The following is a 144,179-nucleotide window of genomic DNA, read 5'->3' as shown; positions in this document are numbered from 1 at the left end:
TGCCGGCCATTGACAAAGCCAAGACCAAAAAATAATTTTTTTTCCTTTTTTTTTCTTTTCTGTATACTAGTATTATACAATTTTAAAAAATATACTGGTTCCGGCCATTGACAGGCCAAAACCAAAAAAATTATTATTTTTAAGTCTGACACAATTATCAGGCAATCACGAGTCCAAAATACGAGGTGGTTTCGGCCATTGACAGGCCACAACCCCATTTCACTATTCATTTCAGGTTATTTTAGTGATTATTTTTAAACTTTAGTTATTTTTGTAAATATAATATTTTTTTGGACTATTTTGGTAAAATAGCCGAAAAAGAAATTGTGTGATATTATATCTTTTAAAATCACAAAATAAATTATATTTACATTATTTTAAATATGTTCTTATTTTTTTTATCTAAACTCAATAAAAATCAACAAAATTAAAATTTAAACCTTTAACTTTATCATTTTACATAATTTCTTGAATAAATATATTTATTTTAAATAATATAATTATTATTTATTAAAGTACTAAATTTTGACATGCGTTAACGTACGATAATTATTTATGGTAGTCTAATAATTATTTATTTAAGGTTTATGATGTATCTATTTGATTATTATCAAAATCAAAATTATATATTTTATATAATAACACAATTTAAATTTTATTATTCTTCAACCCTTCTTTAATATTGTATAAATAATATATTTTAAAATTAAAAATCAATAATGAGATTTATGGATCCACCAAATTTGTTATTATTTATGAATCTCGAATTTTTATTATATTACATTATTTTTGTATTAGAAAATTAATGTGACATGAATTGATTATAAAAATGGTAATAATATTAATAATCAGATTGCAATAATAAAATAAATAAAGTAACTTAAAATTAAAATGAAAATGGAAAATGCACAATTTAAAAAGATAAATAAACATAACATGAAGATATTAGAAATAATAAAACAACAAGAACAACAAAAACATTAGAATTAAAATAATAACAACAATAATAAAACGCACAATTAAAAAAGAGTACGAATAATCTATTTTTTAATGTAAAGGAAGAAGAAATAATAAATAAATAAAATAAAATAAAAAGTTTGTGGAAAGGTTGAAATAAAAGTAGAAATTTAAATAGTAAAACTATAAAATATAAAATGCAAAAGTATTTTAAAAAAATAAAAATAAAAATAAGGATTGAAATTGAAAGCCAAACAAAATTTTGGGGGAGGAATTGGGAATTAAAATAAGGTGAAGGTCTTAATCGTAATGCTTGAATAAGAGAGAGGGACCAAAATGGAAAATATTCCCTGTCTTTCAAAACGCACAGTTCCAATGTGGACTAAATGAAACAATGCGAAAATCAGAGGGAAAAATTAAAAAGCAAAAAAAAGAACAAGATTAAATTGAAAAAGGGCAAAAAATCGTAAGGACCGACCGGGAAAATAACCCCAGACGCTAGAAAACACGCGGATCCTAGCCGCGCGGATCGGGTCTCCGGTCTTGGATCCTAGCTGCTTTCAATTTCTTTAAGAATGACTTCCACATCAATTTTGCAGAGCCAAAATCACCCCCTCCTCTGCATTCTTGCTTATAGATGCTCTTATTCATCTTGTGTAGTGCTTATTCATAAAAAAATGTGCTCTAAAGATGGCATGCTGCCTAAAAGGCTTTGGTTTATGTCAGTTGGGAGATTGGGACCCACTATGACGGTTACCAGAAATCTTCAAAATTTTGATGTATTTGTGCCTGCGCCCATGCATGCACCCCAAGGGGAGAGAGAAGGTTCATTAAGGGGCCAATAGCCGACAATAAAGCTAATGTTACTAAGAATATTCAGTAAATATTATTCTCTGTATTTCGTTCATTATTGTTTCTTCAGTATACCTCTAACAAGGACGAAAAGGAAAGAAGGGAGCAACACAAGGTCCTTAGAAATGCTTGCAAGTGAAGAAGGGAGCAGCACAGGGTTCTTAGAGATACTTACAGGTGAAGAAGGGAGGGCTATTTTACCAAAATAATCTAAACAAAATTTATATTTATAAAAATAACCCTAGTTTTAAAACATTTACCAAAATAACCCGAAATGAACAGTAAAATAGGGTTGTAGCCTGTCAATGGCCAACACCACTTGGTATTTTGGACCCATGATTGCCTGATAATTGTGTCAGACTTAAAAAAAATGAATTTTTCGGTTCTAGCCTGTCAATGGTCGAAACCAGTGTATTTTTATTTAAATCGTATAGTACTAGTATACAAAAAACTGAAAAAAAAGGGAAAAAAATTTTTGGGTACTGGCCTATCAATGGTCGGCACCCCCATTATACGAAAAAAAAATTTCATGTGTTGGTCTGTCAATGGCCGGCACCAGAATACGAAAAAGTAAAAAAAATCATTTTTGGTGGTGACTTGCAAATGGCCGGCACCAATATACGAAAAAAGTTAATTTTTTTTTGTGGTGGCCTTCTAATGGCCAGCACCACCTTTATGGGTAAAAATATTTTTTCACTTTTTTCGTGTCAATGGTAGGCACCAATATACGAAAAAGTAAAAAAAAAATTTGGTGGTGGCCTGCCAATAGTTGGCACCACTTTTTTCCCCAAAAAATATTTTTTTTACTTTTTTCGTATTCTAGTGCCTGCCATTGACACAAAAAAAGTGAAAAAAAATTTACCCATAAAGCTGGTGCCAGCCATTGGCAGGCCACCACCAATTTTTTTTTTTTACTTTTTTCGTATACTGGTGCCGACATTTGACAGACCAAAAGTAAAAAAAAATTTGGGGAAAAAGGTGGTGCCGGCCATTGGTAGGCCACCACAAAAAAATATTTTTTTTCTTTTTTTCGTATTCTGGTGCCAGCCATTGACTGAACAATACCCGAAATTTTTCTTTTTCCTTTTTTTTCTTTTCTCTATACCAATATTATACAATTTAAAAAAAATACATTGGTTCCGGCCATTGACAGGCCAAAACCAAAAAAATCATTTTTTATAAGTCTCACACAATTATCAGGCAATCATGAGTCCAAAATACGAGGTGGTTCCAGCTATTGACAGGTCACAACCTCATTTCACTGTTTATTTCAGGTTATTTTGGTGATTGTTTTTAAACCTGAGTTATTTTTGTAAATATAAATTTTTTGACTATTTTGGTAAAATAGACGAAAAAGAAATTGTGTGATATCATATCTTTTAAAATCACAAAATAAATTAAATTTACATTATTTTAAATATGTTCTTTTTTTATCTAAACTCAATAAAATCCACAAAATTAAAATTTAAACCTTTAACTTTATCATTTTACATAATTTCTTTAATAAATATATTTATTTTTAAATAATATAATAATTATTTATTAAAGTACTAAATTTTAACATGCGTGAACGGCCTTGATAATTATTTTTGGTAGTCTAATAATTATTTATTTAAGGTTTATGATGTATCTATTTGATTATTATCAAAATCAAAATTATATATTTTATATAATAACACAATTTAAATTTTATTATTCTTCAACCCTTCTTTAATATTGTATAAATAATATATTTTAAAATTAAAAATCAATAATGAGATTTATGAATCCACCAAATCTGTTTCTTCCAAATTTGTTATTATTTATGAATCTCGAATTTTATTATATTATTTAATTTTGTATTAGAAAATTAATTTGACATGAATTGATTATAAAATGGTAATAATATTAATAATCAGATTGCAATAATAAAATAAATAAAGTAACTTAAAATTAAAATGAAAATGGAAAATGCACAATTTAAAAAGATAAATAAACATAACATGAAGATATTAGAAATAATAAAACAACAAAAACAACAAAAACATTAGAATTAAAATAATAGCAACAATAATAAAACGCACAATAAAAAAAGAGTACGAATAATCTATTTTTTAATTTGAAGGAAGAAGAAATAATAAATAAATAAATAAATAAAATAAAATAAAAAATTTGTGGAAAGGTTGAAATAAAATAGATTAATTGAACTTAAAAGTAGAAATTTAAATAGTAAAACTATAAAATATAAAAATGCAAAAGTGTTTAAAAAAAATAAAAATAAAATAAGGACTGAAATTGAAAGCCAAAAAAAATTTTGGGGGAGGAGTTGGGAATTAAAATAAGGTGAAGGTCTTAATCGTAATGCACGAATAAGAGAGAGTGACCAAAATGGAAAATATTCCCTGTCTTTCAAAACGCACAGTTCCAATGTGGACTAAATGAAACAATGCGGAAATCACAGGGAAAAATTAAAAAGAAAAAAAAAAGGCTTAAATTGAAAAAAGGTAAAAAATTGTAACGACCGATAGGGAAAATAACCCCGGGCGCTAGAAAACACGCGGATCCTAGCCGCGCGGATCGAGTCTCGGGTCTCGGATCCTAGCTGCTTTCAATATCTTTAAGAACGACTTCCATATCAATTTTGCAGAGCCAAAATCACCCCCTCCTCTGCATTCTTACTTATAGATGCTCTTGTTCATCTTATGTAGTGCTCATTCATCAAAAATGTGCTCTAAAGATGGCATGCTGCCTAAAAGGCTTTGGCCGATGTCAGTTGGGAGATTGGGACCCACTATGACAGTTACCACAAATCTTCAAAATTTTGATGTATTTGTGTCTGTGCCCATGCATGCACCCCAAGGGGAGAGAAAAGGTTCATTAAGGGGCGAATAGCTGACAATAAAGCTAATGATACTAAGAATATTCAACAAATACTATTCTCTGTATTTCGTTCATTATCTATTCTTCAGTATACCTCTAACAAGGACGAAAAGGAAAGAAGGGAGCAACACAGGGTCCTTAGAGATGCTTGCAAGTGAAGAAGGGAGCCGCATAGGGTTATTAGAGATACTTACAGGTGAAGAGGGAGGGCTATTTTACCAAAATAATCTTAAAAAAATTTATATTTACAAAAATAAACCTGGTTTTAAAACATTCACCAAAATAACCCGAAATGAACAGTAAAATGGGGTTGTAGCCTGTCAATAGCCAGCACCACCTGGTATTTTGAACCCATGATTGCCTGATAATTATGTCAGACTTAAAAAAAATGAATTTTTTGGTTCTGGCCTGTTAATCACCGAAACCAGTGTATTTTTTTTAAATCGTACAGTACTAGTATACAGAAAATCGAAAAAAAAGGGAAAAAAATTTTGGTCTTGGCACATCAATGGTCGGCACCCCATTATATGAAAAAAAATTTGGTGTTGGTCATCAATGACCGCACGTAATAAAAAAAAAATTGTTGGTGGCCTACCAATGGCTGGCACCACTTTTTTCCCATTTTTTTTTATTTTTGATCTGTTAATTGCCTGCACTAGTATACGAAAAAAGTTAAAAATAATAATTTTTTAGTGGTGGCCTGCCAATGGCCGGCACTAGTATACTGGTGCCTGCCATCGACACGAAAAAAGTGAAAAAAAAATATTTTACCCATCTAGGTGGTGCTTGCCGTTGGCAAGTCACCAACAATTTTTTTTTTACTTTTTTCGTATACTGGTGCAGCCACCACATTTATGGGTAATTTTTTTTCACTTTTTTCGTGCCAATGGCAAACACCAGTGTACGAAAAAAGTAAAAAAAAAAATTTGGTGGTGGCCTTTCAATTGCCGGCACCACATTTTCCCAAATTTTTTTTTACTTTTTTCGTATACTAGTGCCTGCTATTACGAAAAAAGTGAAAAAAAAATTTACCCATAAAGGTGATGCCTGCGATTGGCGGCCACCACCAATTTTTTTTTCTTTTTTCGTATATTGATACTAGTCATTGACACGAAAAAAGTGAAATTTTTTTTTACCCATCAAGGTAGTGCTAACCATTGGCAGGCCAACACCAATTTTTTTTTACTTTTTTCGTATACTGGTGCCAGCACCACATTTATGGGTAAATATATTTATTATTAAATAATATAATTATTATGTATTAAATTACTAAATTTTGACATGTGTGAACGGCCCTCATAATTATTTATGGTAGTCTAATAATTATTTATTTAGCTGCTTTCAATTTCCTTAAGAACGACTTCCACATCAATTTTGCAGAGCCAAAATCACCCCCTCCTATACATTCTTACTTATAGATGCTCTTGTACATCTTGTGTAGTGCTCATTCATCAAAAAGGTGCTCTAAAGATGGCATGCTGCCTTAAAGGCTTTGGCCGATGTCCGTTGGGAGATTAGGACCCACTATGACGGCTACCACAAATCTTCAAATTTTTTTTAAATTGTATAATACTGGTATACAGAAAAGAAAAAAAGAAAACAAAAATTTTTGGTATTGGTCAGTCAATGGCCGGCACCAGAATACGAAAAGAAGTAACCACCTTTTTCCCAAAAAAAGATTTTTTTTTTAACTTTTGATCTCTTAATCACCGGCACCAGAATACGAAAAAAGTAGGCTTGGCAATGGCCAGCACCACCTTTATGGGTAGAATTTTTTTTTTACTTTTTTTGTGTTAATGGCAGGCACCTGTATACGAAAAAAGTAAAAAAAAATTAGGAAAAAGGTGGTGCCAGCCATTGGCACGCCACCACCAAAAAAATATTTTTTTTTACATTTTTCGTATACTGGAGCCTGCCATTGACACGAATAAAGTGAAAACAAAATTTTTTTTACCCATAAAGATGGTGCCGGCCATTGGCAGGCCAGCAACAAAAAAATTATTTTTTAACATTTTTCGTATACTAGTGCCTGCCATTAATAGAACAAAATTAAAAAAAAATGGAAAAAGGTGGTGCCAGCCATTTGCAAGCTCCACCAAATTTTTTTTTTATTTTTTTCGTATTCTGGTGCCGGCAATTGGCAGAACAACACCAGAATTTTTTTTTTCGTATAATGGGGGTGCCGGCCATTGATAGGCCAGTACTTAAAATTTTTTGTCCCCTTTTTTTCTGATTTTCTGTATACTAGTACTATACGATTTTTAAAAAAATACACCGGTTCCAGCCATTGACAAGCCAGGACCAAAAAGTTCATTTTTTTTAAATCTGACACAATTATCAGGCAATCATGGGTCCAAAATACCAGATGGTGCTGGCTATTGACAGGCTACAACCCCATTTTACTGTTCATTTCGGGTTATTTTCGTGAATGTTTTAAAACTAGGGTTATTTTTGTAAATACAAATCTTTTTTAGATTATTTTGGTAAAATAGCCCTCCCTTCTTCACCTGTAAGTATCTCTAAAAACCCTATGTTGCTCTTTTCTTCACCTGCAAGCATCTCTAAGGACCCTGTGTTGCTCCCTTATTTCCTTTTCATCCTTGTTAGAGGTATACTGAAGAAACGATAATGAACGAAATACAGAGAATGGTATTTGCTGAATATTCTTAGTATCATTAGCTTTATTGTCGGCTATTGGCCCCTTAATGAACCTTTTCTCTCCCCTTGGGGTGCATGCATGGGCGCAGACACAAATACATCAAAATTTTGAAGATCTGTGGTAACCGTCATAGTGGGTCCCAATCTCCAACAGACATCGGCCAAAGCCTTTTAGGCATCATGCCATCTTTAGAGCACCTTTTTGATGAATGAGCACTACACAAGATGAATAAGCGCATCTATAAGCAATAATGTAGAGGAGGGGGTGATTTTGGCTCTGCAAAATTGATGTGGAAGTCGTTCTTAAAGAAATTGAAAGCAGCTAAATAAATAATTATTAGACTATCATAAATAATTATCAGGGTCGTTCACGCATGTCAAAATTTAGTACTTTAATAAATAATAATTATATTATTTAAAAATAAATATATTTATTAAAGAAATTATGTAAAATGATAAAGTTAAAGGTTTAAATTTTAATTTTGTGGATTTTTATTGAGTTTAGATAAAAAAAATAAGAACATATTTAAAATAATGTAAATATAATTTATTTTGTGATTTTCAAAGATATGATATCACATAATTTCTTTTTTGGCTATTTTACCAAAATAGTTCAAAAAAAAAATTATATTTACAAAAATAACTCAAGTTTAAAAACAATCACCAAAATAACTTGAAATGAACAGTGAAATGAGGTTGTGGCCTGTCAATGGCCGGAACCACCTCGTATTTTAGACCAATGATTACCTGATAATTGTGTCAGACTTAAAAAAATGATTTTTTTGGTTTTGACCTGTCAATGGCCGGAACCAGTGTATTTTTTTAAATTGTATAATACGTATACAGAAAAGAAAAAAAAGGAAAAAAATTTTGGGTATTAGTCAGTCATTGGCTGGCACCAGAATACGAAAAAAAGTAAAAAAATATTTTTTTTTTGGTGGTGGCCTTCCAATGGCCAGCACCACCTTTTTCCCAATTTTTTTTTACTTTTTCTCAATTTTTTTTTACTTTTGGTATATCAATGACCGGCACCAGTATACGAAAAAAGTAAAAAAAAAATTTGGTGGTGGCCTGCCAATGGCAAACACCACCTTTATGGGTAAAAAAAAGGTGGTACCAGCCATTGGCAGGCCAAAAGTAAAAAAAATAAAAGGTGGTGCCAGCCATTGGCACCATTGACAGACCAAAAGTAAAAAATATTTTTTTTTGAGGAAAAAAGGTGGTGCCAGCCCTTGGCACCACCAACAAATTTTTTTTTTATTTTTTTCGTATTTTGGTGTCAGCCATTGACAGATCAACACCCGAATTTTTTTTCGTATAATGGGGGTACCAGCCATTGACAACCCAGTACCCAAATTTTTTTTTCCCTTTTTTTTCTGGTTTTTTGTATACTAGTACTATACGACTTAAAAAAATACTCTGGTTTAACGACTTTCTCGAATCTAACACGAAATTTTGCTTATTCAAAAGTCATAATATAAAAGGATATTTTGCTATTTAGGTTTAACGAAGAGATCGAAACCCCGTAAGTTAGGGTACAATTCCTCGAATCACTAAAGCGCATAAATATTGCCTTATCGAGACTTCATTTATCTTTTGAAATTTTAAAAGGATATTTTGCTATTCGGTTTTAGCGAGAAAACCGAAACCCCGTAAGTTAAGGTACGATATCTCGAATCACCGAAACGCTAAATATTGCCTTATTTTTTTTAAGTTTTTCCTTCTTTACGAGTTTGGACAAAATTATGAGTTACTTAAAAATATACGATGAAATAATACAATGTGTTGATGTAATTGTAAAGATGAATCTAGTATCAATAAACAAGTCATAACAAATAAAACCATAGAGCGAAAATGCATGATAAAAAATAACGCAACAATGTTTACAAGCAAATACACAATGAAGTACACATATATAAAAGAACGACAAAATAATAAAAGTATTCGGTTAAATGATTATAAACAAATAAATAATAATAAATAAATAAAAAACTATACCAAAATAAATAAATATGGGTTATAAAAACGCGATAAAAAAATCCAAATTCAGAGAGCTTTCAAACTCTCTCTCTAATAGCCTCAAATCCGGCCAATAGGGACACTGTCTGTGCCGCCGTGGCTCCACCGTAGGCGGTGGTCGGAGCGACGCGAAGATCAGATTTTCAGCCTGATTCAAAAAATATATATTTGAAGGCCTAGCCTTATGGGCCCTAAGACCGAAAGAAGAAGAAGAACCCACGCCCTTTCCCGTCCCGATTTCGACGATCGAATAAGGCTCCGGTGACGGGCTTTGCGGGCGACCTCAGGTATTCCCCTTTCCCTTTTTTTTTTTTTTTATCTTTTGTAGATGAAAATAAAATAAATATATATAAAAAATACATCTAAAACGCAAAAAAAAATGAAAAATCACCTTGAAATCAAAGTTTTTTCTTTTTGTTTTTTTTTATTCAATTTTTTTCAGAAGAAGTACAATGGTTTCTTTTTTTGGCCTTTATAGCCGGGCCTAAACAACTTTTAATCATTATTTGTTGTCGTTTTGCGTTTGTTTGTTGCTTGTAGACTTCTTCTATGTTGTTTGCAGTTTTATAGGGACTGAGAAGCGTCAGACGCGTGGAGGCCACGCGTAGGTTGGAGGCGGCGGCTGCATGTGGCTAGGGTTTTTTTTGCTGAAAATTTTTAAGTTTGTGGGCTTGTTTAGTTTTGGGCTTATTGGGTTAGGGTTAATTTGTAATTGGGCTGCTTGGGTTTGTTGTAAATGGACTGAGACTATTAATTTATTTATTTTTGGTTTATTTTGTTGGGCCCGGGCAAAAATGAGCTATTATAGGTCGAACAGATTAAATCTACCATAACAGATCTCGTCTCTCTGAAGTTGCAGTAGAGCAGGTTGAAATAGAAAACCTTATCCCCATGAAGTTCAGTGGCGCAAGTTGAAGATACAAATCTTATCTCCCTGAAGTTGCAGTGGAGCAGATTGAAGTTACTGGTGGCGGCCATTGACATATCAAAAGTAAAAAAAAATCTGGGAAAAAGGTGGTGCCGGCTATTGGCAGGCTACCACCAAATTTTTTTTTCACTTTTTTCGTATTCTGGTGCCGGCCATTGACAGACCAATACCCGAAATTTTTTTTCCTTTTTTTCTTTTCTGTATACTAGTATTATACAATTTTAAAAAAATACACTGGTTTCGACCATTGACAAGCCAAAACCAAAAAAATATATATTTTTAAGTCTAACACAATTATCAGGCAATCATGGGTCCGAAATACGAGATGGTTCCGGCCATTGACAGGCCACAACCCCATTTCACTGTTCATTTCAGGTTATTTTGGTGATTGTTTTTAAACCTGAGTCATTTTTGTAAATATAATATTTTTTTGGACTATTTTGTTAAAATAGCCGAAAATGAAATTGTGTGATATCATATCTTTTAAAATCACAAAATAAATTATATTTACATTATTTTAATTATATTCTTATTTTTTTATCTAAACTCAATAAAAATCCACAAAATTAAAATTTAAACCTTTAACTTTATCATTTTACATAATTTCTTTAATAAATATATTTATTTTTAAATAATATAATTATTATTTATTAAAGTACTAAATTTTGACATGCGTGAACAGCCCTGATAATTATTTATGGTAGTCTAATAATTTTGGATCTAGCCCTGAAGTTTTACTTTTGTTTCATTTTAGTCCACTGAAGTGCTGCGTCTTAGAACTATGGTTTATTTACTGTTTCGGTCCTTCCCTTTTTGCACGTGTCGCAATTGGATCCTTCTTGTTATTTATTATTTCGAATTGGCCCTGTATCTTCGTTCTTATTTCGATTTAATCCTTTTTTAGCATCTTTTATTATTTAGTCAATTGTTTTTTAACATTATTACTTTTAATAATAATAATAATAATATTATTATTATTATTATTATCATTATTATAATTGCCCTTATATATATACGTTTTTTTATATATATACATATATATTTTTATATATACTTACACATACCTTTTGTAATATATATGTACACTTACATATTCTTCATTTTTTAATATGTATTTTATATATGTGTTCTTTATATTTTATGATTCATACATATATCTATATATATACTTTTTATTTTATGATAGTTACATACATATATATGTATATGCTTACTTATATATATTCTTTATTTAATATTTTAAAATACACACATATATATATATATATATATATATATATATATTATAATGTTATTCACTATTATTGTTTCATTTGGTGTTAATTTATTTATTTATTTACATGCTCATTATTATTTTTATTTTATTTAGGTGCTTTAATTTTATATTTGTTTATTTACTTTTATTTGTTGATTTCTTTTCATTATATATTTGCCACCTTATTTATTTATCTTTTCTTATTTTGCTTGTGTTATTTACATTATCATTATTATCATTATCTTACATTTTACTCGGATTTATCAAAAACAAAAATTTTCAAATAAGGCAATGTTTTGCGTTTGGGAAATTCGAAAAAACGTGCCCTAAGGTGCTGGGTGTCGATTTTTCTCATTCAACCAAATGGCTAAATATCTTTTTAAAAATTTTAAAATAAGGCAATGTTTTGCGTTTGAGAAATTCGAGAGAACGTGCCCTAAGGTGCTGGGTGTTGATTTTTCTCGTTCAACCAAATGGCTAAATATCCTTTTAAAAATTTTCGAAATAAGGCAATGTTTTGCATTTGGGAAATTCAAGAAAACGTGCCCTAAGGTGTTGGGTGTCGATTTTTCTCGTTCAACCAAATGGCTAAATATCCTTTTAAAAATTTTAAAATAAGGCAATGTTTTGCGTTTGAAAATTCGAGAAAACGTGCCCTAAGGTGCTGGGTGTCGATTTTTCTCATTTAACCGAATAGCCAAATATCCTCTTGAATTTCAATCCATATCATCCGAGTTTTTTTTAGGATCATATTTTAAATTTCATTAAAGTTTTCAATTTTTCGACACTAAGACATTAAGTAATCAACTAGGTACCAATTTTGGGTGTATCGAGGGTGCTAATCCTTCCTTGTGCGTAACCGACTCCCGAACCCGTTTTTTTGAATTTCGTGGACCAAACTTGTTGTTTTAATAAAATCAAATCATTTATTAAAAACAACCACTTTTCAAGGTGACCCGATCACACCTTATCAAAAAGGATTGGTGGCGACTCCCATTTTCGTTTCTATTTTCAAAAACCCAAGTCGACCCCGTTTTCCATCCAAAAAAATGGTGTCAACAATCAAAATTAAAATTATAGATTTTATATAATAACATGAATTTAAATTTTATTATTCTTCAACCCTTCTTTAATATTGTATAAATAATATATTTTAAAATTAAAAAATCAATAATGAGATTTATGAATCCACCAAATCTGTTTCTTCCAAATTTGTTATTATTTATGAATCTCAAATTTTTTATTATATTATTTAATTTCGTATTAGAAAATTAATGTGACATGAATTGATTATAAAATGGTAATAATATTAATAATCGATTGCAATAATAAAATAAATAAAGTAACTTAAAATTAAAATGGAAATGGAAAATGCACAATTTAAAAAGATAAATAAACATAACATGAAGATATTAGAAATAATGAAACAACAAGAACAACAAAAACATTAGAATTAAAATAATAACAACAATAATAAAACGCACAATTAAAAAGAGTACGACTAATCTATTTTTTTAATGTAAAGGAAGAAGAAATAATAAATAAATAAATAAATAAAAGAAAATAAAATAAAAAGTTTGTGGAAAGGTTGAAATAAAATAGATTAATTGAACTTAAAAGTAGAAATTTAAATAATAAAAATATAAAATATAAAAATGCAAAAGTATTTTAAAAAAATAAAAATAAAATAAGGACTGAAATTGAAAGCCAAACAAAATTTTGGGGGAGGAATTGGGAATTAAAATAAGGTGAAGGTCTTAATTGTAATGCGCAAATAAGAGAAAGGGACCAAAATGGAAAATATTCCCTGTCTTTCAAAACACACAGTTCCAATGTGGACTAAATGAAACAATGCGAAAATCAGAGGGAAAAATTAAAAAGTAAAAAAGAAAGAATAAGATTAAATTGAAAAAGGGTAAAAAATCGTAAGGACCGACCGGGAAAATAACCCCAGGCGCTAGAAAACATGCGGATCCTAGCCGCGAAGATCGGGTCTCGGGTCTCGGATCCTAGCTACTTTTAATTTCTTTAAGAATGGCTTCCACATCAATTTTGCAGAGCCAAAATCACCCCCTCCTCTGCATTCTTGCTTATAGATGTTCTTTTTCATCTTGTGTAGTGCAGGTGAAGAAGGGAGCAGCATAGAGTTGTTAGATATACTTACAGGTGAAGAAGGGAGGGCTATTTTACCAAAATAATCTAAAAAAAATTTATATTTACAAAAATAACCCTGGGTTTAAAACATTCACCAAAATAACCCGAAATGAACAGTAAAATGATGTTGTAGCCTGTCAATGGCCAAAATCACTTGGTATTTTGGACTCACGATTGCCTGATAATTGTGTCAGACTTAAAAAAATGATTTTTTTTTGTTCTGGCCTGTTAATGGCCGGAACCAATGTATTTTTTTTAAATCGTATAGTACTAATATACCGAAAACCGGAAAAAAAAAGGGAAAAAAATTTTTGGTACTGGCCTGTTAATGGCCGACAACCCTATTATACGAAAAAAATTCAGGTGTTGGGTTGTCAATGGCCGGCACCAGAATACGAAAAAAGGAAAAAAAAATTTTTTTGGTGGTGGCCTGCCAATGGCTAGCACCACCTTTTTCCCAAATTTTTTTTTTTACTTTTGGTCTGTGAACGGCCGGCATCAGCATACGAAAAAAGTTACTTTTTTTTTGTGGTTGCCTGCCAATGGCCGACACCATCTTTATGGGTAAATTTTTTTTTCAATTTTTTCGTGTCAATGACAGATACCAGTATACGAAAAAAGTAAACTTTTTTTTAGTGGTGGCCTGGCAATGGCCGGTAACACTTTTTTCCCAATTTTTTTTTACTTTTTTCGTATATTGGTGCCTGCCATTGACACGAAAAAAGTGAATTTTTTTTACCCATAAAGGTGGTGCCCGCCATTGGCAGGCCACCACCAATTTTTTTTTACTTTTTTCGTATTCTGCTCCCGGCCATTGATAGACCAAAACCAAAAAAATTATTTTTTTAATTCTGACACAATTATCAGACAATCATGGGTCCAAAATACGAGGTGTTTTCGGCTATTGACAAGCCACAATCCCATTTCACTGTTCATTTCAGGTTATTTTGGCGATTGTTTTTAAACCTAAGTTATTTTTGTAAATATAATATTTTTTGGACTATTTTGGTAAAATAGTCGAAAAAGAAATTGTGTGATATCATATATTTTAAAATCACAAAATAAATTATATTTACATTATTTTAAATATGTTTTTATTTTTTTATCTAAACTCAATAGAAATCCACAAAATTAAAATTTAAACCTTTAACTTTATCATTTTACATAATTTCTTTAATAAATATATTTATTTTAAATAATATAATTATTATTTATTAAAGTACTAAATTTTGACATGCGTGAACGACCATCATAATTATTTATGGTAGTCTAATAATTATTTATTTAGCTGCTTTCAATTTCTTGAAGAACGACTTCTACATCAATTTTGCAGAGCCAAAATCACCCCTTCCTCTGCATTATTGCTTATAGATGCTCTTGTTCATCTTGTGTAGTGCTCATTCATCCAAAAGGTGCTCTAAATATGGCATGCTGCCTAAAAGGCGTTTGCCAATTTCTGTTGGGAGATTGGGAAATTGTTTTTTTTACTTTTGATGTGTCAATGGCTGGCACCAGTGTAATATCCAATTTTGGGCCCGGGCATGCATAAGCAGAAAATAGAACCAATTTTAATAAAAAAGCAGTTCATTATATAGCCCAAATAAATTTTGGGCTAAATCCTAATACATTCGGCCCAATAAGGCCCAAGTGTGCAAACCCTAACCCTAAGCAGTAGATAGCCTTTGCGCCGCGCACGTTCTTCACGTTGTAGAAACTTCTAGTGCCGCGCACGTCCCATGTTGCAGCAACCCCCACGCTGTTTCCACGTTCTTCCTGCAAGCAAATCACGAACCACAGCACAACAAGCAGGAGATAGGATTTGTATTTATATTATTATGAGTTTTCGGTATAAGGGGGAATGGATTTTTGTAAAGTTTTTTTTTACATAGTCGGAGGTAAAAAACATAGATACAAGGAATAAAAAAACATTTTTGAAGGTGACGAATCGATTTTGTTTTTTTTTTCTCTTTTCTTTTTACTGTCTTTTATTTTCATTTTTCTCTTGGTTTTTAAAACAAATAAACCAAAGAGAAGGATTAGAGAGGGGACTTACCATCGGGGCGCTGTCGGAGTGCCCTCACGTCGCCGAAGATGGATGGAAATGGGATTCGAATGACGGAGAAGAGGGGGAGCTGCGGCACATATCTGAAATGGCAGAGGGATGGTGTTTTAGGGTTTTAAAATTGGGCTTATATAGGGCATTAAACGACATCATTTGGGGCCTATTTCAGTGGCCCCAAAACGGCGTCGTATAGCCTATACCCGAGTGTAACCTGACCCATATATGCAGGATCCGCGCGTTTCTAGTAGAAGGGATATTTGTCTCTTTGGTCCCTCTGATTTGCAATGTTCCTTTAATTTATTGTCTATGTGCTTTATTTAATTTCTAAATTTAACCGCGTTCTAAAAAAATCGTTGCAATTTGGTCCAATGCTGCGCAGCGTTTTGGAATGTTTGGGTTAATTTCCCTTTTGGTCCTCTACTGTTATTGCGTGGTCTATTTGATCCATTGGCGTGTTGTTTATTTTAGATTGGCCCTTGAATTTCCGTTTATTTTTAATTTTAATCCTTAATCTTTCATTTTAGTTTTTTTTAGTTTAGTTTATTTTATTAATATTGTTATTATTATTTTTATTATATTATACATTATTATTATTATTATACCTACATATATACACGCATATGTATTTTATAATATATATGTATGTATTTTAAATGTTTTAAATACATATACATGTTTTATTATTATTTTATTATTATCTTATTTTCATAGTTTTTATATATATGTATATATATTTATATTTTATAATATTTATATTTTATAATATTTATACATTTTCCATATTTTAGAATATATATATGTTTATACATTTTTATAATGTGTATGTATATATTCATACACTATTCAAAATTATTATAAATATATTTTCTGCATTTTTACATACATTTCCTATAATATATGTATACGTTTTAAAGAAAAGAAATTGTTAAAATATATACATTTTATATATATTTAAACATTATATATATAAATATATATATATATATATATATATATATATATATATATTTGCATATTTGTCTTTCAAAAATGTTTATTTTTATTGAAGCATGAAAATCATTTTATTTCTTCAATTTTTAAAATATTTGGCATTCACGTTTTTCGAGAAGGATCGTGTCCTAACTTACTGGGCTTCGATTCTTTTGATGAATTTAGAGAGCCAAATATTTATTTTGCAATAAAACCATACAATTTCTAAATAAAGTTCTTTGGGTTTTCAAAATGTTGGACCCTAACTCACTGGATCTGACAATTTTGCTACCTCGAATTGAGGATTTTCAAAATAAATGTAATATTCGATATTTGGGATTTTCGAGAAGATTGAGCCCTAACGTATTAGGTTTCAAATTTCCTTTGCTATCCCTAAATAATCAAGAATATTTTTAAAAAAAATGCATAAGTAAAACGTCATTTTCAGGAATTCAACATGTTATGTCCTAACGCATTGGGTATGACATATTGTTTTCTCGAGATGAAGACTTTCCTAAATAATAAAGGCAATATCCCGTATGTGGGAAATTTGAGTGATCGTGCCCTAACTTACTGGGTTTCAATTTTTTCTTTTAACCCAAATAAGCGAATATCCTTTTGAAATTTAAAAGCACGAGTTTTACAAATCAAAAGACAAACTTAATTTTGAAGATTAAAAATGTTGCGCCCTAACTTACTGGGTGTGACATTTAAATTCTTTAAAATAAGAATGTCTTATTTTTTAATTCATTCAAGATAAGAAGTTTTCTTTTAAAATCTTTTTAAATTTTCGACACTAAGACATTAAACAATCAATTTGGTACAGATTTTGGGCGTCACGAGGGTGCTAACCCCTTCCTCGTGTGTAACTGACTCCTGAACCTGTTTTCTCAAAATTTGTAGACCAAAATCGTTTTTAAGGTGAGCCGATCACACCTCGATAAAGGATCGGTGGCGACTCCAATTTTTTTGTTGTTTATTTTTAAAGTCGATAACTTATTTTTGTCTTTTAAAAATGGTTTCGACATCTTGGCGACTCGGCTGGGGACTTTTAGAGAGTCAAGCCATGAATCAATTATTTTTTTGTCTTTTTGTCGAAAATCAAATTTCGTTTTAAAATTCATGATTTCTCATTTTGCATTCATTGGTTTTCATTATCATATGCTTGCTTGATTGGCCTAAGTCCATTAGCTTATTTGCATTTTGCATTGCATGGTCAATTTTACCCCTCTAAGTGGGAGTGAGAAGCTAGTCCTTTGTGAGGTTTTCACCTCCGTGCAGGGTAGTGGACCGCTTTCGGGATACATCTGTACCTACGTCTTCGTGAGATTTTCATCTCCGTGCAGCCATAGGGAAATGTATTCCCTTGAACTGAACTTGGTCTATATGAGCCTATAATGGGTGAAGATCGAGGAATCTGCTGGTTCAGGTACTTTTTGCTTTAGAAGCCAAACTTCATATAGTGAACCTTAGGAACTCATCCTAGGTAGAATTACTCTGAACCTTAGAGACACCTAATTAGGAGTTTTTACTATTTCTTGGTTGTATTGTATTTAATTAATACCGACTTTTTGTGTTTTACTCTGATTGCATGGCATTACAATTACATGGCATTTCATTATAAAAGGCGTTGGTTCGTATTTGGTTGCTAGATAGAAAGTTTATCATGGGAAATGGGTTTCTTGATAAAGTGGAAGATAATACAGCTGCCTGAATATATTCCGAGAAATGCAAGAAGGGTGATGGAGGAATACATGACTTTACCTCGTGCCTCAAGGTCAAGCTGATTATTCAAGAGTTTCTGATATTCCAACTTCTTTAAAGAAGCTGAGGAGCATTACGGGGATGGGCAGACGATGGATCATAACCATGATCAAGCAAAAAGATGGTAGAGGAGACACCCCTTTTGAAGAATTCACAAGATTTATCTTAGCATCCGAATGGAGAAAGAGAAGATGTCCTCGCTTGGAGTATGAGGGCAAAACCGTATATATACCGCTTTATGTAAAGAAATTTGTCTTTTAGTAAAGTTTTCTAAATGCAATTGAATTAGAATCAACGTCTCTTTATGCATTCATTCCATGCATTTGCATTACATTGCATCATATGAATTAAAGTCCATTAAAAGAGCCTAATTGAGTAAAATTGTTTCAGTTAATTTGGAAACCCTTACGGCACCCAAGCAAGACTAGAGAAATGGACCAAAGGTTGGAGAAATTAGAGCAAATGCAAATACAGATGCAGGAGCAATTGACCAAATTTCAACAGGAAATGAGAGATATGATGATAGAATTACAGAGAGCTATGACGAATCAGTTAACCAGGTTGCTAGCTGGAGAGTTAGAAAAAGGGAAAGACTCGGTGGTTCATTATGGGGTTGATAATGAGGATCTTGCTTATTCCCTAGGTTGTACTCCAATAAGTGTCCAGGTCCAGCCAGATGGGCGTCCACATGGGGTACTCTTTACTATCAGATCCCAATAATATCAAACTGATACATCGACACCAGTGAGTTGCTTGACAGGCTTAAGATCCAATCTGAGGGACAATTTAGCTAATCCTGTTGCTCTTGAAAATCCAGCCGAAATAAAACAGACGAGGGTAGAGTACTCAGATACTATAAGAGCCCCAAGGAAGAAGGGGAATAAGGGGGATAATGAAGGCAGATATAACAAGGGTCACTCAAAACCAATCACTATGGGCCGGCCAAAGACAGAAATCACCAGCCTTCAGAGCCTTTTAAAGCGAGAATCTTGCACGAAGACAAATGCAGAAAGGCCTTAGTTCACGCCTATACCTATGTCATATAGCGAGCTATATCAAAGCTTATTTAATGCACAAGTGGTGTCCCCCTTCTACTTGAAACCTATGCAGCCCCCATTTCCTAAAGGATACGACGCAAACGTCCAGTGCGAATATCATGCAGGAATCACGGGGCATTTGATAGAAAAGCGAATATCTGCTACCCAATCATGTTGATAATGGGGTAAGAGTGAGAGCAAGAAGGGGATTAGTTATTTCTGATTCAAGAGGAAACCATGGAAAGACAATGAACCATCGTGAGTTCCATCACGAGAAGGGATACGAGACCCAAGAGAGTGTGGAACTCAAGGCCTTGGTTCCGAGCATGATAGATGACAAAGAGATGGAGTTTTGTGAGAAAATTAAAGAAGAGAGAAATATACACACAATGTTGGGAAGTGTTCACATCAATGCCATATATGAAGACATACTTGAAAAGGGACCTTGTTAGATATCCACTCTTATAAACTTGGGAGTGTTCTAAATAATCAGATTGTAGAAGAAATTTTTGTAGCATCTAGAGTTTACTTAGAGTAATGTTCAGAACACACTTGTATAAATGGCCGGCAACAATATACGAAAAAAGTAAAAAAAATTGTATAAAGGGGGTGCCGGCCATTGCCAGGCCACCCCAATTTTTTTTTTACTTTTTTCGTATACAGGTGTTGGCTATTGACAGACCAAAAGTAAAAAAAAAATTTGTATAAAAGGGTTGCCAGCCATTGCCAGGCCACCCCAAAAAGTTTTTTTTTTTTTACTTTTTTCATATACTGGTGCCAGCCATTGACACACCAAAAGTAAAAAAAAAATTATTGTAGAAAGGAGGTGCCGGCCATTGCTAGGCAACCAAATTTTTTTTAAATTTTTTTCGTATTTTGGTGCCGGCCATTGACAGACCAACACCCGAAATTTTTTTTCGTATAAAGAGGGTGCCGACCATTGACAGGCCAGCACAAGAATACGAAAAATGTAAAAAAAAAAATTTGATGGTGGCCTGCCAATGGCCGGCACCACCTTTATTGGAAAAAAAAGTTTTTTTTTACTTTTTTCGAGTCAATGTCAGGCACCAGTATACGAAAAAAGTAAAGTTTTTTTTGTGGTGACCTGCCAATGGCCAGCACCACTTTTATGAAATTTTTTTTTACTTTTTTCGTCTCAATGGCAGGCACTACTATACGAAAAAAGTTAAAAAAAATTTTGGTGGTAGCCTGCCAATGGCCAGCACCACCTTTTTCCAAATTGTTTTTTTTACTTTTGTTCGTCAATGGTAAGCAAGATATCTGAAAAAGTAAAAACTTTTTCAGATATCTTGTGTGCGCCAATAACTCGAAAAAAGTAAAAAAAAATTTCTCCCATAAAGGAGTGCCAGCCATTGGCAGGCCACCACCAAATTCTTTATTTTACTTTTTTCGTATAATGGTGGCCTCCATTAACGCGAAAAAAGTAAAAAAAATTCTGGTTTTTTTTTTTTGGTTTTGGGATTGTCAATGGCTGGAACCAGTGTATTTTTTAAATTTTATAATACTGGTTTACAGAAAAGAAAAGAAAAGGAAAAAAAAATTTTAGGTGCTGGCTTGCCAATGGCCGGCACCCCCTATATACGAAATTTTTTTCGAGTATTGGTTTGTAAATGGCCAGCACTAGAATACGAAAAAAATAAAAAAAAATTTTTGGTGGTGGCCTGCCAATGACCGGCACCACCTTTATTGGAATTTTTTTTATGTCAATGACACGCACCAATATACAAAAAAAGTAAAAAAAAATTTTGTTTTGGTGGTGGCCTTCCAATGGTCAGCACCACCTTTATGAGAATTTTTTTTACTTTTTTCGTGTCAATGGCAGGCACCAGTATACGAAAAAAGTTAAAATTTTTTTGTGGTGCCTGCCAATCCAAATTTTTTTTTACTTTTGGTCTGGAAATGGCCAGCATCAGTATACAAAAAAAGTAAAAAAAAAATTTGGTGGTGGCTTGCCAATGGCCAGCACCACCTTTTTCTCCAGAAGAATTTTTTTTTTACCTTTGGTCTGTTAATGGCCGGCACCAGTATATGAAAAAAGTAAGGCATCAGTATATGAATTTTTTTTACTTTTTTTCTTATACTGGTGCCTTCCATTGACACAAAAAAAGTAAAAAAAAATTCTCACATAAAGGTGGTGCCGGTCATTGGCAGGTCACCACCAATTTTTTTTTACTTTTTTCGTATACTGGTGTCTGCCATTGACACGAAAAAAGTAAAAAAAAATTTCTAATAAAGGTGGTGCCGGCAATTGGCAGACCACCACCAAATTTTTTTTACTTTTTTCGTATTCTGATGCCGGCTATTGATAGACCAATACCTGAAATTTTTTTTCATATACAGGTGGTGCCGGCCTTTGACAAGCCAGCACCAAAATTTTTTTTTCTTTTTTTTTCTTTTCTGTATACCAGTATTATACAATTTAAAAAAAATACATTGGTTCCGGCCATTGACAGGCCAAAACCAAAAAAATCATTTTTTTTTAAGTCTGACACAATTATCAGGCAATCATGGGTCCAAAATACGAGGTGGTTTTGGCCATTGACAGGCCACAACCCCATTTCACTGTTCATTTCAGGTTATTTTGGTGATTGTTTTTAAACTTGGGTTATTTTTGTAAATATAATATTTTTTTGGACTATTTTGGTAAAATAGCCTAAAGATGACCAATATTTTAAAGATGTTACACAATCCCACATCCTTTAAAAAATCTCTCAAGATGATGTTTCATTGTTTTACTCTGGGCCTATAAGAGCCAAAATAAAAGGATGGGCACATGTGCATGAAGACCAAACTCAAAAGCTTAGTTTAGTTCAAATAGGTTGATTCCCCCTGTGTGTGATACTAGGCTGGGGTTCGGTTTGTTTTACATATATTTCCTATTTTTATTTTATTATTACTATTTTAGTCAAACAAGGTTATTTGATTTTCTAGCTAAATCAAATTTTCCTAATGTTATTATTAACCAACAGAATGTGTATTCTCCACCTTCACTTTGAAACACTCTCTACTGTCTCAAAGCTTTCTTCTCTAATTTAGCTGAGTGTTTAATTGGTTTGTTCTTCCTTATTCCCTGTTTTTCTACCGTTAACAAAAGTGCTTGTTGAATCCTAAAGAATCCGCGAATCCGCGAAAACATCCCTAAGGACAGTGATCCTCACACCTCAAGCAACAATTTCAAGTAACTAAATCTCAATTTTGCAACACATTGTTAGTGACTAAAAATTACATAAAATCAAATGAAAGTTCTTCAAATTTAACGTGTCCAATTTTATAGAATATTAAAAAAAACTAATAATTTTGATTTGATTTTAATATATCGTATATTCTTAAAATAAAATTAGATAATGTGTATAAACTTAACTATTCAGATAATATAATGAGGGCTTGAAAGAAATACCCCAAATCCAAAACCAAATCATGCGATAGCTTAAGCAATTGCTTATGTTTACAATCAACCTATACTAATCGTAGCTAAAGAGAAACATATCTCAAACAAAATTAACGTTGACATCAACATAAAATATATAATACCACTTAGGAAACAATGCTTTTATTGGCTAATGAAGTAACATTATTATTAAGAAGTGGTGCAATAAACATTAACACGCATCTGCACCAAATTTCTAAACAATGGAACTCAAATTCAATCGATGAATTCTTTTTCCATGCAACAATTGAAAAAACCTTTAATTGATCCAATTAATCCTTACTTTTAATTTTTTTATATAAATGTAAGTGAAATCGAGTTATAAAAACCATAAAAAGAATTTAAATGGAAAAACATATAGTTTTAACCTAATTCATGATACCACATATAAAAATTTAAAATCTTGATATCATACAAACTAAACTTAATATAAACAATGATTATAAGATTTTTAGAATAATATGACTTTCACAATTATATAAAATTATTTGACTAAAAAGAACATATTAATGTTTCCTTCTTGACATTTTCCTTTTGTTACACAATTCCTTAAGGATGGAGCTTATAATATTTTTTTCTATTAGTTTATTTATGTAGGTCAATATAATCAACTTTTAATTAGATACCTCCATCAAGTAACAAAATGAACAAACAAGATTTATTCACTATTAAAGTATACAACATCAATTACCTTGTATTAAATTACTTAATTTTGTTTTTAATCAAATCCATAATATAGGCTAAAATCTTAAAAAAAAATCCATGAAAATATCCAATGGAGGATCTTCCTTCCTCATTTCAGTTTTTTTTAGTAGCCCAACTAGACATGTTCTAGACAGAGCCACTCCCCCAAACTTAAAGTCCGCCAAAAAATGAAAAGGTTTGGAAAAAAATATGAAGCTCAGAACTGGACTTAAGTAATATTTTTAACATGTTTTCTATTTCGGTTGGGCATTGGGCAAGATCTTTTTGACCTGGGCAAGAACTGGACTTAAGTAATATTTTTGACATCTCTTTAAAACATAATAATTATATCGTATTGTTCTTGATCTAGTATTAAGACTTCCCTTGCAGTATACAATAGGAGTCTCTGCCTATATCGAGTGAGTCAGTGTAAAGACATTTATAAAGATAAAGTTATAAACAGGAAAGGAAAGTTGCAATTGAAAAAAACGGATGGATGAGGGAGGGATAAGTTAAGCAGATCGATGTATTCTTTTAAACTTTTAACCTTTAAGTTGATACTATTACAAGTTCTTTGAAATGTAAAACTATATCTTTCAGAGCAATGTAAATTTATCATTGATAATTGGTGTAGGTATAATGTAGTCACATGTTCTGTGTTATTTGTTAGTTTTCTATATTACTAGTGGAACCTTTGTTGTGACCATTGAATTTTTGTGGTAGTTATGATCCTTTTTAATATATCAAAAACCATAATTAAAAAATTTTAATAATCTAGACTACAATGAGATGATGGTTAAAGATGTTAGAATAAATTTATAAATAATCAAAATTATATATTTTAAATAATAACAACAATAAATAAATTTAGTATTCATTATAGGAATGGAGTACAAGTTAATAATTCAAATAATTATGACTCTTCTAATCTTGAACAAATAAAATAGCTTTTAAAATTAAAAAAAAATAAATAAAGAGATTTATGAATCCACCAAATCAGAAAAGATCTGGTCCTAGCCCTCGGTTTTGGTTTCATCCATTTTACGAATATAAATATCGTTTAATATCTGGTCCGCCACCAAACGTACTAATCGCGACAGACTCCTCGCATTGAAGGTTGGTCTAAGAACGACTTCCCCATCAACAAGCAAATCCCCGAATGAGAAAAAAGAGATTAAATTTGTTGACAATGGCAGTAAGCAACAAACATCAATCTAGCCCGTGTGTCGCACACGGCCTACTACACGGGCTACCACACACCCGTGTGGCGTCGACAGAAAGCTTTTTCAGCTTTTTATCGAGTTGCATTTTCTGCGTTTCAAGTACAGACTTGGTTTGTTTTCGATACAAAAACACTTCCGAGCAATCTCGAACCTAAAATTGATTGACATACACTCAACTAATCACTTTAATGGTCGAATTAAAACCAACCCAACAACTTGCTCAATTAAGGAGCAATTAGAACTTACCCCTAACGCTTCAAACTCGATTTGCTCACGAAGTAGTATGAGAAAAGTCTCGATCCTTCTGATTTGTTGCTATCAACAGCACGCAATCACTAACAGAAAGAAAAGAAAATGAAAAGAAATAGTTTTGCACCAAGCAACGACTACCCAACTCACACATAACTTACCCTTTACCTACCAACGTGTAATCAGCGAAGAAGAAACGCAACTCCCTGATTGAATGAATGGAAAGGATACACAAAGATAAGAAAATTCAAGGGGACAATTCGACAACACAAGTAAAAGGAAGAAAAGGCAGCAAGGATGAAGAAAAACGTTAGAAAAGAAAGAAACAAAGAATCAAAATTTGGTAGAGGGAAAGGAATGAGAGGGCGGCAGCAAAATGTTGACAAAAAATGAAAAGAAACTATGCCAAAATGACCGAAATTGGGAGAATGAAAGGAGAGAGACGAAATCTTCAGTCTACCAAATCAAGACAACTCCACAATCCCATATTTTTCTCCTAAAAGCACTCCAACACTCCCCCACCACGCCACTACTAATCAGAAACCCAGTCAAAACAACCTCTTGCCAAAACAAAGAGCAAAAATTATCCCCTTTGCCCATACAGGGACTCGAACTCCAAACCCCCAGTAACTTATCACTCAACTTAACCACCAAACCAACAAGCCCACTTTGATATAAATTTTGAAGGTTTAATAAAATTTTCAAAAAGTTACGAATATTATAATTTCAAGAAAAATTATTATTATTTCAAATGCATTAAAATTGCACAAAAATTTACTAAAATTGCAAAAAAATTACACAATATTTAGTAAATGGTAATAAATTAGTCTTACGTATTCATTAAGTAATTATAATATTATTATTTCAACTTATTCGTTTCTACCTATTTTTTGGCTGATTGAACTGGTGAAGGTTTAATCGAAGTGGGAAAAATGATCACTTCAGGTTTCTGGCCTAATTTTAAAACTATTGGAGCTTTGATTAGGGCATTGTGCAGAGAAGATAAGGTTTCTCAAACAGTGAAGTTGTTTTTAACTGCGAGGTTGAAATCTATAATGATGTCATTAGCTCTCTTTGTGAGAAAGGACTCCATAAGGAGGGTCTTGTTGTATTTTCTCACATGATAAAATCAAAGATCCAACCTGATGTTGACATGTATAATATAGTATAAGATTATCAAGCATATCGGGCCGATTGCATATAAATTGTTGTTACCACCTGAGTTAGAGAAGAATCATAATGTATTTTACGTATCAATGCTTCGACGATACAGATCTAACCCATCACATGTGGTTTCCCCGTCAGATATTAAAATTCAGTCTGATATGACTTATGAAGAGGAACTGGTCAAGATATTGGATCGCGAGGTTAAAGAATTGAAAAATAAGCAAATTTTGTTAGTGAAAGTGTTATGGCATCGACACAGGATCGAAGAAGCTACGTGGGAGCCCGAGGATACTATGAGAGAGCAATACCCAAACCTATTCATTGGTAAGATTTTTGGGGACGAAAATCCCTAAGGGGGGAGAGTTGTAATAGCCCAGTTTAGAGCCTAGTCAGAATAGTGATTTTGAAACCATAAATTCGAGGTCAAAAAATTATTTTAATATTATTTTTAGTATCTATAGCATGTGAATAAGTATGTGTGAAAGTTTCATGATTTAATTTCACCGTTTGTGTGCTCAATTTGATAAAATGACCTAATCGCAGAAAATGCAAATGTTGTGTTTTAATTGTTTAAGTACTTAATTACTATGATTAATTAAATGTGGGGTCATTATGTTGTTATTAGACCACATGGTTAATTGATGGACAAAAATGGGCTTATATTAATGGAATTTAAATGTGTTTACAAAGGTTATAATGGTAATTAGTTAATTACATGCGAATTAAGTAAAAACAAAGCCAAAAATTCATTTAGTTCATCCTTTTTCCATCGAAAATAGAAAGAATAGATAGGGTTTAAAGCTTTGGAGGTTTTGACATTAGCATGGTTGATTTGGTAAGTGAATTTTATTCGGTTTTTGATTATTTCTATATTTTTGTGATTGTTGCTTTTTATACTAGCTAGTCCATGCCCTAAATTTTGAGTTTCTTGATGAATTTGAAAAATTCCATTGATGAATGCTTGTTTTTTTGGATGTTTGGTGATGGAAAATAAGTGTTTGATGGAGAATATACATGTTTTACAAAGTGATTTTTTTGATGAATTTGCTTATTGTGGACTAAATTGAGGAATGTGCAAAATGTGGGGTTAAAATGTGAAATAAATGAAAGTTATGGGCTGCTAAAGGCTATATGAAAATTTGGCTAAGCTTTGATATTAAGGGATTTTGTGAATTTGAAGTATTTGTGAAATAAGGACTAAAATGCAAAAGTATGAAAATATAAGGGCTAAAGTATAAAAAGGCCTAATTGTGTGTTTTGGATTGAAATGAATGAAATGTGTTATTAAATAGTCAAATTTGAATTTATATAGATCAAGAACGAAAGAAATTGAAATTAGATAGGGGGAAGTCGAAAGTGGTCGAATAGTCGCTCATATCCGTTCATTTCCGTACGAGGTAAGTTCATATGCAAATAAAAGTATTTCAATTGAATTATATATGTTGATTGTTCTGGAAATGTATTGAATTGCTACGGGAGCTAAATATTTGAATCCGAGAAAGTATCAACAGAATTGAGAAATTCGAAAGCCCCGTACGAACCATAGGAATAGTATAGGTCACATATGTCATGACATAGGATTCCGATGTGTGATATCGTGTAAGACCATGTCTGGGACATTGACATCGATTAGAGATTACGTGTAAGACCATGTCTAGGACATTGGAATCATATATGATTTCGTGTAAGACCTTGTCTTGGATAGTGGCATCGATATATGATAACACGTAAGACCATATATGGGATACGGCATTGTACGAGCTACATGTACTATCTGAGTATCCTTATCAATTCTGAATGGTTCAACAGGCAATATCGAGAAATGAATGTATATGTGAATGAGTATCCGTTTCAAATACGTATAAAATATATATGTTATTCGAGAATGAAAGGTGAGTATGTTTATAATTAAGGACATGTGATCCATATGAGAAAGAATGTGGTTATATGCAAGTGATTTGAGAACAAGTGAACTAGATGTGAAATATGAAGTTTATATATGTGCTTTAATATGAATTTCATGAATAGCTTGGCTTATAATTGCTTTATGTGTTAAGTTTATTTTTATATGGCTTACTAAGCTTTTGAAAGCTTATTATGTGTGTGATTTCATTGTTTATAGATTATTGAAGCTACCGTGAGCTCGAGGATCATCAAGAATCATCGTCACACTATCGAGCAATCTTTTGGTACTTTTAAAGTTGTGAATATTAGTGTATGGCATGTATAGGCTAGTAATATTTGGATATGTTTTGTATAGTGAATCTTGCCATGTGTTATGGCTTGAGATGAAGAACTTGTTTTGGTTATGATATGTGATGAAATATGGTGTTCATAATATGTTCATATATGGCCTAGTGGAGAAAGAAGTGAGGAATCCTCTTTTTGACTCTGACTCTCCCACTCCAGTCGTTGCTTTTCTTTCACATTACTTGAAAGTAGTCGCTTGGCTTCACCACTCGAATTTTCGATATTCCTTTTTATTTCTCATCAAACGAATGGCATCTTCTTCTGGAAATCCTAATGGTCATTTTGAGTAAGTTTGATATGAGATCTAATTGTGGAAATGGTATGATTTTGGTACAAGTCTTGATGTGGAAATTGGGTTGTTGATCATAGATGAATGAATAGATTTGGCATGTTAAATTTGGTATGTTTTGGTATGGAAAATGAGTATGAGATTGATTGGTCATATTATGGCATGAATTGTGCATGTTTTGGAGTTGTTTTGGCTGCAAATTGGGTATGAATTAGGTGTAATTTTGTGCTTGTAGGATTGAGCAAAAAAAGAGTGGCAAATTAGCCTTACAAATGGCCTATTTTTTCCCACACGGGTAGGGACATGGGCGTGTGTCTCTGCCGTGTTACTCGAAAGCTAGTTCAAATTGAGCCTGGACACACCACACGGTCTCACACACGGGCATGTGGCAGGCCATGTGGCCAAGACAGTGAGTTGCACGGGCTGGACACACAGACGTGTGACTGGCCGTGTGGTTAAGTCAGAGAGTTACACGGGCTGGAACACGGGCGTGTAACTGGCCGTGTGACCAAGTCAGTAATCTAGCTAATTTTCACACGGCCTGGCATACAGGCGTGTCTAGTGGCCACGTGGATAAGTCAGTATGTATGCTCTGTTTTGCCATGGCCTAGACACACGGGCGTGTCTAATGCCGTGTGAGGCACACTACTTGTTCACATGGGCGTGTGACCTCGGTAACTTTAAAAAATTTTTAAGTTTCGAAAAATTTTATTTGAGATCGGTTTAGTCTCGAATGTAACAACCCGATTTTGAGTCTAGTCGGAATAGTGGTTTTTGGACCACAAATTCGACGTGGAAATATGTAATGGCCTGAATTTTCAGAGGTGTCGGAACGGTGATTCGAGATCACTAAATTCGACAAATGAGTAGAAAATATTATTAATTTAGTGAGTATAAGTTAAATGTGAAGTTAGGAAATTTTTTGAAATAGTGAATAGTGCACTAGAAATAAATATTAAAATAATTAGAATAAAAAAATAAGGTATCGAGACCTTAGAGATTTTAAACCGAGCCATAAATATTTTTATAAATATTTATGGAGTGTTAAAAAGTTATTATTAAAGTTTCGTTAAAAAATTTTAAAGTTTCGATAATTAATTGAACAAAAAGGACTAAATTGTAATAAATGCAAAATTATGAGAAATGATTAAATAGCTTAAATGATAAATGGAAGAGGGCTTAGAAGGTAAATAGACCCAAGGTCTATTTGGGCTGGACGGCAAATGTACAGAATCAACAAGAAAATAAGGAGAATTATGGGCAAAATGGGAATATTACAAAATTTACTTAATAAAGCTAGGATTGAAGTGGAATTATCTAGATTTCTCTTTATTTTTCTGCATTCTCATCAGGTAAAACACCATAGAAGGGTTTACTTAAGCTGGTTCTTCATATTTTTACTGTAAGTAAGTTTAATTCTTGATTATTTCTTGAAATTTTTGTGTTTTTGTGACTTTTACAACTAGGCCCACTTGTTGTATTCATTAGTTTTTGATTCTATGAAAGAAGTTCAAAGTTGCTATGAATACATGCTGGAAGTATATGATGATTTAGCATGGAATTAGAGCTTTAAATTGTTCATATGCTGATTTTATTGAAAGAATTGAATAGAAAGTGAATGTTTGGGACCTAATAGTAAAAGAGTTTGAAGTTAGGGTTTCATGTGGAAATTATGAATTTCAATAGTTGCGAAATAATTTATAATGTCTAGGTAAAGTACTAATTGAGAAAATTTAGCTTAATTGAGGGGTTAATTGAGCAAGGACTGAATTGTATGAACTGTGAAATTTGGGGTAAAATGGAAATCAACATTTTGCACTAAAACAGTTTTGGACAGTAGCAGTGGTTTAATTTTGAAAAATCACAAAAAATTGTGGGAATTGAATTAGAGGGTTAATAAAATATGAAATTAAAACTTATTGAGTCTAGTTTCTCATAAAAGAAACGATGTAAGTAATGCAATTGTAAATTATGAGATATAATAAATTTTGTGAGACAATGTCAGGATGATTTCGGGTTCCCCTATTTTGACTTTGGAAATAATAAAAGATTGAAGAAAAATAATTATGAGTTATAATTTATATTCTTAGAATCCTTAATGAGTCTATTTTCAAAGAAAATAAAAGGAAACATCATCCGAATTCTGTACAATTAGATAATTCATTTTTAGTGAAGAGTGGTCGGAACTATCAGACAGCGAAACAGGAGAAATTTTAAAGAATAAAATTTACTATTTGGTTGAACCAAAAATTCTGAAAATTTTATGGTAAGAATATGTATGAGTCTAGTTTCAGGGAAAATTAACAGATCTTAATTTGGAGCTCTGTTTCTCCAGATAAAAATAATTTAGTGACTCTGACTCGGATAAACAACTTTGAATATACATGTGAGTGAATAGTGAAATTATAGTTAATGTTGTTTAAGTGTGGTATACACATTAAGGATGTGGAATAAAGAGGAGGAGGAAGAAAATTGGGAAATATATGAATGATTTGTGTATAATTGGTCATAATCTTGATTATAATTGATAAACGATGAAATAGAAATGATGCATATATTTGTGCATTATTGGTCATAGTTTAAGCTCATGTGTGAAAATAAAGTTTCATAGTATGTGTGTATGGTATATTCGGTATATGATTTGGCATGAAATAATGTCATGAATGGTTTATGAATTAACACATGTTGGTATGTGTGATACATGAATAAATGTTGTGCTCATCCATGCTTATAATGCTTATGCTATATGTGTAACATATTTGGTGTACATGCTTAGGCTTTGGCCAAGTAGTGGCTAGATTATGCCACGTTAAATTTATAAGTTATGCATTGAAATGGTAAGTGCCTAATTGAAGATATGCTTGTGATCATGAAAAGGGTGGTGAGATTTAAATTATGTAATCTCTAGTGAAATGGTTTATCATGTGGTTAGTTCAAAAAAAAAAAGAGTTATGTTTAAATACACTAGCTTGCGACTATGGTTGAATGATATGTTTATATCTTGTGTGATGTGCATAGGAAACGAGTGTGGAAAGGTAATGAAATAGTAAGTTCATATGGCTGAAATTTAATGATTAAATGTTAATTTCATGAATTATATAGTGTATGATTATATATATTTGTTGATGGATTGAAAATAAAATAACAATGCGAAAACTGAATAAATGATCAAATTGAGCGGAACATCGAATTTGAGTACTTCTGATCAGTGATAAGTGATAAGTAGTAGCTTTAGTTGCACTTATCTGATCAGTGACAAGTGATAAATGGTAGCTTTAGCTACACTTATCTGATCAGTGACAAGTGACAAATGATAAGTGGTAGCTTTAGCTACACTTATCTGATCAGTGACAAGTAACAAGTGATAAGTGGTAGCTTTAGCTACACTTATCTGATCAGGGATAAGTGACAAGTGATAAATGTGATCCGTGTAAGACGGTGGCAATGTTATGGCTTCATAAAGTGATAAGTGATCGTATGCAAGACCATAGTTATACTAAAGTGGAAGTGAAGTACTAAATTTTCCATAACCGTTCCCTAATTTAATTAAGGATGGAAAGTGACAAATGGGCCCAAAAGAATTAAAGTAAATGGATAAGTGGTAGTGTATTTATACCAGGATGATGTTTTTATTTAAGCTAAAGTGATATTTTCATTGCAAAATTGAGAATTTCATAAATGTGTTAATTAATGGTATAATCGATAAACGTTGAGTTAAATGGTAAATACGTATTAGTATTAAACTTAATGACATTGAATTGTATATGAATTAAATGGAAATTGCTAGTGATATGATTTAAATTGTGAGCATGAGAAATTGTGAATTGAATGAAATGGAAATGAAGCATTGAATTGCATGAATATGTATCGGGTCTTATAGGCCCTATTTATTAAGATTATAATATTTTGAAGATATATTGTGAAGAGTTATAAAAGCATGTTAATAATTTTGAAAGTTTAATTTAGATGAAATTTTATAACTCGGTTAAATACGTTTACAAGTGTATGTGTTCTGGTAATGCCTCGTACCCTATTCCGGTGTTGGATACGGGTAAGGGGTGTTACATCGAACCTTCTCCAAAGCATGTTTAAGGTCTCGTAGACCTTCTAAAGGGACTATATGCTTATGATTGAATGTGATATGATGTTATGTATGCGTAATGTATGAGAAAAATTTGGTTATGTTATGAAATGTTCGGTAATGCCTCTCAACCCTAGTCCAGCGACGGATATGGTTAGGGGTGTTACACACATAATCGAAAATCATACCCTCGAGCCACATATATCATACTACAGGATTACCAGTCCAGGCTAAATCCTTTCTGTGACAAAAGCTCTAAATAATTCGATCTGGATTACTCGTCCAGGCTAAATCCAATCTATAACATATGCTCGAGTGGTCTATATCAGAATACCCGTCCGGGCTAAATCCTTTCTATAATGAGGTCAATTGGATTACTCGTCCGAGCTAAATCCCATAAGACATTATCATTTATAATTTATCATTTATCAGGCATTGTCATTTTATCAGACATTATCGTTTTATCAGGCTTTATAATTTATCAAGTATAATCGGGCATACGGTCAATTATTACACAAAACATTCATACAATTCAGACATACAACATTTATTTCAAACATAAAATAAACTCAGTTGAGTACACGAACTTACCTTGACAAATGTTCGTGTATATAAAATCTACTATTTCGACATTTTCCTCTTTTTCTCGTTCTAACTCAAAATTTGATCTATCCGAATCTATATGAGTAAATTTAACAACAATTCATGTTTATTTCAATTCAATTTACAGTTTTGACAAAATTACCATTTTACCCTTAACTTTTTAATTAATGACGATTTCATCCTTAGGCTCAAAAAATGAAATTCTCACAATTTAATCCTTATTCCAAGCCTAGCTGACTTTTACATGTAACATTTACAGCCCATGTATTTCATAAAAATCAGAATTTTTCCATGAATTTTACAAGTTTACAATTTAGTCCCCTTTTTCACAATTTCATAAAAAATCAATTTGTAAAAGTTGTTTATCTACTAACAAACTTCCATTTTCTACCATAAATTTTCAATTTCCAGCATATTCATCCATTACATAAATTCTATACTTTGACATCTTTTCAAAATGATCCCAAAATAGAAAGAACATGTTGTCCCGATTTCAAAAATATAAAATTACTAAAAACGGGACATGAGAACTTACCTAATTTGGCCATGAAAGCTTGCTTTCTCTTTCCTAGGGTTTCCATGTTTATTTTGGGAAAGAAGATGATGAAAAAGATGATATATTTCTATTTAATTTATTAACATCCTTTAATTTTTCCACTTTTCAATTTAGTCATTTTCTTTTTCTAATTTTCCATGGATGATTTAACATAAATGTAACACCCCAAACCCGGCCTGGATGTTATGGCTGAATCTGGCGATGTCACATGGAAGTGTGTTTGAAAATCGTATCATTGCTAAAACTGTTTTCTGTTTAGAACTTATCATGATCTTTCATTAATTCTCAAATTGTGATTCATTTCCAAAACGCTATACTTTGCGGAAGCTTTTAAAATAGTTTGTGTGTGCATGGTATTTTGATAAAACATTCATCTATTTTGAAAACCCGAGTTTTACCTACTTCTAGCAGATAAAAACAGAAAACATTATAGAATCCAAATTTTAGGTAAAAATCCATAGAGGCCATTATTACAGAAAAATACCCCAAAATAAAACTTAAAATCGTAAATAAGTATCAAATAGCAAAAATGAGTCGTGAGGCCACCGCTGAGTCCTCTGTCGTACCGATCCGCCTATGTTTGGGGATTACTTGTACAGATTAAACAAAAGGGGTGAGTTTACGTAAACTCAGTGTGTAATCCCCATGCAAACAAACAGACAATAACAGATAATCTCAGTTTGGGCCTAAGCCCTTTTCAATATCAGTATCGGTATCAGTTTGGGCATTAGCCCATTTCAGTACTAGTAAGCTTTAGGGCCTTAGCCCATCACAGTACAGTAACAGTGACAGCTATGTAGTTATAAAATCCTACCCAATCAGCCACTACACTCCATCTCCGTCCAACCCTACACTCCATGTGGGGAGATAATCAACCCACTCATCCCTACACTCCAAATAGTACCGAATGTGGCACTAGACAGTAGTTGCAGCTGAGTTGCCAGTAAATTAGGCTTGAAGCCTTTCAATACACTTCCTCCAATCAATATCAATCCCCAACCCAATGCAATGCATCATACAAACATGTAATGGTATCATGTATAATCAGTACACTGTGAATGACATGCTCAACATACAGGCATACATATCTATCTCATATAGGCATCTAACAGTCTTTCAGTCATTTCAGTCAATTAAGGGTCTAGGTAAACTTATCGACCCTATAGTAGGATCACAGTAGACTTGGACGACTCGTGCAACCTTGGAAAACAAATCAGTGAAATTGGGCTCACACGCCCGTGTGGCCATATGGCCCAAATTGGCCTTGGCCGTGTGGATCACACGGCCTGGCCTAAAATATCACACGCCCGTGTAGCCCACAAGGCCCAGTTGGTCGAGCCTGTGTCTCTCACACAGTCTCTCCACGTCATCACACAGTAGTGTTATGCGCCCATGTCATGCGCGCACGGCCAGGCACGTCGATCACACGCCCATGTATCATCACACGGGCTACCACACGCCCATGTGGCGTCAACAGAGAGTTTTTTCGGCTTTTTGCCTAGACGTATTTTTAGTGTTTCGGGTACACACCTGTTTCGTTTCCGACGTTTAATCACTCCCGAGCACTCTAGAACCTATATTCGACAATTAGAAACTCAATCTCAGTCATTTAATCTGAATTACTTAGAACAGTAAATTCCCAAAACTATCGACAACCTTACCTCACTTGAGCAACCCTGATTTTTTCTACAATCACAACGTCAATTGAGATCTACCAGCCCCTTGATTTGCGCCTAATCAGAATATGGCTCGCATCAAACAGAGATTCATTGAATAATATAGAGAAGAACTCACTTACCAACTTACCGAATGACACAATCGCATGTTTGCCCAAATGGTGAAGAAGGAAAAGAAAAGGAGAGAACTACTATGAAAAATACAGTAACACGGTGACGAAGAAAAGACTAGAGAAGACACAAAAGAATCAACTGAAATTCAGCAGGGATTCTTTTACGAAAATGTTAGAATTTGAGAAAGTCGATATTTTGAAAAACATAATTAATCCCGATTATGATAACTCCCCTATCCAAGTCTCCTTAATTATCTCCATCAACCTCTCCACTATCAGAATTTTAGTCCATATCAAACTTTCACACGGCACAAGCAGCAAAATAAATCCCTTATTTGCAAAAGGATTCGAACTCAGGACCTCAAACATAACCAACACTTCACTTAACCACAGACCAACAAGCCCATTCTGTTAATAATTTACCAACAACTAATTAAGAACCTACTGACTAGAGATAGAGATTTATTCATAAAAACAAAAATTTTCTCAAGCTAAGGCTTGAACTTAGGACCTCTCACATACACCCAGAACACTTAACGACTGAAGCAGATACATACTTTTGTCATAGAAACATGGAATCATATATACCAATTTTTTTGTCACAGATACATACTTTTATTTAACGGTCTAATTACCATATAAGGACCTCCAATTTAAAGTTCTATAGCTATTTAATCCCTTTAGCTATTAAAACTTAACTTTTACACTTTGTGCAATTTGGTCCTTTTTCAAATTAAACATGTAATCGGTAAAATTTCTTTACGAAATTTTCACACAATATTATTATCATACTATATATTATAAAATAATATTTAAATATTTTTTCTTTCCAAACTCGGATCTGTGGTCCCGTAACCACTATTCTAATTTCTATAAAAAATGGACTATTACAAGAAGTGGAAAGTTATGAACATGAAAAATTTATGTTTGATGAGCTCATACATGTTTATTGGTGTTTATATGACTAAATGATTTTTGAGGATATGTGTTAGGCTTTTGGCCATATTGTTTGGAATATGTTTTGTATGCTTACCTTATATGTGAAATAATGGTAAGTTAAATTTCATGTTATAAGAACTTATTAAGCATTAAATACTTACTCTGTTTCATTTTCTCTGTTTTATAGTACTTCGGAAACTCGTTGGGTTAAAAGCTTGGCGAAGATATCTCACACTATCCATCAGCCCATTTCGGCATATATAAAAAATTTATTTTGGTTATTAAAGAATGGCTTAATGAATAAAGTCTTCTAAAGTATCATTTATGTTTTCTTTGTTATTTGTTATAAACATCAACACTGCGCTTAGACTTCTTCCTCCCCTTACAAACAAAAAACACCAAACACACAATTATCACTAGGGTTCAAAAACTCTAATATTTGATATGAAATGAAAAGGAATAAAAAGGAGCATCAAGGACAAAAAAGAAAGAAGGTACGTAGCATAGGTGAAGAAAGGTGAAGAAGAGAGCAGCAATTGTCTACTCAACAGGGTCCTTAGAGATACTTGCCTTTTTAAGTAAAAATTTCATGCGATTTTCGAATTGTATCATAGTCCTCTATATAAGTAGTTAGACATTAAGGTTCAGTTAGTCTGTTAGTCAACACCCTTATATAATATGTACAGCGCCTTTGCATTAATGAATAAAGTCTTCTTAAGTATCATTTATGTTTTCTTTGTTATTTGTTATAAACTTCAACACTACGCTTAAACTTCCTCCTCCCTTTACAAACAAAAAATGCCAAACACACAATTATCACTAGGGTTCAAAAACTCTAATGTCTGATATGAAATTAAAAAGAATGAAAAGGAGCATTAAGGACAAAAAGGAAAGAAGAGACGTAGCATAGGTGAAGAAAGGTGAAGAAGGGAGCAGCAATTGTCTGCCCAACAGGGTCCTTAGAGATACTTGCTTTTTCAAGTAAATATTTCATGTGATTTCGAAATTGTGTCATAGTCCTCTATATAAGTAGTGAGTCGTTAAGGTTCAGTTAGTTTGTTAGTCAACACTCCTATATAATATGTACAACGCTTTTGTATTAAAGAATGGCTTAATCAATAAAGTTTTCTTAAGTATCATTTCTCTTTTCTTTGTTATTTGTTATAAACTTCAACACTGCGCTTAGACTTCTTCCTCTCCTTACAAACAAAAAATGCAAAACACACAATTATCACTAGGGGTCAAAAACTCTAATATTTGATATGAAATGAAAAAGAATGAAAAGGAACATTAAGGTCAAAAAGGAAAGAAGGCACGTAGCATAGGTGAAGAAAGTGAAGAAGGGAGCAGCAATTGTCTGTACAATAGGGTCCTTAGAGATACTTGCCTTTTCAAGTAAATAATTCATGCGATTTTCAAATTGTATCATAGTCCTCTATATAAGTAGTTAGCCGTTAAGGTTCAGTTAGTCTGTTAGTCAACACTCATATATAATATGTATAGCGCCTTTGCATTAAAGAATGGATTTATGAATAAAGACTTCTGAAGTTTCATTTATGTTTTCTTTGTTATTTGTAATAAACTTCAACACCAAACTTAGACTTCTTCCTCTTGTTACAAAATAAAAATGCCAAACACACAATTATCACTAGGGTTCAAAAACTCCAATATCTGATATGGAATGAAAAAGAATAAAATGAGCCTTAACGACGAAAAGGAAAGAAGGCACGTAGAAGAGGTGAAGAAAGGTGAAGAAGGGAGCAGAAGGGAGTAGCAATTGTCTGCTCAACAGGGTCCTCAGAGATACTTGCCTTTTCAAGTAAATATTTCATGCGATTTCCAAATGGTATCATAGTCCTCTATATAAGTAGTTAGCCTTTAAGGTTTAGTTAGTCTGTTAGTCAGCACTCTGATATAATATGCACAGCGCCTTTGCATTAAAAAATGGCTTAATGAATAAAGTCTTCTTAAGTATCATTTATGTTTTCTTTCTTATTTATTATAAACATCAATATTGCGCTTAGACTTCTTCCTCCCCTTACAAATAAAAAACGCAAAACACACAATTATCACTAGGGTTCAAAAATTCTAACATCTGATATGAAATGAAAAAGAATAAAAAGGAGCATTAAGGACAAAAAAGAAAGAAGGCACGTAGCATAGGTGAAGAAAGGTGAAGAAGGGAGCAGCAATTGTCAACTCAACAGGGTCCTTAGAGTTACTTTCCTTTTTAAGTAAATATTTCATGCGATTTACAAATTGTATCTTAGTCCTATATATAAGTAGTTAGCTGTTAAGGTTCAGTTAGTCTGTTAGTCAACACTATTATATAATATGTACAGTGCCTTTGCATTAAAGAACAACTTAATGAATAAAGTATTCCTAAATATCATTTATGTTTTCTTTGTAATTTGTTATAAACTTCAACACTGCGCTTAAACTTCTTGCTCCCCTTACAAACAAAAAATGCAAAACACACAATTATCACTAGGGTTCAAAAACTCTAATATCTGATATGAAATGAAAGAGAATGAAAATGAGCATTAAGGAAAAAAGAAAGAAGGCACGTAGCATAGGTGAAGAAAGGTGAAGAAGGGAGCAGAAATTGTCTGCACAACAGGGTCCTTAGAGATACATCCCTTTTTAAGTAAATAATTCATGCGATTTCCAAATTGTATCATAGTCCTCTATACAGGTAGTTAGCCATTAAGGTTCAGTTAGTCTGTTAGTCAACACTCCTATATAATATGTACAGCGCCTTTGCATTAAAGAATGACTTTATGAATAAAGTCTTCTTAAGTTTCATTTCTGTTTTCATTGTTATTTGTTATAAACTTCAACACTAAGCTTAGACTTCTTCCACCCCTTACAAACAAAAAACGCCAAACACACAATTATCACTAGGGTTCAAAAACTCTAATATCTGATATGGAATGAAAAAGAATAAAAATGAGAATTAAGGACAAAAAGGAAAGAAGGCACGTAGAAGAGGTGAAGAAAGGCGAAGAAGGAAGCAGCAATTGTCTGCACAATAGGATCCTTAAAGATACTTCCCTTTTCAAATAAATAGTTCATGCGATTTCCAAATTGTATCATAGTCTTCTATATTAGTAGTTAGCCGTTAAGATTTAGTTAGTCTGTTAGTCAGCACTCCGATATAATATGTACAGTGCCTTTACATTAAAGAATGGCTTAATGAATAAAGTCTTCTTAAGTATCATTTCTGTTTTCTTTATTATTTGTTATAAACTTCAACACTACGCTTAAACTTCTTCCTCCCCTTACAAATAAAAAACGTAAAATACACAATTATCACTAGGGGTAAAAAACTCTAATATCTTATATGAAATGAAAAAGAATGAAAATGAGCATTAATGACAAAAAAGAAAGAAGGCACGTAGCATAGGTGAAGAAAGGTGAACAAAGCAGTAGCAATTGTCTGCACAATAGGATCCTTAGGGATACTTCCCTTTTAAAATAAATAGTTCATGCGATTTCCAAATTGTATCATAGTCCTCTATATTAGTAGTTAGCCGTTAAGGTTTTGTTAGTCTGTTTATCAACACTGTGATATAATATGTACAGTGCCTTTGCATTAAAGAATGGACTAATGAATATAGTCTTCTTAAGACCATTTCTATTTTCTTTGTTATTTGTTATAAACTTCAACACTGCACTTAGAATTCTTCCTCCCCATACAAAGAAAAAACGCCAAACACACAATTATCACTAGGGTTCAAAAACTCTAATATCTGATATGAAATAAAAAAGAATGAAATGGAGCATTAAGGACAAAAAGGAAAGAAGGCAAGTAGCGTAGGTGAAGAAAGGTGAAGAAGGCAGCAACAATTGTCTGGACAACAGAATCCTTAGAGATACATCCCTTTTCAAATAAATAGTTCAAGCGATTTCCAAATTGTATCATAGTCCTCTGTATAAGTAGTTAACCGTTAAGGTTCAGTTAGTCTGTTAGTCAACACTCCGATATAATATGTACAGTTCCTTTGTATTAAAGAATGGCTTAATGAATAAAGTCTTCTTAAGTATGATTTCTGTTTTCTTTGTTATTTGTTATAAATTTCAACACTGTGCTTAGATTTCTTCCTCCCCTTACAAACAAAATATGCCAAACACACAATAATCACTAGGGTTTAAAAACTCTAATATCTGATATGAAATGAAAAAGAATGAAAGGGAGCATTAAGGACAAAAAGGAAAGAAGGCACGTAGCATAGGTGAAGAAGGCAGCAGCAATTGTCTGCTCAACAGGGCCCTTAGAGATACTTGCCTTTTCAAGTAAATATTTAATGCAATTTCTAAATTGTGTCATAGTTTTATATATAAGTAGTTAGCCGTTAAGGTTCAGTTAGTCTGTTAGTCAACACTCCTATATAATATGTACAGCGCCTTTGCATTAAAGAATGACTTAATGAAGAAAGTCTTCTTAAGTATCTTTTTTATTTTCTTTGTTATTTGTTATAAACTTCAACACTGCGCTTAAAACTCTTCCTCCCCTTACAAACAAAAAACGCCAAACACATAATTATCACTAGGGTTTAAAAACTCTAATATCTGATATAAAATGGAAAAGAATGAAAATTAGCATTAAGGACAAAAAGGGAAGAAGGCACGTAGCATAGGTGAAGAAAGGTGAAGAAGGCAGTAGCAATTGTCTGCTCAACAGGGCCCTTAAAGATACTTGCCTTTTCAAGTAAATATTTAATGCAATCTCTAAATTGTGTCATAGTTTTATATATAAGTAGTTAGCCGTTAAGGTTCAGTTAGTCTGTTAGTCAACACTCCTATATAATATGTACAACGCCTTTGCATTAAAGAATGACTTAATGAAGAAAGTCTTCTTAAGTATCGTTTTTATTTTCTTTGTTATTTGTTACAAACTTCAACACTGCGCTTAAAATTCTTCCTCCCCTTACAAACAAAAAACACAAAACACACAATTATCACTAGGGTTTAAAAACTCTAATATCTGATATAAAATGGAAAAGAATGAAAATGAGCATTAAGGACAAAATGGAAAGAAGGCACGTAGCATAGGTGAAGAAATGTGAAGAATGGAGCAGCAATTGTCTGCCCAACAGGGTCCTTAGAGATACTTGCCTTTTCAAGTAAATATTTCATGTGATTTCGAAATTGTGTCATAGTCCTCTATATAAGTAGTGAGTCGTTAAGGTTCAGTTAGTCTGTTAGTCAACACTCCGATATAATATGTATAGTGCTTTTGCATTAAAGAATGGATTATGAATAAAGTCTTTTTAAGTATCATTTCTATTTTTTTTTTGTTATTTGTTATAAACTTCAACACTTCGCTTAGACTTCTTCCATGCCTTACTAACAAAAAACGCCAAACACACAATTATCATTAGGGGTCAAAAACTCTAATATCTGATATGAAATGAAAAAGAATGAAAATGAGCATTAAGGACAAAAAGGAAAGAAGGCATGTAGCATAGGTGAAAAAAGGTGAAGAAGGTTGCATCAATTATCTGCTCAAAAGGGTCCTTAGAGATACTTTCTTTTTCAAGTAAATATCTCATGTGATTTCCAAACTGTATCATAGTCCTTTATATAAGTAGTTAGCCCTTAAGGTTCATTTACTTTGTAAGTCAACACTAAAATATAATATGTACAGCGCCTTTGCATTAATGAATGACTTAAGGAATAAAGTCTTCTTAAGTATCATTTATGTTTTCTTTGTTATTTTTTTACAAACTTCAACACTACGCTTAGACTTACTCCACCCCTTACAAACAAGAAACGCCAAACACATAATTATCACTAGGGTTCAAAAACTCTAATATTTGATATGAAATGAAAAGGAATAAAAAGGAGCATCAAGGACAAAAAGGAAAGAAGGGACGTAGCATATGTGAAGAAAGGTGAAGAATGGAGAACCAATTGTCTACCCAACAGGGCCCTTATAGATAATTGCCCTTTCAAGTAAATATTTCATGCGATTTCCAAATTGTATCATAGTCCTTTGTATAAGTAGTTAGCCATTAAGGTTCAGTTACTCTGTTAGTCAACACTCCTATATAATATGTACAGCGCCTTTGCATTAATGAATGGCTTAATGAATAAAGTCTTCTTAAGTATCATTTATGTTTTTTTTTGTTATTTGTTATAAACTTCAACACTACGCTTAGACTTTCTCCTCCCCTTACAAACAAAAAACGCCAAACACACAATTATCACTAGGGTTCAAAAAATCTAATATCTGATATGAAATGAAAAAGAATGGAAAGGACCATTAAGGACAAAAAGGAATGAAGGGTCGTAGCATAGGTGAAGAAAGGTGAAGAAGGGAGCCACAATTGTCTGCCCAACAGGGTCCTTAGAGATACTTGCCTTTTCAAGTAAATATTTCATACGATTTCTAAATTGTATCATAGTCCTCTATATAAGTAGTGAGCTGTTAAGGATCAGTTAGTCTATTACTCAACACTCCTATATAATATGTACAACGCCTTTGCATTAATGAATGGCTTAATGAATAAAGTCTTATTAAATATCATTTTTGTTTTCTTTGTTATTTTTTATAAATATCAACACTACGCTTAGACTTCCTCCTCCCCTTACAAACAAAAAACACCAAACACACAATTATCACTAGGGTTCAAAAACTCTTATATCTGATATGAAATGAAAAAGAATGAAAAGGAGCATTAATGACAAAAAGGAAATAAGGCATGTAGCATAGGTGAAGAAAGGTGAAGAAAGGAGCAACAATTGGCTACCCAACAACGTCCTTAGAGATTCTTTCCTTTTCAAGTAAATATTTTATACGATTTCCAAATTGTATCATTATATAAGTAGTGAGCCGTTAAGGTTCAGTTAGTCTGTTACTCAACACTCTTATATAATATGTAGAGTGCTTTTGCATTAAAGAATGGCTTAATGGATAAAGTCTTTTTAAGTATTATTTCTGTTTTCTTTTTTATTTTTTATAAACTTCAACACTACGCTTAGACTTTCTCCACCCCTTACAATCAAAAAATGCCAAACACACAATTATCACTAGGGTTCAAAAACTCTAATATCTAATATGAAATGAAAAAGAATGAAAAGGAGCATTAAGGAAAAAAGGAAAGAAGGCACGTAGCATAGGTGAAGAAATGTGAAGAAGTGAGCAGCAATTGTCTGCACAACAGGGTCCTCAGAGATGCATCCCTTTTCAAGTAAATAATTCATGTGATTTCCAAATTATACCATAGTCCTCTATATAAGTAGTTAGCCGTTAAGGTTCAATTAGTCTGTTAGTCAACACTCCTATATAATATGTACAGCGCCTTTGCATTAAAGAATGACTTAATGAAGAAAGTCTTTTTAAGTATCTTTTTTTATTTTCTTTGTTATTTGTTATAAACTTCAACACTGTGGTTAAAATTCTTCCTCCCCTTACAAACAAAAAACGCCAAACACACAAGTATCACTAGGGTTTAAAAACTCTAATATCTGATATAAAATGGAAAAGAATGAAAATTAGCATTAAGGACAAAAAGGAAAGAAGGCACGTAGCATAGGTGAAGAAAAGTGAAGAAGGGAGCAGCAATTGTCTGCTCAACCGGGTCCTTAGAGATACTTGTCTTTTCAAGTAAATATTTCATGCGATTTCTAAATTGCATCATAGTCCTCTATATAAGTAGTGAGCCGTGAAGGTTCAGTTAGTCTGTTAGTCAACACTCCTATATAATATGTACAACGCCTTTGCATTAAATAATGGCTTAATGAATAAAGTCTTCTCAAGTACCATTTCTGTTTTCTTTGTTATTTGTTATAAACTTGAACACTGCGCTTAGACTTCTTCCTCCCCTTACTAAAAAAAAAGCCAAACACACAATTATCACTAGGGTTCAAAAACTCTAATATCTGATATGAAATTAAAATTAATGAAAAGGATCATTAAGGACAAAAAGGAAAGAAGACATGTAGCATAGGTGAAGAAAGGTGAAGAAGGCAACAGTAATTGTCTACTCAACAGGGCCCTTAGAGGTACTTACCTTTTCAAGTAAATATTTAATGTGATTTCTAAATTGTGTCATAGTTTTATATATGAGTAGTTAACCGTTAAGGTTCAGTTAATCTGTTAGTCAACACTCCTATATAATATGTACACTGCGCTTAAAATTCTTCCTCCCCTGAAAAACAAAAAACGCCAAACACACAATTGTCACTTGGGTTCAGAAACTCTAATATCTGATATAAAATGGAAAAGAATGAAAATGAGCATTAACGACCAAAAGGAAAGAAGGCACGTAGCATAGGTGAAGACAGGTGTAGAAGGGAGCAACAATTGTCTGCCCAATAGGGTCCTTAGAGATACTTCCATTTTCAAATAAATAGTTCATGCGATTTCCAAATTGTATCATAGTCCTCAATATAAGTAGTTAGCCGTTAAGGTTTAGTTAGTCTGTTTTTCAACACTCCGAAATAATATGTACAGTGCCTTTGCATTAAAGAATGGTCTAATGAATAAAGTCTTTTTAAGATCATTTCTATTTTCTTTGTTATTTCTTATAAACTTCAACATTGCGCTTAGACTTACTCCACCCCTTACAAACAAAAAATGCCAAACACACAATTATCACTAGGGTTCAAAAACTCTAATATCTGATATGAAATGAAAAAAGAATGAAAAGGAGCATTAAGGAAAAAAAGGAAAAAAAGGACGTAGCATAGGTGAAGAAATGAGAAGAAGGGAGCAACAATTGTCTGCCCAACAGGGCCCTTAGAGAGACTTGCCCTTTTAAGTGAATATTTCATGCTATTTCCAAATTGTGTCATAGTCTTTTATATAAGTAGTTAGCCGTTAAGGTTCAGTTACTCTGTTAGTTAACACTCTAATATAATATGTACAACGCCTTTGCATTAATGAATGGCTTTATGAATAAAGTCTTCTTAAGTTTCATTTTTGTTTTCTTTGTTATTTGTTATAAACTTCAACACTAAGCTTAGACTTTTTCCACCCCTTACAAACAAAAAATGCCAAACACACAATTATTACTAGTGTTCAAAAACTCTAATATCTGATATGAAATGAAAAAGAATGAAAAGGAGCATTAAGGACAAAAAGGAAATGAGGCACATAGCATTGGTGAAGAAAGGTGAAGAAGCGAGTAGCAATTGTTTGCACAACAGGGTCCTCAGAGATACATCCCTTTTCAAGTAAGTAATTCATGCGATTTCCAAATTATACCATAGACATCTATATAAGTAGTTAGCCGTTAAGGTTCAATTAGTCTGTTAGTCAACACTCCTATATAATATGTACAACGCCTTTGCATTAAAGAATGGCTTTATGAATAAAGTCTTCTTAAGTTTCATTTTTGTTTTCTTTGTTATTTGTTATAAACTTCAACACTAAGCTTAGACTTTTTCCACCCCTTACAAACAAAAAATGCCAAACACACAATTATTACTAGTGTTCAAAAACTCTAATATCTGATATGAAATGAAAAAGAATAAAAAGTAGCATTAAGGACAAAAAGGAAAGAAGGCACGTAGCATAGGTGAAGAATTTGAAGAAGGCAAAAACAATTGTCTGCTCAACAGGGCCCTTTGAGATACTTGCCTTTTCAAGTAAATATTTCATGCGATTTCTAAATTGTATCATAGTCCTCTATATAAGTAATGAGCCGTTAAGGTTTAGTTAGCCTGTTAGTCAACACTCCTATATAATATGTACAGCGCCTTTGCATTAAAGAATGGCTTAATGAATAAAGTCTTTTTAAGTATCATTTCTATTTTCTTTGTTATTTGCTATAAACTTCAACACTACGCTTAGACTTTTTCCTACCCATACAAAGAAAAAACGCCAAACACACAATTATCACTAGGGATCAAAAGCTCTAATATTTGATATGAAATGAAAAAGAATGAAAAGGAGCAATAATGACAAAAAGGAAAGAAGGCACGTAGCATAGGTGAAGAAAGGTGAAGAAGGGAGTAGCAATTGTCTGCACAACAGGTTCCTTAGATATACTTGCCTTTTTAAGTAAAGAATTCTTGCAATTTCCAAATTGTATCATAGTTCTCTATATAAGTAGTTAGCCGTTAAGGTTCAGTTAGTCTGTTAGTGAATACTCCTATAAAATATGTACAGTGCCTTTACATTAAAGAATGGCTTTATGAATAAAGTCTTCTTAAGTTTCATTTATGTTTTCTTTGTTATTTGTTATAAACTTCAACACTACGCTTAGACTTCTTCCTCCCCTTACAAACAAAAAACGCCAAACACACAATTATCACTAGGGTTCAAAAACTCTAATATTTGATATGGAATGAAAATGAATGAAAAGGAGCATTACGGACAAAAAGGAAAGAAGGCATGTAGCATAGATGAAGAAAGGTGAAGAAGGTAGCAGTAATTGTCCTCTCAACAGGGTCCTTAGAGATACTTGCCTTTTCAAGTAAATATTTATGCCATTTCCATATTTTATCATAGTCCTTTATATAAGTAGTGAGCCGTTAAGGTTAAGTTAGTCTGTTAGTCAACACTCCTATACAATATGTACAACGCCTTTGCATTAAAGAATGGCTTAATGAATAAAGTCTTCATAAGTTTCATTTCTCTTTTCTTTGTTATTTGTTATAAACTTCAACACTACGCTTAGACTTCTTCCTCTCCTTACAAATAAAAAACACTAAATACACAATTATTACTGGAGTTCAAAAACTCTAATATGTGATATAAAATGAAAAAGAATGGAAGTTAGCATTAAGGACAAAAAGGAAAGAATGTACGTAGCATAGGTGAAGAAAGGTGAAGAAGGGATCAGCAATTGTCCTCTCAACAGGGTCTTTAGAGATACTTGCCTTTTCAAGTAAATATTAATGCGATTTCCAAATTGTATCATAGTCCTCTATATAAGTAGTGAGCCGTTAAGGTTAGGTTAGTCTGTTAGTCAACATTCCTATACAATATGTACAACGCCTTTGCATTAAAGAATGGCTTAATGAATAAAGTCTTCTTAAGTATCATTTATGTTTTCTTTGTTATTTGTTATAAACTTCAACACTACGCTTAGACTTCCTCCTCCCCTTACAAACGAAAAATGCCAAACACACAATTATTACTAGGGTTCAAAAACTCTAATATCTGATATGAAATGAAAAAGAATGAATAGGAGCATTAAGGACAAAAAGGAAAGTAGGGACATAGCATAGGTGAAGAAAGGTAAAGAAGGGAGCAAAAATTGTCTGCCCAACAGGGTCCTTAGAGATACTTGCCTTTTCAAGTAAATATTTCATACGATTTCCAAATTGTATCATAGTCCTTTATATAAGTAGTGAGCCGTTAAGGTTCAGTTAGTCTGTTACTCAACACTCCTATATAATATGTATAGTGCCTTTGCATTAAAGAATGGCTTAATGGATAAAGTCTTTTTAAGTATAATTTATGTTTTCTTTTTTATATTTTATAAAATTCAACACTACGCTTAGACTTTCTCCACCCTTTACAAACAAAAAACGCCAAACACACAATTATCACTAGGGTTCAAAAACTCTAATACCTACTATGAAATGAAAAAGAATGAAAAGGAGCATTAAGGACAAAAAGGAAAGAAGGCACGTAGTATAGGTGAAGAAAGGTGAAGAAGCGAGCAGTAATTGTTTGCACACCAGGGTCATCAGAGATACATTCCTTTTCAAGTAAGTAATTCATGCGATTTCCAAATTATACCATAGTCCTTTATATAAGTAGTTAGTCGTTAAGGTTCAATTAGTCTGTTAGTCAACACTCCTATATAATATGTACAACGCCTTTGCATTAAAGAATGGCTTTATGAAGAAAGTCTTCTTAAGTTTCATTTCTGTTTTCTTTGTTATTTGTGATAAACTTCAACACTAAGCTTAGACTTCTTCCACCCCTTACAAACAAAAAACACCAAACACACAATTATTACTAGGGTTCAAAAACTCTAATATCTGATATGAAATGAAAAAGAATAAAAAGTAGCATTAAGGACAAAAAGGAAAGAAGACACGTAGCATAGGTGAAGAAATTTGAAGAAGGCAACAACAATTGTCTGCTCAACAGGGCCCTTTGAGATACTTGCCTTTTCAAGTAAATATTTCATGCGATTTCCAAATTGTATCATAGTCCTCTATATAAGTAGTGAGCCGTGAAGGTTCAGTTAGTCTGTTAGTCAACACTCCTATATAATATGTAGAGCGCCTTTGCATTAAAGAATGGCTTAATGAATAAAGTCTTTTTAAGTATCATTTCTGTTTTCTTTGTTATTTGCTATAAACTTCAACACTACGGTTAGACTTTTTCCTCCCCTTACAAACAAAAAATTCCAAACGCACAATTATCACTAGGGGTCAAAAGCTCTAATATTTGATATGAAATGAAAAAGAATGAAAAGGAGCAATAATGACAAAAAGGAAAGAAGGCACGCAGCATAGGTGAAAAAGGTGAAGAAGAGAGTAGCAATTATCTGCACAACAGGGTCCTTAGACATACTTGCATTTTCAAGTAAAGAATTCATGCAATTTCCGAATTGTATCATAGTCCTCTATATAAGTAGTTAGCCGTTAAGGTTTAGTTAGTCTGTTAGTGAACATTCCTATAAAATATGTACAGTGCCTTTACAGTAAAGAATGGCTTTATGAATAAAGTCTTCTTAAGTTTCATTTATGTTTTCTTTGTTATTTGTTATAAACTTCAACACTACGCTTAGACTTCTTCCTCCCCTTACAGACAAAAAATGCCAAACACACAATTATCACTAGGGTTCAAAAACTCTAATATTTGATATGGAATGAAAAAGAATGAAAAGGAGCATTAAGGACAAAAAGGAAAGAAGGCACGTAGCATAGGTGAGGAAAGGTGAAGAAGGCAGCAGTAATTGTCTGCTCAACAGTGCCCTTAGATATACTTGCCTTTTTATGTAAATATTTAATGTGATTTCCAAATTATGTCATAGTTTTATATATAAGTGGTTAGCCGTTAAGGTTCAGTTAGTCTGTTAGTCAACACTCCTATATAATATGCACAGCGCCTTTGCATTAAAGAATTGCCTTATGAATAAAGTCTTCTTAAGTTTCATTTTTGTTTTCTTTGTTATTTGTTATAAACTACAACACTAAGCTTAGAATTCTTCCTCTCCTTACAAATAAAAAACGCTAAATACACAATAGTTACTAGGGTTCAAAAACTCTAATATCTGATATAAAATGAAAAAGAATGAAAGTTAGCATTAAGGACAAAAAGGAAAGAAGGCACATAGCATAGGTGAAGAAAGGTGAAGAAGGGATCAGCAATTGTCCTCTCAACAGGGTCCTTAGAGATACTTGCCTTTTCAAGTAAGTATTTATGCGATTTCCAAATTGTATCATAGTCCTCTTTATAAGTAGTGAGCCGTTAAAGTTAAGTTAGTCTATTAGTCAACACTCCTATACAATATGTACAACGCCTTTGCATTAAAGAATGGCTTAATGAATAAAGTCTTCATAAGTTTCATTTCTCTTTTCTTTGTTATTTGTTATAAACTTCAACACTACGCTTAGACTTCTTCCTCCCCTTACTAATAAAAAACGTAAAACACACAATTATCACTAGGGTTCAAAAACTCTAAGATCTGATATGAAATGAAAAAGAATGAAAAGGAGCATTAAGGACAAAAAGGAAATAAGGCACGTAGCATAGGTGAAGAAAGGTGAAGAAGGCAACAGCAATTATCTACTCAACAGGGTCCTTAGAGATACTTGCCTTTTCAAGTAAATATTTCATGCAGTTTCCAAATTGTATCATAGTCCTCTATATAAGTAGTTAGCCGTTAAGGTTAAGTTAGTCTGTTAGTCAACACTCCTATATAATATGTACAACGCCTTTGCATTAAAGAATGGCTTAATGAATAAGTCTTCTTAAGTATCATTTATGTTTTTTTTTGTTATTTGTTATAAACATCAACATTGCGCTTAGACTTCTTCTTCCCCTTACAAACAAAAAACACCAAACACACAATTATCACTAGGGTTCAAAAACTCTAATATCTGATATGAAATGAAAAAGAATGAAAATGAGCATTAACGACAAAAAGGAAAGAAGGCACGTAGCATAGGTGAAGAAATGCAAAGAAGGGAGCAGCAATTGTCTGCTCAACAGGGTCCTTAAAGATACTTGCCTTTTCAAGTAAATATTTCATACGGTTTCCAAATTGTATCATAGTCCTCTATATAAGTAGTTAGCCGTTAAGGTTTATTTATTCTGTTAGTCAACACTTCGATATAATATATACAGTGCCTTTGCATTAAAGAATGGCTTAATGAATAAAGTCTTCTTAAGTATCATTTCTGTTTTCTTTTTTATTTGTTATAAACTTCAACATTGCGCTTAGACTTCTTCCTCCCTTTACAAAGAAAAAACGCAAAACACACAATTATCACTAGGGGTCAAAAACTCTGATATCTGATATGAAATGAAAAAGAATGAAAAGGAGAATTAAGGAAAAAAAGGAAAGAAGGCACGTAGCATAGGTGAAGAAGGTAGCATCAATTGTCTGCTCAACAAGGTCCTTAGAGATTCTTGCCTTTTTAAGTAAATATTTCATGCGATTTCCAAATTGTATCATAGTCCTCTATATAAGTAGTTAGGCTTTAAGGTTAAGTTAGTCTATTAGTCAACACTCTTATATAATATGTACAGTGCCTGTGAATTAAAGAATGGCTTAATGAATAAAGTATTCTTAAGTATCATTTATGTTTTCATTGTTATTTGTTATAAGCATCAAGACTACGCTTAGACTTCTTCCTCCCCTTACAAACAAAAAACGCCAAATAGAAAATTATCACTAGGTTTCAAAAACTCTAATATCTTATATGAAATGAAAAAGAACGAAAAGGAGCATAAAGGACAAAAAAGAAAGAAGGCATGTAGCATAGGTGATGAAAGGTGAAGAAGGGAGCATCAATTCCCTGCTCAATAGGGTCCTTAGAGATAGTTGCCTTTTCAAGTAAATATTTCATGCGATTTCCATATTGTATCATGGTCCTCTGTATAAGTAGGTAGCCGTTAAGGTTTAGTTAATATGTCCTATATAATATGTACAGCGCCTTCGCATTAATGAATGGCTTAATGAATAAAGTCTTCTTAAGTATCATTTTTGTTTTTTTTTTTTGTTATTTGTTATAAACTTCAACATTAGGCTTAGACTTCTTCCTCCCCTTACTAACAAAAAACGCCAAACACACAATTATCACTAGGGTTCAAAAACTCTAATATCTGATATGAAATGAAAAATAGTGAAAATGAGCATTAAGGACAAAAAGGAAAGAAGGCACGTAGCATAGGTGAAGAAATGGGAAGAAGGGAGCAGCAATTGTCTGCTCAACAGGGTCCTTAGAGATACTTGCCTTTTCAAGTAAATATTTCATACAGTTTCCAAATTGTTTCATAGTCCTCTATATAAGTAGTTAGTCGTTATGTTTGAGTTAGTCTGTTAGTCAACACTTCTATATAATATGTACAGTGCCTTTGCATTAAAGAATGGCTTAATGAATAAAGTCTTCTTAAGTATCATTTCTATTTTTTTTTTTTTGATATTTGTTATAAACTTCAACACTGCGCTTAGACTTCTTCCTCCCCTTACAAAGAAAAAACGCAAAACACACAATTATCACTAGGGGTCAAAAACACTAATATCTGATATGAAATGAAAAAGAATGAAAGGGAGCATTATGGACAAAAAGGAAAGAAAGCACGTAGCATAGGTGAAGAAAGGTGAAGAAGGGAGCAGCAATTGTCTGCTCAACAAAGTCCTTAGAGATACTTGCCTTTTCAAGTAAATATTTCTTCTGATTTCCAAATTGTATCATAGTCCTCTATATAAGTAGTTAGCCGTTAAGGTTCAGTTAGTCTGTTAGTCAAGACACATATATAATATGTGCAGCGTCTTTGCATTAAAGAATGGCTTAATGAATAAAGTCTTCTTAAGTATCATTTCTGTTTTATTTGTTATTTGTTATAAACTTCAACACTGCGCTTAGACTTCTTCCTCCCCTTACAAACAAAAAACGCCAAACACACAATTATCACTAGGGTTCTAAAACTCTAATATCTGATATAAAATGAAAAAGAATGAAAATGAGCATTAAGGATAAAAAGGAAAGAAGGCACGTAGCATAGGTGAAGAAAAGTGAAGAAGGGAGCAGCAATTGTCTGCTCAACTGGGTCCTTAGAGATACTTGTCTTTTCAAGTAAATATTTCATGTGATTTCTAAATTGTATCATAGTCCTCTATATATGTATCATAGTCCTCTATATATGTAGTGAGCCGTTAAGGTTCAGTTAGTCTGTTAGTCAACACTCCTATATAATATGTACAACGTCTTTGCATTAAAGAATGGCTTAATGAATAAAGTCTTCTCAAGTATCATTTCTGTTTTCTTTGTTATTTGTTATAAACTTGAACACTGCGCTTAGACTTCTTCCTCCCCTTACTAAAAAAAAAAGCCAAACGCACAATTATCACTAGGGTTCAAAAACTCTAATATCTGATATAAAATGAAAAAGAATGAAAAGGAGCATTAAGGACAAAAGGGAAAGTAGGTACGTAGCGTAGGTGAAGAAGGGAGCAACAATTGTCTACTCAACAGGGTCCTTAAAGATACGTGCCTTTTCAAGTAAATATTTCATGCGATTTCCAAATTGATTCCTCTCTCCCTTTTTATGAGTGTATTATTCGTTTTCTTGGCTGCTGTGTCTAAGAGAGAGAGAGAGAGGGGTGGTTGAGAGGGTTTTAAGAGGAGTGTAGGAAAGAGAGAAATGAGGGATTTTAAGAGAGCGCGGCAATTAGGGTTGACAACAATAATGAAAATAAAAATAAAACATTTAGTCCTTTATTTAAGTTTTTTTTCTTTTTTAGTCTTTAAATTTTTATTTTAATCAATTTACCTCCAAATGAATGAAAAAATTAATATTTGTTAACTTTGTTAATATGGTATATCTTGGAATTTTCATGTTAATAACATTTCAAACATTTAATTAATTTTTAAAAATTTAAATTATTAAATTTTTTAATATTTTATATTTTTAAAAATATCTTTATAATTTTATGAAGTTTTAAATTGAAATAAAATCAAAATTTAACCCAAAATTAAAAATTGATAAGCTTTAATAGAAACTACTAACAAATTAAAAATTTTAAATTGAAAAAGTAGGAAGATTGACTTTGAATCTCAAACTCTATGTAAGTATTAGGATCGACAGCAGAATTTAACCCAAAAAAACCCTTTGTGTAGTTGCCATTCATCAAAAAGGTACTCTAAAGATGACATGCTGCCTAAAAGGCTTTGGCCGATGTTTGTTGGGAGATTGGGACACACTATGACGGTTACCACAAATTTCAAACTTTTGATGTATTTGTGTTTGCTCCCATGCATGCACCCCAAGGGGAGAGAGAAGGTTCATTAAGGGGCCAATAGCCAACAATAATTCAAATAACTCGATTACTATGATTACATCTAATTAGGGATGATCAAAATTCAATTCGATTCGAAAAAAAGAAAAAAAATTTAAATTTTGAGCTAATCGAATCAAGTTATTCAAATTATTTGAGTCAACTCGAATAAAAAATTTTGGATTTTGAGTTCGAGTCGAGTTAAATTTTTACAATTCGAATAACTCGAATAATTCGTATAACCGATTAGTATAAATACCGTTTGGTCCCTGTCAATTTTAAAATGAGCAAATTGGTCTCTTTTAACAAAAAAATTAAAAAAAAATCAAAGTAATTTTAAATTTTGAAAATTAATTTTAAAATTCAAAATATTTATAAAAATTTTAAAATTTGTATTTTTTAAAATATAGCTTTTTTAAAATATATCAAAATTTACCAAAATAATAATTATGGAATCTAAATAAGTGATTAATGATTCAAGTTTATCATACTAAAATATCTTCTTCTTTTTATTATTTTGCTTTAAAAATTTCAAATATATATTTTAAAAATTAAAAGGATCAGATAAGTTATAATACCAAATAAAAATAAAAGAATTTTGGAAGCTTAGCTGGTATGCTTATGTGTCATCATGGTTACAGTACAGTGTCCTTATTTGCTTTTCTTTTTATTCATCACACACTTTAATTCTTATAAAATACAAATAATGTCAAATATATAAATAAAAAACTATGGTGTATATAAAATTATTTTATAAAATATATAATATTTGGTAATTTTTAATTGGAACTAGATTAATAACTAAAATTAACGGGCATTTAATATATTGTATAGATAAACTGTAAATAATATAGGCCTAATGCGAAATTTGGCATTTCAATTTAACATCTTTTTTAATGTGATACCTATATTATTTTTGATCCAATGAGTTAATTTTTAATATTTAATTCGGTTTTAGAGTTGATTACAAATCAAATCTAAAACCGAATTAAATCATGATTTATCGAATTGTACTTAACAAATTAAAAACTCATAATTAAAACTAAATTTATTCTATTAATAAATTCATGAAATACATAAATCTAATAATATTAGTAATCAATTTTCATTAAATCCTAGAGCCCAAATTAAACACTAAAAAGTTAAAATCATTATCTTTGGGCACCAAAATTAAATAAAGAAAATAACATAACTACTACATTAAAAGAATATATCAAATTCGAGTACCAAATGATATATTAAACCAATAATATATCTATACTATCATTCATTTGAAAAAAAAAATTAAAAAGCATGGGGTGACAAGGATCCATGGGAAAGCATCGAACTTGAAAGAGCCTACGGGGATTTTGATACTGTAGAAGACTTTGTCGTCCTCCCCAATGTTGGCCACTGCCCTCAGGTTTGATCTCTCACGAAACTGTGGTTCGGCAGGTTTTTCTGTTAACAAATATGATAATTCATTGCTGTATTACTAATGTGCATGCAGAATGAAGCTCCACATCTTGTGAATCCACTTGTAGAATCATTCGTGTCTCACCATTCTAGATCTCCGGCTAATGCTTCCAAAACCATTTGAACCGATGGTGGAGCTTTTGTTGCTGCTCCTTTATCCATTATAGACATATCACAATGTTCCTTTGCAAAGGCTATCATAAGCTCCCACACTGTACATAATTTATATCGCATGTGGAAAAGCAACCCAAAGTTCTCTTTATGAGTTCCTTTTACATGTGACATAATGTTGCATTTCAATGCCTGACCAATTGTATTCAAATAGTTAAGCAAATTTTGTACAAGAGTATGGTACAAGATGTTATTTTTTTAAAAATGTGTATAGGGGATATGGTTTGTTAAAAGAATGATAAAGCAAGTTACTCCCAAGCACAGAATTGGAGTTTCGAGGGTTTTTCTTCGAACCACCAATCCAGGATTTATTTGGTTGCTCCTGTAGTGTGGATCCTCTTTTAGAGTTAACCCTTTGAAGAATCAACCATAACTTGATAAGGTTTCCGTCCTATCTGTAGAGTGGATAAATATTAATTGTATTTCGAATATTTGCTAAAATAAATATTAAAGCAGCACGGGCACATGGAGACCTCAAGAATCGCAGAACAATTGGATCAATTATGCTAATCCCATGAAAGCATCTTCGCTGTGTTCTCATTTAGCTTTGAACATCGATTGCATGAGAAAAATAAAAACCTATAACTTGATCTATGTATATGGAAGTGCATGTTGAAGCCGTAGCTGAATAAATTATTGCTATTAGTTAAGCATGCTATCAGTGGTACAAAAATAATATCCAAAATTTTGTGCATCTCCACAGAAATTAATGTTAAGGACACCGGGTTGCTTATTCTAGTAGTAAGTCCGGCGGGCAGTAGGCTCGGACTCGGTGGAGATTGTAAAATTTTTTTGAATAATTCAGAAATTAAAACATAAATTACCAATAATTTAGACTACAATGAGATGATGATTAAAGATATTAGAATAAATTTATAAATAACCAAAGGTATATATTTTAAATAATAACATTCATTAGGAATGGAGATTACACAAATTAATAATTCAAATAATTATGACTCTTCTAATATTGAACAAATAAATTAGTTTTTAAAATTAAAAAAAATAAATAAAGAGATTTATGAATCCACCAAATCAGAAAAGATTTGGTCCTAGCCCTCGGTTTCGGTTTCATCCATTTTATGAATATAAATATCGTTTAATATCTGGTCCGCCACCAAACGTACTAATCGGCCTCCATCAAAATCCTTTAAGGTTGGTCTAAGAACGACTTCCCCATCAACAAGCAAATCACCTAATAAGAAAAAGGAGATTAAATTTGTTGACAATGGCAGTAAGCAACAAATATCATCTTGAATTCTTTAAACTACCCACCTCCATCAAGATCTTCGTGATATTCGACCTCTGAATCCCGATAAACGCCTTTTACAAGAGGTAACCCTAGAAAAATATAATACCAATTCTAAACACTGAACCCTAATAAACAAGAAACACCATGTAAACCCTAATAAATGAGAAATGCAATTACCTCAAAGTAAATAAGCCATCTCCTCAGAAATAACAACACGAAACCCAGTATACCTCGATAGTGTACCATCAACTGCGTATATTCTCCTTTTCGCTTCCTCTTCAGTACAAACCGAAAAAGATAAATAAAACCCAATTCGTAAAGTCCCGGGAAAAATAACCCAAAATTGAAGGAATCAAAAACCTGCCAACTAAACTAGCGAGGAATTTAACATAGAAATCGATATTTCTCGGGGATTTGAAATTGATAAGCCAAAGATCATAATCGGCACGTCCTCCAACTCTGTGCTGAGCGGGGGTCTATGAATCACATTCCCATCAACAAACAAATCCCCTGAGAAAAAAGAGATTAAATTTGTTGACAATGGGAACTTCAATGGTATAAGCAACAAGCTTCATCTTTAAACTACCCACCTCCATAATAACGATATTGGCCATGGGTAAAGTCAACTGGTAAAACCCAGCGTACACGAGGTAACTCTGTAGAAACATAATGCCAATTGATTTTAGAACAAAGTGGATGCCTCAACAATTGTAAGTTCAAAAACACTCACAAAAGCAATTGGGGAAAACCGTTTAAACCCCAATAAATTAATATAGAAAGCAATCACATCGAGAGGTTTAAAACCCTAAAACCAATGTTAATTCTTTTTTCTTTCTGAAAACCCATTGTTTCAAAAAACCCATTCCTTGTTCCAATTACACTAGAAAAAGGGAATAAATTATATTCCCACAATGCGCAATCACCTTTCCTTTATACCCCATGGATGCTATGACTATCGGTCCATTAATTTAACCGATTTGATTAGTTCGATCGGTCCATTCAATTCGATCAAATGAATTATTAAAAAATTCATTAAAAAATTAAAAATCTGATTTAACTGCTCAATTCAATCGGTTCATACTGGTTCTATTCCCTTCTTCAAATAGATACTTTAACTAGTTTTCGATCCGACTGTATTAAAAGGAGTGGATTGGTGTTGTTTGAATTTTCACAAGGGTCAAATTGAGAACAGAAAAGGGGAGAAAATGAAGATTGTATTTTGTACTATATATATTCCATTCAGTATGTATTAATTGTTCTCAACATAAAAAAAAAACATGGTGTTATGTTATTCCTCCATTTCCAAAAAAGTCAACCTCCATTCCCACCTCTACCTATAAATATTTAGCAGCAACTGCCGCAGCACAACACATGATCATATATATATATGTCATTTTTGGTCATGGAAGTGTCTTGCATGAAGATATAGAGAGTGGGTTTGAGCCCAGGATGACTTGCTGCCCCTTCACTCAACTCAGTTAAGCTGCTACTCTTATATATATATATATACGTTGTGTTACTTTTAACTCATATTATTTTTTCAAAATATTTATATCTTTGAATACATGAAAAAGATTTGTTTTGAAAAGAGTGAGTATCATTACATCAAACACATACTTGTATTTAATATTTATCTTGAGTTTCAAAAGCATTGTGTGTATATAAATATATATGTAGTGATGTATGTAGTTTAATTACGTTGATGTCGTGAGTATAATTATAAAAATATAGGATGTAATTGTACTAGAAATTAAAGTATAACCGGTTTATGATTAAAAACACTAGAAATTTTGTATCATATATTATCTTTATTCATATTTAGCACAATATATTTTTAAAAATTAAAATTATTATATTAGACTATTAAAAACATATAATTTTATTAAATCCAGATATTAAATTGAATCAAAAAATAAGATAGGTACCACATTAAGAAAATGTATCAAACTCGGCTACCGAATAATATATTAAATCAATAATTTATCTATACTATCATTCAATTTAAAAAATTAAAATCATACTTTTCACAAAATAAATTATATTTTATAAATATATTTTATCTTCTTATATTTTATCTAAACTCAAAAAAAATCTACAAAAATAAAATTTAAATCTTCAACTTTATCATTTGACATAAATTTTAATAAATATATACTTTTAAATAATTGTTTTATCGTGATCTAATATTTTAATAAGATATATTTATCACTTGATAAATTTATTTATTTTTTAAATTATATCATCAGTTAAACATTTTACACTAGTTTTTTATTTTCAAATTTTACTATTTACCTTTTAGATTTATGATATTTATATTTAATGATACTATTTATTTTAAATAATTTAAATTACATTCAAAGTCAATAAACTATAAGTAAAATTATGTGTCGGTTATTCAACTTTTAAAAGTTACAAAATATTATTTAATTATTCAAAATATTTCATTTAAGTCGCTGAGTTGTTGAAATAATTGTTTTATGGTCTTTTCTTTTCTCATCGCCTACACTAATCGAAAGCTCTAATTCATTTTCTTTTCTATAGTTTTTTTTTCCAGAAAACAATTTTAAATATCATGAATTTATGAACATCATGGAATTTGAACCCTAATCAAGTGATAGCCAAGTACCAGGTATGCTAAGGTAAGACATATGACTCTTTAGTTAAAAGGTTCGATTTTCTACAGGCACAACATACATAATTAATATTTCCAAAAAGACTAAATGCCAGTTCTTCATTGCTTAAAAAAATACTTCTGACTCCAAAAGCACTTTTGAAAGAAAAGCTGCGAAAAACAAGCTGCTTTTGGCTGAAATTTTTAGCTTTTCAGAAGTGCTTTTGAAAAACACTTCTGAAAAGGAGTTGAAAAGGAGAAGCTAAAAATTTTAGCTTTTCTTCTCCCAAAAGCACTTTTGGTGCTTAATTACTTTTTCACCCCTCCAATAACATAGTATTTTTCTTTTTTTTCTTGGTGCTTAATTACAATTGTGTTAAAATCATTAATTAAAATAAAAATATTTTTAAAATACTAATTACAAATATTTAATGGTTATATTTAAATATTTAAAATATAGTTTATATATTCTAATTAAAATTTATAAATAATTAATATTTATTGCTTAAAATATTTACAATTTATATTTCATATATTAAAATATTAACAACAAGTTATAATAATTTTTTATATTATTACTAAAATATAATAATATTAACTAACTCAAATATTATTTAAATGCATATTTGTTACTTGATAATAACATGTCTAAAATGGACATTTTATTTCTCAAAAACATTTTTGACAACAATGCTAAACACTCAAATTTTAAACCAAACTTTTCAAAAGTACTTTTCAAAAGTAATGAAGAACTGACCCTAAACTTATCTAGATATTTGATAGACATCCATTTATGACAAAACATTGGCTTAAGAGTGTAAAAAGCCATAAATTAAAAAAAAAACATTAAGCCCCTTTTTTTTTACTCAATTGGATACTTGAATTTCTAAATGCATCAAAAAGACCCTCAAACTTTTTCAAAAAAAGCAATTAAGTCCCTACTTTTTTTTGCACTCAATTGGGTACTTGAATTGTCAAAATGCACAAAAAAGACCCTTTGACCATTAACTTTAACAGTTGATCGTTAAAGTTAATTGCCCCTAATTTTTTCAATTAAAACCATCTCTTCTCACAACCACGGAATGACATGTGGCAAAAAAATTATAAAAATAAAATCAATAAAAGTTATAAAAATTATTAAATTTTAATAAAGAATATAAAAATACTTTATAAAGAATATAAAATTTGAAAATATTATAAAATAGTATGAAATTATAAAAAATTGTAAAATTTTATAAAAATCATAAAAATTATAAAATGCATCAAAAGGTCCTTTAACCATTAACTTTAACCATTAATTATTAAAGTTAATAACCCCATTTTTTCAGTAAAATTGTAATATGTCATAGAACAACATGACATGTGGCGAAAAGTGATAAAATTAAAATCAATAATTTTTACAAATTTTAAATAATGAAAATTATAAAATGCTTCTTTTAGTAGATAAATTTTTAATTTTTACTTAATTTTAAATTTCTTTACATTTTCTTATAAGTTCCTTACGACTTTATAAAATTTTATAATTTTATAATTTTTTCTATATTCTATATATTTTATAATTTTTATATTTTTAATTAAAATTTAATAAATTTTATAACTTCTATTGATTTTTATTTTTATATTTTTTTGCCACATGTCATGCCATGGTTGTGAGACGGGGGTGGTTTTAATTGAAAAAATTAGAGGCGATTAACTTTTAACGATCAACTGTTGAAGTTAACGGTCAAAAGACTTTTCTAATGTATTTTGACAGTTCAAGTATCCAATTGAGTGTAAAAAAAAAAGTAAGGGCTTGATTGGTTATTTTGAAAAAGTTTAAGAGCCCTTTATATACATTTTGAAAGTTTAAATACCAGTTGAGTGCAAAAAAGATAGGGGCTAAATTGCTTTTCTTTGAAAAAGTTTGAAGGTATTTTTTATGCATTTTGAAAGTTCAAATACCAAATTGAGTGAAAAAACAAGGACTTAACTGTTTTTTTTAAATAATTTAAGGACTTTTTACATCATTAAGCTTAAAATATTGTTATATTTCCGTGTTAATAAGAACATGCAGAAGTCAAACGTTGACTGGAATATACTACCTACTGCCAACCATAAAGCCCACATAGTTTTGTATGAAAATAAGCCCACATAATGGTTTCGAAGACCGGACCAAAAAACCAAAACTTACGGAGGAGAACTTCCCATTATATAAAATATGAAACAAAAATTCACCCAAAAAAAAATTGGAATAAGATTTTTTTATTACTAGTCAAAGTCTGCTCCCAGTTCTTGAAGAAGAAAAGGTCTACTCCCACTTGTATTCCCTCCTCGCCTGCTGCCCTCTTCTTCTTCTTCTTTTTGTTTTTCATCTCCTTTGTCCACACCTCTCTACAAAGATGATGATGAAACAAATGAGCCTCTCTTTCTTTCTATTCCTTTACCTCTTAACTTCCTTCTTTATTGCTTCATCGGCCACAATCTCGTTAGGCTCCTCCATCACCCCCTCATCCCCACGCCTAACATGGCACTCTTCCAATTCCACTTTCTCCATTTCCTTCATTCCCTCTGCTTCTTCCAACTCTCTCCTCGCTGCCATCACGTATGCAGGTGGGGTTCCTATTTGGACTGCTGGAAATGGCACCACCGTTGACTCTGCTGGTTCCCTCCGTTTACTCTCCAACGGAGCTCTTCATCTTGTCAATGGTTCTGGCGCTGTCGTTTGGGACTCTGGCACTGCCAACCAGGGTGTTTCCTCTGCTTCCTTGGAAGAATCCGGGGAACTCCGGCTATTGGGCAATGGCAGTTCTGTAGTTTGGTCTTCATTTGACCATCCAACGGATACCATCGTTCCGACTCAGAATTTCACTGTTGGCAGAGTTCTAAGATCTGGGTTGTATACCTTTTATCTTCAAAGGTCAGGGAATTTAACTTTGAGATGGAATGATAGTATTGTTTATTGGACCCAAGGGTTGAATTCTTCTTTTGATGCAAATTTAACTTCACCGAGTTTAGGGTTGCAAACTATTGGTATTTTGAATCTGTTTGATCCTAGTTTGAGTACTGGGTCAATTGTGGCTTACAGTAGTGATTATGCGGAAGGAAGTAATATTTTGAGGTTTTTAAGGTTAGATGAGGATGGGAATCTAAGGATTTATAGTTCTTCTCAAGGTAGTGGGACTATAACTCCGAGATGGTCCGCAGTTTTAGATCAGTGTGATGTTTTTGGTTACTGTGGGAATATGGGAATTTGTAGTTATAATGATACGAGCCCAATTTGCGGGTGTCCTTCAGAGAATTTTGAGTTGGTGGATGTGAATGATAGGAGGCAAGGGTGTAAGAGGAAAAGGGAGATAGAGGATTGTCCAGGGAGTGCTGCTATGTTGGAACTGGATCATGCTGAGTTTTTGACTTATTCGCCTGAGTTGTCTTCTCAGGTTTTCTTTATTGGGATATCAGCTTGTAGATTGAATTGTCTTGTCAGCGCTTCTTGTGTTGCTTCCACTTCTTTGTCGGATGGATCAGGGGTCTGTTACTTGAAAACTACTGAGTTTGTGAGTGGGTATCAGAGTGCATCACTTCCTAGTACTTCTTATGTTAAGGTTTGTGGACCAATATTACCAAACCCATCTCCTTTTGCGGATAATGTAGAGAATGGGAGTGGTTGGAGGGTGCATGGCTGGGTTGTAGTGGTTGTGATTGTGGCTACCGTGTTGGTTTTGATTGCATTGGAAGGCAGTTTATGGTGGTGGTGCTGCAGAAACAGTCCCAAATTTGGGGGTCTATCAGCTCAATATGCTCTTCTTGAGTATGCGTCTGGTGCTCCTGTTCAGTTCTCATATAAGGAGCTTCAGCGCTTAACCAAGGGATTTAAGGAAAAGCTTGGAGCCGGAGGGTTTGGGGCTGTATATAAAGGAGTTCTTGCTAACAGAACTGTTATGGCAGTGAAGCAACTAGAAGGTATTGAGCAGGGTGAAAAGCAGTTTAGAATGGAGGTTGCAACCATCAGTAGCACCCACCATTTAAACTTGGTGAGATTGATCGGTTTTTGCTCTGAGGGCCGTCACAGGCTTTTAGTTTACGAGTTTATGAAAAATGGGTCTCTAGATAACTTCCTTTTTACCACAGAAGAGCACTCAGGAAAGATGTTGAGCTGGGAATACCGTTATAATGTTGCTCTTGGAACTGCAAGGGGAATCACATACCTTCATGAGGAGTGTAGGGACTGCATTGTTCATTGCGATATAAAGCCTGAGAACATTCTCTTGGATGAAAATTTCAATGCCAAAGTGTCAGATTTCGGACTTGCCAAACTTATAAATCCCAAAGACCATAGATACCGAACACTGACAAGTGTTAGGGGAACAAGGGGCTATTTGGCACCTGAATGGCTTGCAAACCTTCCAATAACTTCAAAATCTGATGTTTATAGTTACGGGATGGTCTTGTTGGAGATAGTGAGTGGAAGAAGGAATTTTGATGTTTCAGCGGACACAAATAGGAAAAAGTTCTCTGTGTGGGCTTATGAAGAGTTTGAGAAGGGTAATATAGAGGGAATTGTTGATAAAAAGCTTCGTAGTAAAGATGTGGACATGGAGCAAATAACTAGGGCAATTCAGGTTAGTTTCTGGTGCATCCAGGAACAGCCTTCTCATCGGCCAATGATGGGAAAAGTGGTTCAGATGCTGGAAGGAATCACAGATATTGAGAGACCGCCAGCACCAAAAGCTGCCACCGAAGGTTCTATAAGCGGAACCAGCATAAACGTGAGCAGTAATATCAGCGCTTTCTCAACTTTTGCTGTTTCCGCCCCAGCTCCCTCATCATCATCTTCATTGCAAACAGTTGGGATTTCTCCCTTAGCTTCAGGAATGATTTCTTCAGAAAAGCAGTCATCATCCCTGATACAGCCTGACATGAAATGCTAAAGGTGCATATTAAATGACTTTGGCAGGGCGACCTCTGATCCAGATTTAACGTTAAACCTGTTGTATATAAAATACGAGAGGTGATGTTCATACCATATGTTGTAAAAACATGTTTAAATTGTTACCTTAGCAAATATTTCTAGAAAGACTGAGGCATTGCTGTCAGAGTTGTTGCTTCTACAAGTATGGCCTTAGTTCATTTAAAAACATGTTACTAATAATGTTTAGTGGTGATGTGTGCTACATATATATACCTTATTGTCTGTTACCCATAATTGTGTGTGAAATGCAAAGCAGAAGTTGGTAGCTTAAAAGCATCATGTTGTGCAAAAATGGTTCAAATCGATTCTTGTAGTATGAGTTTTGTGTCAGTTTATTTTGGCAGGCATATACTCCTCAAAACGAATGGATCTGCCACCAGAGGCCAGCATTTTAATCCCTCGAGGAACTTTGAAATGCTAAAATCTGGCTGTGTCATTTGCATTGAAACAAACAGCCAAGGAAAGGTGAGTCTGTGCCAGGGTCATTCCCTTGTTTTTGTATCATTGCTTTACCGTTGGCAACAAGTTCAATTTATATTCTCCCTTTTCCTTTCAGGTTTAGGTTTAGTAATAGTAAGAGATTTTAAGGGACACTTAACACTCAGGTTTAACTTAAATATCAAAAGAAAACAATTGTAGCGCCATCATATTTACATACAATTGTTAGAAAAAAAAAACCAACATTTTGCAAAAACAAAAAGTAAATAAAAAGCTTGCTATGATGATAGCATCAAACTTTATGTATTTTATCAAACAATTCAACATGTTTGATGTTGTTTATACCTGCAAGGTGCTGCTTCTCGTATTATTGCTCTAGTTCAGTATGCTCCCTAAAAAAAAGTAACACAATTTCATAAAGTAAATAGACGTTTTAGCCAGAAGTGAAAGGCAAATGTGGATATGGAGGAGCAAAACATATGATATAAGATATATATAATAATTCAATTTTGGCATTCAAGGGGGCAAACACATAAAATATATACGGTGGTTATTATTTGTTCAGAGACAAACATAAAAGCATACCTTAGTTTTGAGGAGTATTTTGTTGTTACCAACTTGGATGTGCTTGCAATTTAGAAGTTGAGATAAACATCAAAAAATTAGTCTATTCTTCCATTGGATCATTCTTAAGTATTATAACTGTCAAAATGGAGTCCTTATTTTCATACTAATATCTTTCCTTACTCAGCAAAAAAAGTTACTAATTTGTTTCTTTTAACGGTAACACATTATTAGAACAGATGATATAATAACTTTTTAAACCATGCAATTGGAATTGTCACCAATATGACACCCACATGATATAATAAACCATAGCAAAAACAGAAACATACCACTACCACGATAAGGTAAACCCTGAAGCAATCCAAAAAATCAAGAATGAAAATCTCAAAAAAAAAAAAAACTTACTGAAATGAAAAAAGGAAACCCACCGAGATAGTTAAAGAAGAGCAGGAAAACAAATGAAACGGTGAATAAAAAATAAAAAGAAATTGTATCCTACTTAATATAAGTGCCATCCTTTTGGGATTCTTTTTAACTATAGGTATAGATTTTTACTTCTTTTTTTTGTTCTTACTAATAGTGTATCAAATAATTTTCCTTTTAACATATCTTTGAAGCAAAACTAAGGAATCCACTTGCTCACTTTTATTGGATGGCATATCTGTCGCATACAATTAATCAATCATAATCTTGAATTGTATCACCCACGAAATGAAGTGAAAGTGAAACCCATACCTTTTAACTGATGAACCCTTGTAAAATTCTGTATTGTGATAGAATCATAACATTAATGTAATAATTGAAAGCGAGATGCTACACTTTGGCATGGCCAAACTTAGGAACCTGCAAATCAAACTTACCATATTCTCACAGAGAGTAAAGAGAATATAACAGAACATGTAAAAAAAATATAGAGTAGTAGCAGTCACAAACGGTCATCAACATAGTAATTTTTTTCCCCACAGATTTCATCAATTGATTGAAATTGTCAACTATCTATCTTTTCCCTTGACAAAAATCAATTGACTTCATTTTTTTTGCTTCAGGAAGTGTAATCACAACAAATCATCTAACACGACAACCTTAAGCTTTCCCCAAATATAAAAAACACCTTGCTCAAGAATCGGCTTCGTTAATTTCCTATACTCAACAAGACAACAGGCAAAAAGACTTAAACAGGGATTAGCAGTCAATTAAATCCATTGTTAAGCACCCAATTTGTATCCAACAGATATTCCACTGCACCACACTAGATAAGTGAGTTGAAGAGTCTGTGCTCCGTACAATAGTTTTTTATGTCTTCCTATTTATTAGTTACCTTTTAGCATTCAGCTAAAAGCTCAAATAAATGCTACATTCACATGTGATACTACTTGGCCAGATCTGGAGAGAATCTTATTAATTAATTAATGTTTTTTTCCTTGCAACTTCCCAAGGAGACTCTCCAGATCCGGCCAAGTAATTCAACATGTGAATGCGGCATTATTTTAGTTTTTATTATGCAGGGTCATTTTTAGCAAGTCACAATTTATCAAGGCTGAGCCTTGTTTATGCGACTTGTTAGATTTTATACCGATTAAAAACACTCTATTAAGAGTCCGGATTTAGTCCCAAGTAAGAGGAGATTTACTTCTAAATATAAAGCACTTAGAATTCCTAGTCCAATTATGATAAAAAAAAATGTCTGCCTGTTGATTCTTTCATGTATTTTCAAACTAGGTAGAAATAATTTTGATGGAGATTTTAGTACAGATTGGAATGTTGTTTTTCCCCTTCAGCTTCCATTTTATCCTTCTCAAGGTTATGATGCCACACAGCACCCATGATGCCATCTAATCTTTGCATAATGCAGCCACACACCACTCTTTTCTTATAGGATAATTTAAAATCCTAAATAAAAATAGGTTCACTTTTCAATCAGCCTACTTATTAGTAAAATATATCTTTATGTTCACCATTAACAAGAATTGCAAGCAACTAGAATCATCAAATTGAACCAACATTTTGAATCTTCAATTTGGAACTCCAAGTAAACTGTAGAGCCTAAAAGCCTTTCTATATATAACCCTGATAAAATCCCTTCATAACCATAAGCCCCAAACCATTGTACATCTTGAGTGTATAAAGAAGGATAACCAAAAGCCATTGCTTTAACTAAAAAGGTAAATTGTAATCTTAGTCTGGCATTTTATACTTAACTAATATGGCTACCTAATTTGAGCTTCACTCTAGTCATTTCAAGAAAAGCAAAATTGTTACAATATGAAAGCCAGGCAAAAGAATTAAGATCTTAAAATCTAAGAAAACAAACATGCAAAAAGAGGAATATCATATGGGGTTGTAGACTCACCCATAATGATCAAGAATAAATCACAAACCTGGTCAGAAATACCATGAAAGATGCAGGATTTGCAGTTCAGAATAGCCATCCAACAATGTAAAGCGCTGTGCAACTTCAAACAAATAGATATTTTGCACATGGAAGTCTTGTTGGAATCCCTATAATTAAGGATAGAAATCTGATGGTATTGGAATCCCTATAATTAAGGATAGAAATCTGTTGTGATCTCTTGTAAATAGAAACTAATCTCGATTCTTGATTCTTAGGAAATTACGATATCAATTCTGATTCTTAGGGATTAGGATTTATTTCCTTTAAAATGATTATTTTCTCTTTATAAAAGTAAACTAAAGCGGTAGCAATATAATGTAATTTTTCCTCCGAGTGTTTTTACATGGTATCGAGCTATAGGATTCACTCGATCCTATTTTTTCTCTAAATTCCCTTACTAAAATTTCGTGGTTTAGTCCTCCAATGGGTGATATCAATGAGAATTTCTCCAAACCGAGACATCACAAATAACTCGAGATATCAATCGGGAATCACTCAAGGTGAAATTAATTCCTCCCTTATAATCACCAATCATCGGCTAAATGGGAAGAACTTCTTGCAATGGTCTCAATCGGTTCTTATGGTGATTCGTGGTCGTGGCAAATTAGGGTACATCAATGGAGAAATCCCACGACCAACCATGGTGATCCTACTTATGCCACTTGGGAACTCAACAATTCAATTGTAATGGCTTGGCTAATCAATTCGATGGAAGGCCATATAAGCCGCACCTATCTTTTTTCAAAGCGCAAAAGACATGTGGGATGCAATCAAAGAAAACTACTCGAGATCTTGGAAACGCCTCCCAAGTATTTGAAATCAAGCTTAAGTTAAAGGACATCCGACAAGGAACACTCGAGGTAACTCACTACTATAACAATTTGAAAATTTTGTGGCAAGAACTGGATATGTATTATGAGGCGATTGGGGTGAAGGCTTAGAACACAATGAGTTTATGGTCCATCTCAACAATGAACGTCTTTATGAGTTTTTAGCAGATCGAACCGTGAGTTAGATGAGGTCCGTGGCGAATTCAGGTAGATCACCTCTTCCAACGATCGGTGAAGCATTTGCAGAAGTTAGAAGAGAAGAAAAGCGTCGTCTTGTCATGATGGGAGATTCAAAGGAACCTAAACCTATTACTCCAATTTCTAATCGTCCTACTGAAACCTCTGCTCTCATCTCCAAAGGTCCACAGCCACAAAAACGTGCTGGAAATGATTCTGGATCAACAAGACCATGGTGTAGTCACTGCAATCGTGTTGGTCATACAAAAGAAAAATGCTTCAAACTCCATGGCTATCCTGAAAAAAAACAGAAGGATAATAAGACTGCCATGTTATCCTCCACTACTGCTGATGATGTTCTTGATGTTCGCTTAACCAAAACACAGCTTGAGACTCTCCATAAGATACTTGGTACTCCCACTACTCATGGATCTCTAGCAACTCAAGGTACGCCTCAACATTGCTTTTGAATCTAATAATCAATCTCCTTGGATACTCGATTGGCGCCTCGATCACATGACGGTGACTCACGTTGTTTCACACCTACACTCCTTGTCATAACAAATCCGAATCCGCATAGTCGACGGTTCTTACTCACCGTGGTGGAATAGGAGAAGTACAAATGATGAGAATTTTCTCTCGATAAAGTCCTACATGTTCCAAACTTGTCTGTAATTTACTTTCAATTAGTAAACTTACTAAGGATGAAAAAGTTCTTGCTGAATTTTACGCAATTGGTTGTGTGATCTGAAGTAAATCGGGGAGGATGATTGGCCTTGCTAAAGTTGATGATGGACTATATATTTGGAATAAAAACAAGACACAAGGGGATTGGCTCTATCCTTTGCAAAGAGGACACTATTATGTTATGGCACCGTAGGTTAGGACATCAAACTTTGTGTATTTGAAAAACATCTTCATTGTTATTTGAAATAAAAGTATTAATTCCTTGAAGTGTGAAATTTGCCAATTATCTAAACATACCCGTGTGCCATACCCATTAAAACCACATATTCGGTCCCAACCTTTTTCGTTAATCCATAGTGACCTATGGGGAGCCAGTAGAGTGAAAAATATTACAGGGCTAGATGGTTTATAACATTCATTGATGATCATACTAGGGTCATTGGGTCTATCTACTCAAAGAAAAATCAAACACCCAAAGTATTCCAAAATTTTCACTCAATGGTTCGAACCCAATTCAACTCTACCATACATACCCTCCGTCTCGACAATGGGAGAGAATACTTCAACTCGTCTTAAGTCCATACCTTCGACCAAGGCATTATACACCAAAGCTCTTGTCCTGACACTCCTCAACAAAACGGGATCTCTGAGAGGAAAAATCGTCATCTTCTTGATGTGGCTCGAGCCATAATGTTCACTATGAATGTTCCAAAATACTTGTGGGGAGAAGCTGTCCTTACTGCCTGCTATCTCATAAACCGAATGCCATCAAAGATCCTCAATTTCCAAACACCTCTAAATACTCTTTTAAAGGCCTTCCCTCTATTTCATGTCCCTAATCTTTCAGCCAAAATATTCGGCTGTAAAGCTTTTGTCCATAACCATCAACCAAATCAATCCAAACTTGATCCTCGAGCCCACACCTGTATCTTCATTGGATATTCCCCTACACAAAAAGGCTATAAGTGTTACTCACCAACATTGCGCCGAATGTTTGTCTCTCGAGATGTTACCTTCTTTGAAAATGAACCATACTTTGCAGCATCTCATCTTCAGGGGGAGATTTTTAATGAAGATGAGACCTTAATACTCTCCTCATTATACCGCTTTGATCCTACTACTACTATCCCAGATTTAGTTGTTTCCCTATCAAGAAGAATTTAACACCGTCCTTTCCAATGACAATACCTCCACCAAGTACAATGACCACTTGATCAAGGAAAACAAAGAATCTGAGTTTACTCCGACGGAATCGTTCTCCAAACCGATCAAGAAGTGCCAATTACATCTCCAACCGAGGACATTACAAGCGAAGTCCCACCTCCGTCACCATCCATCTATCTTCCAATTGCGGTTCGAAAGGGTACAAGGAGTTGCACTCAACATCCTATTTCTCGGTTTGTATCCTATGGAAATTTATCTAAGTCTTACAAAGCTTTTGTGACTAATGTTGATTCGTAAAAATTCCAAAAATATAGAAGAGGCTCTTGAATCATTTGAGTGGAGACAAGCCGTGATGGAAGAAATGAAGGCCCTCAAAACAATGAAACATGGGAAGTCTCGGATCGCCTAAAGGGAAAAAAACCGTAGGGTGCAAATGGATTTTCACTACGAAATTTAAACCCGATGGCGTATTGACCGATACAAAGCTCGACTTGTGGCTAAGGATTCACCCAAACTTATGGTCTCGACTACAACGAGACGTTTGCACCGTTGCCAAGCTAAACACCATTCGGTCCTGCTATCTCTTTCGCCAACCTTGATTGGCACTTGACTCAATGGATGTAAAAATGCTTTTCTCAACGGGAATTAAATGAGGAGGTGTATATGGATTTCCCACCGTGGTTTGAAGAAAACAAGGACCAAGTGTGTAAGTTGAAGAAGTCCTTGTATGGGTGAAACAATCTCCACGGCGTGGTTCACCGATTTGCAAAAGCTATGACTAGCAGAAATTACATTCAAGGACAGGCAGACCACACCATGTTCTACAAGCACTCGGAAGAGGGTAAATGTTGCATCCTTATCGTTTATGTTGACGATATAATAATAACAGAAATGACTCGGCGAAATTTTGAGATTGAAAAATTTCTTGGTACAGAGTTTGAACTTAAAGACTTGGGGAGTCTTAAATATTTTCTTGGTATGGAGGTAGCAAGGTCGAAAAAGGTATCTTCATTTCCCAAAGGAAATATGTTCTTGATCTCTTGTCGGAAGTTGGTTTCATGGGCGACAAACCGGTAGAAACTCCTATGGAGTTTAACCTCAAATTGGGAACTAATGAGGATGGAGAAGAAATCGACGGGGAGATATCAACGTCTAGTAGGAAGGCTCATCTACCTATCTCACACCCGTCCGGACATAGCCTTGATGTGAGTGTTATTAGCCAAGATATGCATGCCCCGAGGAGAAGCACCGGAGGCGCATATAGATTACTAAGATACCTAAAAGGAACTCTGGTAAAAGCACGTACTTCAAGAAGACTATCAACCGAAGCGTGGAAGTCTACATCGATCTGATCAGGGTGTTACATTAATGATAGGACGCCTACCTGGCGGCTATTGTAGTTATGTTTGGGGTAATCTCGTGGCGTGGAGGAGCAAAAACAATCTGTGGTAGCACGCTTGCGGTCAGAGGCGAGTATCGAGCACTATCTCATGGTATATGCGAAGGAGTTTGGATACAAAGACTTATGGGAGAACTAAAAGTGCCTTTTACCAAACCTATGAAGATGTCTTTGTGACAACCAGTGCATCAACATAGCACATAATCCTGTGCATCATGATCGGACCAAACATGTGGAAATAGATCGTCACTTTATAAAAGAAAAAGTACACTCAGGAGAAGTATGCATCATCTACCTACCTACTAGACAACAAGTTGCACCATTGTTAACCAAAAGTTTGAGCGAAACATGTTTGAAGAACTTAGTGGCAAGTGGGTTTGATTAACATCTACACTCCAACTTGAGGGGAGTGTTGGAATCCTATAATTAAGGATAGAAATCGATGGTATTGGAATCCTATAATTAAGGATAGAAATCATTGTGATCTCTTGTAAATAGAAACTAATCTCGATTCTTGATTCTTAGGAAATTACGATATCAATTCTTGATTCTTAGGGATTAGGATTTATTTCCTTTAAAATGATTATTTTTCTCTTTATAAAGCTGTAAACTAAAGCAGTAGCAATATAACAGAATTTTTCCTCTGAGTGTTTTTACAAGTCTTATGAAAAAATAGGCATTTTTTGAAGGATTCATGATGCAAATTCAACCAATCTAAAGTCAGAGTAGGGGGTTGCTTAATTATTCTCCTGCCAATTCATTTATGTAACCTCTTGACCATAAAATTAGTATTATCAGTTGATTAACTTAAGTGTTATAAAGGTTTCAAAATAAGAACTATAGCATTTTGAGCTTTGTAAACTTGAAGTTAAAAAATTCATACTTGGGAAGCAACTCAACATATCTCATCTTCTAGTTGATGGTTATTTGGGCATCTCACATTTATGATTATTTCCACTTAATACTTTATCATGTCTCATTTTATAGAGCAGAGCAGATACAATTGATCAAAGACTTTGCACCTTACAAAATAATTTTTCATTAATTGCTTGATATTAAAATTGGTCACCTTCAATTACTTTATATGTACTTTTATGTCGTAAAATTTATGTTTATTGTTAATTACTTTCCATTATCATGGGTTTTTTTTTTTTTATAGAGCAAAGCAGATACAGTCAGATCAAAGACTTCGCACCTTAGAGAATTGAATACCATAAAGTTAATGGGAGTCGTTTAAAAATATCATACAGGTAACAAACATCCTACACCATGATTAAGTGTTATAAAAGTTTCAAAACTACAAACCATAGCTATATGAGATTATGTGAACTTGAAGTAAAAACTCATAAAGTCATTCCTTGGGAGACAAATCAACAATGGTCATCTTCTAGTTGATAGTTATTTGTATGTCTCAGATTTATGTTTACTGTTAGTTACTTTCCACTTAATTCTCTATTATGTCTCATTTTACAGAGCAGAGCATATACAATCAAATCAAAGGCTTTGCACCTTACAGAATTTATCATAAATTAATGGGAGTGATTTAGAATTATTCGAAGATAAACATATCAAAAGTCCAATACTGCTTGACTGTTTACTTGGAATTGGAATATCTCAAGTATGACAACTGAACATAGAAACTAACGATGTTTTACATATGAAACATGGTCAAAATTTTTTATAAAGGTCAATTAGAATGTTAGATTAATGTCTCTACAATATTTCATCAAATATGCATGAGGCTTAAGTCAAAACAAGCGGAACCACAGACATTGCTACAAGGACAAAAAGGAAGGCAATGCAACCCAGATCCTATTATTGAAACACCAGAGTGAAGCTAAAATGACAAGACTAACACTTTTTCTTTTCTCTCTCAGGCTTGTTGTTCAAAATCATAAGTAGGTAGAGATGGATCCTAGCAAAATATTCCAGAAAGAAAGTCAAATTTGACACAAAAGATAGTAGGCATTTTCTTGTCCAAGCAAGTGTGTCCTAACATGCAACTCTACTTGGAGTCTTGACCTAAGCTTAATGCTTTTCACAAGGCGATTAGGCACTCCTAAAGTACAAACAGAGAGGTAGTCACCAACCTAGCTAAATACAAGTATTCATAAGAATTCCTAGAATACATTTTAGGAAATAAATAATCGTCAAACTTACATTTCTACCAACCTCCCAATTCTAAAATTTCAGACTACCTCAAATAGCATTTTACCTAAAAAAAGTAAAAGCTTAATTTAACAGAAAATATAAAACAAACCCAGTGTGTAAATAATGCAACATATATAATACCATGCAGTTAAGCCAATTTCAAAAGAGAAAAAGAAACTACAAAGCAAAAGTTTACCCCAAAGCTGAACAAAATCTTACCATATCTACAAAAGATGAGCGTCAAAACCTTCCCACTGAACTTTCAGCCGTTACATTGTCTGCTTCGCCCAAAAAAGGGAGGATGAATTGAAAAATCTATAATAAAAAAGGAAAAAAAGAGAAATTCCACCAATATAAAAAATCATTTCTATCAAGTTTAAAAGAATTGTTATAGTATTAAGCATTGGACCTGAAAATTATTAAAAGATAACTAAAGGAAATTATTTTAGAATTAAAACTAATGAAACACAGCATTTAAATGACAATTACTAGGAAAATTTTTCCTTGAATTCCGGTAAGAAGAAATATAAATGCTTTAAGACAAGAATATCGAACCTCTAATAGGATCACAAATTAAGAGGTTGGAGACAAACCAGCACAGGATGGAGATAATTTCACCCCTTGCTAGTTTGGAGCAGTTCAATAGTCATAACTAGAAGCTTATTCTTTACGCCAATAAACAGTTATCCTCTACCCAGGAAGATCTATCTCTCATAGCTTAAGGCTTCCTTTGGATGGGCAATGCGATTAGCTCCGGTGAGATTATAAACAATGGTGGTGATGAGATTGGGTACTATAGCGGTGATATTAAAACCAGTAGTGGGATGTGTTTGGATTCAAACGTAGCGGTAGCAGTGAGATGAGAATAGAAAATGACTATTAAGGACATTGCATTAAGATTTTATATATGTAAAAATAAATAATCAAAAATTGTATTTTATGTTAAATAATAGAATATATATTAAATTTACATTTATGTTAAATAATAATTGTAGTAATAAATAATTAAAATTTTATAAAAATATTAATTATATTTGCATCTATTTTTTATTAAACATATAACTACTTATTTATGATTAAGTATATAAAATTTATTATTATTTGATTAGACTATTATAAAAGTCAAATTTATATTTTATACAACTAAAAATTATTTGTCTAGGAAAAGGAGTTACACTTTACATGCCTATATAGTGTCGAGTGAAAAGGGATCAAGTGGGCATGCGTTTTTTAATAATAAAAAAAAGTAAAGGGTTAATATGGTAATAAAATGTTATTGTAGCAGCTTTTCCTCAACTGGAGAATAATCTATCAGTGGGCTTTGAGTACTCCAGCACGGTGCAAACATGTAACAGAACTGCACCTTAGGTAATCCAAACAATATTTTATGCTATGGTCGAGACAAAAAGAGAGCTAAACGCACTGTACCCACTGAGCATCCAAAGGGAAGTCTTCAAAAGCTCATCTAAAAGCTACCAAGTAAAAAAAAACACTCTTCCGCTTATGATTCAAAATTTTCTGCTCCTGGATTTCAATTGAATGGCCAAGCAGGCATTTTTGTGATCATATCCACTGGTCCAATCATGTATAGATCCTCAAATAGAATTTATATCCTAGACTTGCCTAGATGACAGAGATCAAATGCTTTCGGCCGATAGGTTTAGCAATCTATAGCACAAACATTTTCCTAGTAACATAATACAGTGCAATAAACAATCTTAGCTACAAATGTGGCAAGGAACTAGTAGTATCCATAATCCTTAACAAGTTGCTTCATTAATATTTTTGGCGTTAAAAAGTTTTATCGGTTAACTGTAACCAGTTCTAAATGTATCATATTTAAACTTAAACATGTGCCCCCGCCTATATTATTAATGGAATTCATTCAAAAGTCAAAGCTGTTTGATTTGAATTAATATTGAGCACTAATATTAGATAGATCACGGTAATTGAAGCGTACTTGAATTACAGAATATAAGAAGCATGTTTTCAGATACACTAAATTTCACATGCAGCTTTAACAATGATACAACTTAGAATTAATTATAGAAAGCAAATGAAGCCACTAGAGGACAACTAGTTTACATCAATATAATAACGAATTTCCATATATACTTCAACACATTATGTGCACTTGTTCTATGTTCTAGTTGACTCATGATAATTTGTAATGACATTCTACTTGAACTTATATTTTCTTCCCTTCAATATTCAAGAGGAAACAAAAGTTGGCAGAGAAAAAACTTCTAGCAATAGAAAGATGATTGGGCAACAACCTTATGTTATAGGAGAAAATAGTGGTGAAGGTTGCATGATCAGTTTAACACTGATTAAGGAAAACATTTGTATAGTTAAATGCCATACAGTGCCACAAAATGACTCTAATCCTAAAACAAATAAAAGAAACCCTGAGCCAGCACGTGATTGAAGAAAGCATGCAAAAGCATATATTGGATATATGTAGGTGCAACCTAATAAGCCTATTGATAAGAAATCGCAATATAGACAAGCAAAATAGGCACTAGTTCAGAACATCCAGATATATCAAAAATATTTTTAAGTAGGTAATGCTGAAGTTGCCACAAAATACTAAAGTCCTAAAAGCAAACAATTATCATATTAAAAAACAAATATAAAAGTAAATCAAAACAAACTTAACTGCCACTGAACATCAGTTCCAAAATCCATCTCCATTAACATGGCAGCAACCTGAAATGACAGGACCAGCATAAACCACCCAGAAGTAGAAAAGAGGCAAGGGTGAGTGACCTACATCACTAAGCGCCAAATACCAAACTGACAAACTCAATCCCAAGCCAATAAGGGAACAACCACAATCTATGAGACAGCATATATCAAGACTTAATATTATTCGAGCGGCTTTCAAATTTTGCATTCTTTGATTTGTTTGAATCATTGTGTAGGGAATGATCACTGGAGGTTCTACAAAACAAATCAACATAAAATAAATAAATAGATTTTTTTACATGTAAGCAGATCAAGGTTTAAATACCACCATGCATAGTATGGAAATAGAACACTTACTGTTTCTGTTTCTTTGCATTTTGTTTGATGATTGCAACCATATCCATAGCCGTCTTCTGGTGCTCCCCTGTTTGTGAGTGCAGGTCCAAGCCTTCAACTGTTTCACAGTCCACTTTACAAATCCGGCACCAACCCATGCTCAACGGTTTTCTCGTTCTCAAAATTTCAAATGAATCCATACCACCCTGAAAATACGATCAGTCAAAAATAGATCAAGAGCACAAACATATGAAACTCAAAGATACACACTTCCCAAGCATACATAGATTATGCTGGATCAGGGGAAAAAAACATGATGAAGGAACAGTATTTTTGCATAACATAATTGACAAAAATTAGAACAAAACCAACACTTAACTGTATAGATTCCACCATCATTAGGAAATTCTGGAAGTGAATAGCTGCTTCTAAATCCTGGCTCACCGAGTCGTGGTTGACGGAAATTTCCAGGCCCATCAAATTCTCCCATTTGTTCATGGCTAGAAAAATCACCAAAGCCAATAGGTCCTTCCATCTGCAACTGACCGGGCAAGTTATTGCGACCAAAATGTTCACCCCTTCTAAAGTGTGGAGGTCTAATATCTGGACCAAAATGCTCTGCCATGTGGTCAGAACTCTCGAACCCACCCCTATGTATATGCCCAGGAAAACCATTGAACCGACACTCCTTGCCATCTATCTCATCACCAGGATATCCTCCAAATCTGTGTGAGGATACACCTGAATATTCTCTTCCTGGACTTCTAGAGACAAAACCATCCATACGACGCCGACCGTAGCCAGGAACTGTTCCAAGAAATTCTGGTCTGCCTAGGGTATCTTCAGGAAGACCAACTGACCTTTCCCCTGCATCATCAGGATGATATGGTGGAAAGAATCGAGGATGACCGGAGCCAATCATAGGATCAAAACTCAAACCACGAGTTTCCTTCTCATGGGCCCATGGTCCCATATCCTTAGCAAAGCCATGAGGACCTCTATCAAGAGGCCTGGATGAGGAGAAGTAGCTCCCATATTTAGGAACAGGCTCAGTGTCCAATTGAGAAGGCCTAGAAAATAGTTTAAGATCTTCGTCAAATTGTCCTCGATCACCAGCAGGATGAACATGATCCAAAGGGTATGGATTCAAATGCTCATCTTGTCTTTTTAACCTTTCACTATCAGCATGATAGTCCAACATATTTGCAGAACGCTGCTGAACCAAATGAGCTTCAGGGCCATATGATGGTGTGCCAAATGCTGGGCATACAAGAGTTTCACTTCGAGGCATCCTAGGAGCACCAGAAGCAGGACCTTGATTATAAGGCCCTTGAGGACCATAACTACTTGGTCCTCTGCCAAAGGAAGAAGCAAAATTTTCAGGTGGAACTGAAGTCTGTCCGGAGGCCTGAGGTCTAACTTGATTGGGAGGAAGTCCTGGTGCTTGTGCATACGAAGGCAGTCCTGGTGGATGTGCTTGTAATGTTGCAGAAGCAGCAGGTTTTTGTTGGTTACTATTAGACCCATAAGGCATCTGTAGGGGCTGGAGTATTCCCTGGTCAACAACTGGAACTGAATGAGAAGGCTGCAGAAAGCTTCCAGGCTGCACTTGACTACATGGAGGGATACCTGTCAATTCATTGCCTGCAGGACCTTTAGCAGTACCTTCATCTTGAGATTTATTTCTTTCTTTCAGCATCTTCCCATTCTGTTCTTCACCAAGATTAGCCTTTTCTTCGACTTTGTGTTCACCATTGACAACATCTTTCTGGTCCTCAATAGCCTCACCCTTGGCCATATTCTTAGACAAAGTATCTCTATTCAATACAAGATCTGTCCATCTAGATTCTTGTATCAGCTTAGTAGATATATCGAACCCACTAGTATTATCCCCAACATCACCGGCAGGTTTTTCATCTATAGATTTCAAATCAGCATTGTATTTTGAAGTATTAGGGTTGACCATATTAGCTCCAAGACTAGATGCGACATCCAACACATTAGCTTCCTTCTTCGCAATTCCCTGGGAAGATAAATCTGCTTCTTGCTCAACCACATTTAAAGTACCATGATCTCCTGGCACCTCTGACATTGGTTGCAAAGTTAACCCAGACTGGTTGTTGGTTCCAAGCATGTTATTCTGATAAGAAGATAGCTGGTTCACACCAAGCTGCAAAGGCTTAACCAGCATCCCAGGTGCAGAAAGTGGATATGGCTGTGATTGTAGTCCATGATTTGGTGTCAAAGGTCTCCCGGCAAGATTAGGTCTTTGATAGGGCTGCACAGCATGCAATTCTGCAACATTTTGCTGCGGTTGTGGATAGGCATGAGGAGGCTGCAGAAAGGACTGAGGGGGACCTGGGGGGCATATTTGAGATTGCAATGACTGTTGTTGCTGCACAAAAGGGCCTTGCTGATGCATTTGAGGCTGAACCAAGCCCATCGGTTGGGTTGACAGAGGTTGCTGCTCCATATATTGCTGAGGCATAATTGATCCGGGAGGCTGCATAACTGATTGTGGTTGAACTGAATGTGGATGTTGAAGAGAATGATAATGAGCTTGTTGCAGCATAGGACCAGGTAAAGGCAACAAACCAGGCTGCTGTTGGTTTGGAATTGGAGCATGAGATTGGGGCGGGCGAATCTGAGGAGGTTGCTGAGGGTACGAATTCTGCTTTTCAGCAGGATGTTGCAGTGGATGAAGGCCACCTTGAGCAGGCATATGCAAGGGATTTTGTAGTGTTACCAGCTGCATTTGCTGGTGAGGCTGCGATTGTGAATAAGACTGATGACCAGACACTGCCTGGGCTGCAGGGTGCTGTGTCTGAGTCAACAAATTTGGATTCAAGGGCTGGCTTGGTTGAGGATGTCGCTGAAGCTGGGGCTGGGGAGGGGGCCGAGGCTGAAGCTGCTGAGCCTGTGGCTCAGCTTGAGAAGCAGGATGAAGCTGGGGCTGTGGCAGTTGCATCTGGGAATGAAGCTGCTGATACTGAGGTATGTGCCCATATTGCTGATGAGGATGAGCTTGAGGAAGTGGTTGAACCTGAGGTTGTGAATGGCCCTGGGTTGTTGGGTAAGTTTGTGCTGGAATTTGAGAGTGTGGTGGCATTGTAAGCTGAGGTTGCTGTTGTTCATTGGTTGGTGCCTGGTTCTGCGGTTGAGCAGCCACAGGAACCTGATCAGGTAAGTGTGAATGAGGCTGGGCCTGTGGTTGCGACTGAACCTCTGGTTGAGGTAGAGGTTGTGTCTGCAGGTACACTGGATTGTGTCCAGTCATTTGTTTTGCATTAACCTGCAAAGGTTGCTGCTGTGGTAATGCCTGCTGCTGATATGGATAGTAATGTTGATAATACGGGTCATATCCAGAATAATGCTGGTAGTATTGCTGAAACTGTTGTTGCTGCTGTTGAGACCACTGTTCTGAAGTAACCATAGCAACCTGGGAGATGGCATGAGACTGAGGATTTGGATTAGCCTGCTGATTGAGGTCCTGTACGGGTGTATTGGATGTTGTAGTTTGAGATGCCTGGGCCTGAGAAGCAACCTGAGTATGATCAGCAGCAGCAGCAGTGCCCGATGCTGAAATTTCCTGACCACCCTCAGCCTTCTGTGCCTGAGGCTGCACCATCTGTCATTAAAAATATGCATAAAAGTCAAACTTAAAACAAATGCTACATAAAACATGGTCCAACATCAACACATCGACTCAATATACTCACAAGGCAATTTTGTGCATGTTCTTGAACTTGACGATGCACAATCTGAACACCACACCGATTACATACAACAGGAGAATTGCCAAATACACACCCAGAGCAATGAGCTGTACATTCAGAAAGCGGACCCTGCCATGTGCAGCCACTCCTATGGTAAAGACAATGAACAGTGATCTTCCCAATGGTTTCCGCAAGTGCCTGATTTGACTCAACAAGAGGCTGTAATTTTGAGGTAGGGGAAAGGTCAATGAGAAGGAAATAATAATTTTAAGAATCAATCAGAACCAGTCAGCACAGTGTAGGATCTGTACCATAGAATCAGCTTCTGTTACCAAATAACCATCATAAGGACAAGCTCGAGTAGTGCTGACAACGTAGGTTAAACACGGTTTGCAGTAAAGATGGGTGCATTGCGACTGTAATGCTTCATTTGGGTAGACTAGCAGGCGACAAACAGGGCAGAAGTACTCTCCAGCCAGAGATTGGATGTTCAGTATGCACTCATTATCAAATCCCATTCCGTCCAAGAAATTTGTCTTCAACTCCCAATGAGCATCTGAAAACAAAAAGAAATGAAAAAAAAATCATCGTTTCTAGAGTAGAAGCATCAGTAAAACCAACAATGTGACGATCAACAAAATCAATGCAGTTAAGAAGACAAGATAAACAATCAGAATCAACAAACAGTGAGCAGAACAAGTAAAAATTAATCAAATTTTATCAATCTTCGCCACTGATTAAAGTTTTATCTCATAGAACCTAATAATAAATCAAGCTAATAAAAGAAATCAAAATTGATACTCATGCTTAAGTGAACCAGAGAGAGTAATTTTCAACATAATACAAAGAAAAAAAAAACATTTTACCGCTAACTTGTCAGTTTTGAACTTTTTAACAGTAGCTCGAAAGGGAAGAGAAGATCGTATACCTGAAGTCTCCACTTAAACCCTAAATCAAACAGCACCGGCAAACCTATAAACAAATTAAGGGCTTTTTTTAAGGATAAGAGAATAATAATGACAATAAGGTAGAGTAAAATGAACGCCGATGATGCAAGGCCGTTGACGAAAATCTTACCTCGTAGAAGACGAAGAGCGGCAGAGAGAGAGAGGAAGAAAGACTGAAAGAAACAAACTAGACAGGACTCACCGTAAAGATTAATTCAACAACAGCAATGCGATTTAATCCGCCATTTAGAAATTCTATTTCTTTTATTTCAGGGATGGCATGCATGTAACGCATAAATCATAAATGTGTGAAAAATATTCCACTACGTTGTATTGTTATGGGTACAGGTGCTCATCACTGGGCTGGGCCGGGTTCAACAAAAAATTTAGGCTTAATTATTAAATATTGGTCCAGTTTGACTTGGGAAATTGACTTAAATTTTTGTTTAAGTCCAACACAGATAAAAATGTTAAAATTTGGATATGGCCCAATCCGTTCGTATTACCTTTTTATATAACTTTAAATATATATATAATACATCAAAAATATTAACAAAAAAAGTAAATATTTTCTAACAAATTGAAAATAAATTTTAAAAATATATGTATATTTAAATAACATTCATATGGACATAACTTAACAAGCAAATGCCTTCAAAATAATAACAATATTAACAATAAAATAAGTATTATACAATATTCAAACAATAGCAACAAAATAATAATAACATAATAGTGAAATGGTAACAAAATAAGGAGAAAATAACATTAAAACAACAAAAAATAGCATATTTTTTTGTCATTTTGTGAATTTGGGCCGGGCCGGGCCTGAGCCAAAAATGTCTTACTTGAGGCTTGACTCGTTTTTTAAACGGGTTTTATTTTTTTCCCAAGCTCATTTTTTAGGCCTATATTTTTTCCCAAGCCCTCCCACTTTTCGAGCGGGCCTTCGAGCCGGGCCGGGTGGCCGGGTCCATGAGTAGGTCTAGTTATGAGTGGGTGAAAATTAGAATATTTATATTTAATTTTAATTATTTTTTATGTTTTTTATATAATTTGAATTTTAAAAGTTATTTTTATACAATAATGATAAGATTTTGTTTTTTAAAATATAATTATATTATATTTAATTAATTTTATTTAAATAACCTAAAAAAATTATGATTGAGAGATGATTTTATATACACTTTGACCTATTAAATAATTAATTAAATTACATAATGTTTATTATTAATTTTATTAATAATCGTATTGTCTAATAAATTTTTTGATGGCGTATTATATATAATGATTTGATTTTAAGTTTTACTACTTATTTAAAAACTTTTTTCTTGAGTATTATTGATAATTTTATATATAATAATAAATTTTTTAAACTTCAAATTAGGTAGATGCATAATTATAAATTATACTATTAAACATGACATAAAAATATTATATAATTAAACTCTATCACTCAAAAACGTATTATGAATTATAATTACAAAACATGTAATTACTGAAGTTATATGATTATCTATATCTATGCTTGAGAATGTCCTCTTTTAATTATATATCAATGGTGAATTTACAATTTTGGTATTTATATTATATTTGAAATTAATATTTAACCTCTACATAAAGACATAACTTTTAAGAATTGTTAACGCTTTTGAAATTATTTATTAAAATCAAATCCATTGTAACGTTAATTTTTTTGTTACATGGCTATCAGATAAATCCATGAACCGAATTAGGCTTAAACAAGGATATAGATATTGTCTCTGTCCAGACCTAGTCCAGCATGAAATATTACCTTGAAATTTTGTTCAAACTTGACCCTATATAAAATAGGGTAATTCAGGCCTAGCCTAGTCGGACTCAATTAAAAGTTAGAATTTTTTTTTCAAATTGAAATGTAAGTACAAATTTACGATTAAATATTTATTTTAATAATTCACAAATAAATATAAAAATAATTACTTATAGATACTGTCATTCCAAAAATTTAAAAAGAAAAACTTAAAAATTCAACTAAAATTGCATATCAAATTCATTGAATTTCACATTCCAAATTAGAAAAAGAATGCATAAAATTTGAATAGCAGTAAAGAATTGGATCAAATATAAAGCTGTTTTGTTGCCACTGGAACTACTGCTGGAGTATGTTTAGTTCTTAGTAAAAACATGATTCCATATTAAGGTAATTTGTGTTATTCAGGTCAGAGTTAATATACTACATAAATTATATTTTCTTTTGAATTAATATGCATCCTTTAGGAATCTGAGTTATATATACCATAAACACATTAAACCCGGTTTAGTTTAACATTGCTTTTCAAAACTGCATTTTGGTCCAAAAGCACTTTTGAGTAAAAATTAAATTTTTTTTGTTTCGGCTAAAAAAAGTGTTTTTACAAAGCATTTTTTCCCCAAAAACACTTTTGAGAAGCTCAAAAATAATTTTTTTAGTAATGTTTTTATCTCAAAAGTATTTTTTGTCCCAAAAATACTTTTTAAACTCAACATAAAACATTAAGTTTGTATATTAAATCCAACACAAGTAAGGATGAATTTGGGTTTGGGTTTTATTTTTTAAGGATGGGTTTTGCCTTTGAGTTAAATAATATTTTGATTTAGTTGATTTTATATATTAAATTTTTATAACTACACTTTTTTTTAAATATATATATAATCGGGTCAGGTCGGGTCAACCTCAAACTTAAAAAGCTTTATTCAAGGCCCGGTCTGAAAAGAAAAACAAGCTTATGCTTTTGTTCGAACCCATTTCTCGGGTTTTTTCTACTTGTTCAAGCTTTCCTATGTTTCGAGCGGGCTTTTAGGTTTGAGCAAGTAGCTTGACCCTTGAACAGCTCTAATGGCTATGAAGTGTGTGTGTTTTTTTTAATTTCAAGATGACACACCAACAAATTTTAATAGTATTGACAACTGGATTTAAATTTTTAAATTTAAAAAGTAAAAGAACTAAGTTCTTGAATCTGATACCTAGAGGTGATAATGAGTTGGGCTACTTGGCCCGGCCCGACGGCCTGCCCGAAAAATGGGAGGGTTCGGGCAAAAATATAGGCCTGAAATATGGGTTTGAGCAAAAAAATGAGGCCCGTTTAGAAAACGGGCCGGACCTCGGATAAGACTTTTTTGGCCTAGGCCTGGCCCGACCCGGCCTGAATTATATATTAAATGTTTTTTTATTTTTAATCAAATATACTTTTTATTAAATATATATTTTTTGGAATTTTAATCAAAATTATATATTAAAAAAATATATTTTATTTTTAATCAAATATGGGTCGGGTCGGGATTAGCAATTTTCTTTCGGGTCGGGCTGGGCCCAGGCCTAAAATTTTGTTTGGATCCCGCCCGACCCATGATCACATCTACTGATACCTCCCTCTTTTTGCTTTTTTTAAGATTATTCATCATTAGTCAAAAATTAGTTTTGGTCTCTATACCATGCTCAAATTTAAGATTTAATTTCTATATTTCAATTTTTTATATAATTCGGTACATCAACTTTTATAATGTCATTAGTTAGTTTAAATACTTTATTTTGATTAAAATATTGGCGTAACTTTAAAGAATTATTAATGCCGTTAAATTTATCTGTTAAATTAAAATTTATTGCAATATCATTTTTTGTTACATGGCTATCAAGTGATTTTTTTTAAATTTCAAAATGTCACACTAACAAATTTAATATAAGAACCTTGATTGTGTTAACAACTGAATTTATATTTTAAATCCAAAAATAAATGGATTAAATTCTTCAAATTCAATTACACAAGAACTTAAAACATATTTTAACTTTCAAATATTTTCTCAAAATTTGATCCATAAATATAATTAACCTAACGCGAAGCCTAAGTTACAAAACTTACCAGCAACTATATATGTCGTGAACATGGTGGTTTTTTTTTAACTTATAGAAATAATAATTAAATTTTAATTTGGCCCTCTATTAAGTCTAAATATAATATTTAATCTTTATTTTTTAACATAAATTAGTCTTTATATTATTATAATGATACTAATTAGTCCAAATATTTAATATCGTTAACTTTTCGATTAAAATATTATAGATTATATATAATTTGAATGCCTTAAGAGTCTTGAAGGTTAACAATGGCTTCTCATTTCTTTTGAGTTTGCCTTGCTTTTTGCTTCTTCTTTTTACATCATAATGCAATAGTCCAATTTCAGTTTTGACATATATACTATATTGAAACTTGAGATTTAATCTATATATTTTAATTTTTAACATAATTTGTTGTATCTACTTTTGTGATGTCATTAGTTAGTATAAATAATTAATATTGCTAACTATTCCAATCAAAATTCGACATTAATTTTTCTTAAAACATTATTTCCTACAAAAAAATTTACCATGAAAAGTTCGAATGAATGTTTTATTTATATCTATATCAATATTTTCAATGCTATTTTTATTGTCACATGATTTTTAAGTGATTTTTTTAAATTTCAAAGTGTTACTCAAATGATTTTAATTGAAGAATTTTTACGATGGTAACAATTAGACTAAATTTTAAATGTATGAAGCGTATAGGAATTTAAAGTATATTTCAACCTTTAAATTTTCACTTTACAATTTGACACAAATAAATAATCAATCAAAAGCGAGACATAACGAAATTGTACTAATAAAACTTATTTAGTAATTTTAATTGAATATTTGAATCATCTAAAAGTAAATTTAATTAAATATGTTTAAAATTAAATCGATTTTTTATATAGTTTTAGAAACTTTCAATCAAATAAATATCGAACATCTTTGGATGGTTTTTAGCACAATATTTAGATAAAATTGATATGTGGTTTCCTATTTATATTAATGTAAAATTAAAATAGTTTTATATACATTTTTAACTTTTTCAACAGACATATAATATCTTACAGTCGACTTGATCGTCAGGTCCGAGCTATAGTATGTCACATTTGTTGTCGGAGCAACTACAATCAATTCACAATTAAATTTATACAATTGATATAGTAATTATCAACAAATATACATTCCTTATTCACGCTAAAGTAGATCCATATTTCATTTATATATGCACCTAATCGCATACAACAAATTCACCATATATATATTACTACTAGAGTGTAAGATATAACATTCAATTATAGTATCATTCAACTACTACAAAACCTAACCTATTAGGTACATGCCAAATATAAGTAATGTTGAAAACTAATAAATATGACTGAGGCCGAGATTATGGATCGGATGTTGTGGTTGATGCATGGAAATCCCGAATTAGATCTAACCTGTGCATGGAGAAAGTAATCTTTATGTTGAGTAAAACATTCAGTGGTTTTTTTATAATTTAAGTATATAATATTAACATTAACAATTCTACCTAAATAAATGTGTATGTATATGTGCATATATCTACCATATACTTATAACTTAAAGTTACCAAGCTTAACATTTTCGATAATAAACTAGTTATGTGAACAAAACCAACACTTCTTCTTCTTCTTCCTGCTTCAATACAATTCAAAGAGACAAATCATTATACTCGTAATAATAATTTAAAACTAATCTGTAATACCTCGTAATTCAACCTGATCGTCAAGTCCGGTTGTTAGGCCCAAGCTATGGAATATTACCATAGATATCAAAATAAAACATTTACCATTTATAGCAATTAATTTCATTTAAGCATCAAATCATGTCATAATTCCATGATTAATGTGAAATACAACCAAAATCGAGTCTCAAACAAGTTAACAAAAGCTCTTAAGTTGACACGAGAACAAATAAGGACTAAACTGGAAACTTTTTCAAAAAACTGGAAATTTTGCAAAACAGGGGTCACACGGTTGTGTGCCCAGGCCGTGTAACTTACTGTGGCCATATGGACTAAAATTGATCAATTCTTCTAGTAGCCACATGACTGTGTCACCAACTTCTGTGTGAAACACGACTGTGTGGCCAAACCGTGTAACAAATGGGAACCGTGTGGTTTCAAAATCTTCTACATTCCAGTGATCACACGACCATGTTACCAGCTCGTGTGTGTCACACGATCGTGTGCCAACTCATGTGGTACAAAAATGTACCACTTTGATCCTTGTTCAAGCCAATTATTTCAAAACCTCAATACATACATTTTTGTAAACTTAAAACATGTACAAAACGAACCCTAGTAAAACGAACTCAGATACACAAGTGAATTAAGTTGCTCGTCCGGGCTAAACTTATGCCATATATTACCCAATAATCCACGAAAAAATATGAATCTCGTTATATTACCCGACAAATTACAACTAGGCTAGATCTTATTATATTACCCGAGAATTTACAACAAGGCTAGATCTCATTATATTACCCGAGAATCTATAACAAATGGTAAATCTCGTTATAATCTGTAATAATTTCTGATCAAGCGCGCATATGACCCTATTGGCATGCCAATTGTATTCTAAGCTTTTACTAAATTCACACGAGCATATATTTCATTACACATATTTCATTTTCATCCCTGTAAACTTTCATGTTTACCTGGCATACCCTGTAAACTGTATTTATCACACAACAATAACTTATTTTATTGCATTTCAATTCAGTCTAATTCATATATATACATGTATCATATATATAATTTCACATTCAATATCACAATTTCATTCCAATTCATCGTCAACACACAATTAACTCATACTATATAACATATTCAATCCATTCTCATATTACGCATCATGTTCCTAATAAATCATAATACTTTCCATTTTATTCAATTTAGTCCCCTATCCCGGCAATCAATATCAACCATAGCAAACCAACTCATATGATCATTATTATATACTCACCTCGATGTTCGATCATACAATTAACAAGTGTATGCAAGCAATTAGATCTATCCTGAATCATAAAAGTACAAACTGAAAATCTCACGTCACTTGTCGACGACTCTCGGTTTTCCTTTCCCTCTCGATGGTCAGGAGTCGTCATTCGTTACGATCGATAATTTAATAATAAGAAAATATCATATTTCATTCAATCCATATCCAAATACAAAGCCACAAATCTTTTATTTTATTCAATTTAGTCCTTAAACTCAAGACAAACATATCTCTCAATTCCTATCTTCAGATTGAAATCTGACTTCAAATATTCTCATTAGGGACCTTATTTTTATATTTCTAACATATTTTATATTTATTCAATAGTCCTTAATGTAACAAAGTTAACAATTAATCTTAATTAACTTTGCAAATTTAGTCCTTTTCATAACTAAGCTTAATATCTATTAAGTTCAAGCCTAATTCATCAATAAATCAACAATGAAAACTTTCTAAAATTTCAACAATTGATCAAATTGATACATAGGCTAGCTAAACCAAGCTCCCATAATCATAAATCCATAAAAATACATGAAATTAGTTTAATTACCTTAGAAATTTTTGGTGACCGAATGCTTGATAACCAAAAAAGTTTCTTGTTTTTCTTTAACATGAATCGGTTGGATAAAAAGAATGAATCCTCTCTCCTTCCACTAGTTATTATATATATCAAGTTTAATAATTAATTAATTTAACTAAGTACAATTAAATAATTAATAAGACATATTTAAACTTAATTTTATTATAAATTATACAAAACGGGAATTATCATCATATCCCACTACCAATATGAAAAAAATTGGATTATTAACCATTCAAGCCCCTTGAATAATTGCTATCTAAGCCTCCAAGCCTTTTCCCAAGTAAAACTCTATAGCGATTTAACTTTTACAATTTAATCCCTAAATTTTAATTAACTACCTCTTTCGGTTAAACTACTTACCTGAAATTCAATATATTTTTATAATAACTCTATAAATATTTTTAATTTAATATTTATGGACTCGGTTTTTTAAAATGAGATTCTAAAACTGTATTTTCCGAGACCACTGAATTTCGAGTCATTGCAATATATAAGCACAAGTTTGGATAAACTTTTGAACTGACGAGAATACCACTTATTTTCGATCATATTATTAAATTATCTTCTGAAAACAATTATAATATATAATTTAGAATTATTACTTAAAAATTAAAATAAAATAGAAATTGTAATGATTATACATTTTAAAAATATATAATTTAATAAAATTATGATAATCACACATTTAAAAACAATTAGAATTTAAATTACACATATTAAGATTAAATTTTAGTACTCAATATTATTACTCAATTAGAATCCACACAAAATGGAAGTTTCAATAAGATAATCTAGCAATTTACGTCGAATAATTAAACATACAAATTCAAAAGCAAAAGCATGTCCATAAAAAAGTGTCTAATATGATTGTTCAATAAGTCCAAAAGTTTAACAAATGGATCCATAAGCAAAGGATAGTGCAATATGAAAGTTCAACTTTTAAGTTCAGTAAAAAAAAAAACATATGGTATTATAATCACGTGATAACTTCAAAACTTATTAAAAATTTCAAGTATTTGTTATGTCAATTTTATATATCTACAACAAATCAAAGTTAATTTATCCAAGCATTCATTGTTCCATCCATTGTCTATAACAAATAAAAAAAATCTTACTTTACAAGTATGATTATGACAAGTGATTGATAATTAATTATAGCTCAAATGATGAGTATAAAATTTACCTTAATATTTGTCAAGAGTTCTACAATAGCATACAAAATTTAACAACTAAACTTGTAAGAAAAAACATATTAGATATAAAAACTTGAGATTTTATAAGAATACGAAACAAACAAATACTAACAAGAAAATAATCTTAATCTCAACTTCAAGATGTCTCCTATTTTGATGTCAAAGGAAAGCGGAAAATGATAATGCAAAGGACTTGCTAGTAATAAATTGTTAGGCCTACTTTTTTTGTCATCTTTCAGAATTATTTTTAACATATTATTTGATGACTTATTGTCCTAGTTAACATTTCACAATGGGAAAAGTTCAAGAAAATTGAAAATCTGCACATTGTATATTCATGGTAGAAATTTCAAATTCAAACTTCAAATATGTTGGGAGATATGACCCAAGCATGAAAATCATTAAAATTGTCCACCAATTTGAAACTTGTAATTTCTCTTTATTTTAAATTTCTCTTGATGCATTTTAGAATTGGTGTTCCAATATTTGAATAGATCTTCAAATTTTATTTCCGACGGTGTACACTTGAAATGGAATCCTGGAGCTCGAGAAATGATCGAAACACTAAAACATGTTATGGCAGGAAGTTTTGAATGTATCAAAATTACAAATTTTGAAACTTATTTTAGGCCTAATTGGTACCTAAAATTAAAAATTGCAAACCACTTAATACTTTCCTAGTACCTGACTAACACTATTAAAATACGTTGATGCGACATTATTGGTCATTAATGCCACGCTAGCTTATTTAACGGTACTAGTCAAGTAGCAACAAATTGGCTTATGATTTCCATGTTTGAGTACCAATTAGGTTCAAAAACAAATTTGAGTACCAAATAAGTATAAATTATCAAGTTCATATACCTCCGCATATATTAAAAAGAATTTCAATATTTATCATTTTATATATAATCAGGGTCAAATTAACAAAAAAGCATAAAATTAAAGACTAAATTGTTATTATACCAATGAAAAAGTGCCACTTAATATTCAGATGACAAAAAATCATTTTAAAAAGTTTTAAAGACCAAATTGTAACTTCTTTAATTAAGTGAATAAAATGAAAACTTACTCATAATTTTAGTGACTAATGACGTAGTTTATTCTATTTTAACTGACGATGAATCATATAAATATGTACAACGATTACATAGTTACATTATTGTAATAAATAATTATAGGAGAAATGCTTCCATTTGGCAACTTACCATACACTCAACCTGAGTAAACAGATAATAAACTTTTGAACCCAAAAAAAAAAAACAGTGAACATATAACAATTGAAAAACTGTTTTATAATTTTTATAGATCAATAAAGTTTTATAGAACAAAAAAAAAAAAGTGTAGCACTAAATCTTCTAGCCCTTCATCAACATAGTCAAAAAACGAATTTTTCTTTTTATTACATATTTCATCTATTGAATGAAATTGACACACTGTTTATTCTTTTCCCTTCACAAGGATCCATTGCTCCAGGAAGTGAAAGAAATGAAGGGAAATCACAACCACCCACCTAAAATAAACAACCTTAAGCTTTTCCCCAAATATATAACAAAGGAGCACCTCAGCTCAAGAATCAGCTTCCATAATTTCCTATACTCAAACACACAACATGCCAACAATACTTAAAAAAGGGTAATTAGTAGTCAATCAACACTTCAATATCTTTGCCCCACACTTAAGTCCATTCTTATGACTACAAATATGACTCTACTTGTTTGCAACAATGCACACTAGATAAGTGACTCGCTATTTTTAGCATCCAACTAAAAACTTCACAAGATTTTTAAGTTTCCCATATATCATTATCTTAAATAGAGGGTTGAATCCATGCATGCTTGTTCTGTCTAATTTATTTCCTTTTTTTCATGCAACTATCTTCTCCTGATCCGGCCAAGTAGCACTACATGTAAATGCAAGCATTTATTTGAGTTTTATTCTGCAGTCACTTTTACTAACTCACTATTTATCTAGGCTGAGCCTTGTTTATGTTACTCCTTGGATTTTATACAGAGTAACTCTATTAGGAGTTATGAACCGGTCCTAATTTTAAATAATAGAAGGTTTACTTCTAAATCTAAAGAACTTAGAATTCCTAGTCCAATTATGATAAAAAAATGTGTCTACCTGTTGATACTTCTATGTATTTTCGAACTTGGTAGTAATATGTTGAAGGAGATTTTATTACTGAATAGAATGTTGAACCTATCATTGTTTTTTTAACTCTTCAGCTTCCTTTCTATCCTTCTCAAGGTTCTGATACCGCAGCATTCACAAAGGAACAGCACCCATGATGCTATCTATTCTTGCAAAATACAGCCACACACCACGCTTTTCTTATAGTATAATTCGAACCCTAAATGAAAATAGTTTTTCATTTTTCAATCAGCCTACATTTATTTGTAAAATATATCTGTATGTTCACCATTTCCGAGAATTGCAAGTAACTGGAATCATCGAATCAAGCCAAAATTTTGAATCTTAAATCTCAAACTCCAACCAAGTCAACTGTAGAACTGTTACAGCTCCAATTAAGAGCATGATTAACCAGGGTCGTTTTAGGGAGTTACTATTTACTTTTACCAGACTTTATTTACTATTTGTTATATTTTATTGAGCCAGAAAAAATGGTTAACGAGTCAGTAATTGAGGTCAGGCACAGAGAAAAACAAAGAGGATATTCTGAAGAAATTAAAAAAAAAAACTCACTCTTGTCTTCTTCGTCTATTTTTCTCTTCTCTGATATTTCTCTTCTCCCTTTAGTTTATTATTATAATTTCAGATTGAGTGTATCAAGAACCTAAAGCCTTTCTATGTATTACCATGAAGAAACCCTAAGCCTCAAACCTGTTGTACATCTTGAGTTATTAAAAAAAAGGATAACCATTAGCCATTGCTCTAACTAAGATTAAATTGTTAAATTCTGATCTTCGTCTAGCCTTTTATACTACCTAATATGGCTTTCTAATTTGAGCTTTACTCTCACTTCAAGAAAAGCAAAATTAATATAATAACAAAGAATGGAGAAAGACTTAAGATCTTAAAATCAAGGAGAAAAACAAACAAGCAAAAGGAGGAATACCATATGGAGTTGCAGACTCACCACATAATGATCAAGAATAAAATCACACACCTGGTCAGATATACAGTGAAAGATGCAGGATTTGCAGTTCAGAATCGCCATCCAACAATGAAAAGAGGTGGTGCAACTTCAAACAAGTGCATATTTTGCACATGGAAGTCTTAGGAAGAGTTAAGCATTTCACAAAGGATTCATGATCAAAATTCAAAAAAATATAAAATCAGAGAAAGGGGATGGGGAACAATTGCTTAATTATACTCCTACCAATAGTCATTTATGTGACCTCTTCGCCACAGAATTAGTATTATTAGTAAGGTAACCTCTTCACCATAGATTTAACATTATCGGTAGTATTTGGGCACTAAAGTGTTTTGAAATTTCACTCGGGACAGTATTATATAGGCAACAAACATCATACGCTATGATTAAGTGCTATAAAGGTTTCAAACTAAGAACTATAGCATTTTGAGCTGATGTGAACTTGAAGTTAAAAAGCCCATAAAGTAATTAATTGGGAGACAAATAACATCAGTCATCTTCTAGTTGATAGTTATTTGGGCATCTCAGATTATGTTTATTGTTAATTACTTTCCACTTAATACTTTACCATGTCTCATTTTATAGAACAGAGCAGATACAGTAGATCAAAGACTTGGCACCTTACAGAATTGAAGTTTTTTGTAACTTACAGAACACTTTACCATTAATTATTACTTCATATTATTAAAACTGGACATCTTCAATTACTTGATAGTTAGTCGTATGTCTCAGATTTATGTTTATGGTTAATTACTTTCCACTTTTGCTACTCCATCATGTATCATTTTGTAAAGCAGAGCAGACACAGTCAATCAAAGACTTTGCACCTTACAGAACTGAAGATCATAAAATTAATGAGAATCGTTTAGAATTATTATACAGATTTAAAAAGTATTATTCAAGCAACAATCCTACACCATGATTAACTTAAGCATTATAAAGGTTTCAAAACTAAGATTTGCAGCGATTTGAGCTCACGTGAACTTGAAGATTAAAACCCATAAAGTAATTCCTTAGGAAACAAATCAACATTGGTCATCTTCTACTTGATAGTTATTTTTTCAGTCTCAGATTTATGTTTATGTCAATTACTTAATCTTTATCATGTCTCATTTTAGAGAGCAGAGTAGATACAGTTGACCATTACCTTACAGAGTTGAAGATCATAAAGTAATGGGAGTGATTTAGAATTATTGGAAGATAAACTTATCAAGAGCCCAAATTGTACTTGACTTACTTGGAATCAGAATATCTCAAGTATGACTAACTAACATAGAAACTAATGATGTTTTCATATGAGACATGGTTAAAAAATTAATCAAGGTTAATTAGAATTTTAGATCAAGGCCTCTACAAGATTACATCAGATATGCATGAGGCTCAAGTCAAAAAAGACTGAACCATACACAAACTACAAGAACAGGAAGGAAGACAATGCAACCACCGGAATTGGGAAATTTAAGTCATAACTTGCCAGATCCCATTATTGAAACACCAAAGTGAAGTTAAAATAACAAGACTAACACTAATCTTTACTATTCTTTGAGGAATGCAATTCAACATCATAAGTGGGTAAAGCTGGATCCTAGCAAAACATAACACTCCAAAAAGAAGTCATATTTGACCTGAAAGATAGTAGGCATTTTCTTGTCCATCCTAACATAGGCCAAACCCAGGATAACCCTTTGCTCAAGCAAGTACGTCCTAACATGCAACTCTACTTGGAGTTTTGGCCTAAGCTTTATCCCTTTCACAAGGCGATGAGGCTCTCCTAAACTAAAAACAGACAGGTAGTCAACAACCTAGCTTGATACAAGTATTCATAAGACTTCCTAGAATACGTTTTAGGAGATCACTTACTGTCAAACTAACATTTTTACCAACCTCTCAATTCTAAAATTTTGGACAAAAATAAATTTCGGACGAATAGCATTCGACATAAAAATGTAAAAGCTTAATTTAACAGAAGATATAAAACAAAACCAGTGTAAATAAGGCAACGTATATAATACCTTACAGTTAACTAATTTCAAGGGGGCGAAATTACAAAAGCAAAAGTTTACCGCAAAGCTGAACACAATCTTACCACATCTAAAAAAGATGAGTGTCAAAACCTTCCCAGTGAACTTTCAGCCATTATGTTGTCTGCTTCGCCGAAAAAAGGGAGGTTGAATTGAAAAAATCTATTATAGAAAAAGAAAAAAGAAATTCCACCAGTATAAAAATCAATTCTATCAAGTTTAAAAGAATTGTGATAGTATTAAGAATTGGACCGGGAACTATTAGAAGGTAACAAAAGGAAATTATTTTAGTATTAAAACTAGTGAAACAAAGCATTTAAATGACAATAACTTGGATAAAAATTTTCTTGAATTCCGGTTAGAAGAAATATAAATTCTTTAAGGCAAGGATATTGAACCTATAATATTATCATGAATTAAGAGGTTGGAAACAAACCACCACAGGATGGAGATAAATTTCACCCCTTGCTAGTTAGGAGCAGTTCAATAGTCTTGACCAGAAGCTTATTCTTTACACCAACAATGGTTATCCTCTACCATGGAAGATCTGTCATAACCTAAGTCTTCAAAAGCTCATATAAAAGCTACCAAATACAAAAGCCATTGATCTTCCGCTTATGGTTCTAATTTTTCTGCTTCTGGATTTCAATTGAATGACCAAGCAGGCCCCATTTTGATGTTCTTTCCATTTTAATGATCACTTCCACCAGTCAAACCATGCATAGATCCTCAAGTTGCATTTATATCCTAGACTTACCTAGACTACAGAGATCAAATGCTTTGGGCCCATAGGTTTAGCAATCTATAGTACAGACATTTTCCTAGAAACGTAATACAGCGCATTAAGCAATCCTAGCTACAAATATGACAAGGAACTAAGGATATCCGTAATCCTTAACAAGTTGCATCATTAATTTGTTTTGGCATTAAAAATGTTTAATTGAGTAAATGCGGCCAGTTTTAAATATAACATATTTAAACATAGATGTGTATGCCCCTGTATATATTATTATTAGAAATCATGCAAAAGTCAAAACTGTTTTATTAAAAGTAGTACTGAGCACTAATATTTAGATAGATTTCAGTACCTGAAGTGTACTTGAATTACAGAATATAAGAAGCATGTTTTTAGATATAACTAAATTTCAAATGCAACTTTAGAAACTATACAACCTAGAAATTAATTATAAAAAGCATATGAAGCCACAATATGTACACTTGTTTATATCAATTTAAGAACAACCCCTCTCTGTTTGAAGGTAAGTGGCAACAATGGTTGGTAGAACAAAGGCATCTGGCAACGGAAAGATGTTGGCCAACAACCTTTTGTTATAGAAGAAAAACAAGTTGCAAAGGTTGCATGATTAATTCAACAATGAGGAAGGTTAAAATTGTTCAGTTAAATGCCACTGTCAGAAAAGGACTCTAATCCTAAAACACCTAAACATATTAAATTGAAAAAAAAAAAAAAAAGAAAGCTTGAGCCAGCACTTGATTAAAGAATAAAAGCAAAAGTGCACACATTGGATCTACGTTGGTTCAACCTAATAAACCTATGGATAAGAAAACACAATATAGATACATACATACTAAAATATACCATCTCAACAAAAGAAGCACTAGTTTAGAACATCCTGATATAGCAAAAATATTTTTAACTAGATAATGCTGCAGTCGCCACAAAATACTGAAAGTTCTAAAAGCAAAAGATATCATATTAGAAAATTATAAAAAAAAAAAAAAAACCAACAAACTTAACTGCCACTGAACTTCAGTTCCAAAAACCATCTCCATTAACATGGCAGCAACCTGAAATGACAGGACCAGCATAAACCACCCAGAAGTAGAAAAGAGGCAAGGGTGACTGACCTACATCACTAAGTGCCAAATACCAAACCGACAAACTCAATCCCAAGCCAGCAAGGGAACAACCACAATCTATGGGACAGCATATATCAAGACTTAATCTTATTTGAGCGGCTTTCAAATTTTGCATTCCTTGACTTGTTTGAATCATTGCGTAGGGAGTGATCACTGGAGGTTCTACAAAACAAATCAACAGAAAAAATAAATAGATTTTTTACATGTAAGCAGATGAAGGTTTAGATACCACCATGCAAAATATGAAAATAGAAAACTTACTGTTTCTGTTTCTTCGCATTTTGTTTGATGATCGCAACCATATCCATAGCCATCTTCTGGTGCTCCCTTGTTTGTGAGTGCAGGTCCAAGCCTTCAACTGTTTCACAGTCCACTTTACAAATACGGCACCAACCCATGCTCACTGGTTTTCTCTTTCTCAAATTTTCAAATGAATCCATATCACCCTGAAAATACCATCAGTCAAAACAGATCAAGAGAATAAACATACGGAACTCAATGATATACGCTTCCCAAGCATGCACAGATTACATTTGACCAGAAAAATGAGAAACATGATGAATGAACAGTATTTTTGTATAGAACAAAACCAACACTTAACTGTATAGATTCCACCATCAATAGGAAATTCTCGAAGAGAATAGCTGCTTCTAAATCCTGGCTCTCCAAGTCGTGGTTGACGGAAGTTTCCAGGCCCATCAAATTCCCCCATTTGTTCATGGCTAGAAAAATCACCAAAGCCAATAGGTCCTTCCATCCGCAACTGACCAGGCATGTTATTACGACCAAAATGTTCACCCCTTCTAAAGTGTGGAGGTCGAATATCTGGACCAAAATGCTCTGCCATGTGGTCAGAACTCTCGAACCCACCCCTATGTATATGCCCAGGAAAACCTGAAAATCTATCATTGAACCGGCGCTCCCTGCCATCTATCTCATCACCAGGATATCCTCCAAATCTGTGTGAGGAAATACCTGAGTATTCTCTTCCTGGACTTCTAGAGATAAAACCATCCATACGATGCCGACCATAGCCAGTAACTGTTCCAAGAAAATCTGGTCTGCCTAGAGTATCTTCAGGAAGACCAACTGGTCTTTCTCCTGCATCATCAGGATGATATGGTGGCAAGAATCGAGAAGGACCAGAGCCAATCATGGGATCAAAATTCAGACCGCGAGGTTCCTTGTCATGAGCCCAAGGTCCTGCATCCTTAGCAAAACCATGAGGACCTCTATCAATAGATCTGGTTGATGAAAAGTAGCTCCCATATTTAGGAACAGGCTCAGTATCTAAATGAGAAGGCCTAGAAAATTGTTTAAGATCTTCGTCAAATTGTCCCTGATCAAAATTCAACATGTTTGCAGGACGCTGCTGAACCAAATGACCCTCAGGGCCATATGATGGTGCACCATGCGAGTCAAAAGCATTAAGAGATGGGGGACCAAATGGTGGATGTAGAAGAGTTTCACCTTGAGGTATCCTAGGAGCACCAGAAACAGGACCTTGATTATAAGGCCCTTGAGGGCCATAACTAGGTCCTCTGCCAAAGGAAGGAGCAAAATTTTCAGGTGGAACTAATGTCTGTCCAGGGCCCTGAGGCCTAACTTGATTGGGAGGAAGTCCTGGTGGAGGTGCTTGTAACATTGCAGAAGCAGCAGATTTTTGTTGGTTACTATTAGACCCATAAGGCATCTGTAGGGGCTGCTGCGGAAAGCTGCCAGGCTGCACCTGACTAGATGGAGGGATACCTGTAAATTCATTTCCAGTAGGACCTTTAGCAGTACCTTGATCTTGAGGTTGAATTCTTTCTCTCTGCATCTTCCCATTCTGTTCTTCACCAAGCTTAGCCTCCTGCAACGTGGGAGTTTTCAGCAAAGGGCCATCCTTAAATTTATTTTCTTCGACCTTTCGCTCAACATTGTCAACATCTTTCTGGTCCTCAATAGCCTCACCCTTGACCATATTCTTAGAAAAAGTATCTCTATTCAATACAAGATCTGTCCGTCTAGATTCTTGTGTCAACTTAGTAGATATATCAAACCCACTACTGTTATCCCCGACATCACCAGCAGGTTTTTCATCTATAGATTTCATATCACTATTGGATTTTGAAGAATTAGTCTTGACCACGTCACTTCCAAGACTAGATGCCACATCCAACTCATTATCTTCCTTCTTAGCAAATCCCTGGGAAGATAAATCTGCTTTTTGCTCAGCCACATGTAAAGTACCATGATCTCCCGGCACCTCTGATATTGGTTGTGAATTTAATCCAGATTGATTGTTGGTTCTAAGCACATTATTCTGATAAGAAGATGGCTGGTTCACACCAAGCTGCATAGGTTTAACCAGCATACCAGGTGCAGACTGTGGATACGGCTGTGATTGTAGTCCATGATTTGGTGTCATAGGTCTCCCAGTAAGAGTAGGCGTTGGATAGGGCTGCACAGCATGCGATCCTGCAACATTTTGCTGCGGTTGTGGATAGGCATGAGGAGGCTGCAGAAAGGACTGAGGGGGACCTGGGGGGCGTATTTGAGATTGCAATGACTGTTGTTGCTGCACAAAAGGGCCTTGCTGATGCATTTGAGGCTGAACCAAGCCCATCGGTTGGGTTGACGGAGGTTGCAATGACTGTTGCTGCTGCATATATTGCTGAGACAGAAGTGATGTGGGAGGCTGCATAACTGATTGTGTTTGAACTGAAAGCGGATGTTGAAGAGAATGATGATGAGCTTGTTGCAGCATAGGACCAGGTAAAGGCAACAAACCAGGCTGTTGTTGGTTTGGAATTTGAGAATGAGATTGGGGCGGGCGCATCTGAGGAGGTTGCTGAGGGTATGAATTCTGCATTTCAGCAGGATGTTGCTGTGGATGAAGGCCACCTTGTGCAGGCATGTGCATGGGATTTTGTGGTGTTACCAGCTGCATTTGCTGGTGAGGCTGTGATTGTGAATAAGACTGATGACCTGTCACAGCCTGGGCTGCAGGGTGCTGTGTCTGAGGCAACAAATTTGGATTCAAGGGCTGGCTTGGTTGAGGATGTGGTTGCAGCAGGGGCTGGGGCGGGGGAGGGGGCAGAGGCTGCAGCTGCTGCGCCTGTGGCTGAGCTTGTGAATGAGGTTGAGCTTGAGGAACAGGATGAAGCTGGGGCTGTGGTAGTTGAATCTGGGAATGATGTTGCTGATACTGAGGCATGAGCCCATGTTGCAGTTGAGGTTGAATAGTTTGGACCTGTGGATGAGGCTGAGCTTGAGTAAGTGGCTGAACCTGAGGCTGGGAATGGCCCTGGGTTGTTGGGTAAGTTTGTGCTGGAATTTGAGAGTGTGGTGGCATCGTATGGTGAGTTTGCTTCTGTTGATTGGCTTGTGCTTGGTTCTGAGGTTGAGCAGCCACAGGCACCTGAACAGATAAGTGTGAATGAGTCTGGGCCTGTAGTTGAGGTTGGGGTTGGGGTTGGGGTTGTGTCTGGGGGTATATTGGATTATGTCCAGCCATTTGTGATGCATTAACCTGCAAAGGTTGCTGCTGTGGAAATGTCTGCTGTTGATATGGGTAGTATTGTTGATAATATGGGTCATATCCAGAATACTGCTGGTAGTATTGCTGAGACTGTTGTTGAGACCACTGTTCTGAAGAAACCACAGCAACCTGGGAGGCAGCTTGAGACTGAGGATTTGGATTGGCCTGAGGATTGAGGCCCTGAACAGGTGTACTGGATGTTGTAGCTTGAGATGCCTGGGCCTGAGAAGCTACCTGAGTCTGATCAGCAGCTGCTGTGGTGCCAGAGGCTGAAATTTCCTGACCGCCCTCAGCCTGCTGTGCCTGAGGCTGCACCCTCTGTCATTAAAAGTTTGATAAAGTCAAACTTACCACAAATGTAAATAAAACACAGTCCAACGTCAACACAATGATTCAATGCACTCACAGGGCAATTTTGCGCATGTTCTTGAACTTGACGATGCACAATCTGAACACCACACCGATTACATACAACGGGAGAATTGCCAAATACACACCCAGAACAATGAGCTGTACATTCAGAAAGCGGACCCTGCCATGTGCAGCCACTCCTATGGTAGAGGCAATGAACACTGATCTTCCCAATGGTGTCAGCAAGTGCCTTATTTGATTCAACAAGCGGCTGTAATTTGGAGTAGAGGGAAAGGTCAATGAGAAGGAAACAATAATCTTAAGAATACAATAAGAATCAGTCAGCCCAGTGTACAAGACATACCTTAGAATCCGCTTCTGTTACCAAGTAACCATCATAAGGACAAGCTCGAGTGGTGCTGACAACATATGTTAAACATGGTTTGCAGTAAAGATGGGTGCATTGCGATTGTAATGCTTCATTTGGGTAGACAAGTAAGCGACAAACAGGACAGAAGTATTCTCCGGCCAGAGATTGGATATTCAGTATGCACTCATTATCAAATCCCATTCTGTCCAAGAAATTTGTCTTCAATTTGCAACGAGCATCAATTTAATTAGCCTTTGAAGACAAAAAGAAATTAAAAAAAATCCCCATTTGCAGAGTAGCAGCAGTAGTAAAATCAACACTGTGGCTATTAACAAAAACAATGCAGTTAAGAAGACAAGTTAAACAATCAAAATCTACAAACTGTGAGCAGAATAGATAAAGAAATTAATCAAATTTCACCAATCTTCGCCATTAATTAATGTTTTATCTGACAGAAATAATAACCCAAATAAATAAAATCCAATCGAAAACGATAGTCCCTCCTGCTTATGTGAATCAGAAAGGAACATTCAGCATGAAAACCAACACAATATAAAGAAAAGCAAACATTTCCCCACTCATTTTTCAGTTTTGCAAATCATATAAGCAGCTAGAAAGGGAAGAGAAGATGGTATACCTAAAATTTATATTCAGATTTCGATTCAACTTCCTGTTAATCCCTAACTGAAATCGCACCGGCAAGCCCAAATTAGGGGTTTTTAGAAAGTAATAAGAGAATAATAGTAATAAGGTAGAGTAAATAGCACGCGAAAGGTATAAGGCACTGATAAGAATCTTACATTGGAGATGACGAAGAGCGGCGTGCAGGAGACGAAGAAAGACTGAAACAAACTAAGACTGGGAATATCGATTAAGGTTTTATATTTTTTTTAATAAAAAAATAAATACACAAATTAAAAGGAAAATAAATTCTACTACCACGGTTAATTTGGTACTTTTTCATGCTAAAATCAATGTTGTCTACACCAAATTGGTCCATCGGATGCGTTATATTAAGGTGCGTTTGGTTCTCTGTAATGGAATAGATGCGTAATGGAATAGAAGCGTAATGGAATAGAGGCGTAATAGAATAGAGACGTAATAGGTAATCCTTTTGTTTGGTTCGCTGTAATGGAATAGAGGTATAATAGTATTCTTGTGTTTGGTTGAATGGAATAGAGGTGTAATAGCATAAGGAAAAAAATTAAAATGACTAAAATACCCTTAGCAGATTTTTTTTAAGTAGATGATTATTGTTATTGTTATTAAATTTTAATAAGATTATTAATATGAATAATAAATAATTTAATCATATTTTAACATAATTATTATTAAATATAATTTAATAAAATTATTAATATTAAATATTCTTATATGAATTTATTAAAATCATAATATATAATACTATAAAATATAATTTAACATAATTACTATTAAATATATTTTAATAAAAATATATAATTTAATAAAATTCTTAATATTAAATATTCTAATTTACTAAAATCATAATATATAATACCACAATACTTACAAATTCTATTAATCGGTCCTAACTTTAAAAATTCAATAAACTTAACCGTCAATTTTACATATTATATCAATTTAACCTTTATTCTTAAAATTCAAAAATAAAAATTAAAAACTAAAAATTTAAACATTTAAACATTTATTTTTGATAAAAATACATACAAAATTATAAAAATATTTATAAATAAATGAATATCTATTTTTCTCATTTTTTAACATGACATTTATTTATTAGAATAATAAATTTATAAATAAAATAATATAAGGAGAAAAAGCAATGAAAAAGAATTAGAAAAATTTTAAAAAATATTAAACATTAACGCCACCATGCTTAATTTTGATAAAAACTACAATAAAAAAAGATAAAGTTGACGTCCTTAGGTTGTTGGCCCAAAACGCCAAATTTACATCCATGAGAAATTTTTTTCAAGTGCTTTTTAACTGAAACCAAACTTGGGAATAAAGCACATGTCATTCCGCTTTGCCCGCATGTTGCAACTAAGGCCAATCTGAGTCACATAGGTCGACTGGAGAGTTGCCATCGCTATCCTTCGTATCTTTGTCTGCATTTTGTTTTACAAGAAATTTGGCAATGTCTTCCCTCTCACACATAACAGCATAGTGCAATAGGGGTTTGACCTTCATTGTCCTTCCAATAGAAAGAAAAAACAATGATTTTAACAACAATGCTTACAACACCGAAAAGAAGAGAAATATAGAGCATTGTGCACCATTTAACATAAAAAATTTCTTATTTACTTGGTATGCTTTTGAAAACGGTTCAAAAACACTCTAAAGACAGTTATTTCACATTTGTTTTGTGCATTACGGTACATCGACAGGATAGTTTCAGACACACAAATAGGTTAGGAGGTGAATACCAAGAAACCGTAACAACGATCCAATAATTACCTTAGCATTCACATCCAAGACAACCAACGCTCTGTTAAAACCGGGATTAATCGCATGTATGATTGGAATCAACTACAACAACTCGATCTTTGGATCTTGTACAAGGAAAACAAAGCCATTAACTTGGCAACCATACATCGAAATAAGCATATGAAACCGAGGTTCAAAATAATCAAAGAAAATGAAGCTTCAAAATGTGTGACATTGAACACATAATCAATTACTGAGAAAAGTTGCTATGTTTTGGCACTAAAAGCAACCGCAAGCCACAACTACCAAACATGTCAAGAATTAAATTTGTTTTGGCACTAAAAGTAAACCACAAGTCACAATAACCGAATGTCAAGGATTGAATTTGTTTGGGCACTAAAAGAAACAAATGAACAACAAGGTTTCTTCCCAAAGCATCTCTCGATCAGAGGCAATTAATAAGACCTATTATCTATATCTCGAAACAAAACGCTTGTGTCATGCAACAAGAACCCGAACTTCAAGCAAGGAATGATCCAAAATCGAAAACTCCCACATACATCTCATCTTACAACTTCATACAAGCCTTCAGCAAATTTAAACCGATTTGATATTAACTTAAAAGTTCCATGAAATCTTCAAGCTTCGTTTAACTTCCACTATCCTGTTTATAAAGGGAGCTTTCCACTTGGTTGCTTAAAAATTCAATAATAATTTAAATAATCTAATTTTTTTTAATGAGCAGTTCTAAAGAATTGCTAGAATTAGATACTTTTCTTTCCATATTTCTCTATTTTCTCAGAACACAAACAAGTATCAAGCCTAAGAACCACAAAATCTTGCAAATCTGAAACGATCCAAGCAAGAAAAAAATAGCAAACCAGAAAGAGGAAAAAAGAAAAAGAAGCAGATATACCAAAACTTTCTATACTTGCCTGAATAATTAGCACAGAGAAATACCATTCAATACCATTCAATTTCCATGAAAATCAATCAAGAAACCAATGCAGTTGGTAATTTCCATGAAAAGAAAACATTGTTTTTTACAAGTTTCAAACAAAAAAGAATTCAAAACATACCCAGAAAGGATGGAGATCAACGCAACCTTGTCGGAATGTGGAGATCAATAACCTTGACAGAGCCCTAGTTCTTGCTCGAAAACGATGAGGCCGGAAGAAATCAGGAGGGAGAGGTGGAGGTGGCTTTCGGGTTGGGAGGGTAAAACAGGGAAGAAGGATTCGGGACAACCTAAAACGCATGGAAACTGAGCTTTCCATCCGGAATGGAAACCATCAAATATGACGAATAGGGGCGTAATGTAATCAGCCCGTAATAGGGCATTACGTCCAACCAAACGTCGGAATAGGTAGGGCCCACCGAATCGGGCTGTAATGGTATTCCCATTACATCCAACCAAACGGGCTGTAATTGAATTCAATTAAAAGAATAAAAGTTGAACTAGAATAGAATTTTATATTTTTTAAAATTATTAATTATTAATGTTATTGGAATAAGGGTGTTCGCATCCTAGTTGTAGCCAGGGTTCGAGTCCAACTAATTGCGCTTGTTGTTTAGATTATATCTTATTATTATAATTCATAAAAAAAACACTAGTTAAAATCAAAACATTTTTTATCTAAGTTTTTGGGACGCATCTTTAGTTTTGATGTTTAAATTGATGCATAAATTTTTGGATAAACTATCTCGTTAATCATTCTAGAATTAAGTCATTTTTATTTTGGTCACCTAAATTTTTATAAATATTTTAATGTAAATATTAAATAAATAATAGTTTACTTAATTTAAGTTCAATTATCTAATTTTAAACACCTACCCAAATTAAGAAATGAACAAACATAACAAAATATCATAAATCTATTCCAAAGCTAATAAAAATTATACTAATACATTTAGTAAAAATATGCTACGTGCCACATTTTTATTGATTATTGTTGGCTTTTGATTTTAACCAAAACAAAATTGATAGTTTAAATACTTTTCTTATCAATATATATCAACATGGAAAAAGGTACAATTTTACATATAAACCCCTAATGATGTTATTATCATTAATTTAGCATTGTTTCTCAAAAGCACTTTTGAGACTAAAAACACTTTTGAGATAAAACATTGCTAAACAAGATGCATTTAAGATTTTCATAAATGTTTTGAGATAAAAATTTATTTTGGAAAATACTTTTTAACAAAAAATGAAGCATGAAATTTGAACTTTTACCGAAAAATATTTTTTAGCCCAAAAGTACTTTTGAAAAGCATTACTAAATTAGCTGGACTGGTAAGTCAAATAGTTTAATTGTGAATGTACAAATACTTGTCTAACGAAGAAGATTTAGATTTTAATCAATAAAATTATTATATCTTTTCAAAAACCAAAACTTTCAAAAATGATTTTGTGCCAATGAGAACCCAAAACCGTTCATTCCGTCATTCGTAATGATAAGGTTATGGTTTTGGTATTTTTGAGGTCTTAAGTTGAAGTCCATCAAGTAAAATGTGTAAATTATTTTAATTTGTTAGTTTATTAATGATTTTCTGCCATGAAAATCCAAAACCATAAAGTACTGTTTTGAACTCCGCTTTTGACAAAGCAAATTAAAAGTTTCATCCATGTACAACAAGAAGATCATGCTACTCAAATTTTGTTTCAATGCAAATCATAGGCTTTGGCTCATTATGTCATTCGTAACCGTAAGGATGTGGCTTTGGGATTTTTAAGATCGCAGATTCGAGTCCCATCAAGTAAAATGTGTAGATTATTTTAATTTGTTAATTGATTAACGATTAGTTCAGTGCTTGTAACGATTTAATGTAGTTTTATACTAATGGCTTGATGAGTTATTCTATCAGAAAATTGGAACTGGAAGTTGTTTTCGTTGAATCTGATGAGATGTTTGTTGACATTCTTTTCAGTTTATTGACATTGCGGCTCACTCGTAATCAAGGACCGGCGACTAACATAGGTTGCATGAATAACTTATATAACAGCGTCGAGGTTCTCAACGCGTGGTATCTCCGAACAAAAGCTAGCAAGACCATGTTGCTGGACTCTCAAAATGTGGCTACTGCTCGATTCAAGAACCTGAAACTGGCAATGGATGATAATGCAGTTTAGGTTATAAGCTACTTGTCGATGTGGAAAGCCTATGTATTGGACATGGTTGAAGGAGAAAGAAACTAAAGAGACCAAGTTCTGATGATCAAGATGGAGGAGTGTTTGTCAAATAACGATTTTACTGATGATAAGTGACAATTTGCATGTAATGCCTTCATCAACTACGACAACTTTTTCTTTGTTTTCTGAACTTGGGATCAATGACTCAAGTGTCGTCGAAGATCAGATTTATTCGATGAGAAAACTTAAGGGGATTACCAACTAATAGATAACCCTCGAAAAACTAAAAAGGGCGGCAACAACAGCAACGAATGAGCATGTGAAGATGTTTGTGAAACTTATGGTAAACAAATCCAAGAACATGGTTTGCTATTGTGAAACAAGTGAAAAATTTGTTGATTTGCACTTCAGCTTCCTTATTGTTCCACTTGGGTTTATAGTAAAGGAAATGCAAAAGGGCAATTCAAAAGGCTGCATATATGATAGCGTTCAAGATCTTGAAGCTATGAAATATTTAGTATCTAAGGAAACAGCAATGTTGCCCTTGGTTTTAGCTATGAAGAACAATCATTAGACATTGAAGAATACATGCATCAACGATACTATTATAATTCAGATGTACGACTGGACACGGAATGGGTGACTTCTGAATTCTGATATGACACTTAGGCTTCATGTCTAATGGTGGCGAAGCTACTAAGAGATTCAAGGGAATTTAAGACTTTATAATTTCCTCGTTTGTATATTGTTAGAATTAAGTGACCCGAATCCTTATTTAAATAAAATACATTGGTAAAATAAAATAAAAGTAAAATCCATATAGAACTACACTTCTTTTATTTTATTTTAGAATAAGGTTTTTTAAACCTTATTAAGCTCCACCTATTTGATATTGATTAGAATAAGGTGTTTCAATTTTACTACACTCATATTATAATATGGTTTTACAAGCCTATAAATAGACATAGTCTACTCCTCTTGTAATTATTCGAATTCAACATAGTGAATTATCTTCTCCTCTGCCCTTGATTTTTTTTCCGAAAGGGTTTCCACGTAAAATATGTGTGTTCTTTATTTTTCTCTCTTTTTCTTTGCGATAAATTATCATTACTGACGTTATATTTTTTTTACAAATTGGTATCAAAGCTTCCGGGTTGTTCATCTCAATCACGATATGGCGTCTTTGAAGTACAAAATTTCGCTGTTAGATCGCAACACCAGATTTGCGTTGTGGCAGATAAAGATGCAGGCAGTTCTCGCATAGATGGACTTAGAGGAAGCCCTGCTAGGGGTAGATAAGATGCCTTCAACATTGACGGAGGAAGAGAAGAAGCGCAAGGATCGAAAGGCGTTAACATAGTTACATCTGCATTTGTCTAACGAAATTTTGCAGGATGTGATGAAAGAGAAGATCGCCGCTGGATTATGGAAGAGGTTTGAACAAATATGTATGTCAAAAACTCTAACTAGCAAGCTGCATATGAAGCAGCATCTTTATGCTCATCGTTTGGAGGAAGGTGCGTCTGTGCATGAACACTTAACAATGTTTAAAGAAATTTTCTCAAACTTGGAGGCCATGGAGGTTCAGTATGATAATGAAAATCTAGGGTTGATTCTACTTTGTTCGTTGCCCCCGTCTTATTCAACCTTTAGCGATGCAATTTTATATAGCCACAAGTCTCTCACAGTTGATGAGGTTTATGATTCTTTAACCTCGTATGATAAGATGAAACATCTTGTGGTTAAAACTAACTCTCACAGAGAGGGTCTCATTATTCATGAAAGACAAGATTAGAATACTAATGATGATCATGAAAGGACATTGGAACAAAATCCTTGCGGTAAATCTAAGGGTAGATCAAAATCTTCAAACAGAGGTAAAACTTGTAACTTCTGCAAGAAGAAATGACACATTAAATCTGAGTGCTATAAGCTACAGAACAAGATCAAAAGGGAGACTGCGAATCAAAATAGAAAACAACCAGAAAATTTCAGTAAAGCTGATGTTGTAGAAGACTACAACGATGGTGAACTTCTAGTCGCTTCTGTCAACAATTCTAAAGTAAGCGAGGAGTGGATCATTGATTCGGGTTGCACCTTCTACATGAGTCCCAATCGGAATTGGTTTACAACTTATGAAACAGTGTCTGAAAGTGTTGTTTTGATGGGAAATAATGCTTCATGTAGAATTGCAGGTGTTGGAACAATTAAAGTTAAGATGTTTGATGGAATTGTCAGAACACTTAGTGACGTACGACATGTTCCAAAATTGAAGAGAAATTTAGTTTCGTTGAGTACTCTTGATTCAAAAAGGAACAAATACACAGCTGAAAGTGGGGTTTTGAAGATTTTCAAAGGTTCCTTAGTTGTGATGAAAGGGCAGAGAAAGACTGCCAAGTTATATGTTCTGTAGGGTTTTACTAATACTGGTGATGCAGCCGTCGCTTCCTTTTCCTCGTAAAATGATGATATTACTAAACTTTGGCATATGCACCTAGGGCATATGAGTGAGAATGGCATGGCAAAATTGAGCAAAAGATGACTTTTTGATGGGCAAGGAATTTGCAAACTGAAGTTCCGTGAGCATTGCATTTTTGGGAAGCAAAAGAGAGTTCGATTCACTAGAGGAATCCATAACACGAAAGGAACGTTGGGGTATATTCATTCTGATTTGTGGGGGCCATCTAGAGTGCCTTCGAGAGGTGGAGCTAATTATATGCTAACTTTTATTGATGATTTTTTTAGAAAAGTTTAGGTGTTCTTACTAAAGTAGAAAATCGATGTGTTTTCCGCATTTAAGTCTTGGAAAACTATGATTGAAAAATAGACGGGAAAATAAATAAATTACCTCCGCACAGACAATGGCTTAGAGTTCTATTCTGATAAGTTTAATAAACTGTGCAAGTCAGAAGGGATCGTGAGACACTTGGCAATTCGACATACTCCACAGCAAAATATCATTGCAGAACGAATGAATAGAACAATCATAGAAAAGGTTCTATGTATGTTGTCAAATGCCAACTTACCAAAGTCGTTTTGGGCCAAAGCAGCCTTTACTGCATGTTTTTTGATAACTCGATCTCCATCCGTTGCCATAGAGAAAAAGACTCCACAAGAGGTTGGTCTGGTGATCCTGCTAACTATTCTGATTTAAAGATCTTTAGGTGTCCTGCGTATACTCATGTTGATAATGAACAATTAGAACCGAGATCTATTAAATATGTTTTTCTTGGTTATAAAGCTTGTGTAAAAGGGTATAAGTTATGGTCTCCTGAAAATAGAAAAGTTGTGATTAGCAGAGATGTTGTTTTTGATGAAACTGCTATGCTACCTAACTTATCTCTTAAAGATTCTTCTAATAAAGAAAATCAAAAACAGGTGGAGCATCAGATTAATCCAGAATCTACAACAGAGTCGACTATTCAAGCTAGTACAAAAATTTAAAATAGAGTTGTTTATTTACCACAATACTCTATCGCCAAAAACAGAACTAGAAGAGAAATTAAACCTCTAAAGAAGTATGCCAAGGCTAATCTAGTTGCTTATGTTTTAAATGTGGTCGAAGATATAAATGCAAACCAAAAGCCATCTAATTATTCTGATACAGTTAGCTGTGAAGTCTTAGAAAAGTGGATGTTTACTATACAAGAAGAGATGAAATCACTCCACAAAAACAAAACATGGGATCTTGTGAAACTTCCTAAAGGTAAAAAAGTTGTTCGTTGTAAATAGGTGTTTAAAAAGAAAGAAGGGACTCTAAGAGTTGAAGAACCCAGATATAAAGCAAGGCTTGCTGCAAAGGGTTACAGTCAAATTCCAAGAGTAGATTTCATAGATGTGTTCTCCCCAGTTGTGAAACATAGTTCGATTTGAGCTTTGCTTGGTATTGTGGCCATGCATGATTTGGAGCTTGAGCAGTTAGATGTGAAAATTGCATTTTTCTAATAAAGAAAAAAAAGGACTATGTTTGCTTGCTGAAAAAGTTCCTTTACGGTTTGAAACAGTCACCAAGACAGTGTTACAAAAGGTTTGATTCCTTTATGACTTCTCATGATTTTAAAAGAAGTAGCTTTGACAGTTGTGTTTACTTTAAGAAAAATAGTGATGGTTCTTTTGTGTATCTACTCATTTATGTTGATGACATATTGATAGCAGCGAAAGATAAATGAGAGATAAAAAAGGTCAAAGCCCAACTAAGTGAAGAATTTGAGATGAAATATTTGAGACCAACAAAGAAGATACTTGGTATGGAGATTCTCAAAGATAGAAAAACAAGTAAATTGTACCTAAGTCAGAAGGGGTACATTGAGAAAGTTCTTTGCAGTTTCAATATGTAGAATGCTAAGCCTGTTAGTACTCCTTTAGCAGCCCATTTTAGACTTTCATCGGCTTTGTTTCCACAATCAGATAATGAGATTAAGTACATGTCATATGTTCCATACTCTAGTGCAGTGGGATCTCTCATGTATGCTATGATTTGTTCACTTCCAGATTTATCATATGTAGTCAGTGCAATTAGCAAATACATGGCGAATCCCGGTAAAAAACATTGGAAAGCAGTTCAGTGGATTTTAAGATACTTACGAGGTACTATTGATGTTTGCTTATAGTTTGAAAGAACTACAAATTGAGTCATTGGTTATGTTGATGCTGATTTTGCTGGAGACCTTGATAGAAGAATATCTCTCACAGGTTATGTCTTTACAATCGAAGGTTGTGCAATCAATTGAAAAGCCACTTTGCAAACTACAGTTGCTTTGTCTACCACTGAAGCTGAGTACATGGCGATTACTGAGGCTTGTAAAGAAGCCATTTGGTTGGAGGGACTCTTTAGTGAACTTAATGAAGACCTTCAAATCAGTATAGTATTTTGTGATAGTCAGAGTGTCATCTTCCTTACAAAAGATCAAATGTTTCATGAGAAAACAAAACACATTGATGTTCGGTATCATTTTGTTCGTGACATTATTGCTTATGGTGATATTGTTGTGAGCAAAATTAGTACTCATGAAAATCCTGCAAATATGATGACTAAGTCACTTCCTATAACCAAGTTTGAGCATTGCTTAGACTTGGTTGGTGTTCATTGTTGAAGTTAAACCCTTAAGGGGTTTTATGGAAGAGGTGGAAAACTTGTTCGTTGAGAGTTCGCGATGAAGAACTTGTTCATTGAGAATTCGTGTCAAGGTGGAGATTGTTAGAATTAAGTGACCTGAATCCTTATTTAAATAAAATACATTGGCAAAATAAAATAAAAGTAAAATCCATATAGAACTACTCTTCTTTTATTTTATTTTAGAATAAGGTTTTTTAAACATTATTAAGCTCAATCTATTTGATATTGATTAGAATAAGGTGTTTCAATCTTACTACACTCCTATTAGAATATGGTTTTACAAGCCTATAAATAGACATAGTCTACTCCTCTTATAATTATTCGAATTCGACATAGTGAATTATCTTCTCCTCTGTCCGTGGTTTTTTTTCCCGAAAGGGTTTCCACGTAAAATCAGTGTGTTCTTTATTTTTCTCTCTCTTTTTCTTTACGATAAATTGACATTACTAACGTTCTATTTTTTTTTACATATATATTCTATAGTTCTCCCAAATCCTTCCAATATTTTTATAGTATTAAAAATAATATTAAAAAATTATTCTTGATAAAAATAAAAGGGAAAATTTTCTTGAAGAAGTCAAATTTGGGAGTAAAAGTTGGAACTTTTACTATTTCTTTCATATTTTTTATCCTTTGTTTGTCTTACTTTCTTGACTATTGTAGAGTTAATACAAGTTTTGAGCTTTACAGGGTCTCGATACTGACATTTTCATTAGTCAAGCCGTCAATGGATATACCCTCAACCTACTAGTGTGCTATCTCTTAATGGAAAAGAGGTATTTAGATGTCTCGATAGTTTATTAGTGGAAATTGGGAAATCAATTTGCACGGAAAAGTTCAATATTTTTGAGATGCTAGTTAGTTATATGCTATTGTCATAATTCAAAATTAGTGAAATAATTAATTCGTAGTAGAAAGTTATTTATAAATGATGAGATCCACTACTTAAGCTACTATTTGTTATGGTTGGTTACTTGGTTGCTTTTGGTAATGATTTGTGAAATGTGATTGTTGAAAAATGGCCAACCATGATGTTAAAATGATTTTTGTTAAGTGCAATCAGTTTGCATGCATGTTGCAACACGTGTGTATGTTGCTCAATCTTAGTTTCATTATTGTTTTGAATCAATTCTTTACTTTTTAAATCGATTGTATATTGTTTTGACTCAATTCTTTGTTGTTTGAATCGATTCATTATTGTTTTAAATCGATTCTTTTCTGTTTAACTCAATTCAAACTCTAACAGTGATAGTTTCATTTTTTTAATGTTTTTCTCATTGTTGAATCAGGTCCATATATATTTGAAAATATAATGTGGAACAAAATTTTTATCTAATTTTTTGTAGTATAATTAACATATATAATATATGTTGTAACACCCTTAACCCGTATCCGTCACAGAAATAAGGTTTCAGAGCATTACCAAATAATCGTAATTTAATAATTCATTTCAAACATTTCATAAGTCATAAAATGTTTCATCATTAACATGCATAGAATCCCTTATTAAGCCTTTGAGAGCTTGAAAACACTTTAGAAACGATTTGAGACTAAATCGGGAACATTTGAAAATTTTAGAAAAAAGTTAGAAAATTTTAACTGCAGGGTTCACATGGTTGTGTGAGCATTCGAAATAGGGACACACGGCCGTGTCCTAGCCCCTATCTGTGCTCATGTAACCCTCTGACTTGGGTTATACGGCCAAGCTACATGCCTGTGTGCTAGGCCATGTGCCAGGCCGTGTACCCTTTTGAAATGGCCTCGCATGCTCGTGTGCTAGCCATGTGTCTCACATGGCCAAGTCACACGCCCGTGTGTCTAGCTGTGTGGACCCAAAATGTGCCTTAAACAACAAATTTACCATTTCCTACATTCTTGGGCATTAAACAACTCAAAAACAATTCGTTTAACCTGTTGAAAACACGATCAAATACATTCAAAACATGTCAAAACAATCATCCTAGGTGCCTAACCAATGTACCCTCATTGGTATTACATATATATCATCAAAACATGTCATCAATGCATCATTCAAATGAAGATTATAAACATGCCAAAATCCATTAATTTCACCTAGCTCATATATACCTAAAACATTAACTTATTACCTCATTTACAATCCATCCACAAAATAGCTATCATTTAGACATCCTAGGTACATGCCAACACAAAAGATAAACATCACCACATTTGATTTTGGGATCGTTGTTGGATGTTGAATCAGATATCAAAGAGAGAAGTACCTAATCTGCACACAGAAAAACAAAACCGTAAGCTAAGTAAAACTCAGTGGTATTTCTATAATCCGAATATTTAAAAACAAGATAATATAATATGCACAATTGAATTATAAGCACATATTAATGTCTAGTATCATGACTATCATATGTTAGTCTTTTAATTCATACATATTTGCATATCACTTTATACTATATTCAATTTACACATGCTATCATATTTTATTTGTTAAACAATGTCCCAATTCACACAATTGCTATATAAATAGTTATTCACGTATCAAACCACCTTTATTCATACAATGGCATTAGCCATTCAATACTCAATTCATGAATACATCATTCCATACCGTACTCAATTCTCATCACTTGCTATATAATAGCTTTCATAATTTGATCCACATATCATTTAAACAATAATATTATCCATTCCATATCCAATTCATAAGTACATAACTCATGTATCTCATTTTCAATTCACATACAATATCATCCAATATCAATCATAGTACCGTTTTATTTAATTACCCCTATTAACATGACTCGGACTCGGACAAATACACGGATCCAACCAACACATTAGTTTGGCACCCAATGCCTCATCGGATAAATCTGAAGTAGTAACTGTGCCCAGCGCTATATAAAGTTGACACCCAGTGTCTAATCGGTTAAACTGAAGAAAATTGGCACTCGGTGCCTCATCGACTCGAGGTCGAAGAAATCCCTAAACTCTTCCTATCCTATGGCATGCCATCTATATCCGACTCAGCCCGATACAGTTAATAATGTTTAATTTCACATTTCATATATAACCAATATCCAATACTAATTTTTCATATAATCACATATATACACATGAATTAAATTCAATCTATAATAATCAATATCCAACTTTCATATTAACACATATGTTCATTTCAATTCAATAATCAATACATTCAATATGTATCTACCAATTCAATCCATTTCAATCAATTATCAAAATGTCAATTACTCACCTTAACACTTACCATATGCATTAAATTGAATTATAACAATTAACAACTAAGTTCGGATTATAGAAATACAAACCAGGAATTCCGAGCCTTCGACATCGATTTTATCCTTCCATTTTTTTAGTCGAGAATTTCGGTACGACGTTAGCTATGGAATTAAAACAATTAAATTCATGAATATAACACAATTCAATTTCATATTGAATATTGGATATTTAAATTTTTACTCAATATTTGCCTAAATTCCATTTTAGTCCCTAAATCTAGACTAATTTTTATTCTTTGCAATTAATTCTATATTTTATATAATTTCTACTTTAAACTAAATTTAACTCCCTATTTTCACTTAAACCCCTAAATTTCAAAATGTTCACAATTTAGTCCCTATTACTCAAAATTTACAATTTATCATACAATTTAATCTTTTTCCATTTCTAACTTGAAAATCTATCAATTTAATCCCTAATACTAAAATTATTCAACATTGACAATACTTAAAAACTTAATAATTGGTAAAATTTCAACATGGGTTGGGTAACCCATACCAATTACAAGAAAAGGGACTAAATTGACTAACCAATTAAACTTTGAAAATTTGGAGCCCTAACCTTGCGTGACTTCTTCTTTTCTTCTTTCTCTTTTTCTTTCTTAATTTGTATGGCTTTCTTTTTTTTTATTCATTCTTTTAATACTTTTTGTTTTATTATACTTTATTTTATTATTATATAATATATATTTACTTAATTATTAAAATTATTAATATTATAACATATTTTTATAACATAGGTATAATTACTACATTGTCCCTTTAATTTATTTTTTAATCTATAATTCAACTTTCATCCTATACACAATTTAGTCCTTATACCTAATTACTTTTAATTCAAGTAAATTCGCTTAACCGAAACCTAATTAACTACACAACTAGCTTCGTAAATATATTTAAATATTTACGAGTCCAATTTATGGGAACGGAGTCCCGAGAATGTACTTTTTGACACCTCTAATTATCGGGTCATTACATATGTTATAGGAAAAAAAAATATATAATATGTCTAATTTTAGCTTGATCCTCCCAAGATTAATATCCTAGCTTCGCCAGTGCATAACCACTTCGATTGATATTTGTTTTTGTCGTTATAAAGTAAAAATAAAATTATCACTATATTTTCACCCTATTGAATTTTATTCTTTACTTTTATTTATTAAATTTTGCCGTTAAAATTAAATTGTCTCAAAATTTAATAGAAATATTTTGGTTTAAATATGAACTCTTTCGAAATTTAAAATTTAGTTCTTATACTTTAATTTTGAGATATTGAGTCCCTATACTTTTTTGATTTAAAAATCTCAAAATCTCAAAATTAGATAATATTGAATTTTGTTTAATCTCAAAATTTATAAATTTTAATCTCAAAGTTTGCCGTTAAAGTTAACAATGTCTAATATAAAATAAATTTTTAACCCTCAACATTAGCAGTTTTTGTCAAATTGGTCCTTATGTAAAATAATTTTTTAAAATATTATTTTTCCATATTTTAAATAAAACATAAAATTTAATAAATATATTTTAAAATAAAAATTATAATTTTTAAAAATAATTTATACAAAACAAAAACTCTTTAAAATTCAAAAGATAAAAAAGATTTAAAAAATATAAACCAAAATTCCAAAATTTAATGTTATCTAAATCGGATTGGACCAACCCGTCACACCAGGAATCCATTGGGGTATTGGTCCAATGAGAGATAAAAAAATCGATTCACTTGCAAATTAGTATGGATTGGTTGAACTATGCTAAAAAATCGATTGAACTTATTTCAAACTAGTTTGATAAATTGGTTCCTAAAAAGACTGATATGACCGATTCAAAGCAAATACAATAAAAAATAAAAAATCATAAAATTATAAAATTGGTTCAACTATTTGTTTAATTGATTTTTAGTCCAGTTCAATCAATTTGTACCGGTCACAGTTAACCGATATTTAAAATTTTTAAACTTTTTAGCCCTCAACATTTATAGTTTTTTTTGTCAATTTGGTCCATAACCTTTAAAAGTGCGTGAAATTTTTAATTAAAATTTTATTTTCTTATTTTAAACAAAAATTTAAAAATTATGATTTGTTTTAAAATAAAATATTAAAATGTTTTAAAATATAAAAAATTTCAAAATTCAATGTTATCTAAACCGGATTGGATCGATTAGATCATGAATTATTTAGGTATTGATCCAATGAGAGATAAAAAATTGGTGAACCGTTAACCAATCCAATTTAGATAATATTGAATATTGAAATTTATATTTATATTTTTGATTAAAAAATTGGTGAACCACTAACCAATCCAATTTAGATAATATTGAATTTTGAAATTTATATTTATATTTTTAAAAGCATTTTATTTTATAAATTTTAAAGAGTCTTTTATCTTTTTAAAATTTTATTTATTTAAAATAAAACAAATAATTTTTAAATTTTTATGTACTTTTGAAAACTGTAAATGAGTTAAAAATTATTTTAACTTTGACTTTGTTAACTTTAATGGCAAAATGTAATGGAGGGACCAAAATTTTAAATAAAAATATAAGGACTCAATGTCTCAAAATTAAAATTTAAATATCAAAAGAGTACATGTACATTTGACATAATTAAACAAAAAAATTTGCCTTGGAAATATATATATATAAGTCACCATATAAATTGGAAAATGGTATGAACAATGGCGAATCTATAGAGAATAGTAGAAGTGCTCATGGGTCTAGTTAAGGTCGGGTCTAAACATTATATTAATATATTTTATGCTTATCCAATTTTGACTCAGCTTGAAATTTGGGTCTAAAATTTTGTCTAAACCCATCCATATTTGCAAATAATTAACCCAAACTCATTTTATGCCTACCCATATTATATTTTAAATTTTTTAAAAATATTTATATTATTTATTTTAATATTTAATAATTTTATATATTTTTTATTTATTAAATTTTTTTATATAATCATCTTAACATTATTTTAATATTTACATTAGAGTAATATTATATGTTTAGTATATGTTTATTTTTTTAATGTGTTCTAAATTATATAGTATATAAAAATAACATAATATAAAGATTATAAACTTAAAATGGGCTGGGCCAGGCTCAAGCCTTAAATGTTCAAACCCGAGCTCGGCTCATATTTAAAATGGGCTTAATTTTTTGCCTAGACCCATTTTTTGGGCATAATATTTTTGTCCAATTCTTTCTAAATTTCAGGCAGACCTTCAGGCTTGAGTGAGTAATCTAATCCATAAATAGGTCTAGAGAGTAGGCACTTGGTTCCCAAAAATGATTTTTTTTCAATTTAATCTTCTTATAAATAGATAAATTATAAATCAATATATAGTGAGATTGCACTTTCGCCCTTTCATAATGAAATGTTTTTAATTCAAATTAATATAAAATAAAACTTTACTTATCCCCTTAAAAATAAATTTTTTTGTTTAATCCTTCCAAAATTATAAAATTTTAAATTAATACATAATGAATTTATATTTTAATCTATAAAAAATATTATAATTAAATTCTGATATGCTAAAATGTAAGAAATATAGGTGCGATCAAAACTGAATTTAGATAAGAAAATTTTGATCTCAGGCTCATTCGAATCAATCTGAATTATTATAAATAGTAAATTCGAACATCTAATCTGATCCCCCAAACAAAATGAGACAAAACGATGATCGTTTGTTGTGTTGAGGAAGACCGCCAAGTCAACCACCCGATTGTGGACTGTACAAGTACTTGTCAAGCAAACAACTTTCTTTTTTCTTTTTTAAATTTTAATCAATAAAGTGATCATAATTGACAAAACAATGATGTTTTAGACTCCCCTATCAGTCCTTTTCTTCCTTTACTCTTCATAGAATCAGTGCTTTTAAGACTGTTGTTCCTTTGCTTCTTTTTGGTAAAGCTTTTCTCTCCAGTTACCATTGTTTCACAGGCAAGTTTTCTAGTTTATTTTGCAGAAATTTGGGCTCTCTTTTTTTTCCCCAGTTTCTGCTTCTGGTTACTATTATGTTTTTTTTCTTCAGAAATTAAAACTTGAACAAGTGTTTCTGTTTCAATGAGAACCCAAAACATAGTCATAAAGTACAGTTTTGAATTTACAAGCAAATTAAAAGTTTTATCCATTTAAAAGAACAATGTTTTAGGATTGCTTTTCTTTATATGTTTTTTTTTAGTCAAACCCTCATTTTAAGTTAACAAGCTTTAAGAGCTTAATTTTTATGATTCTAACAATCAATCCTCTGAAAATCCAATTATTAACAAGTCTAAATTTGTATCTAACCTTTTTAAGTTTTCATTTAGATTTGGGGAAGTTTTAGTATGCAGTTTTATTTTGCAGGGATCAGGACTAATTCAAGGGTTTGATAATGAGTTTTTCCATCAGAAAAACGAGGCCGGAACCGGAACTGCCGACCATGGACGACGACACCGTTATCTGCTTGAAAGTTGTGGTAGACAAGACAAAGGATAGAGTTGTTTTTGTTGAATCTGATGACAAGTTTGTTGATGTTCTCTTCAGTTTCTTGACAATGCCAATGGGAACTATAGTTAGGCTCACCCGGAATCGAGGACCGACAACGAATATAGGATGTATGAATAACTTATATAACAGCGTCGAGATTCTCGATGCTCTGTATCTTCGAACGAAAGCCTGCAAGACCATGTTGCTGTACCCGCGAAACGGAGCAGCTGCTCAATGCAAGAACCTGAAACTGGCAATCCATGATGGTGCATCCCTAAGATATTTTCTTTGCTCAAGGACTGATTGTCGCAATTCATGTTTTAAGCTACTAAGTCATTATCCAGATGCTATTTGTTGGTGCGGAGAGCAAATGTATCCGGTAGATTTGGTCGAGAATAAAACTAGGAGAGTAAGTTCTGATGACAAAGACCGAGGAGTGTTTGTCAAAGGACCGATTCGATTGATGATAAGCGATGAATTGCGTATAATGCCTCCATCAACTGCGGCAAGCTTTTCTTTGTTTTCTGAGCTTGGGATCGAGGACATGAGTGTCGTCGATGATAGGACTTTTTCGATGGGAAAACTCGAGGTGATTACCAACTAATGGTATACTGATCTGTTTATGTAATAATACTTGGTCCTAAAATTGATTATCTCTTGTCTTCTTTCAGGCTTTAAACTTGCTCAAGTGTTTGCTAGTATCAAAGACACCTTTGACGGAAGCTCTGTTAGATCATATCCCAGTTCTTTCGCTAAACGATACAGAAGATCTCGAACGGGTAAGCATCGGAAGACTAAAAGGGGAGGCATCGAATGAGGATGGGAAGATGTATGTGAAACTCATGGTGAGTAAATCCAAGAACAGGGTTTGCTATTGTGAAGCAAGTGAAAATTTTGTTGATTTGCTCTTTAGTTTCCTCACTGTTCCACTCGGTTTTATAGTAAAAGAAATGCAAAAGGGCAGTTCAACAGGCTGCATAAATCACCTATACGATAGCATTCAAGATCTTGATGCTAGGAACTATTTAGTATCTAAGGAAACAACAGCAATGCTGATCAGTCCAAAGCTTGCTCCTGGTTTTAGATATGAAGGGCAAGCATTAGACATTGAAGAATACATGCATCAACCCTACTATCTCACACGGTCCCAGAACATACTAATGCCAACTTCAGATGAGACACTTATCCCTCCCGGTGAAACGGTTTATTCTTCGGCTTTAACTGTCATGGACCCAAAGTCTCATCACAATGACAATTCAAGTAGTACTGGGTTCATAAAAGGACCTGCAATGTTCACCATAACAGATGATCTCATCATATCTCCAGTGTCCTCAGTCACAGGTCTTTCTGCTGTAAGGAAATTGAAGATACCTTTCACCGACATCGAAGAACGAGTCGTGTATGTTGGCAAAGAGGAAGTATGTTTTAACACATCAAGTTCATTGCAACCATAACAGATGATCTTATCATATCTCCAGTTGTCCTAACTATTTTCTTTTCTTCCTTCCTTTGCAGGCTTCATGTCTAATGGTGGCTGCTCTCATCTCTGAATCCGCTCTGACAAATACCTTTCTACTTAAAGAGATGGAGCAAGGATCTTAATCAAGTGCAGTTTCAATCTAGAATCATCCATGGATACAATGTTTGCTATCAGTTCATACTTCATTGTGATCTTAATGCATATAGGGCCTTTTTTTATTATCAAAATAATATAAAAGTTTTTATTTACATGGTTGTGGATTATTTACGAAAATAGGTTGTTTTCTACTGTGTTTCTGGATGCCTTCAATGTGTCAAGCGGCACCACCTTAAACTCCACACACTCATCTAAACATTATTAGTGAAAAAAATATTTTTTTAAATGGTGCTACCAATATATCATGCAGCACTAAAAAATATGAATATTTTTCCTAAATACAAAATAAATATCATACGAAAAGAAAAAAAATCATTTTTTAAAGTGAAATGTGTGAAGTGACATCAAAGTGAATTTAAAAAAAAAAATTTAGTCATTGCAAAAATCAAAGTTGAGCTTTCACTAGTTCAACATTGTTACTAGTAGCTGAAATGTGTCTTTGGGAAAAACAATCAGTCAATGCATTGGTGCAATCTTTTTTAGAATTGAAATCAATATCACCTGATATATAGCATCACTTTAAAAAATATTTTTTATATGATATATATTTTATATTTATAAAATACTTGTATATTTTTGGCTTCGTCTGATATATTAAGGAAAATATCTTTTTAAGTGATGCCCTAATATATCAGACAACGTCAAAAAAAACATTAGCATACAAGAAACCGTCTTTATCTATTGATATTTATATTATATAATTTTTAATTAAATTTAATATCTTTAAGTAAGTTATCATGATTGTAACATAATCATATGATGTATATGCCATTTATTTATGGGCTAATAACATGAAAGGCTCTTGTATTTAAGTGTTTGTTCTAATATGGTACCTATACTTTTAAAATGTACTTTGTTTTTGTTAATTATGTTTTAGTTGACGTGTCGTGCTAACCAATAAGGGGCCGCCACGTGATAGCCTATTAACTTTCAATCGACAATCGTCTTTTTTTCCATAAAAAAGATAAAATTAAGAAAGAAAAAAACATTTTTTTTCTAGATTGCTTTCTTCTTAAATGTCGGAGGCCCCTTTCTTCTATCTTGAATGAAAAAAAAAAAATCCTTCCTCTCTTATATATGCGAAAACGATGAACCCTAATATTTATGCCATATATAAATTCTTCCCTTCTTAAAGTTTTTTCGTTTTTTCCTTTTAATTTGAGTGATGCAAGAAGAAATTGGAGTAAAAATTCCTCTTATTCTAGTACACATTCTAGTTCAAAATCTCAAGTAGAAGAAATAAAATGTCATCGTGGTGTTAAGGCTACTATTCAAATGTCAAAAACACTAAAAATATCCTAAAAGGTAATTTAGTAATTAATTTCTAATTGATGATGAACTAATTAAGAATTAAGATTAATGTATAAAACTTATATATTAGGGTTATGATCTCGAATTACATGTATATAATTTTTCTGACATTTTTATCTTTAGAAAAGAGAATCACTTTCTCTAAAAACTTGTTTGTTGATATGAAATATCAAAACAATAAGATTTCACGATCTCAAGATATTAATGGATTCAAATATGTTTCGCATCTAATTTTTATTCTTAATAATCTGACATGACATATCTTAATGGATTAATTTTATATATGAACTAAAAATTGAGAATGTGGTGTTAAAAGGAAAACGAAAGTAATGAAGCGATGAACAAACTATAGAAGGAGACGAAGAAGCTACAAAATTAGAAGAAAATGTTGAAGGAATTGGTTTGTAAGAAAGATAGAGTGAGTAGATAGTATTACATTTATTTTCCTATTACTTTCTTTATTTTCAATATATCGAAAAATAAATATTATAAATTATTTAAGATTACTCTAACGTTTTATCTTTTCTATGAAAAAAAAAGAGAGAAAAAGGGCGAATTGCTAAAAGGGGTCTTACATTGCCGGTAAAAGCAAACAGTGTTGGGGTAATGGAGCAAAATAATTAAAAAAGAAGAAGCAAAGTACAAAAATTAAATTGGACATTTCGAAAATATAGGTATTATAGAACAAACACTTTATAGGGTCTTTCGTGCCATTATCCCTATTTTAAACAGAGCACTTAATATTATGATTCCGTACAGCAAAGTGGTTGAATGTTGCACAAGACGGTATCGGATATCTAATGCATACGTCTCTATGAGTAACAATTAATTAACATTATTTTTCTGAAACTTTAACATAAAAACCATTTTTAAACATCAGAAGCGGCGCACGAGCCACGTCCCCTCCCTTAATTTTGGTTAAATTAATTTAAATATCAGATAATTTCAGGTTGAAAAAATCATAATTAAAAACAAGATCTGAAATTTGTATATATTAAAAAAAAAAACCTGAAATTGGAGAGGCAGACACGTAAAAAGACAGCAACTAGAACCCTGCTGAACTCTGCTCCTGCACATGCCCTATTCCCTCCACCAAATGGTATGAATTTCTTTGCCATTGTATTGCTCTCAATGTTCTACATTAATTTAAACATTTATTAGCAGATATCGTATCAATATCATATATACTTACTCAAATTTAACTTAATTTCAAATATATTTGTATTTGTAAATGGTTATACTTAATTTATTAGACTTACTTATATTAATTTTATTTTTAAATATATATGTAAATTTATATATTCTTCCTTTTATTAAAAATTTTATCCGACAACTTAATATATAAATATAGATTTTTTATATTTATATTATAGTATTATATATTTAATTTTCATATTATATAAATAGGAAATGATTGTATGAAATAGAGAAGCCACATTATCCTTTATCCCTTACCAATTATCTAATATCATTTCAGTATCTTTTTCCACGCTATTGAGACATCATTTTGATAATTTTTTTAACTGAACCTTAGACCTTAAACCTTGAGCCATGGGTCTATGGTCTAAGGTTTAGGGTACAAAGTCTAGGGTTTTAGGGTCTATATTTTAGGATTTAGGGTCTAAGATCCACAATTCAAGATCCAATATTCAGAGTTTAGGATCTAAGATTCAAGATAAAAAATTACCAAAATAATGTGTCAATAACATAAAAAAAGATGTTGGTAAGAGATATAAGATGATGTGACATCTCTGTTTCATACAATCTTTTCCCTTATATAAATTACTTAATATGTAGGGAAATGTTATGCTAAGGGATCGAAATAATAATAATAATAATAATAATCCATAAGGCTAAATGCATAATTTTGTAATTTAAAAGTCTAAATTAAATTATAAATTCTCAAAAGAGCTAAAATGTAAGTCGGGTACTCCGTCAATGATAATACATAAAAATGAAAGAATATTATAAAATTGAAGAATACATTGAATCACCGGATGAATATTAGAACTTAAGTTTAGTTTATATTTTAAATGGATGTAAAATATTTTATCAAAACTTATTTTTGAATTTTATATTTTTTATCTCAATATTTTCGACTTTAAATATACAACAAACCTTCGTATTTGAAAGTATAACTTGACTTAGAACAAATCTATAACAGAAATTGGTATACAATTATAAATAAATATTATTATTGCTATAACTTCCATCTTCAAGGGTTCAAGGCAAGAGGATCTTCATAGGTATAAGGATCAAGATGAAGGGCAGGAATAATCAATAGAATCCAACCTTTTGGTATGGTACACCCTACGATGGAATAACTTATATTAGGATGATTGTAAACTATGTAATTTTTAAGCATTAATAAAATAATGTTACATCATCAATTTTTAAAGACATATAAGTATTATTCTACACTTAATCACATACGATATCATCTTTAATTTAATTTAACTTTAATTAAAATAATTAAAAATTTGGGGGAAAATGTTGAAACTATATGCCCAAAAAAACCAAAAAAACATTAAAATTATATACAGGTTCGAACCTTAGAGACAACATTGTTGGGATGGACAGTCACGAACCCCTAACATGGGCCGTGAAACGAGCCTAAAGAATACAAAAAAATTGATAAAAATCATAAGAAAAAATTGAAAAAATAACTAAAATCAACCATTAAAAATTCAGAAAAAAAACACTAGTAAAAAATTGAAATTTGAAAAATTATAACCACCATATGGTTTTATCAAATTCTGAAATTTGATTAAAAATAAAAAATAGAAATAGAAAATTAAAATTAAAAAAGAAAAGAATATTACCTACATAAAAATTAGAAGAATAAAAAATTTGACTACATAAAAATAAAACATGATTTGAAAGTAAAGAAATAAAAGATGATTAAATTTAAAAGAAAAACTAAAAATAATTTTAAAATTATAGAAGAAGAAAACATGTTTGTTTATTTATTAATTTTTTAATTTATTAAATTAAATTAGAGAAGATAGTAAATATGGATGAGTGTATAATAAAACTTACATTTTAAAAGTTGATGATGTGGCATTATATTATTGGTACTTAAAATTATATATTCTAAGATTCTCTTAATATAATTTATTCCTAATTTTAAATTAAGGATTATGAATGACCAATTAATTAGTAATGAATAAATAGTTCAAATTTATTTTTGTTCAAATTTAAAATTTAATTTTTATACTTTAATTTCATATTAATTTTATTTTAAAACACAATTTTTTTGGTACAAAGCGAGGGAGGGGGAATTACATCGATAGAGTACAAACCTTGATCATTAAGGTGTCAGCAATAAAAATCATAGACGGAGAGTAGAAGAATATAAAACATAATTTAACCACTAAATAATCATATTATTATTTTAGAAAAAAGAAATAGATAAAGAATGCACCGTCAACGGGAATGTCAGCTATGGTTCTTCTGAAGATCTCAGGAAGGAAATTGCCTAACCTAAGCGTCTTCACTCACTATTTATCTTCTAGCTAATTTAGAATTTATAAATATATTCAAAGAAATGCAAAATTCAAAAACAATATAAAGAAAGTTGAAAACAAATTCAAAAAAATTAGCATGAATTACACATGGATTTCTATGTGGGCTACCATGTTTAAAATTTGAACATGTTAGGGAGTGTTTTTATTGAAAAACAACAATTCAACTACTTTTAAAATGTTGCTGTTCATGGACTTTTTTAAAAAGGTTAGGGAACAAATTTAACTAAAAAAAAGGGTCAAATTGAAAAAAGATGTAAATGTTAAGAGTCAATTTTAGCTCAAAAACAGAATAAAAACCAATTGACAAAAAGACGTAAACATTGAGGCTATACCTTTTATAAATGGGTTAGTATATATTGAGGTACCTAACTTGACAATTTATACTTAGTACCTAAACTTTTTTTTTGGACCTAATTGGTATTTGAACTTAGAAATTGTAAGCCAATTTGGTACTTTTTTTAAGTACTTGACTAATCGTTAAAATATGTTGACGTGGCATTGTTGACCAATAACATGGTGACATGTGGTAGCCTCACATTTTGATACGGAGCAAAAAAATTAAAGAAATATATAATAATTATAAAAATTATAATTTTTTTAAAAAAAAGTTACCACGTGTCAAAATGTGAGGCCATCACATGTCACCATACTATAGGTCATCAGTGTTATGTCAGCATATGTTAACGGTGTTATCAAGCACCCAAAAAAAGGTATCAAATTAGTTTACAGTTTCCAAATTCAAGTATGAATTAAATCCAAAAAAAATTTAGGTACAAATAATTATAAAAGTTTCGAAATTCCAATGAAATTGCCAAATTCATGCAGCATATTTATAATTATTTATTCATGAGTGACCAAAAAATAATTAGATGACAAAAAGAAACTTATAGGGAAAATAGCGATGAAGTTTGCCTTGTATGGATATGTTTACCTTTAAACATTTGTAGAAAGCAGTCCCTGGAAAATATATACACTACAGCAAAATAGGCTTTTAGCGGCTTTTTTAGGCCTATAGCGACGCCTTTTAGCGCTGCTAAAAGCGCCGCAAAAAATGCTGCTATAGACTATATTGCTAATTTTGGTGGCGTTTTGTCCATATAAATGCCGCTAAAGAACATGACCTTTAGCGGCGCTTTTATCACAAACGCCGCTAAATATCATGACCTTTAGCAGCGTTTAAAAAAAGCGCCGCTAAATAACATAAACTTTAGCGGCACTTTTATCACCAAACGCTGCTAAATAACATGACCTTTAGCGACGCTTCATTCTCAAACGCCACTAAAAGTACCGTTCTTTAGCAGCGTTTTACAAAAAATGCCACTAACTTTGGCAGATTTCTAACATCTAATTTTCATCCATATGCAACCTTTCCTGTAGCATGAAAACCAACCAAAAACAACAAATCTAAATGATACTTCAAATTCAACGAAAGATATATTATATAAATTGATAAATGAATACAATAATGTTAAAAGTTAAAATGTTAAAAATATTCATACAATAGTCTAAGATGGCAGATTTTGCGACTGCTGAAACATCTTCATCATATTCTAAAGTTGTAGTTGGAGTGCGTTGTACTTTCTGCTCTGCTCTGCTCTGCTTCCCTCGCTGCTGCCTCTGCTTTAAGTTGTAGCTGGAGTTCTTCATATTTTTTTTGAACCTCAGCTTCTCTCGATGCTGCCTCCGCTTTAAGTTGAGTAATTTGCTCAACTGTGCTCGCTTGCATCTGAGCCATCTGGTCTCTTAACCTCTGAAGTTCAACTTGAGCTTGACTCCCAAAAGGCATGTATTGCTGCGAGTTGGATCCAAAATATTGGGTTGGGTTACCAAAAGATCCTTGAAATCGAACCCGACCATAGCTTTCAGGACCCAAACTTCAGTAATAATCTGATTATCAATATCGTCAACATTAACAAAACTATCACTCGAAGCAATTGCTTTATACTCCGCATTTTTATCCTTTAGTTTCTCCTAATAAATTAATCAAAGAGTTAGAAACGGAATATATAATAAAAACAAATGCAACATAACTTAACATTATTTGCATTACAAACGACGAATTAAACCATTATAATTAAACACTATAAATATTTAAAATAATTCAAATTTTATTAACTAAACATACCATAATTTCTGCAGCTTCAGAAGTCATAGGAGATCCATCTTTCTTCCTATGTGTAATGTCAAAAAGCTGAAGGCGTCCAACTTTTTGACTAGACGACAGTTCCTACAATATAGTAGTAAAAATATTATTTAATGGAAAGTAATAAATATTTGACACTATTAATAAATTCAAAATACCTCGGCCTCAGCTACACAAGCAAAACTTTTCGACCCAGCTGTGTGAGTGAATTTCTGTTTTTGCCTGCTGCTTGTTCCAACTCGTTCACGATCCTACATTATGAAATTATTATTACGTATATAGTAAATACTATAAACCGAAATAATTATAAGAGTTTGGAAGCACGTAATACCTCTCCTTTCTTTGAATTCCAAAATCTAACCACATCTTCCCATTGGTACCTTAGCATTCTCGGCGGGACATTTCGCAATTTCTCTTTGATGGTTGTTTTTGTCTTAAAATATTCTTTCTTTAAGGTGCTTTTATTGTCTCTCTGTCTTTTTCCCAATGCCTCCTTGACATAATTATCCGAGACCTCTAAAGCAAACATCGCCTACAAAAAACACAAGTTTAGAAAGTAAATATAAATGAAACTTAAACCAAAGTATTATAAATTACATTAATGTTTTGTTACCTTAATATTATCGAGAGCTTGATTTTTGTTATTATCAGGCATTTGATGCCATGACTCGTAGTTGATAGGTAACATATTGACATTTTGTGCTATAATGCCCAAATATCCTGCTAAAAGTCGAGCTTCTAATCCAACAGGCTGACCAAAACTGCTTCTACATACTTTGACACGCTCGATAGGGTCTAACTCATATAAATCTTTAAGTAGCGTACGTCCTCGACCTCTGCGCGTCCCACCACTTTCAGCTGGAAAATGGTATATTATAATATAATAATTTGAAAAAGAAATCAATAATAAAAGTCAACACGCATGTAAATCAAATTTAACATTACTTTGAATTTCTGCAGGTTCGTCAGGTGTAACATTCGAAGATCCAATAGCAGTCTGTTTTTCACTATTTATTTCTTCCAAGTTTGGAGTATTTTGAACAATACTTAGATCTCGCAATCTTCTTCTAGGCATTTTATCTGCAATACACATAAAATAGTTGAATTTTTAGTAACTAATTACAACAATAACAGCACATATAAAATAGTTGAAATATTTAATAAGACTAAGATTTAAATTATGATATTACATATAATTAAAAAAATCGTAAAATCTTACTACATCATAATTCGTAAATATCTTCATCAACATCCTGGCGAACCCATTGAAATTGTGTACTAGTACTAGGGATATTTTCATTTAAGTTTTTTTCTGGAAAAGGCAAAGTTTCTGATCTGTCGTCGATTCATCTCTACTTCCGTTGCCCATGTCAAACAAGTCTCTAGGGATGTTACAGAGTACAACGTACCAACCCTCATCAGTTGGATCTTTTGAGTAAAAAACTTGTTTCACTTGAGAAGAAAATACATACGTCTCATCTATCAATTGTTGTCCAGTGTGAATCAATTGAGAGAATTTCACCATTGTAAAACCGAATTGATTTTGTTTAATTCCACGAGCAGTATTAACATCAGCCCAATCACATCGAAATAAGACAACTTTCCATTTTCCATAGTAATCCAACTCAATAATGTTAGTAAGAAGTTCGTAATACTCCAAATTTCTCTCAACATGATTACTGTCCCTAGCACTAGCATAACTTGTAATTGAAGAATTAACAACTATTCCACAATTTTGGGTTCTCCTCAATCTCTCCCGATATTTTGTATAAAATCTGAATCCATTGATGAGGAAGGCACTATATCTTTTTACTACTCTATTCAGACCTTGGGAAAACCATTTAACTTCGTCATTGACGTCTTTCCCACTCCAAACCTATTGAATCGAAAGTAAATTGAGTACTTATAAATGTTAGGAGAAAACATTGCTATTTGTCAATGAAAGCTTTAATTGTATACCGTTTGGCTTAACCATTCATGAAAAGATTCTGTGAATAACTTATTAATCTCTCGATGTTGTAATCTTCGGGAGCGTGAACGAGATCTCAAGATTTGTTTGTACTCACTATGTTAAAAAGAGGTTTACATTGTTAGAAGATAAACAAATTATAATTGATGAATATTTATCAAATTCTAGAACTTACTTGCGTAATGGTTCCATTGAATCGTGGTGAAAAAGAACATATCGATGTGCTTGTACCCATGATTATCTAATTCTGAAACTTCAACTTTGCCGATTGGTCCTCCATAACTTTGAAATAAATAAGTTTTGGCCAAGTGATGATCAATGAGCCCAGCATTTCTACTTGGTCTATTCATTCTTGTTTCAAAATCTTCCAAATATCTAGAACAGAAAGTCATACACTCTTCAGCCAAGTAACCTTTAGCAATTGAGCCTTCTAGATAACGCTTATTGCGACAATAAGACTTCAATTTGGATAAGAACCTAAACACGATATACAACATTATCAAAAGTTGTAACTAAAAGCATAGAGGTGAATGAATGAATAATTTACAAATAAATTAACACATTTCTATGGGATACATCCATCGATAGAAAATGGGTCCACCAAGTATTACTTCATAAGGGAGATGGATTAGCAAGTGCACCATAATAGTGAAGAAGGAAGGTGGGAAGATCTTCTCCAAATTGTATAAAGTCAATGCGACTCGATCTTATAGTGTCTCAAGTTCTTGAACATCGAAAACTTTGCCACAAATGACTTTCATTATATTGGATAGTTCAATTATACAAGACGTCACCTTTTTTGACATACAACAGCCCATAGCAACTGGTAGTAAATCTTGCATCAATATTTGATGCATACGCATTCGAGACCTTTATATCCTTCAACACCATGCAGAACACTTCTTTCTCTATCTTTGACATTGAAAAAATAGAAGGCGGCAACCGATATTTCCCATTCAGAAGTGCTTGGGGATGAAGATCACGCGAATTCCCATGTGGACTAAATCAAGTCGACTCTAAATATTATCTTTCGATTTTCCATTGACATTTAAAGTTGTCCCAATGATGTTCTCGCAAACATTTTTCTCAATGTGCATGACATCAAGATTGTGTCGTAAAATGTGATGCTCCTAATAAGGCAACTAAAACAAATACTTCTTTTTTTCCACAAGTCGGCCTCATTAGGATCATCCTCTTCATCAGACTCATCATCAGATTCATCCCTTGATCTTCTATTTCTTTGCGTGTTGGGCGGTTGATTCATCTTCCCATAACTGAAATTCATATCTTTCAACATGAACAAGATTTTAGATCCACGGTCTACAAATGAGCTTCTCTGAACTCTTCAGTACCGTCAAACAGAGTACTCTGAAATCTAAATCTATGATTTCTCGGTAACCACCAATGATGCCCCATGTAAGGGAACTTCTTCCCATTATATAACCATTTCGAATGTAACACCCTTTACCCGTATTCGACACCGAAATAGGGTACGAGGCATTACCGGAGTTTACTAATTAATTTTCAGACATTTCATTTTTATCTAACATTCATATTTATAACCAATCAAAATCAAAACATTAATGAGCTAACGTTAACCAAATTAACTTATACACGCCATAATAACCACAATCAAATCATCCAAAATTACTGATAGAACCAATGGATAATGTGTTATATCTCCAACAAGCTTCCGATAATCATTTCAAAGCATTTAATAACTATACATATTACCAATAATAATTCGGCCCAATATAAAACACACATATATATAATATTCATTACCAAATAGCATTCACTTCAATTGAAATTAAACAAAATATAGTTCATACGAACTTATTAAAGCTAAATTGTGGAAATACCAAAATTTAGGAACATTTTAGAAAGTTTCTATTTTTCTAATTTCCACCCAATCTTGATCTAAATTAATATTTTATTCAATTTACTACTTTAAATAATAAAACAATTCATTTTATGCAATTTGGTCACTTTTTGACATTTTTACAAATTTACCCTTAAATTTTCACCTTTGTTCAATTTAGTCCTGAAACATATAAATTGGTCATTTTAATAAAAACTCATGCTAGTTGAATAATCATATATTTTCCTCCTCCTCCTCTCCATTCCACATCCTTAATATATATAACATGCTTATATGTAACATTATCTATAATTTCACATTTATTTATATTCATTCAAAGTTGTCCACTTGAGTCATAGTCACTAAATTATTTATATCTTGAGCTACAGAACTTAAAATTGAGATCCGTTAATTTTATCTGAAACTAGACTCACATATATTCTTACCATAAAATTTTAAGAATTTTTAGTTTATCCAATAAGTATATTTTATTCTTTAAAGTCATCCCTGTTCTGCTGTCTGACAGTTTCGACCCTTCTTCACTAAATATTAATTATCTCATCGTACGGGATTCGGATGATGTTCCCGTTTGTTTCTATTAAAAATAGACTCATTAATTATTTTAATCATGTAAATTTTAACCACTAATTATTTTTCTCCAATTTTTTATGATTTTCCAAATTCAAAACAGGGGAACCCGAATTCATTCTGACCTTGTCTCAGAAAAATTCAAATATCTCAAAATACATAATTCTTTTGCTTGCTCTGTTTCTTTTATATGAAAGTAGACTCATTAATATTTAATTACAAATCTTATTCATATTATAATTAGATTTCCACAATTTATGGTGATTTTAAAAGTTAACCTACTGTTGCTGTCCAAAACTGTTTTAGTTCAAAATGTTGATTACTAGGTGTATAACTCCTTTCTCTATAATATTTCCCATCACTTTCACTTATTTTTCTTCACTAATATGTCAAGAACATAATACCATATATAAGAAAACTCTACTATAACATTATTTCCATGCTTTTTCAATAATATCAAACTTAAAAATAAATTGAAATCTTGATGTTCTTACCTTGTGCTATTGATTTCAATCTTTAACTTGATTTTCTCTCCTCCAACTACTATTTCTTGAATCTAACTTGATATTCTAGCTCCCCATAGTCTCTTTATCAATTTTCTCTCTTGGTGGCTATGGAAATTTCTTTGATTTCTAAGTGAAAATGGTGATTTTTTGGTGGGAGGACCAAATTGTAAAGAAAAGAAAACTTCTTTCTTTTTCCTCTCTTCTCACGTTAGTTTCATGGAAACTGAGATGATTTCTCATCATCTTTCCTTCCTTTTATACTAATCATTTATTAATAAAATAATACTAAAAACATTAATAAAATAATAATTAAATAACATTTATCTAATTAATTAATTAAAAATATCACCAACATCATCATTACCTTCTAGAATTCTCTCTCCTTCTAATTGACCATTTTGCCCTTCATAATCTTTTGAAATTCCATCCTTGAGTCATCATTTAATTTGGTAAAATTACAATTTAGTCCCTCAAAATTCTTCACCTTTTCAATTTGGTCCTAATTCATCCATTTTCCCTAGTTTCTAGATTATTCCACCCTTAAATTATTTACACTATTGGTCCTTCAACTTTTCATATTTACACTTTAACCTCTCAAGTTTTGAGTATTTACTTTTGGGCAACAAAACTTTTCTCACTTTTGCGATTTAATCCTTTCTTGAACTAATATGTCATAATATACCTTCCTATCATAATGCAACCCATGTCAAAATTTTAAAATAATTTTTTTTCCTCGTCGGATTTGTGGTCCCGACACCATTGTTCCAACTAGACCCAAAATCGGGCTGTTACAGCGAACATGTTTGCACAACAGAACAAGGACAAACATAACGTCCCTTGGTACTCCAATCAGATAAATTGGCATAAGCCGGGAAGTCATTCATAGTCCACATCAAGCTGCACGTAAATTAAAGTTCTCCTTTCTCAGTACATCATATGTCTCAACACTAGCCCATAATTATTTAAACTCTTCAATAAGTGGCTACAAATAAATGTCAATATCATTTCTGGGGCCTTTCTCTTCGGGGATAATCATAGATAAGATAAAGGAAGATTTCTTCATGCAAATCTATGGAGGCAAATTGTAAGGAACAATCACTATAGGCCAAGTACTGTACACAATGCTCATGATTTTATAAGGATTAAATCCATCAGATGCTAGCCCAAGCCTCACACTCCGAGGATCGCTTGAAAAGCTTGGAAATTGTCAAATGATTTCCAAGCTAAAGGATCAGCAGGATTAAGCCTTGGTATTAGCGGAAAATACCTTAAAATCTTAATTGGCTTTTTCCTTGACTGTGCATCATTTTCATCCTCATTACCATCTTCTGTATTTCTATTCATCCAACGGGATTGACCGCATACATGACAACACTGTTGGTTTTTTCGATCGCCCCAATACAACATGCAGTCATTTGGGCAACTATGAATTTTGTTGTACCCAAGGCCTAAATATTTTATCAGTTTCTTCATATCTTTGCATGAATGAGAGATTTTTGCAAATAGAAACATATCTCTCAAAAACTCTAACAGCATTGTCAAAGAGTTTCCGGTCCACCCTCCCAAACACTTTAACTGAAAAAGACGAATACAGAAGGACATTTTTAAAAATTTTGATCCCTAATAAAGTTCTTCATTCATTTCATTAAGTAGCGTGTAGAACTTTGCCGCTTCTCCATTCGGCTCTTCATCAGGTATACTTCTTCTCGTTTCGGTTAAAGCATTTCCATCTAGATTACAATCATCGGATGCAACAAAGTCGGGTGGAAACGATTGGAAACCATGATTGCGCATATTAAATGCATCCCGCAACATACCTTCCATGTCATCTTCTCTAGCAGACTGATGGTAAGCAGTACGAGGATAACCCGGATTAATCATTGAAGAGGAAGTACTAGGTGTGCATTCTCTATGGAAAATCCATTTTTTATACCCCCGAATAAACCCATCAACAATTAGATGCTCGTAGACAACTTCACGAAAATGCCAATTGATGTTGCCACACTTCTTACACGGGCAAAGAATCATATTCTTTTGGCTTACATTTTGAAATGCAAAATTTAGAAAAGTTTGTACTCCATTTCGATAGTCATTGCTTACCCTTGACAAATTCATCCAAGACCGGTCCATTTCTTAATTCTTGAATTCTAAAGGTGACAATAAATTACACGGGGTAAGTTGTTTATTTATAAGTATAAATAAGTTATGTAAGTTATATTTATGTATTATGTAAGTATAAATAAGTTATGTAAGTTATGATATGATATATATTTATGTATTATGTAAGTTATGTAAGTTATATTTATGTAAGATATATTTATGTATGTTATGTAAGTTATATTTATGATATATATTTATGTAAAATATGTAAGTTATGTAAGTTTTTTTCAATTCTTTAAAGTTATGTAAATTATGTAAGTCATGTAAGTTTTGATATGATATATATTTATGTAAATTATGTAAGTTATGTATGTTATGTGGAAATTAGTATTTCAAGATTTGTATTTAGATTTTTAAAATAATGTAAATTGAGTGATATAATATTTAAAATATAATAATTATAATTATTTTAGAATTTTAAAACTTATTAGTAATGACTTTGAAATGTAGGTTATATATCCATACTAATATAGGTTATATATTAAAATATAGGTTTTAAGTTATTTAAAAATATAATAATTATAATTATTTTTAAAATTTAAAAACTTATTAGTATTGAATTTGAAATGTAGGTTATATATCATACTAATATAGGTTACATATTAATTCTTCAAAGCATGAGTAAAAAGGAAGAAAGCATTGAACTTGAATTGGTAAGTGTTACACTACTTTTGATTAAATAAAACAAAAAGAAAAACGCATTTACTTAACACCAATAATATTGGTAAAAGAATTATATAAAATATACTAAAATTGAATGATATATTTATTAAAAGTCAATTCCATAAGTGCGTAAATTTGTTTGTTGGTGATATGAAATATTTATTAAAAGCCAAACAAAATGTAAAAACAACATTACTTGTTTAAACAACAATACAGGAGTACAATGCAACTATCGAGTGCTATTGGCCTCCATTTATTGTGGAATCTATCTCAGACTATGCGAGAAATCATACTTAAAAAATTCTGTTTGCCATACCTAAATTAAATCTGACCTAAAAAATGAAGAACTTAGTGTACAGGCCCATTTTGACCTAACCCATTACAACCCATAACCCAAACAAAAACAAAACCTACCCAGGCCCAACTAGCCTAACCCAATCCCGGAGCCCAAATGCAAAACCCATTACCCAAAACACAAATCAGAAAAAAAGAAACCCTAACCCTAGGTGCGCCGCACCTAGGGCCTTCTGACATTGCCGCCGCAACTGCCACCACCGACTCACCCCACTTGCGCCGCGCATGTCCCATCGTCCTCACTTGCTCCACCTGCAAACACGCAACAGCCAAAGAAAAGAAAGGAAAAAGAAAACAAAAATAGAAATTAAGATCGGCTATAAAAAAAGCCAAAATGTAACTCTCTTCTCCTCCTTCCTGACAACTTTTGTAACAAAAAAAACAGATTCAATCGAAAGAAAATAAAAAAGGCAGATTCAAGGTCTCTTTCTTTTGAGTTTTGAAGTTTTTATTATTATTTATTTTGCTCTCTTTTCTCTTCATGTATATATATAAATAAAGATAGTAAAAAAGGAGTTAAAAAAAACCTTACCTGCGCTGCGCCGGAAGGGGGAGGAAGGCGAAGGATTTCACCCCATTTTTCGGGTCTTCGGCTTTCGATTCAGGAGATTCAGCCCCGGATCTGTGGCCTGGAGGCCATGGACTTCAAAAAAGGACCAAAAAGGTCCGATTTTGAACCTCCGGCCGCCATACACGGTGGCTCTGCGGCGGAGACTCGTCGAAAATCCCAAGCCGGACCATGGCCAGACCTGAGAGAAAAAGAGAGAGTTTTCTCTCTGTTTTTTTTTTAAAAAAGAAGAAGATGAAACTGTTTTTTTTGCTTTTTTAGTATTTATATTAAACGTGAAACGACGCCGTTTAGCAAAGGGGATCTGCGCGTCGACCCGACCCGGAGGATCCGCGTGTTTTTATTTTTGGGCTATTTACGCGCGCAGTCCCCCTGATTTTGCAGCGTATTACAATTTGATCCTTTTTTCGTTATTTTCTCTTATTTTTAATTTAGCCCCTGCAATTTTATTTTATTTCGACTTGGTCCATTTCAATGCTGTGTTTTGTGGCTGTGGTTTATTTGCAGTTTTGGCCCTTTCTTTTTCAGCGCGCGTTGCAATTCGGTCCTTCCTGTTTTTTATTTCAAATTTCGCCCCGTATTGTTTGCTTTTATTTCGATTTAGTCCCCTTTTAGCATTTTTATTATTTTCTTCATTATTTTAATGTATTATCATCTTTTATTATTTATTATTACTATTATTATTATTATTACTAATATTATTGCTACTTATCATATTATTATATAATAGCTTAAATATACATACACGTATACCTTTCTCTTTATAATTTATTTAATATATAAATACTTTTTTTATCTACTTTAATCTATATACGTAGTTGCATAGTTTCATATTTGATTTTCCATATGTATACGCATCCCCATATACCTTTTGATTTTTGTATGTTTACATGGATGTCTTTTTAGGATATATATACATACTCACTTGTCTTGTTATATATTTATATTATTACTTGCTTATTTACATTTTATATTTCCGAACTTTATTATACATATGTGCATAGATGTTTTTATTTGTTTTGTCTTTGTCTTTATTTTTATTCTCATTTTATAATTTTATTTATATTCATTGGAGTTATTATTGTCTTATTTGATTTATTCCCATCATTATTTCTATGAAATGTTTTAGCCCTAGTTATTTATTATTTCATGTATAACCGTTTTGTCATCTTTTATTTATTTACCATTTTGTTGTGATTGTTCCTATTATTTACGATTCACATCATCGTATTCATATTTATTTAGTTACGCATATTAACATCGTATCTTATTTTTACTATTTCGTGTTAAATTATTTCATTCAATAAATGAATTATGACTTTTGAATAAACAATATTTCGTGTTTAGATTCGAGAGGATCGTACCCTAACTTACTGGGTTTCGATCTTCACAATAAATCTAAATACGCGAATTTTTTCAAACTCAAGTTTCAAATGATCTCGAAAGTGAAAAAAGATCGTGTTCTAACTTACTGGACATGATTCTTTTTTAAATTTGAGATAATTAAATATCTTTTAAATTTGAGGCATTCATTCGCGCATTGGAAATTCGAAACATTATGTCCTAACTTACTGGATATGATGCCTTTTCTCGATTAACGCGAATTAGGCCCTTTTTCCTGAAAATTTTCAACGTTTTAATACAAGGATCGTATTTTTTTAAAATTCTTCAAAGTTCTCAATTCTCGACATTTAAGACATTAAGTAATCAACTAGGTACCAATTTTGGGGGTATCGAGGGTGCTAATCCTTCCTTGTGCGTAACCGACTCCCGAACTCGTTTTTCTGAATTTCGTGGACCAAACTTGTTTTAATAAAATCAAACCGTTTATTAAAAACAACCACTTTTCGAGGTGATCCAATCACACCTCATAAAAAAAGATTGGTGGCGACTCTCGTTTCATTTTTCAAAACCCAAGTCGACTCCGTTTTCAATCAAAAAATGGTGTCAACACTTAGTATAACAAAAAATACCAAACTTCAACGTTCACTGATATGTATACATATAAGCAATGAAAATTTTGTTTAACTGCAAACATATCATGCTTTAGAGAAGCAAATTGAGTACTATTAACAAAGCAGTGTTGTCAAAACAAAACTACAACTGACTGAGAACACCGGAGCCATTATTAATAAAGGGATTTTTGACCCTTTTTTTTTTTTAATGAGAAGTATTAGTTTAGACATAACAATTCATAATAGTATATCCACTCATGCATTTTACCATATCTCATGTATTGAAACTAGTACAAATGCACCAAACAGGTCGATGAATGAAGTATAAAGTAAACTTTCAAGAAAATTTATTGGGATTCAATTGCTACAACCAAAATGAAAAGAAAAAACTAAGTAAGTGAGAGAGCAGCCATAGCAAATCTGCATCTGCTTTTTAACTTAAGTATTAGTTTAAACATATCTCATGCATTAGTTTGACTGGAATATGGATAAAACTAAGTATTTGTTTAAACATATCTCATGCATTTTAACTTAAGACTCTGCCTCTACCTGATTGGAATATGGATAAAACATTGCATGAGAAAGCAGCCATAGCAAATCGTAGTAACAAAGCCAGTGAAGGAGGCCTATCATTTTGCATACAACTTAAAAATCGCAGTAACAAAGAAAGTGTAACATATATTAAAAATAAAAGAGAAAATTACTTTTAGCAGAAACATATTAAAAATCTATTTCAATACAAAATAGATTTTAATTTCGAAAGCATAGATTTTATTGTAAAAAATCTAACAATAAATGGTTAAAAACGCAATTCAGACTAAATTGCTAAAACTTGAATTAAGAGAGAAGAAAACAATACCTTTAGGAAGATGAAGAGAACCGAAATCACTTCGGAACTTATTCGACAAGTGAAAGGGTGAAATGCAAACGTTTTTAGGGATCGAAAACCTGCATTACAAAAGACTATTTCACTGGATTTCAGGGTCAATAACAAAATATAAACAAAAAATTCACACAAACAAGAAAAACCCAAACCCTAAACACGCAAAAAAAGGAAATGAACCTGATTGAAGCTTGACCAATAAATAGAATGTCGTTTTCTTTGTCTTCGTCTAAACGTTCAGAAGAAACCGAAACAAATATTCTTGTTAAGTAAAAAAATGAAATGAAGAATCGAAATACGAGTAAATAGGGAGGTGTCGTCTCAGTGAATGCTCCGAATTAGGGATTTGGAAGGGATTTGGAAAGGGAATTAGTGATTTGGAAAGGGAATTAGGGGCTGGGTGCGGGAATGAGGAAGAAAACTAAGTTGTGGAAGAAAACGACGAAGTTTAAGTGAAGTTGGTATCACAATATTTACGGCGCTAAAAAAAACGCCACTAATGGTAAACTCTTATGTGTTTTCAGCAAAAACGACACTAAAAAATTAATTCTCTGTAACGAAACGTGCCATTTTTGTACAATTTTAATAAATTGTTACGGTGTTTTTAGAACAAACGCTGCTATTTCTTACCTTTTGCAGCGTTCCTGAGAAAAACACCACTAAAAAATTAAATTCCTGTAACCAAATGGCACCGTTTTGAACAATTTTTAAAACACTTTTGCGACATTTTCGGTCCAAACGCCACTAATGATTGACATATTTTTACAATTTTATATTTAATTTTTATATAATTCATATCAATTTTAAACCCTAGACCCTAAACCCTAGACCTTAACCCTTAAACCTTAAACCCTAAACTCATATCCATTAACCCTTAACACTTAAACCTTAAACCCTAACCCTTGAACCATAAACACTAAACCCCTAACCCCTAACCTCTAAATACTGAATCATAAAACATGAGCTATAAACCATAAACCCCTATCCCTTAACCCCTAACCCTTAACACCTAAACCTTAAACCCCAACCCTTAAACCATAAACCACAAACCATAATGCTTAAACCCCTAACCTATATCCCTTAAACCTTAAACCCTAACCCTTAAACCATAACCCATAAACCGCATAATCCTTAAACCCCTAACCTCTATCATCTAAACCCTAAATTATAAAACATAAATTATAAACCTTAAACCTCAACCCTTAAACAATAAACAATAAACAATAAACCATAATCCCTAAACCCAAATCCTTAAACCACTAATGCTTCCAACGCTCAACAAAAAAAGAGGTTTTTTGCTCAAATTCTTTGCAGCGTTTTCCAATAAGCGCCGCTAATGCTCAATCTATTGCGGCGTTTGTTAAAAAGCGCCGCTAATGTCCCTAAAGCTCAACAAAAGAAAACGTTGTTTTGCTTAACTTTTTTGCGGCGCCGCTAATGCTTGACCTATAGCGGCGTTTTACAAAAAGCGCCGCTAATGCTCAATCTTTAGCGACGTTTCTCAACAAGCGCCGCTAATGCTCAATCTTTTGCGGCGTTTGTTAAAAATCGCCGTTAATTCCAGTAAAGTGCAAAAAGAAAACGAGGTCGTTTTGCTCAACTTTTTTACGGCGTTTTCTAAAAAGCGCCGCTAATGTCTGACCTTTAGCGGCGTTTTATAGAAAGTGCCGTTATTACTTGATCTTTAGTGCCATTTCTCAATAAGCATCGCTAATGCTCGATATATTACGGCGTTTGTTAAAAAGCGCCATTAATGTCCGTAAAGCTCAACAGAAAACGTCGTTTTGCTTAACTTTTTTGCGGCGCTTTCTCAAAAGCGCCGCTAATGCTTGATCTTTTGCGACGTTTTAGGAAAAGCGCTGCTATTGCTTACCTATTGCGGCGTTTGTTTAAATTCGCCGCGAATGCTCAATTTATTACGGCGTTTTTGGTTCAAACGCCGCTAAAAACCTTTTTTGCTATAGTGATAGGAAATGCCATAAGTCTTTGCAAGATGTCGCTCAAATCATGACCTAAATTTTCTTCTGGTACACAGCTCATCAAAATCTTTGAGGCCATTTAAATAACATCTGAAAATCAGAAATGTTACATTAATCAACTGCTAATATATATTAAAAATTAAATGAAAAACATTGGTTTATATACACTTAAAAGAGTTTACTTACAGAAGCAGTTTGGTGTTTAAGATCAACCTGAGGCAGCTTGCTCCAGTCTTGCAATTCATGGTTTATGACATCCTCAAACTGAGACAAAAGCTTGTGTTTCAGAGGTTCATGTTCAAAGTGACTGAGGATGACGCGCTTAAAGTACTTGTGGAAGTCGCCACCTAGGTTTTTCATGTCGTTTTGGTGAACCGACTTGGCCACGGAATCCATGTAATATAGTTTGACAAGTTTTTCCTCTTATTGCAGCACGAAATAGTTGAAATCTGGTTCTAATGATGCCACCACTGGTCTCCCTGCTAAACTCGTCTTGAACAATGAACTATACCTAAAATTCCACATATATATTGTTAGAGCTGTGTGACCCAATTTCTAAGAGATTGCTTGCAAGTCAAGTTAAACAAAATATATTTTCTTGTTAGAAGATTTAGTATTTATTAGTATAATATATTTATCATTTATTAGCATAGTTTATTTGGCTTACTAATTTAACCTATAAATAGGTTCTTTTACAACCTTAGAAAATACACCCATTAGAGATTAGAATTCATAACACATTTAGAGAATTTACGTTTTTAGGGTTCTTTATTTTCGGGTTTTTGGGGTTTAATTTTTATCTCCATCTTTTGTACTCTTCGTTCTTTTGCTATTATTGTAAAATTATCTTTACCCGTAGTTTTTTTATCCTCTTTGGAGGGATTTTTCCACTTTAAATTTGTGTGTTCAATTTCTCAATTTATTCTGCTATTTTTTTAACTTGTTACTTAATCGAGTCGATCCTAACATATATTTTAAGGCACGATATTGTCACTACAGGGAGGAGACCCTTTAAAATTCCAGTTGTGGGTTTGTGTGGTTACCTTTTCATTCTTTAAGCGACAAAAGGATGGATGTCAATAGAGTTGGAAGTGACAAAAAAAAGCTAAGGGTCTCTCTTATAAGTGGGAGTCCCATGGAACCTGGAGGGAGTTTGCTGTTGCATTTAGGGTTCCTCCACATGTGAATCCAGTTCCCTAAACTTGCACCAAACAAAGAGATGATTGAAAACCGAAAATACCACCACCACTGCTCCATTTTCTTTTTCCTAGGCATGGGAAGCAAAAGGAAAAATTGATATATAACACAATTGCTTACTGCTTAATATATTAAGCAGGTAGATATCTGTTGGATGTTATTCATTCAGTTCTCATGGTAGGGTTTATCTAAGGTATTTAAATTAATTTTTCAATTCAAGTTTAGCTTTTATAAAAAATCGAAAAGTGCAACTCAATTTAAGAAAGGTTAACTCGGGCTCAACTTAGTTGGTCCATATTTGATTTTTTAAATTAATTGTTTATTTAAAATATTTTTAAAAATATAATACACTAAATGCACAAAAACGTTAAAATAAAATTTTCAAACACATTAAAAATGCGGTAAAAAGTATTTATATTAAAAAGA

General features: G+C 32.6%; 4 protein-coding genes and 1 long non-coding RNA gene across 10 annotated transcripts; 2 read left to right on the top strand and 3 right to left on the bottom strand.

The window, feature by feature from the left end:
* The first annotated feature begins 61,944 nt into the window (after nt 1-61,944).
* On the top strand, nt 61,945-64,886 carry LOC105788739 (G-type lectin S-receptor-like serine/threonine-protein kinase At1g34300). The gene has a single exon (XM_012615777.2). The coding sequence runs from the start codon at nt 62,083-62,085 to the stop codon at nt 64,609-64,611; it is 2,529 nt and encodes an 842-aa protein (XP_012471231.1). The 5' UTR covers nt 61,945-62,082; the 3' UTR covers nt 64,612-64,886.
* On the bottom strand, nt 64,216-82,435 carry LOC105788743 (uncharacterized). Its single transcript, XM_052627510.1, has 10 exons — nt 82,275-82,435; nt 82,126-82,169; nt 81,509-81,753; nt 81,201-81,416; nt 77,861-81,109; nt 77,503-77,687; nt 77,231-77,400; nt 77,117-77,166; nt 74,677-74,772; nt 64,216-66,500 (listed from the first exon to the last, which is right to left on the bottom strand). The coding sequence occupies exons 3-7, from the start codon at nt 81,713-81,715 to the stop codon at nt 77,313-77,315; spliced, it is 3,945 nt and encodes a 1,314-aa protein (XP_052483470.1). The 5' UTR covers nt 81,716-81,753; nt 82,126-82,169; nt 82,275-82,435; the 3' UTR covers nt 64,216-66,500; nt 74,677-74,772; nt 77,117-77,166; nt 77,231-77,312.
* A 4,820-nt stretch (nt 82,436-87,255) lies between these two features.
* Nucleotides 87,256-102,949, bottom strand: LOC105788738 (uncharacterized). Of its 6 annotated transcripts, none has more exons than XR_008193719.1 (9): nt 102,855-102,949; nt 102,692-102,738; nt 102,049-102,306; nt 101,740-101,955; nt 98,412-101,651; nt 98,072-98,256; nt 97,689-97,972; nt 95,995-96,091; nt 87,256-87,430 (listed from the first exon to the last, which is right to left on the bottom strand). XR_008193719.1 is itself a non-coding variant. In XM_012615775.2 (7 exons), the coding sequence occupies exons 3-7, from the start codon at nt 102,253-102,255 to the stop codon at nt 97,885-97,887; spliced, it is 3,936 nt and encodes a 1,311-aa protein (XP_012471229.1). In that variant the 5' UTR covers nt 102,256-102,306; nt 102,692-102,738; nt 102,855-102,949; the 3' UTR covers nt 97,397-97,884. The 6 variants fall into 6 exon arrangements, 1 of the variants encoding a protein (XP_012471229.1); XR_001132136.2 differs by lacking the exon at nt 87,256-87,430 and having other exon boundaries at nt 95,841-96,091; nt 97,689-97,738; nt 97,803-97,972; XR_001132135.2 differs by lacking the exon at nt 87,256-87,430 and having other exon boundaries at nt 95,841-96,091.
* Nucleotides 102,950-119,776: 16,827 nt separating this feature from the next.
* Nucleotides 119,777-122,218, top strand: LOC105788740 (uncharacterized). The gene is made up of 4 exons (XM_012615778.2): nt 119,777-119,925; nt 120,331-121,042; nt 121,125-121,871; nt 121,969-122,218. The coding sequence occupies exons 2-4, from the start codon at nt 120,359-120,361 to the stop codon at nt 122,053-122,055; spliced, it is 1,518 nt and encodes a 505-aa protein (XP_012471232.1). The 5' UTR covers nt 119,777-119,925; nt 120,331-120,358; the 3' UTR covers nt 122,056-122,218.
* Nucleotides 122,219-129,051: 6,833 nt separating this feature from the next.
* On the bottom strand, nt 129,052-129,446 carry LOC105788746 (uncharacterized). The gene is made up of 3 exons (XR_001132142.2): nt 129,402-129,446; nt 129,229-129,321; nt 129,052-129,154 (listed from the first exon to the last, which is right to left on the bottom strand). It is a non-coding gene; the product is annotated as an uncharacterized LOC105788746 (long non-coding RNA).
* Between the last annotated feature and the right edge of the window lie 14,733 nt (nt 129,447-144,179).

Source organism: Gossypium raimondii, chromosome 2 (genome assembly GCF_025698545.1).
Source record: "Gossypium raimondii isolate GPD5lz chromosome 2, ASM2569854v1, whole genome shotgun sequence".
NCBI lineage: Eukaryota > Viridiplantae > Streptophyta > Magnoliopsida > Malvales > Malvaceae > Gossypium > Gossypium raimondii.
Note: the sequence above shows the minus strand (reverse complement) of the source record. Positions and strands in the feature narration are given on the sequence as shown.

What these genes read in the sequence shown, in the direction of transcription:
- LOC105788739 (XM_012615777.2), top strand. Translation starts at nt 62,083, where the DNA reads ATGATGATGAAACAAATGAGCCTCTCTTTCTTTCTATTCCTTTACCTC.
- LOC105788743 (XM_052627510.1), bottom strand. Translation starts at nt 81,715, where the DNA reads ATGGGATTTGATAATGAGTGCATACTGAACATCCAATCTCTGGCTGGA. An exon ending in TAACAGAAGCTGATTCTATG is followed by an intron (nt 81,417 to 81,508) that starts GTACAGATCCTA and finishes TCAAAATTACAG; the next exon opens with CCTCTTGTTGAGTCAAATCA. An exon ending in AATGCAAAGAAACAGAAACA is followed by an intron (nt 77,401 to 77,502) that starts GTAAGTGTTCTA and finishes TTTGTTTTGTAG; the next exon opens with AACCTCCAGTGATCATTCCC.
- LOC105788738 (XM_012615775.2), bottom strand. Translation starts at nt 102,255, where the DNA reads ATGGGATTTGATAATGAGTGCATACTGAATATCCAATCTCTGGCCGGA. An exon ending in TAACAGAAGCGGATTCTAAG is followed by an intron (nt 101,956 to 102,048) that starts GTATGTCTTGTA and finishes TCCAAATTACAG; the next exon opens with CCGCTTGTTGAATCAAATAA. An exon ending in TTGATGGTGGAATCTATACA is followed by an intron (nt 98,257 to 98,411) that starts GTTAAGTGTTGG and finishes TGGTATTTTCAG; the next exon opens with GGTGATATGGATTCATTTGA.
- LOC105788740 (XM_012615778.2), top strand. Translation starts at nt 120,359, where the DNA reads ATGAGTTTTTCCATCAGAAAAACGAGGCCGGAACCGGAACTGCCGACC. An exon ending in TTTCGATGGGAAAACTCGAG is followed by an intron (nt 121,043 to 121,124) that starts GTGATTACCAAC and finishes GTCTTCTTTCAG; the next exon opens with GCTTTAAACTTGCTCAAGTG. An exon ending in TGTATGTTGGCAAAGAGGAA is followed by an intron (nt 121,872 to 121,968) that starts GTATGTTTTAAC and finishes CTTCCTTTGCAG; the next exon opens with GCTTCATGTCTAATGGTGGC.